The 144179-nt window shown below is 46.6% G+C and overlaps 1 protein-coding gene across 1 annotated transcript; it reads right to left on the bottom strand.

Moving 5' to 3' along the window:
- Positions 1-25398: 25398 nt before the first annotated feature.
- CPN1 (carboxypeptidase N subunit 1) lies at positions 25399-103882 on the bottom strand. Its single transcript, XM_068258732.1, has 9 exons — positions 103576-103882; positions 87401-87597; positions 81631-81786; positions 78357-78542; positions 56520-56631; positions 45815-45954; positions 35149-35248; positions 31221-31339; positions 25399-29418 (listed from the first exon to the last, which is right to left on the bottom strand). The coding sequence occupies exons 1-9, from the start codon at positions 103796-103798 to the stop codon at positions 29284-29286; spliced, it is 1368 nt and encodes a 455-aa protein (XP_068114833.1). The 5' UTR covers positions 103799-103882; the 3' UTR covers positions 25399-29283.
- Positions 103883-144179: the final 40297 nt, after the last annotated feature.

A 144179-nucleotide genomic window follows, 5' to 3' on the forward strand; every position in this document is an offset into this window, starting at 1 on the left:
TTGCCAGTAGAGGGAGCTCCAGGATTCCATGTACTGCACTCTTTACTATTCAATTACTAATGACGTTATTTAAAATTTGTATTAGTTTTTTTTCTATTTGTAGTGCTGACAGAGGCGTAGCTATGGGTGGGCAAGGGGGTACATATGTCCCCGGGCGCAGCACTGTGAGGGGGCTCAGCACAGCCATCGCACCCCCACGTGCGTGAGAGGCGGCTCGCTGGCTGCCTAAAGTGCCCCTGCTTTTCTCCCTCCCTCTGCAGAAGCGTTAACAGCAGCAGAAAAAGGGTGTACATCTGGCTATCTGAATAACTTTTCACTCCACCCATGACCACATTCTGGTGGGGGGGGCGCTAAAACTGTCTTTGTCCCCGGGCACTGAAAACCCTAGCTACGCCCCTGAATGCTGAGTAGAGGAGTGGAATGTAGTATGTTTCATACAATCTGTAATTCTATCCACTTTAAAGGGGCACTACAGCGAAAAACCGTAAAATTTAAAATATGTGCAAACAGAGACAAATAAGAAGTACCGTATTTTTCGGAATATAAGACGCACTTTTTCTTCCCCAAAACTAGGGGGAAAAAGTGGGTGCGTCTTATATTCTAAAGGTACGGTATTTGGGCCCCAAAACATACTTACCGGTTCCTGCAGCCGCGATCCTGTCCTCCTCCGTCTGACTGCCGCCATCCAAGGGTCATCCGAGGGTCCCAGCTGTGGTCATCTGAGGGTCCCAGCCATCCCATCCAGAATCCCGGCTCTTCAGTGTCCCAGTCGCCAGATCGTCTTCACTGCAGACAGCAGCCATGCGGTAATCACGCGCTGCTGCCTCGCCGACATCCTCCATGGTAACGGTGTCCTCTTCCTAGTTACGGTGCCCCCTTCTGTGTGACGAGCGGCGCATGTGCGCCGGGTCACGCATGACTTCAGGCGCACGTGCGCCGGGGTCACGCATGACGTCAGGCGCACATGCGCTGCTCGTCACACAGAAGGGGGCACCGTAACTAGGAAGAGGACGCCGTTACCATGGAGGATGTCGGCGAGGCAGCAGCGCGTGATTACCGCATGGCTGCTGTCTGCAGTGAAGACGATCTGGCGACTGGGACACTGAAGAGCCGGGATTCTGGATGGGATGGCTGGGACCCTCAGATGACCACAGTTGGGACCCTCAGATGACCCTTGGAAGTCGGCAGTCAGGCGGAGGAGGACAGGATCGCGGCAGCAGGATCAGGTGAGATGCTGCAGGGGCAAAGTGTAGTGTAGTTTGTGTTGGGTGCAGGATTTAGTTAGTGTAGTGTAGTGTAGTTTGGGTTGGCTGCAGGGGTTAGTTAGTGAAGTGTAGTGTAGTAGTGTAGTGTAGTTTGGGTTTCTACAGGGGTTAGTTCGTGTAGTGTAGTGTAGTGTAGTTGGTGGGGGCAGCAGGGGTCAGTGAAGTGTAGTGTAGCAGGATTTAGTGTAGATGAGCAGTTCAGCTTAGATAGAGACAGTTTTGGGGGGTTTAAAGGTCCATAAGACACCCCTGCAACATAGACGCACCTAGGTTTAGTTTTTTTTTTTTTTCCTGATTTTTGCCTTCTAAATCTAGGTGCGTCTTATATGCCGGAGCGTCTTATATTCCGCAAAATACGGTACATTTTTTTTCCAGAGTAAAATGAGCCATAAATTACTTTTCTCCTATGTTGCTGTCACTTACAGTAGGTAGTAGAAATCTGACAGATGCGACAGGTTTTGGACTAGTCCATCTCTTCATAGGGGATTCTCAGCAAGGCTTTTATTCTTTATAAAGATATTCCTGAAAAAGGATTTAAACAATGATGCTGGCCAGCTTCCCTGCTTCCTACACATTTTTGGCAGTTGAACAGAGCAACTGCCATTCACTAAGTGCTTTTGAAAATAAATATATCCTTGAAAATCCCCTATAAAGGGATGGACTAGCCCAAAACCTGTCACTTTTGTCAGATTTCTACTACCTACTGTAAGTGACAGTACATGACTTTTCTCCTATGTTGCTGTCACTTACAGTAGTGCACCGATCGGCTGCAGGGGGCTGAGGGAAGCCCCAGGTGAGTTCATCTCATTTTTTTTTACTTTAGGTTATCTTTAAACACGCGCTAAAGGGCGCACAAACGCATGCGTTTTTTATGTTGCGCTTTTACACCTTTCTCAATGCACCCAATGAGAACAAGACCTTAAAGTAAAACACGAAATGGTGAAGTCCTGAGATTTTAAACGCAGTTCCTGCAGCCCTAGTGTACCCGAGGTAAAAGCACAACAAGCAGGGGCGTAACTAGAACTCATGGGGCCCCTCTGCAAAACTTTGGATGGGGCCCCCTCCCACCTTTTCTCCGTGTCCAGACTCCTCCAGTATTACTACAGTACACAGCACTTGGGGAGGGGTGGAAAGGCAGGAGGTAGAACAGTCTGTACACAAGACCCTGCTGCACACTGAATAGGGACTGTCTATAAATCTTGGTCTGCAAAACTTTGTATGATTCCTTATCAGTGGCTGAGCAGATGCAGTCAATAGAACAACTGAGCAAAGAGCAGAAAGCTTTTTTTCTCTCCTTGCCCTTAGTTGTCAGTGTGCCAGGATGGGGCCCCCTGTGGCTTCTGGGCCCCCCTGCTGCTGCATCCCTTGCAGGGTCTATTGTTACGCCCCTGACAACAAGTATTTATACTTACCTGGGGCCTCTTTCAGTAATTAAAGTTTTGCTGGGGGGCCCAATAAATTATAGTTACACCACCGCCTGGGAGGACAAACAGGGAGCGCAAGGCCTACCATTTGCTCAAATAAATCAAAAACTTGGCCCAAGGTAATATACCCGAATGATCGATTTTTCAAACAGGAAAAATGATTGAGGAAAAATGATTGCCTGCGGAACACAAAATCTCGACGAAATCTGAATTTGGCTGTTCCGGTGAACCCTACAGCCGGCAGCAGACAAGCGAGCGGCATCCTGCGGTGAGGGGCATTCACTCGTCGTTAGTTGTTTGAAAACCCAATGCAGTGGATTACTAGACACATCGTAGGGTAGCCATACATATGGTAGAATACCGACCAAGACTGGTGGAAAAAGTAATCGCCTCCAAGGTTTATCCAATGTGTGTGAGCAGGGGTGGGTCTACCATAAAGTCACATGATCCAGGCGGCAAAATCTAGGGGGCGGTGCTTGGGCGAATTTTTTGGGCCAGCCGGGTGCCTGCCTACTCTCCGCCCTCCCCCCTGCTGTCCTGGCACACACACAACCCTCCATATCCACACATCCCCAAATCCTAGTTCTCATGCGACCGGTGGCACTTTCTGCCCTTCCCTATGACTTCATAAGCAGGAGAGGTGTCAATGGCATGGAGGCATGCTACGGTAAAACCCCATCACTGGCGAGAGATCACCATGGCCAGGCAGAGGGAAAGCTTTGGCAGGCAGGTGGGGATGCTGACACCAGACCGGCCAATCACATTCACCCACTGCTCTTTTTGCTAACTGGTGCCGATAGTCTTGCAGGCGGGATCACTGGACCGTCATTAAGCCAATCACTGCACTTGATCAGTCGCCGTGACCTATCAGATGTAACTGCTACTCATCAAGAGCAGTGATTAGACAGATGACTGTGCCGTGGTCCCACCCGCAAGACCATTGCATATGAGGAGTGTGTGTGTGTGTATGTGTGTGTGTGTGTAGGTGTGTGTGCGTACAGTGTGTGTGTGTGTGTGTGTGGTGTGTGTACAGTGTGTGTGTTTGTGGTGTGTACAGTGTGTGTGTGTGGTGTGTACAGTGTGTGTGTGTGTGGTGTGTGTACAGTGTGTGTGTTTGTGGTGTGTACAGTGTGTGTGGTGTGTGTGTGTGTGTATGTGTGTGTGTATGTGTGTGTGTTTGTGTATGTGTGTACAGTGTGTGTGTGTGTGTACAGTGTGTGTGTGTGTGTGTGTGTGTGTGTGTGTGTGTGTGTGTGTGTGTGTGTGTGTGTGTGTGTGTGTGTGTGTGTGTGTGTGTGTGTGTGTGTGTGTACAGTGTGTGTGTGTACAGTGTGTGTGTGTACAGTGTGTGTGTGTGTGTGTGTGTGTGTGTGTGTAGTGTGTGTGTGTACAGTGTGTGTGTGTACAGTGTGTGTGTGTACAGTGTGTGTGTGTACAGTGTGTGTGTGTACAGTGTGTGTGTGTGTACAGTGTGTGTGTACAGTGTGTGTGTACAGTGTGTGTGTGTACAGTGTGTGTGTGTGTGTGTGTGTGTGTACAGTGTGTGTGTACAGTGTGTGTGTGTACAGTGTGTGTGTGGTGCGTGTGTGTGTGGTGTTTGTGGTACGTGTGTGGTGTGTGTTTGTGGTACGCGTGTGTGTGTTTGTGGTGTGTGTGTTTGTGGTGTGTGTGTGTGCGTTTGTGGTACGCGCGTGTGTGTGTTTGTGGTGTGTGTGTGTGCGTTTGTGGTACGCGCGTGTGTGTTTGTGGTATGCGAGTGTGTGTGTTTGTGGTACGCGTGTGTGTGTGTTTGTGGTGTGTGTGTATGTGTGTGGTGTGTGTTTGTGGTACGCGTGTGTGTGTGTTTGTGGTGTGTGTGTATGGTACGTGTGTGGTGTGTGTTTGTGGTACGTGTGTGGTGTGTGTTTGTGGTACGTGTGTGGTGTGTGTGTGTGTGTGTGTGTGTGTGTGTGTGCGTGCGTGCGTGCGTGCGTGCGTGCGTGCGTGCGTGCGTGCGTGTATCTTGAGAAATTACTGGATTTGTCTACACAGATGTCATAATCGTACTGGCCACAAGAGAGCACTACATGTTCATTCTGTTGTAGGACCATCTCTATAAATAAGAGTCAGGCGGCAACTAGGCAGATCACAGCTCTACTTAATATAGTATAATTAAGTCCCATCTTCCTTTCCATGTAATTATAGACAATGGAGATCACGGAACCAGTCTGATGTGTCCTGAAAGGGAAGCAGCATTTACTACACACTGTAATTCCTGAACACCTGCCCCATAATAACGTATAAACACCACATGGGTTTTGTTTTCTGCAGAGATAAAACCGGGACGCTCATCGGACTCTGAGCGACAAACAGGAGCCGGGCAGCCAATCAGAGGCAGCGATAAAACCGGGACGCTCTTCCTGCCAAGGACAACACAGAGGTGCAAGAAGGGGATGGGGGGACAGTTTGTTAAGGATTACCACTATTCAAAGCAGGGCCGAGCCTGGGCGGGTGCAAGGCACCCAGGCGCCTGCCTCTGAGAGGCGCCGCCCGGCCGCCGCTCTACCCCTGTGGCCAAAGCTCCCTCCCTCCCTCTAGCCGCCGGCGCCGCGTCAGACCTCGATCAGGCGGGCGGGTGCTAGGACCTAGCATGCCGCACTGATACGCGGAAGTGACATCACTTACGCATATAGAGCGGGTGCGTCCGGCGCCCTCTTTGTGGTCGGGTCGCCCGCTGATTGAGGTCTGAAGCTGCTGCAAGGTGAGGGGGGAGCGGCGGCAGGGGCTGGAGGGAGGGAGGCAGCGAGGCAGCGCGCTCCTGTCACTCACTACCTAAACCTGGGACCCTATACCTCTGCCTACATATACTGGGGACATATACACCTGGCTACATATACTGGGCACATATAACCCTGGCTACATATACTGGGGACATATAACCCCGGCTACATATACTGGGGACATGAACCTCTGCCTACATATACTGGGGACATATACACCTGGCTACATATACTGGGCACATATAACCCTGGCTACATATACTGGGGACATATAACCCCGGCTACATATACTGGGACATATAACCCCGGCTACATATACTGGGACATATACCTCTGCCTACATATACTGGGGACGTATACACCTGGCTACATATACTGGGCACATATAACCCTGGCTACATATACTGGGGACATATAACCCCAGCTACATATACTGGGACATATAACCCCGGCTACATATACTGGGACATATGCCCCCTGGTTACATATACTGGGGACATATACCTCTGCCTACATATACTGGGGACATATACACCTGGCTACATATACTGGGCACATATAACCCTGGCTACATATACTGGGGACATATAACCCCGGCTACATATACTGGGACATATAACCCCGGCTACATATACTGGGACATATACCCCCTGGCTACATATACTGGGGACATATACCTCTGCCTACATATACTGGGGACATATACACCTGGCTACATATACTGGGCACATATAACCCTGGCTACATATACTGGGGACATATAACCCCGGCTACATATACTGGGACATATACCCCCTGGCTACATATACTGGGGACATATACCTCTGCCTACATATACTGGGGACATATAACCCCGGCTACATATACTGGGACATATACCCCCTGGCTACATATACTGGGGACATATACCTCTGCCTACATATACTGGGGACATATACCCCTGGCTACATATACTGGGGACATATACCCCTGCCTACATATACTGGGGACATATACCCCCTGGCTACATATACTGGGGACATATACCTCTGCCTACATATACTGGGGACATATACCTCTGACTACATATACTGGGGACATATACCTCTGACTACATATACTGGGGACATATACCTCTGACTACATATACTGGGGACATATACCTCTGACTACATATACTGGGCACATATACCCTCTGGCTACATATACTGGGCACATATACCCACTGGCTACATATACTGGGCACATATACCCCCTGACTACATATACTGGGCACATATACCCCCTGACTACATATACTGGGCACATATACCCCCTGACTACATATACTGGGCACATATACCCCCTGGCTACATATACTGGGCACATATACCCCCTGGCTACATATACTGGGCACATATACCCCCTGGCTGCATATATTGGGCACATATACCCCCTGGCTGCATATACTGGGCACATATACCCCCTGGCTGCATATACTAGGCACATATACCCCCTGGCTGCATATACTGGGCACATATACCCCCTGGCTGCATATACTAGGCACATATACCCCCTGGCTGCATATACTGGGCACATATACCCCCTGGCTGCATATACTAGGCACATATACCCCCTGGCTGCATATACTGGGCACATATACCCCCTGGCTGCATATACTGGGCACATATACCCCCTGGCTACATATACTGGGCACATATACCCCCTGGCTACATATACTGGGCACATATACCCCCTGGCTACATATACTGGGCACATATACCCCCTGGCTACATATACTGGACACATATACCCCCTGGCTACATATTCTGGGCACATATACCCCCTGGCTACATATACTGGGCACATATACCCCCTGGCTACATATACTGTGCACATATACCCCCTGGCTACATATACCGGGCACATATACCCCCTGGCTACATATACCGGGCACATATACCCCCTGGCTACATATACCAGGCACATATACCCCTGGCTACATATACTGGGGACATATACCCCCTCGCTACATATACTGGGGACATATACCCCCGTCTACATATACTGGGGACATATACCCCTGACTACATATACTGGGGACATATACCCCTGCCTACATATACTGGGACATATACCCCTGCCTACATATACTGGGACATATACCCCTACCTACATATACTGGGCACATATATCCCTGGCTATATATTCTGGGGACACTGGCTGTTTGTCATTATGTGCATTTACTGGTGAAAATCTGTCTCTTATTATGTGCATTTGCTGGTGAAAATCTGTCTCTTATTATGTGCATTTGCTGGTGAAAAGCTGTCTCTTATTATGTGCATTTGCTGGTGAAAATCTGTCTCTTATTATGTGCATTTGCTGGTGAAAAGCTGTCTCTTATTATGTGCATTTGCTGGTGAAAAGCTGTCTCTTATTATGTGCATTTGCTGGTGAAAAGCTGTCTCTTATTATGTGCATTTGCTGGTGAAAAGCTGTCTCTTATTATGTGCATTTGCTGGTGAAAAGCTGTCTCTTATTATGTGCATTTGCTGGTGAAAATCTGTCTCTTATTATGTGCATTTGTTGGTGAAAAGCTGTCTCTTATTATGTGCATTTGCTGGTGAAAAGCGGTCTCTTGTTACGTGCATTTATTGGTAAAAAGCAGTCTCTTGTTACGTGCATTTACTGGTGAAAAGCAGTCTCTTGTTACGTGCATTTACTGGTGAAAAGCGGTCTCTTGTTATGTGCATTTACTGGTGAAAAGCGGTCTCTTATGTGCATTTAGTGGGGAAATTTTGTCATCTAAAAATCTTGAAAGGTTGTCAACACTGGCAGGCTGCGCAGCGCAACGGGAAAGATACAGGCAGCCCACCTCACGCTTAGGCTTGGCAAGGGGGAGGAGCCGACGTCAGCGAGCGAGAGTAGGGTGGCCGCAGACAGCCATAAATACGCAGTGTGTGACTGTGTCGCACTCGCAGAGCCTTTCAGCCGAGTCAGTCCAGAGACTCGCAGACTCGCAGGCAGCCAAAGCCATCCAGGAGCAAGCCCATGGAAGAGGGGTAGGAATGGGGTATCACATGCATGCGTAAAGAGGTGGAAGGTGTGGGTGTGATTAGGCAGGACATGGGTGTGGTTATGTGGTTGGGCGTGGTTAATTTAACCACTCCCATAGGCGCCAGAGAAAATCTTGCACCCAGGTGCCAGGCACCCCAGGCTCACCCCTGATTCAAAGCATCTATAGAAGTGATCATTACCAGCATTGCACCATTGAAGAGCTAGTACTGTGGTTGAGGGAGGGCCGCTAGTGGGTCCCTCTGGTCCAGGGGCCCTGGTGCGGTCGCAACCTCTGCATCCTCTATTGCTACGCCACTGGGTGGGCACCAGGCTAGCATTCCTTCAGATTTAGCAAACAGCTGACCACAACATTTCTTGTAACAGAGCCAAGCTATGATGACACGACAGCCTATCTGTCCACGTTCCCTCTGGCCGCCCTACCTAGTGCCAAAGGCCAAAGTTTATGGAGGTTGAACAGAGCAAACATTTGTTGTAGATAATGGCTCAGGACAGGTGAGAGACCGGCCAGCACTGATTTCATGGAACAGGGGAAGCCTTGCGTTATCGTGCATCTGCCAGCTGATGTATGCCTGGTGGTAACACCTCACTATGATGAAACAGGTCATATACTGCTTCATGCCGGAACCGCTGTCATTGTGAACATGAGGCTGGCTTATGGGTTCCGTGAAAAACGAGTGATGTCACACCACTTCCAATCAAGTGTTTCAAAATAAAATAATGATACTAATATTAATACTGCCCTTACCAAGCCATTCTGCATCTCACATTGGAGGGCAAGACTGAAAATAAAAGGGATGTTGACCTGATTGGCTGCTATGACCAGCAGATTTATTTTACACACTCACATCATATGCTTGAAACCAAAGGACCAGGTGACCAATGGCTTAGCAATAGGACATACAGGGGTAGCAACACTGTGGCTGTCCCCTCCCCTGCATACACCTCCCTGACACTGCAACTGGTACATCCCCTGCTTACATATCTCTGATAGTGTGACGGTCCCCTTCCCTGCTTATACCTCTCTGACACTGTGGCTGTCCCCTCCCCTGCTTACACCTCTCTGACACTGGCTGTCCCCTCCCCTGCTTACACCTCTCTGACACTGCAGCTGTCCCCTCCCCTGCTTACACCTCTCTGACACTGGCTGTCCCCTCCCCTGCTCACACCTCTCTGACACTGGCTGTCCCCTCCCCTGCTTACACCTCTCTGACACTGCAGCTGTCCCCTCCCCTGCTTACACCTCTCTGACACTGGCTGTCCCCTCCCCTGCTTACACCTCTCTGACACTGGCTGTCCCCTCCCCTGCTTACACCTCTCTGACACTGGCTGTCCCCTCCCCTGCTCACACCTCCCTGACACTGGCTGTCCCCTCCCCTGCTCACACCTCCCTGACACTGGCTGTCCCCTCCCCTGCTCACACCTCTGTGACACTGGCTGTTCCCTCCCCTGCTCACACCTCCCTGACACTGGCTGTCCCCTCCCCTGCTCACACCTCTCTGACACTGGCTGCCCTCTCCCCTGCTTACATCTCCCTGACACTGGCTGTCGCCTCCCTCCCTGAGTCGGAGAGCTCAGAGAAGCTCTTTTGCATAGATAACAACTGAAGTTTTTTTTTAACTTCCTGTGCTGGAAAACAATATGAGTCTTTCTTTGCTACTAATGTTCTATTTATTAGCTGTACTACACATACAATTCATTAGCTCATAAGTTTATTTCACTTCAGGTTTGCTTTAAAGTGAACCCGAGGTGAGAGTGATATGAAGGCTGCCATATTTGTTTCCTTTTAAGCAATACCAGTTTCCTGGCTGTCCTACTGATCCTCTGCCTCTAATACTTTTATCCATAGACCCTGAACAAGCATGCAGCAGATCAGGTGTTTCTGACAATTTTGTCAAATCTGACAGGAGTTGCTGCATGCTTGCTTCTGGTGTAATTGAGACACTACTGCAGCCAAATAGATCAGCTGGGCTGCCAGGTAACTGGAATTGCTTAAAAGGAAATAAATATGGCAGCCTCCGTATCAATCTCAGTTCGGGTTCACTTTAAAGAACAGTTCTTCAGAGGTTTACATTACAGGTATACGTCTTTGTATATAAACGTAAAATAATATTCATCCTTTTCTTTTGTATGTACATAATCAACTACAACAACCACATGGGACGGTTTCCAAAGGGGACCATTCCAATCCATCAGTGATCGGCAAGTGCTGGAAAAACGCTTCTGATTATTATTATTTATATGGCGCCAACATCTTCCGCAGCGCTGTACAGAGTATATATTGTCTTGTCACTTAACTGTCCCTCAGAGGGGCTCACAATCTAATCCCTACTATATGTCTATGCATGTATCGTGTAGTGCCTGTATTGTAGTCTAGGGCCAATTTAGGGGGAAGCCAATTAACTTATCTGTGTGTTTTTGGGATGTGGGAGGAAACCGGAGTGCCTGGAAGAAATTAACGCAGACACTGGGAGAACATACAAACTCTGTGCAGGTAGTGCCCTGGCTGGAATTCTAACTGCGTACCCAGCGCTGCAAGCAGGGGCGTAACAATAGACCCTGCAAGGTATGCAGTCGCAGGGGGGCCCAGAAGCCACATGGGGCCCCATCCTGAGAGACTGACAACTAAGGGCAAGTAGAGAAAAATAATGTTCTGCTCTCTGCACAATTGTTTTAACGACTGCATCTGCTCAGCCACTGATTACAAATCTTTGTCTACAAAACTTTGTATGATTTGTTGACTGTCCCTATTCAGTGGGCAGGGGGAGGGGGTAACAGTAAAAAAGGGCGCAGGAGGCTAGTGGACAAATCGGGCGCCGCCATTCACTCCTATAATAATTATCGTTTAATGGGCGCCGAACAGGAAAAAAGGGCGCCCGAGAATAATAACGTTTTCCAACGGCGCCCGAAGATTTTTCATGTTTTATAACTGCTTGTGATGATTTACGTTTCTTATTTCAATAAAACATTATTTTAAATGTTATCCCTTACTGTTTGTAAAACATTATTATTCACAAAACAAAGCGATCAGTACGTAATGTAAATTGTAATATATTTTATCCCTTACTGTTTTTAAAACATTATTCTACACGGCGCAGTGTCGAGGCCCCAACTACACCTAAAATCATAGCTAAATTACAGTGGACTAAACTTATGGAATATCTTACAGCTCTTCTAAGGCCCGGTTCACATTAGCGGTGGCTATCCGGAATAGCCGTGCCGGAGCCGCACCGCATGCTGGCCGGACGAAACGGACGCACGGCATAGCAATGTAAATCTATGCCAGGGTTCACATGTGTCCGTTTCGTCCGGACCGGAGCCGGACCGGATCCGGACTCCGGTGTCCGTTCCAACATGCGCTATTTTTTGGTCCGGCTCCTCCGGCAGCCGTATCCGGGGCGGAGCCGGACTGCACCATCCGGCCAATGGAAACCAATGAGAACCGGAGAGCGCACAACACACTGGCAAAAAATCCGGATGTTCTACCCCACTTCCTATGCGGATTTTTGCGGCGATATTGGCTGGGGACACATGGGCAAGCATTTTGGAGTGGAGCAGCACAGCTGGATCCGGATCCGGAGATGTTGGCAGCATGTCGGAGGTGGAGGTGAGTGCTAAACAGCAGAGGGCCTGATTCCACAGGTCCCCCTTCTGCTGACCTCCCAGACCCCAACATTTTTTTTTGTTTTTATACAGGTTGTTACTCTTTAAGAATCCGGATCCGGACCGCAACCGTGTTCATACCGCACGGAAACCGTATGCAACCGGACCGGATCCGGACAGGAACCGTACGGTTCAGGTCCGATCCGGCTCCGGTGTGGTCCGGACATCCGGTGCGGTTTTTGCAAAACCGCAAGTGTGAACCGGCCCTTAGGGATACTGAACCCCAATATGAAAAAGTATGGAATTCATGGGAACTTTATTTCTCGAATTATATCCCCCCCCTGATATCATAAAGTGGGATAATTCCAACAGCATATCGAGAGGTATCCACCCTACTAGATGACACTGGAACGGTAGGATTCTGAATATACAAATGATGTAAATCTGCTATGGGACCTATATACTATTCTCTAGATATATGACTACACAATAAAAAAATGAGGGCAGACCAGACCAAACTCAAAAACTATCTTTTGACCTACAATATAATGCATATACTATGACCCTTCTTTATGTTATCACTTTTATATTTCTCTTTCTCTTTATTTTTACCCTTGTGTTATTGTTTTCACCTGTTCTAATACGAATCATCGTATAGATATCCGTTATGAAAATGCATCATACTCTACTTTCACAATGTTATCACCGTATACGTTGGATAATAATAAGCTGTTAAAATGTTTTAATTGATCTATGTATGTGGGCAGCACGGTGGCGTAGTGGTTAGCTCTCTCGCCTTGCAGCGCTGGGTCCCTGGTTCGAATCCCAGCCAGGGCACTATCTGCAAAGAGTTTGTATGTTCTCTCCGTGTCTGCGTGGGTTTCCTCCGGGCACTCCGGTTTCCTCCCACATTCCAAAAACATACGGATAAGTTAATTGGCTCCCCCTAAAAATTGGCCCTAGACTACAGTACGTTCACTACATAATATAGACATATGGCAATGGTAGGGATTAGATTGTGAGCTCCTTTGAGGGACAGCTAGTGACAAGATATATATAAATATATACACTGTACAGCGCTGCGTAATATGTTGGCGCTATATAAATACTAAATAATAATAATAATAATAATGTAAGCTGCATTATTCTTTAATAAAAGCAGTGTTACCAAAAAAAAAAACATTATTCTACACACAATACAGTGAGCACTAAGGAGGGTCTTAGGTTTAGGCACCAACAGGGTGGTCTTAGGTTTAGGCACCAACAGGGGGGTCTTAGGTTTAGGCACCAACAGGGGGTCTTAGGTTTAGGCACCAACAGGGGGGTCTTAGGTTTAGGCACCAACAGGGGGGTCTTAGGTTTAGGCACTAACAGGGGGGTCTAGGGGTTAGGGGTAGGTACAGGGAGGGTTACTTAGGCACCAACAGGGGGGGTCTTAGGTTTAGGCATCAACAGGGGGGTCTAGGGGTTAGGGGTAGGTACAGGGAGGGTTACTTAGTAATTTTTTTTTTAAACGTTATTATACGTTTCACTATTTAAACGGAAGATTAACGTTTTTACAATTGCCGATTTAATGCACATTATTTAATGATTTATAACTTTATAAAACATTAATTTTAAACGAAATACAGTACAATACATTTTTAAACGTTATCCATGCTTATCGTTTAAAACCCCGCACCCTTTTTTCCCAGCGCCCCTTTTTAACGTAAGCGGGGGAGGGGGCCCCATACAAAGTTTTGCAGGGGGGCCCAGTGATTTCTAGTTATGCCCCTGGCTGCAAGGCAAAAGCGCTAACCACTAACCCACTGTGCTCCTATTGGCTCCCATCCCTCACAGCTTACCCCCGTCCATCACTGTGTGTAATAGGGTTACTCAAATATCTGTAATCTGAATCACATATCTGGCATCTGCACATCAGGACTTGGAAAACCCTTTGTGTTGGAGTTGTTCTTTAGTAAAACTCTTATTCTCATAGCCATAACTCAAGGCCTGCTGTGGCCTCTTCTGCAACATAACTACAAAGCAAGAGCTTTGGTTCCCTGTCATGAGTGGACCCCTAGAGAGATGAAGAAGTGCGTAGGGGCCCCGTCTTGTTGTCACTTCTGCAAGAACAAAAATGCTGAAATGACTTATATTTTCAGCAGGACATCTTGCAGGAGCAATAAAATAGAGTCAATGACAGCTTAGAGAACATCTAAAACATACTTGGTGTGAGGTGCATAATGAGGTTACTGAAAGCATTGGCCAACACATGAACTGTAAGTCTGGAGTTCAAACACTTTCCCAGAATCCTCTGCTGCTCACGTCAAGCCCGTCTACTCACAGATTCCTGCATGGACATGGATGTAATTACCAGGGGGGACTTCAAAGACACCTTTGAGCACATTGCCAGTCACACAATCCCTGATTGTTGCCTTTGATAAATACAGGAGGAGGTCTAAGATAACATGTAATGATAGTTATAATTTAGCACAGGTGAGTCCTCCTGGCCTCATAAAAATCCAGGATATTACACTAATTCTTCTGGTGAAGTCCTGTAACAGATGTGACCTGAAAGCAGGAGATGCGGAGAGGAGCCCAAGATAGGAAGCCGTCATTTCCTCTTCCTGTGTACAACTCCATCCGGGACATCTCCGGACACAAAAACAGGATTATAAGGTTCTCCATGAGGACAGAAAGTCAATTGCTTAATATTGTTCCAAGAAATCCAATTTTATCCTGAAATTTCAGTCCTCAGGATTGACTAATGAGTTTCTTCTCTACTCCTAGCGTCAGAACACTGTTGCGATTAGGAATGAACACACAGCGCCTGGCAATTTACTTTGAATCATTTAATGTGCTCACATGACATGCTGCAGCTCCACACAACCACACAATAGCACACTGGCTGTGAGTCTGTGACAAACACACTGCTCACCCTCAGCCACTCCATTCCTCCTCAATCAGGACAGCAGTGCCACTTCCTCCCTTCTGCTGTGCAAGTCAAATGAAACACTGCTGCTCTCCTGCCTCCCCCTCCTCACTCTCTGTCAGACTCCTCACACAGCACAACAAGCTGCTTTTCCCCAATGCTGCTCTCTCCTGCCTCCCCCCCTCCTCACTCACTGTTAGACTCCTTACACAGCACAACAAGCTGCTTTACCCCAATGCTGCTCTCCTGCCTCCCCCCTCCTCACTCACTGTCAGACTCCTTACACTGCACAACATGCTGCCTTTCCCCCCAATGATTTTCTCCTGCCTCCCCTCTCCTCACTCACTGTCATCCTCCTCACACAGCACAACAAGATGCTTTTCCCCAATGATGCTCTCTTGCCTCCCCCCTCCTCACTCACTGTCAGACTCCTCACACAGCACTACAAGCTGCTTTTCCCCAATGATGCTCTCCTGCCTCCCCCCTCCTCACTCACTGTCAGACTCCTCACACAGCACAACAAGCTGCTTTTCCCCAATGATGCTCTACTGCCCCCCCCCCCCCTCCTCACTCACTGTCACACTCCTCACACAGCACTACAAGCTGCTTTTCCCCAATGATGCTCTCCTGCCTCCCCCCTCCTCACTTACTGTCAGACTCCTCACACAGCACCACAAGCTGCTTTTCCCCAATGATGCTCTCCTGCCTCCCCCCTCCTCACTCACTGTCACACTCCTCACACAGCACAACATGCTGCTTTTTACCAATGATGCTCTCCTGCCCCCCCCCCCTCCTCACTCACTGTCAGACTCCTCACACAGCACAACAAGCTGTTTTTCCCCAATGATGCTCTCCTGCCTCCCCCCTCCTCACTCACTGCCAGACTCCTCACACAGCACAACAAGCTGCTTTTCCCCAATGATGACCTCTTCACCTCGCTCTCCCCCTACTCTGACTGCATGCTGTTAGTGTAAACACAGTACAAACATGCTGCCCCTGTAATCTCTGTGCCTGATGCAAATGTTTCATCTTGCTTCATGAGAGAACCAGCCCTGTAGCCAAAGGAGCAACAGAATTAGCAAGATGCAGCCCCTATCACCAGTGTAAGTAGCCAGAGAGCCCCCACCCCCAGGGTAGGCAGCCAGAGAGTCCCCACCCCCAGTGTAGACAGCCATAGAGTCCCCATCCCCAGTGTAGGCAGCCAGAGACCCCCACTCCCAGTGTAGGCAGATAGAGAGTCCCCACCCCCAGTGTAGGCAGCCAGAGACCCCCCACCCCCAGTGCAGGTAACCGGAGAGCACCCACCCCTGGGGTAGGCAGCCAGAGAGTCCCCACCCCCAGTGTAGGTAGCCAGAGAGTCCCCACCCCCAGTGTAGACAGCCAGAGAGTCCCCACCACCAGTGCAGGTAACCAGAGAGCCCCCACCCCCAGGGTAGGCAGCCAGAGAGTCCCCACCCCCAGTGTAGACAGCCAGAGAGTCCCCACCCCCAGTGCAGGCTGCCAGAGACCCCCACCCTCAGTGTAGACAGCCAGAGAGTCCCCACCCCCAGTGTAGGCAGCCAGAGACCCCCACCCCCAGTGTAGACAGCCAGAGAGTCCCCACCCCCAGCAGGGACGGATCTAGGGGGGGGCAAGCGGGTCTCTTGCCCCAGGCGCAGTTTGTTGAATTCTTAAAAAGGCGGCAAAATTTGGATGGGGAATGGCAGTTTAGGCGCCAAAACCTGACCTTGCCCCAGGCGCAACTTGGGGCAACTTGGTCTAGATCCGTCCCTGACCCCCAGTGCAGGTAACCGGAGAGCACCCACCCCCAGGGTAGGCAGCCAGAGAGTCCCCACCCCCAGTGCAGGTAACCAGAGAGCACCTACCCCCAGTGTAGGTGGCCAGAGAGCCCCCCACCTCCGGTGTAGACAGCTAGAAAGTCCCCACCCTCAGTGCAGGCTGCCAGAGAGTCCCCACCCCCAGTGTAGGCAGCCAGAGAGTCCCCACCCCCAGTGCAGGCTGCCAGAGAGTCCCCACCCCCAGTGTAGGAAGCCAGAGAGTCCCCACCCCCAGTGTAGACAGCCAGAGAGTCCCCACCCCCAGTGCAGGCTGCCAGAGAGTCCCCACCCCCAGTGTAGGCAGCCAGAGACCACCACCCCCAGTGTAGGCAGCCAGAGAGTCCCCACCCCCAGTATAGGTAGCCAGAGAGCCCCCCCCCCCCACCTCCAGTGTAGACAGCCAGAGAGTCCCCACCCCCAGTGTAGACAGCCAGAGAGTCCCCACCCCCAGTGCAGGTTGCCAGAGAGTCCCCACCCCATTTGGTAGATAAGCCCCTGGCCCACAGATGAGGGTCGTGGCTAGAGGCGGTGGGGGCACGGAGGACACAGGAATTCTGGACTATCCAGAGACTTCCCTCGGCCTAGGTAAGTATCATATTTTTAGGTTATATAGTTATATAGTTCATTTATGTCTGAACTGTGTACTGTTTGTACAGAACTCTGCTTCTCTATAGAAAATGTGTCAAATAAATAAGCACATTGGTTGTTCTAAAACTGCTTTTGACATTACAGGCAGAGCTTTTACCCCAGCACTGAATGAGTTAAACCGTGCACACGTGGGTAAGGACACGCCACGCCGCAAGTCTCCACCAAGTGTGGCCCTAATTACAGAGGATATGCTGGATGCGAACGCGCAGATCATGTTACCACTTTACTTGTGGCCGCCGGGCTGCAGAGAGACGCACTTACTGGAATGGGGAGAGCAGTTAGCAGGTTTTTTATGTGAAATGCTCTGAAGATAAACAGTGCAGAGCCCACAATACAAACATCACAAGAACCCTACTCCGGCAGCAATGTAAGAGGGGTCATTACAGAGCAGGGACAAGGTCCTCCAGCACCCAAGGCTGAGACACCAAAGTGCGCCCCTCCATCCCTGCCACCCCAGCTGTCACTCACTGATTGCTATTAGACTAAGAGGCGCCACAGGGCCCACAACCTCCCCAACACCTTAATATCTAGTTATCTGGCTTGCAGTCACTGCTATGTATCCCCTTTTCTTATTTCTTTCTGCTTCATACACAATTAGGAATGACAGCTGAATGAATTGTGCGCCCCCTCCTACGCTGCGCCCTGAGGCTGGAGCCTCTCCAGCCTATGCCTCGGCCCGGCCCTGGGTCATTACACACTGATACCGCCGGCATGCGGAGATCCTGCCGCCCCTGGGGAAGAGCAAGGCAGTTCTAGATTCACATCTAAATCATATATCTCATTTAAAAGCAACCCAAGGTGAGAGTGATATGAAGGCTGCCATATTTATTTCCTTTTAAACAATACCAGTTGCCTGGCTGTCCTGCTTATCTACGCTCACCTAAAGGATTATTAGGAACACCTGTTCAATTTCTCATTAATGCAGTTATCTAATCAACCAATCACATGGCAGTTGCTTCAATGTATTTAGGGGTGTGGTCCTGGTCAAGACAATCTCCTGAACTCCAAACTGAATGTCAGAATGGGAAAGAAAGGTGATTTAAAGAAAACCTGTACTGAAAATAAAAGTCAAAATAAGCATACACAAGTCATACTTCCCTTCCATGTAGTCTACTCCTCAGTGTCTTTCTCCTCTCCCGTGTCCTGTTTGTTCACTATGATCAAGGGAATTTTCCGTCCTCCATTTTGAAAATAGCCATTACCCATAACAGCTTTCTGGTCAGCACACAGTTAAACTGTAACATCGCCCACTTGAGCCATAGGGAAACATGGACATTACCTGGTACATCAGTTTTCCTCTCAGCTATAACTGACAGCAACTGATATTTTACTGACAGCAACTGATATATTTCAGTTCTGACAAAATATTGTCAGAACTGGATGGGATTATTGTCAGAAGAAAATGGTGAGCTTCTGAGAGGAACTGATGGCAAGGTAACTCTGTAATGTTCATTTGAAGTTACCTCATGTGTTTATTTTAAATATTTTTACTCAGTACAGGTTCTCTTTAAGCAATTTTGAGCGTGGCATGGTTGTTGGTGCCAGACGGGCCGGTCTGAGTATTTCACAATCTGCTCAGTTACTGGGATTTTCACGCACAACCATTTCTAGGGTTTACAAAGAATGGTGTGAAAAGGGAAAAACATCCAGTATGCTGCAGTCCTGTGGGTGAAAATGCCTTGTTGATGCTAGAGGTCAGTGGAGAATGGGCCGACTGATTCAAGCTGATAGAAGAGCAACGTTGACTGAAATAACCACTCATTACAACCGAGGTATGCAGCAAAGCATTTGTGAAGCCACAACGCGCACAACCTTGAGGCGGATGGGCTACAACAGAAGACCCCACCAGGTACCACTCATCTCCACTACAAATAGGAAAAAGAGGCTACAATTTGCATGAGCTCACTAAAATTGGACAGTTGAAGACTGGAAAAATTAGTCAGAATTTGGCGTAAGCAGAATGAGAACATGGATCCATCATGCCTTGTTACCTCTGTGCAGGCTGGTGGTGGTGGTGTAATGGTGTGGGGAATGTTTTCTTGGCACACTTTAGGCCCCATAGTGCCAATTGGGCATCGTTTAAATGCCACGGGCTACCTGAGCATTGTTTCTGACCATGTCCATCCCTTCATGACCACCATGTCCCCATCCTCTGATGGCTACTTCCAGCAGGATAATGCACCATGTCACAAAGCTCAAATCATTTCTAATGGGTTTCTTGAACATGACAATGAGTTCATTGTACTAAAATTGCCCCCACAGTCACCAGATCTCAACCCAATACAGCATCATTGGGATGTGATGGAACGGGAGCTTCATGCCCTGGATGTGCATCCCAAAAATTAAGGCAGTTCTGAAAGCGAAAGGGGGTCAAACACCGTATAACAATATTTATATAGAGCTTTTCTCCCTGGGGACTCAAAGCGCTGTCACCCTGCATTATGCAGTCTCAAAGGCTCAAGAAAAGAGGTGAGTTTTTAGCCTTTTTTTAAAGCTGTCCAGAGAAGGAGCCTCTCGTACTGATTGTGGAAGTGAGTATTAGTATGGTGTTCCTAATAATCCTTTATGTGAGTGTATTTGGCTGCAGTAGTGTCTAAATCACACTCCTGAAACAAGCAAGCGGCTAATCTTGTCAGATTTGTCATAGACCTCTGCAGTGGCATAGCCAGGGCCAGATTTGCCCTAAGGCACTGTAGGCATGTGCCTACGGGCTCCTGATGGTGAAAAGGTGGCTTATTCCCCTCCCTGAGCGCCTCCCTCCCTCCTTCCCTATGCAGAGTCCAGGGCAGAGCGTAAATGAGAGATTACTCACCCTGCTCTTGGCAATCCACTGATGAGATCTCCCCTGAGGGTACTTCTGGCTACCTAATGCTAGGGAACACCTGTAGCTACCTATGACAAGTAAGGGAGAAGTGACAGCTGGGACAGCCAGCACACTTCCAGTGCAGTTTGGTAAAGTTTGTATGTTCATGGAGGGCGGAGTCTAAGGTGCCAGGATATCTGTGCCTATAGGTAAATCCGGGCCTGGGTGTAGCTAAGGAGCGATGGGCCCCAGTGCAAGTTTTACCACCAGTTAGGGACTGATTATCCTCTAGGCTTTTTTCCATGGATTTCTCTCTGAAACTCAAGAGAAACAGTGACAATAACTTGTGCCCCAGTCATATACAAGTTTCAAATATGTGCTACAGTAATACAGTGCCTACAGAATGTGACCTGGGTTCAGTGCCCACAGAATGTGACCTAGGTTCAGTGCCTACAGAATGTGACCTAGGTTCAGTGCCTACAGAATGTGACCTAGGTTCAGTGCCTACAGAATGTGACCTAGGTTCAGTGCCTACAGAATGTGACCTGGGTTCAGTGCCTACAGAATGTGACCTGGGTTCAGTGCCTACAGAATGTGACCTGGGTTCAGTGCCTACAGAATGTGACCTAGGTTCATGTACTTTTATCTTATTGGCATTGTTTGGATCCAACCACGATCTGTTATGACCACGCCCACTCACATAGGGCCCACTTAATTTATTCTGCACAGGGGCCCATCAATGGCTTCATCCGCTACTGACTGGAGGGCTACCTATTTTGGGAGGGGGAAGGGCACCTGTGGTTACCCATTATTACAAGAGAAGGGGCCTCTGAGTGGGGGCACAAATTGTGCCTTGATCACCAAAACCCTTAGCAGCACCCCTGGCTGGTGCCTATAAGGGATGGTCAATTAGATACCAATAATGGATGTACCTTGGCAGGATTTGATTGGTCCATTATCGAGCTCAGATTTATTTGCATCCATCCCTAGTGACTATACAGGCCTCAGTCTGACTGTGACTGTTCACATAATTAACCACTTCACCACTGAGGGGTTTTACCCCCTGACCACCAGAGCAATTTTCACGTTTCAGCGCTCCTTCCATTCATTCGTCTATAACTTTATTATTACTTATCCCAATGAAATGAACTATATCTTGTTTTTTTCGCCACCAATTAGGCTTTCTTTAGGTGGGACATTATGCCAAGAATTATTTTATTCTAAATGTGTTTTAATGGGGAAATAGGAAAAAATGTGGGAAAAAAATTATTATTTTTCAGTTTTCGGCCATTATAGTTTTTAAATAAAGCATGCTACTGTAATTAAAACCCATGAAATGTATTAACCCATATGTCCCGGTTATAAAACCATTTAAATTATGTCCCTATCACAATGTTTGGCGACAATATTTTATTTGGAAATAAAGGTGCATTTTTTTCAGTTTTGCATCCATCCCTAATTACAAGCCCGCAGTTTATAAAGTAACAGTGTTATACCCTCTTGACATAAATATTTAAAAAGTTCAGTCCCTAAGGTAACTATTTATGTTTTTTTTTTTTATTGTATTTTTTTTTTTTTAATTACAAAAAAAAAAAAAAAAATTGGGGAGTGTGGGAGGTAATGAGTTAATTTATTGTGTAAATGTAATGTTTGTATATGTAAAATGCTTTTAGGGTGTAGTTTACTATTTGGCCACAAGATGGCCACAGAGTGTTTGTTTACATGCGACCTGTAAGCGTCCGGAAGGACGCTTACAGGAAGCAGGAGGAGGCTGGGAGACACACAATGATCTCGCTGTTTCTGAAAGAAGCAGCAGATCATTGCGGGGGCTAGATCAACAAACGGGAATGGATTTTCCCGTTCATTGATCTCCGGGCGAGCGGGCGGCGACGTGCACGAGCGGTGGGTGCGCGTGCACGAGCGGCGGGAGCGCGTACAGCGGCGGTAGCGCGGAAGGTACGGATTTCTCCGTCCCTGGTTTTTTAGGAGGGAAAAAAGGGGCGGAGAAATTCGTACCGCTGGGGGTAAAGTGGTTAATTAACCACTTCCGGATTCTCGGAGCGTACATACAAGCCCCTGAATCCTGAAGTGTATTCCATGGAAACGGCCGCTCGTATGAGCGGCCGTTCCATGTCAGTTCCCGGAGGGTGTCTCCGTGAACACCCTACGAGCCGATCGGCGGCTCGCAGGGTAAATGTAAACACACGGGGAAGACCTTCCCCGGTGTTTACATGCATACGGCAGCGCCGTAGAGGAGATCGGCGATCCCTGGCCTCTGATTGGCCGGGGATCACCGGCATCTGATAGGCTAAAGCCTATCCCATCAGGCGCAGGACGGAAATCCGTCCTGGCCGCTCACAGGGGGAGGGAGAGGGAGGGAAGGAGGCCAGGAAGCGCTGCGGAGGGGGGCTTTGAAGAGCCCCCCCCCCGCAAGCGCAAGCAGCCGGCGGCGATCAGACCCCCCCAGCAGGACATCCCCCTAGTGGGGAAAAAAGGGGGGAAGTCTGATCGGCCTGGCTGCTAGCTGATCGGTGCTGCGGGCTGGAGAGCCCACGCAGCACAGATCAGCACAAAATAGCGTGGTAGGGAAGTGGTTAATTATGCGCTCTCCCTGCCCCCATATAATACAATTGTAAAAAAAAATCACTAATATTATAAATGCAAACGTTTGGACGTTTGGATGTTTGTTACTCGATCACACAACAATGGCTGAACGGATGTGAATGAAATTTGGCACACATAGTACATTACCTGGAATAATATATAGGATACTTTGTATCCCCATAACCAAAAAAGTGGGCGGAGACAAATGCAAATTTCCCTGGGAACATGTAAACTGCAGCCACTCTTACACTGTTAATGGCAGGGTTCTCAAACTTTGCACAGTTGGTCACTGGGTGACTGGGATTAATATTCAGGAAATTCATCACCTATTGATTTTCAAGAGGAATATTTAATTGCTGCCATTCTTGCACTGTTATTGGCACAAGCCTCAAACCTGGTACAAGTGGTCATTGGGTGACTGGGGTTCAAATTCAGAAAAGGGGGTGGAGTCACAGCCAATCAGATTTGTTTCATTTCAATGCAAATTATTGATGCCAAAGACCGCAAAGCTCACACACTTGGTCATTGAGTAATTGCATAATTGTGTGTTAGGGTTAGGAAAAGTGGGCCAGACAACACCAGCCAAATACATACCTGGGCAACGCCGGGCCACCAGCTAGTAAAAAATAAAGTGACGCAATTTAAAAGGCAATACATAAATTGTTAAGTTAGGGAGTTGGCTTTTAAAATACGTATGCTACAAGGATGTATTACTGTTACTTTTTGCAAATAAGGGCTTACATTATTTCTTAGAGTACCTAAAAACACATAATGGAAAAAAATACACCTTTATTTCCAAATAGAATATTGTCGCCACACATTGTGATAGGGACATCATTTAAATGGTGTAATAACAGGGACAAATGAGTAAATAAAATGTGTGGGTTTTAATTATAGTAACATATTTAATTTTAAAACTATACTAGCTGCAAATTATTTTTTTAACTTTTTATTCACTTTAAAATGCAAATAGAATAAAATAATTCGTAGCAAAAAGTACCACCAAAAGAAAACGATCTGTTCCTGCTGGTGACGTTTGTGAGCTATATAGACTTCCTCTGTTCACCAGCAGATGTCCCCTCTCATTTCAAGAACATTTTACATTCCTCCTGAAGTTCCCTCTGCCCACCAGCAGAGGTCTCTGTATTCAAGAACTGTGTCTCTGCAGCCTTGGAAGAGGTCACATGACCATCCTGCAGAGTATATAAGTCCAGCTACAACAGAATACTGTTGCTAGTTCATTGATGTGGATAGCCCAAGAGCCTGTGTTCTGGTCACTGCTCCTGTTACCTGTTTCCTGATCCCTGTTACCTGATTGTTTGACTCCCTGGTGTATGATTTTGGCTTGCTTGACTATTCTGTTGTTTATCGATTGTATCTGCTTGGCTTCCTGGTATCTGATCTCGGCTTGTATGACGTTTTAATTGCCTGCTGCATTATGTACTATGCCTGAATGTATATTATTGTATATATTAGTTAGTTAGCTTAGTTTAGACAGGGTCCGGGGTTCACTGTGTGCACACTGTATATATTATATTTGGGTTGTTGTATGTCTGATTGCAAGACATTTGCCTACAATCGTATTGCCAGTTGTTTGCAGTCGTATTGCTATTTTGTACAGTTACTTGAATACGCTTGTATGTATGTTCATACGCCGATTGCATTTTCACCTGTATATATATCTGGCACTTGGTAAATAAACCTTTACTTTATTTCACCTTATCCCCGGTTTGGTCTTCAGTATTTCTACATTAAGTGACATTCTGCATTCAGTGCAAATCTGCATGCACTGCACGTTACAAAACCTTAAACAATGTATAGATTATTTCAGTGTGATAAGTAGTGATAAAGTTATTGGAGAATGAATTGGCACAGTGATAAAATGTGAAAATTGCTCTGGTGTTTAAGGGGAAAACCCTCTTAGGCTTCTTGCACACAGGGACATTACAGGCGCACGTTAGTGCAGCCTGTAACGCTCCCCCAACGCACAGCAATGTAACACAAGTGGGCTGTTCACACTGCACACGTTGCGTTACATTGTAACGCAGCAAAGTGCTGCATGCTGTGCGTTCTATGCGGCTAAGCCGCGTTAGACTGTTTGCACATGCACAGTCATGTTGGAGAGGAGGGGAGAGCGGCCGGGCACATGGCTAAATAATATTCACTGCACTCAGTGACGTGCAGTGTTTACTTCCTGGAGCGGCCGCTCTGTGCGGCGATTGGCCTGGCGGGACCACGTGATGCCGCATGCGTCCAAGAGTACGCATCACAGCATCACGGACGCCAGAGTGAGCTGCAGAACGCGGCTCACTCCAACGTCCACACCAGAGAGCACCAGGCCTTGCGTTAGGGGCACGTTATGTGCCCTATAACGTCCCCTAAACGCAACGTCCTGGTGTGTAACTAGCCTTAGGGGTGAAGTGGTTAAATGATTATCTGTTGACTACCCCATTTTAATTTGTCCTTAATTGTGTGTACTATCAAATCAATATTAACAGTCAACAAAAAACAAACAACAAAGCACAAAGTTAAATTAAAAAAACACAATAGAATTTTATTAATAATCTTTTGGAATGCTTTGTGAATTACACACATTGTTTTTTTTTTTTTGTACAGAATGAAAAGAAAATCATTGGAGATAAAAAGCGACAATGCAATGAGTCAGCAGTTATACGTAAATGTATAAAACGTGTGGGCGGAGCTCAGCGTATGGCTGTGTGACTGACTGAGACGCCGCACAGGATTGGATGGACTCGCGTCTCGTCAGAGAGACTGTTACCAGCAGCTCTGGATACTTGTAGTCAAGATAACAAAAACACCCCTGAAAATATTGCCAAATCCACAAGTAGTACCTAGTAATGGAGGTGATAGGGAAAGCCAAGTTTTGGCAACTGTGCATGTGACAGAACTTTACCTCACAACTTTTTGATTGGCTGCTGCAGCTAACAGGCAGGTGGTAGGGCCAAAAAATAGGAGGATAGATACAATTGTTTATCGCATGCGTTTATTTCCACCTCAGGCTCACTTTAAGGTACGTACATTTAAGGATACTGAAAGAATGCCCAATTATATTAATAAAAATGTGTGTTTTGGAATAAGTGGCTTCAAGCAATGGGGTTAATGTATAAATCTTCTGAATTGTCTCTCTTTACAGAGAAGTAACTACGAATAATGAAAAAAAAATGTCAAAAATTAGATAATTACCTAAGAAGGCTTCCCCAGGTGTCCTCCAGGCCCCCACCATTGCCGAGCATGGACCCCCTGCAGGTGTCGCTGTTTTGCGCATGCGCAGGTGCAGTACGCCCGCACTCGTGCACGGAGAAAAGTGCTAAAGGGGTCCCGGGCAGCAGCGGTGGTCTCCAGGGGGACATGGGAATCCTGTGCAGGATCCAGAGGCTTTCCTCTCCTGAGGTAAGTATGTCATTTTTGTCTTTAGATTGTTCTCAGGTTCTCCCTAACTTTCCTAGTTTAAAGAAGTTGAAAACAGACAAAGGGAAATAATTCATCAATCTCTTATGACCTCAATTTTCCACAAGAACATTTTGTGGCATAGCCATACGCGTGAAGCAAGTACATCAGGTGCCCTCTACTGCAGTCCATAAGTACCCAGCCTGCATGTTTTTGTCCTTGGTTGTGCTGGCCGCATGGCCAGTGTAAGGGGGTGGGTTGGACATTCATGGAAATGGAATAGTCCTTGCAGCATTGACATTACGGAATAGTCTTTGGTATGACTTGTGTTTCTGTTCCTCAATACTACTTTGAATTGTACAACTAAGACAGAAATGTGGAACTCAAGTTCTCAAGGGCCAAGATCCTCACACATTTTGGCACAGCTCAAAACAATTGATAGGACTGAATCAGGAAAGGTGTAGCCCATCAAGTAGAACACATTTCTCCATTCCTCAGTCCATCCTAAACACTGGCATGGATATGGCCCTCAAGGAATGCAGTTCGACACTAGAAGACTAAGACAACCATTTCTCCAGAACACAGAAGGTCATAGGTCGGTATGTTGGGCCCTGAGGCAGCACCAAGGTTACGTCATCCCTGATCTCAGGCCTAGCTTATAAAACGTACAATAATTATGTTCTAAACACTTGAAAGTAACATTTGTTTTGGCTGAAGTTGGTTTTTTTTTTTTAGATGATCCTTCCACAGTTGATGGACCTCCCAAATGTCTCTTGAAACAGGTGGAAGCCACGTTTAGGCAACTGTGCATGTGACAGAACTCTACCTCCACTCAGCTTTACGATTGGCTGCTGCAGCTAACAGGCAGGTGGTACAGCCAATCAGCCAAACAACAAGGAAGATAATCTAGTCCTTTCCCCATTTTAAGAGAACCACTCACAAAAATGCATTTATAAAAAAACGGAATCTTCACTCTCGAATTGATCAACCAGGTAAATTTTACTAGCCTTAACTGACACTAGTGATATTATTTAACTATATTTTTTTACAGTCATCAGCCTCAGTCACGGTGGAAGGACCCCAGTAAGGCTGTTTATTGTACTGCCTGCTGAGGTCAGTGCTCCTTGCTAAATTCTACCCCTGCTGGTAACTCTTTGATATAGGATATCTTATTGTTCTCTCAACAAAAGTACAATTTACTATGCTGGGGTCCTCACAGAACCCTAAAGTCCCAGTATATCCACCCCCCATTGTGTGCATGTGGTGAGGCTAGCAGGCTGTGAACATTTCCACCCCGCCTTCTTGATTTGTTTTCCTTGTATAACTGGCAGCACCCTCGAAGTATGACTGGAATATGTATGCAATTATCAAACCTCGATCGTACAGACTGCAAAAATATACCGGGGGAAACAGTTGTGTCTCGCTAGTAAAATTTAACTGTGTGATTACAATTTAAGAGCAGGAAATCTGATTCTTATAAATGTCCATTCATGACAGTCTCTTTAAACTGAAATTTAGGAATTTTTAGGAAGACCTGCCCTCTACCTTTATTTTATATTGAACAGCACATAAATAGCAGAATATTTTTAAGATTTGAAAGTCAGTTTAATTAAAAGTCTACAGTCATGTGACCTCAGGCTGGGCTGTTCCGTTCTATTGACTGCTAGAATACATCCCGCACTCTCAAGGAGTTCAGCTGTCCAACCACACATCTCTTCTTTCGTCATACCATTATTCTTTTAGGGTATCGAAGAAGGGAAGGTGAGTAACAGACCAGGCTACACCTCCAATCATAGGGTCCTGCAGAAGGGAAGGTGAGAACAGACCAAGCCACACCTCCAATCATAGGGTCCTGCAGAAGGGAAGGTGAGTAACAGACCAGGCTACACCTCCAATCATAGGGTCCTGCAGAAGGGAAGGTGAGAACAGACCAAGCCACACCTCCAATCATAGGGTCCTGCAGAAGGGAAGGTGAGTAACAGACCAGGCTACACCTCCAATCATAGGGTCCTGCAGAAGGGAAGGTGAGAACAGACCAAGCCACACCTCCAATCATAGGGTCCTGCAGAAGGGAAGGTGAGTAACAGACCAGGCTACACCTCCAATCATAGGGTCCTGCAGAAGGGAAGGTGAGAACAGACCAAGCCACACCTCCAATCATAGGGTCCTGCAGAAGGGAAGGTGAGTAACAGACCAGGCTACACCTCCAATCATAGGGTCCTGCAGAAGGGAAGGTGAGAACAGACCAAGCCACACCTCCAATCATAGGGTCCTGCAGAAGGGAAGGTGAGAACAGACCAAGCCACACCTCCAATCATAGGGTCCTGCAGAAGGGAAGGTGAGTAACAGACCAAGCCACACCTCCAATCATAGGGTCCTGCAGGAGGGTGGGTGAGTAACAGACCAAGCCACACCTCCAATCATAGGGTCCTGCAGGAGGGTGGGTGAGCAGCAGAGAGGTGCTGTGTAAGGCTAAAGGATAGACGTGCCCCAACTCCAGAAGTGTGCAGAAAGATAGAGCACCTCATCCCACAATCAAGTAGCTCTTAGGATAGGGAATATCATGTTCCTGATTTGAAAAAAAAAACCAAAAAAAAAACCCTCTATTTATGTGCTAATCGGGGATTTACTGGGGCAGGTCTTCATAAGTATAAATTCCTAGAAATATGCTTCTATGATGCAGTTTTGCTGAGAATCAAAGGGAACCGGGAGAACCCTTCCATGGTGGTCAAAACAAAACTGGCTGTCTGAATAATAAAAGACTTTAAAAGTATTCTCTAATAATTTTTTTGTACTTAAATACTCAACATGTAAGAAAATACTTACCATAAAACTGCATATTATTATTATTATCGGTCATATGCTTTGAATTTGTCTACTGGCTTCTTAAGTCCATATCAGTTAGATCATGCTTCTGAGTAGATCCTGAAGAGTAGAGGACAAAATGGGAAGAGCAGTTGTTTGCCAAGTCTGAGGTCGACGACCGTATGACCCGTAGGGTCATCTCATCTCCCCTGCCTCCTTTCTGCCGCCCGAGGGACCACCTTTTTGATGTGGTTCTTGGAGTTGTGGTGACGGGATGGCATCTTCTCCTTGGAACTAGAACTGGAACACTTCTCCTTCTTCAGCTGAAAGTCAAGCTGTCAACAAGAAAGACATATAGGTAATCACACGTGCCTTCAATAAAACCAAGCGGTCTTCTCCTACTACGAGCTAAGAACTTTCTTCAGCTAAAGTTGCTACTTTTTGCCTCGGGGTCTACATGGATTTCATATGAAGCATATGCCAGGGTAATGTTCAAAACCAAAATAAATCTGCTGAAAGCTAAACATAATGAGGCAACTGCTCCAAGAGGTCTCCGAGCTTAAAGAAGAACATGTTATTGACTTTTTGAGGGCTTCTAAGGGATTATGGAAACTAGCTGAAATAAAGGCAACAAAATGGGGTAGGAATAGACCACTTCTGGCTTATACGCTAGAGAAACTATCACTGCCTCTGGTTAGTTTATATAAACATTTAAGCATAATCATCGGAGGACATTATTGTCCGAGTTCTCCATTCTCGCAGAACTGAGTGTACTGAGGTCACTGGAGGTGACTGTAAGGTCTTCCATGTCACTCTTGGGCTAGTGTAGGGGTTTTGGTTAGGGATAGGTAATGAAATCAAATTAGGTTGCGCCTAATGATAGTTTGTATGATCTGTTAGCGTCCCTCCCTGTCTCCCCGGTCCGCTCCTGTCCCCCGCTGGACGGCCCGGAATTCTGTCCGAGCCGCGCATGCTCTCCTGTCACGCTACTGTAGCCGGGAGCATTCTGCGCCTACGCAGTAGTTAATACAGGGGACAGGAGTGGCTCAGGAAGATGGCAAGTGACCAAGCGGCCTCAAGGGGGGTGGAGGAAGCCCAAGGTGAGTATAAAACATGAGTTGACTTTCAATGTTGTAGAAAGGAAGGAAGGAGGCACCGCTTCTTTTGAAATCCCTTTATTCCGGTGGGGAGAAATGCAGGTACATAGCAGTGGGGGCGACAGATGCCTGACAGCTGTTTCGCTGGTTTAAACCAGCTTCTTCAGAGGCAATCTGCCTCTGAAGAAGCTGGTTTAAACCAGCGAAACAGCTGTCAGGCATCTGTTGCCCCCACTGCTATGTACCTGCATTTCTCCCCACCGGAATAAAGGGATTTCAAAAGAAGCGGTGCCTCCTTCCTTCCTTTCTACAACATTGAATTTCAAGCTGCGTTCTGGATGTGCACGCTCTTGGTTCCCACCTCCGGTGTGTCTGCCCTGCTACATTTGGTGCCAGGTACTGTGCCTTCATTTTCCCTTCATGAGTTGACTTTCGTCTCAGGTGAACTTTAAGGAAAAGGCAGAGTTAGTTAAATATTGTCAGGGAAAGGGTTAAAGTGAGATTATACTCCCAAAACTAAAATTTCAGTAACTACTCTACATTTGAAAGCATTTCTACAAAGATTCTACAAATCTACATTTGAAAGTATTCCCTGACTGCAGAGAGTAGTAGAAGCTTGCTTATCTCTGGTCATCGGCAAAGGCAAGAATCTCCCTGTGCCTGTGTCTTCACTTTGCCACCCTCCTTTTCTGCTGAAGTGATTCAGTTGTTGCCAGGGTGATGGGTCTATGCAGCAGAGGGAGGGGGGAGGGGGCAGAGTGAAGACACATTCCTCAGAGAGCTTCAGCCAACAATAATTACATTTGCCTTTGCTGATGACCAGATATAAGGAAGCTTATACTTCTCTCTGCAGTGAAAATAAACTATTTTAATAAAAAAGGTCCATGGGGTCGTAAAGAGTCAGACATGACTAAATGGTGACTGAAAAACAACTATCTAATGGCGAATGAACAACTGCTATCTCCACCCTAGTCAGCTAATCAACTTCCAACTCAGTGATGCATTGGGTCAACTAAATGGATTTCATGGCCATAACTTACCACTGTGGCTGCGTCCGGCCCGACGGTGACTGTAGCAACCTTGGGGTAGTAGCCCTTCGCTGATGCTGTTACCGTGTACGTTTCGGGTAATAACAAGCGGAAGTAATCTCCTCCTTCACCTGCGGGGGAAAACGGGGAACTATCAAAATGTATTTAAACCCCAATTTCCAGCACATTTTTTTTGACATGCACCTTATAGAAAATTATACTACATTAAAGCAACACCATCAATTAACATGTTTTTTTCAATTGAGAAAGGACATGTTTGGGAAGTGCTGCTAAGTACTGGCGTATACATTAGAATGCTTATATCTAATTCCTTTCACACTTTTCTGAGGGCAGTCTGCTCTAATCTGACGGCAGAGTGAGTCATGAGGGGAGGGGGGAATTCCCTCACAGTGCATCTGTTATTCCCGTGTGTGCGAAAGAAAGTCCTGTGTCCTGTGTCTCTGACTGAAGTGTTTGCAGAGAGCAGAGGAAATGTAACTTATGTGCAAGTGCAACATAAACATTTGTAATTGTGTGTGTGAAACATGACACCTGACAGGCTTTTTCATATAACTCTGCTTCAATATTATGTGGTTCTTAGCATTTCAGACTGCAGAGCTTCACCTCTGCAAATGAGACTTTCCAAACGTACCTAAAATCTACACACTATGAATTAAAGCTTTTGCCTCTGATATATAACATGAAAAGTAGGAAAATGTTTACACAGCTACGTAGACATTATGTGTACATTACTATTTTACTGTAGAACACTTGGTTTGATAGTGTTCCTTTAAGTAGACATAAAAAACAAAAGTTTGGAAATAATGCCATGGCTTTTGGAACACAGATGAGGAAACTGACTCCAATCCGCCACCAATCCTTAACTGGCTCACACTGAGACACTCCCATCTTAGTCACATGGGTGTGATGATGATGTCTACATGCTTCTCATTACCCAGGGTTTGTGTTTGCTGTATCCATAATCTACCAATATCAACAGTTTTTCCTTTTCAACAGTTTACATTTTTCTCTGCGGTTATGAATACTATAAAAAAAAGACAGAGAGACCCTAATCCACAAAAATCATGAGCAAACATCACTTAAGCACAAATACAGCTATTGCTCTAGCTAACTAATGAAATAAACAATTGTATCTATCTTCCATCTCCTAAAAATGACTTTTTAAGATATTCCACAGTTTTATTTTATGTTTAAATCACACATTCATTGAAGTATGCCAGAGCTAAAAATGTATTATTATTGACCCCTTTTATCTCTTTCCTGCTCTCAGAAGCCATTTTCTGCTAGGAAAGTGTGTTATAGTTGGAATTTTTTATCAGTGAGGGTCACACTGTAGTCACTTCCTGTCTGAGTCAGGACTGAGTCAGCCACTTACATACCTGATATTTAACTCTTTCAGGCAGACAAAGAAAAAAAGGAACACCGCCTAGTTATTTGTGTGCTAGACACTGTACATACACATGTCTATCTCATCATGTCACATGTCACTTCGGGTATCCTTTAAAGTGAACCTGAAATAGGGGATTAGCATTAAAATACACATACCTGGGGCTTCCTCCAGCCCCCTCCAGCCTGATCGCTCTGACTCCGTCCTCTTTTTCCTCTCCATACGCCCGCAACTGGCCCTGGAAAATCCATCAGTTGGGGCCAGTCAGCGCATGCGCAGTCTGGCCAGGCGCACTCCCCTGACTCGTTTCTGTTGCCGGGAGTGTACTACAACTTCAAGTAGTACTGTGCAGGCGCAGAACACTCCAGGCAACATGCGCTGTTGGCCCTGCATCGGAGGACTTTCTGGGGCCAATTGCAGGAAACCGGAGAGGAAGAAGATGATGTCGTGAGAGTGATCAGGCTGGAGGGGGAAGGAGGTATGAATATTTTAATGCTAATCTTAGGTACACTTTAAAGGATACCCGAAGTGACATGTGACATGATGAGATAGACATGTGTATGTACAGTGCCTAGCACACAAATATCTAGGCTGTGTTCCTTTTTTCCTTCTCTGCCTGAAAGAGTTAAATATCAGGTATATAAGTGGCTGACTCACTCCTGACTCAGACAGGAAGTGACTACAGTGTGACCCTCACTGATAAGAAATTCAAACTATAAAACACATTCCTGGTAGAAAATGGCTTCTGAGGGTAAGAAAGAGATAAAAAGGGGAATTTCTTATCAGTTACACATGTCTATCTCATCATGTCACATGTCGCCTCGGGTATCCTTTAACCTTGTGACCAGGAAGATGTATCCCAGCGACGTACCAACAACGACTAGTGCTCGCAAATAAATCTTCGGGGGGGGGATATGTAATGGCACAAGATGGGTGTGAACGAGAGTTCAAGCGATCGCGGTACTTTGTGCGGAAGTCGTCAGGGATCTGAAAGATCCAATCCGCCGTGGTGGTCCTTATCCCCGTGTGACGGTAAGCGTTATTATCTATTTATTATTTATGCCTGAAATGATCACTCGCTGCATAAAAAAATAAAAAATAAAATATATTTTGCGATTTTATTAGATGAAGAAATGATAAAAAAAAAAAATATTGTTGTAGACAATGGGCTTGATTCACTAAGACAAATAGCATGCCTTATCCGAGTTAACACGCCTTATCCGAGTAGCATAGCGAGGGCTACAAAACTTATACCTGCTAATTGGCAATGACGAGAGTTCCACTCATCCTGCCCTGAGCCCCTGCGGGTTCGTATCGCTCGCTATGCTACTCTGATAAGGTGCATTAACTTTGATAAGGCATGTTACCTCTGATAAGCCGTGTTATCTCTGATAAGGCGTGTTATCTCTGATAAGGCATGTTACCTCTGATAAGCCGTGTTATCTCTGATAAGGCGTGTTATCTCTGATAAGGCATGTTACCTCTGATAAGGCGTGTTATCTCTGATAAGGCATGTTATCTCTGATAAGGCATGTTATCTCTGATAAGGCATGTTACCTCTGATAAGGCATGTTACCTCTGATAAGGCATGTTACCTCTGATAAGCCGTGTTATCTCTGATAAGGCATGTTACCTCTGATAAGGCGTGTTATCTCTGATAAGGCGTGTTACCTCTGACAAGGCGTGTTATCTCTGATAAGGCATGTTATCTCTGATAAGGCATGCCATTTGTCTTAGTGAATCAATCCTAATATTATAAAATTTTGGCTATACCCTGCACTATTTTTTCCTGGCGCCCTTATTTGATGTATGCATCTGTACAACATAGGACAGGGCCGGGTCGAGTCAGAGGCGAGAGAGGCTCCAGCCTCAGGGTACAGTGTAGGAGGGGGCACAGGGCGGGGCCGAGGCGAGAGAGGCTCCAGCCTCAGGGTGCAGTGTAGGAGGGGGGTGCAGGGCGGGGCCAAGGCAGAGGGGAGAGACGCTCCAGTCTCAGGGCGCAGTGTAGGAGAGGGCGCAGGGTTAGGCCGAGGCGAGAGAGGCTCCAGCCTCAGGAGCAGTGTAGGAGGGGCGCAGGGCGGTGCAGAGGCGAGAGAGGCTCCAGCATCAGGGCGCAGTGTAGAAGGGGGCGCAGGGCGGGACCGAGGCGAGAGAGGCTCCAGCCTCAGGGCGCAGTGTAGGAGGGGCCCGGGGGCTGGGCCGAGGCAGAGGCAACAGAGGCTCCAGCCTCAGGGCGCAGTGTAGAAGGGGGCACACAACTCACTCAGCTATCATTCCCCTGTTGTGTTTGAAGCAGAGAAAAATAAGAAAAGGGGATACATGGCAGTGACTGCAAGCCAGATAACTAGAGATTAAGGAGTTGGGGTTCCTGGGACACCTCTTAGTGTAATAGCAATCAGTGTGTGACGGCTGGGGTGGGAGGGATGGAGGGGCGCACTTTGGTGCCTCTGGGACAGGGCCCCCGGCAGCATGCACTATACATGAGATACATGAGATACACGTTAGATGGGAAAGGAGGAATTCATCACTTACCGGAGAAGATGTTATGGTTAATCCCAGCCACAGAGATTACGGCGTTGGCGATACCATTGTTGTTTTCATCGGTCACCATGCCTTTGATTCCTTTGTGTACCTGGACAGAACACCCAGAACAGTTAGTGAGGAGCAGTGTTTGCTCAATGGGATCGGTAATTACTGGCTGTGTCAGGGTGACCTCTCGTTTATAAATGCTCTGTCATCTGCAGGAAAACACAGCCTCAATATGTCTAAACACGCAAGATTAAACTGAACTGAGGGGGATATGGAGGATGCCATATTTATTTCCTGTTACACAATACCAGTTCCCTGGCTGTCCTGCTGATCATTCTGGTATCAGTAGTGTCTGAATCACACACCTTAAACAAGCATGCAGCTAATCTACCTAGTCACACTTCGGTCGGAGCACCTGATCTGCTGCATGCTTGTTCAGGGTCTACAGCTAAGGGCTTGTGTCTACTGTGCTCAGCTGCCCTGCTGATCCCCTGCCTCTAAAGCTGTGTACCAATGTGCAGGCCTGGATTTACATTACAGGAGTCTATAGGCACAGATATCTTGGCACCTTAGACTTCGCCGTCCATGAGCCTACAAACCTCCGACCCAACTGGCTGGCCCAGCTGTCACTTGTCCCTTACTTCCCTTGCCCATCATAGGTAGCTACAGGTGCCCCTTAGAGTGTTAGGTAGAAAGAGGTAACCTCAGTATCAAGTTGCATAGAGGAGAGAGGGAGGCACTCAAGGAGCAGAGTGAGCCTTCTTTCTTTCATCAGGCGCCTCTAGGCATATGCCTACAGTGCCTTATGGGAAATCCAGCCCTGCCCACGTGGCGATGTTCCCAACGATTTTCCCAACGACCAGCTATTTTCTGAGCGGCGAGCAGTCGTTTATGTGATGTCACAAAGTGGGTACAGGCGCACGATTACGTTTCACGACGAGAAAAGATTGCCACGGCGGATCAGATCTTTAAGATCCCCGACGACACCCGGAAGTACTGCGATCGCTGGAAGTCTCATTCCCCTTCCATGTGCAGCAGCCCCTCCCCCGTTCCATGTGTAACCCCTCCCCTCATCCATATATAACGTCCATGAACAGCAGAGAAGCCCCTCTTTCATGTACAGCTCATTTGAACAGCAGCAACCCTCTTCCATGTGTTGTTCCCCATTTGCAGCCTCCTCCTCCATATGCAGCAACCCCTGTTCCATGTCCGGCCTTCCCTTTGGGCTGCAGCCACCCAAGGCACTGGCCTTTGCGGCCTCCCCAGAAATCTGACAAGATTAGCTGCATGCTTGTTTCAGGTGTGCGATTCAGACCCTGCTGTTGCCAAATAGATCAGCAGGGCTGCCAGGCAACCAGTATTGTTTAAAAGGAAATAAATATGGCAACTTCCATAGGTCTCACACCTCAGGTTCCTTTTAAGAAACACCTGAATGGGCAACGTTTTGAGGACATTTCTGGTGTCACACATGCAGCTGAGAGCTGGTTTGAGGCCCAATCAAATTACTTTTATTTGAAAGGATCTAGAAAAGCTGCGACTATGCTGTACCAAGTGCGTCAGTCTTGTGGGGGGAGGAGGGTTATGTTAAATAAATGTTTTATTGCGTGCATGAAAAAAGGGTGCCGTGAAAAAATTATTAACGAATTTGGCGCCAGGTATTAACGAAATTTGCTAACGAAAATCATCGTTGTCAAGCTCTATTAACGATAATTACTGTTGCAAAAAACAAACGAAGAATAATAACGAATAAATATTAACGTTAAATGTCGTAAAGATTTTCGTCAATACTGCTTAACCCAACCCTACCCTCACACAGAACCCTCCCCTGGTGGTGCCTAAAACTAACCACTCCCCTAGTGGCGCCTAACCCCCCCCCCCAACCCCGGTGGTGCCTAACCCTAACCACCCCCCTGGTGGTGCCTAACCCTAAATACCCCCCCTCCCTCCGGTGGTGCCTAAAACTGATCGCCGCCTAGGTGTTGCCTAACCCTAACCACTCCCCCGGTGGTGCCTAACACTAACCACTCTCCCTGGTGATGCCTAACCCTAACCACTCCCTCTGCATAAACACCCTGTTACATATATTAACGATAATACCTTTGGAAAACTTAAAATCTGTACTTATTAACAAAATAATATGACAAAAACTACAACGTTGTAAACTTCTAAAATGATAACTACCTCAAAAACTATAATGTTATAATGTTATTAACAAAATTTTTTGATGCGCCCTTTTATCATGCTTTTTTTGCCGTATTAACGATAATTGCATTAAAGTCTACGGCGGCGCCCTTTTTGTCCACTTTCAGCCGGCGCCCTTTTTTCCTGCCACCGTTTTATTTCATAACTCTGTCGGTCTTCTTTCTGGAACTTATCAGCAACCCCTCGTACCATCAGGAATGGTTCAGCTTCCTAGAAGGATCATCAGCTTCCAGCCAAAACTGCTGTGTCACTGTGAGTACAGCCGACCGAGACGCAGGATTGCGAGTTTAGCTGAGGCCGGGCCTGATGTGACCATCGCAATGTTCCCTAGAATAAATATAGACTGGGGGGGGTTACAGAAGAACACAAATGTTCTTTTTTCTAGGAAATCCGCTGCAGAAACGTGTCTATCGAACGGCTGCCTTAAAATAACATGTGTGAGAAAATATATGGCGAGATATCGGCTTTCATGCTGACCTGTGTTTGATTACCCACAATTCCCGGGCGGTACAACAGTACAGAGGGGGTTATTCCTGTACGCCGCGTCTGTAAGACGAGACGTATCTCCTGCTCTGCGGCGTGTTTACTGACCTTCCGCCATACGAGCGGCGGCCAACAAAGTGCGCAGTGTGTGCAGCTTGCGTAGCCTGGAGCGCGGTCGGGTGTGTAATGTGTGCGCTGAGTGTTCTGCTTTTCCTCCATCCATCTCCCCTGCTCGGCTGGCTGCCCTGTAACACTTGTGGTTCACACGTGTATCCTCATATGAGACCACCGCCATCAAAGAGGCCATTGACTGGAAGAACTCCGACTTCCACCAGCCTCCATCGTGTTAATTGATGGGAGCAGGCCAATGCCAAAACAGCGTAACGGGGGATAGAAAGAGGATTCCGCGCTTTACAACTGAAAAGTGGTGCTACCAAAGTCAGCTTCATAATCTAACCGTCATCAACGCCAATATACATACTCCAGTCATTTTCTGCAACGAGTTAAAGGGGCCCTATGGCGAAAAATTTTTAAATTTAAAATATGTGCAAACAGACAAATAAGAAGTACATTTCTTCCAGAGTAAAATGAGCCATAAATTACTTTTCTCCTATGTTGCTGTCACTTACAGTAGGTAGTAGAAATCTGACAAATAAGATGTATGGTACATTTTTTTCTTCTGTCTATGTTTGCATATACAGTATTTAAAATTTTACATTTTTTTTGCCAAAGTGCCTCTTTAAAGCATTTTAACCTTTACAAGAAAACATTTGTTACAGCGGATACAAATCCTGCAATAAATCTGCTGTGTGTCTACTTCCTGCTTTTATGGAAGCAGACATCTTGTTACCATCCTGTGTTTACAAATTATCTGCTCTGCTGAGGCAGCCAGCTGTCACAGCTGAGAGATCAAATTGCACTGGTTATTGGTCACAGATGAGTAGGAATTAGACAGTCTAAACTCTCTAAGGGCTGGTGCACACCAAAACCCGCTAGCAGATCCGCAAAATGCTAGCAGATTTTTAAACGCTTTTTTTTATTTTTATGAGGCGTTTTGCTAGCGTTTTGCGGATTGCTGCTGCGGTTTTCAGTATAGTAGATTTCATATATTGTTACAGTAAAGCTGTTACTGAACAGCTTCTGTAACAAAAACGCCTGCAAAACCGCTCTGAACAGGCGTTTTTCAGAGCGGTTTGCGTTTTTCCTATACTTAACATTGAGGCAGAAACGCATCCGAAATCCAAAAAATGCCTCACCCAGGCATTTTTCGTTTCTGCAAAACGCCTGCCGCTCTGGTGTGCACCACCCCATTGAGATACATTGACCAAGCAGATCCGCAGCCGCAAGCGGATCTGAAAACGCCCAAAAAGCCGCTCGGTGTGCACCAGCCCTAAATGCATACAGGGTTTATCTCTCTCTGTTTTCCTTCTGTCCTGAGCAAGAGTTCAGATCCACTTTAAGTTTAAAGGACAGCTGTAGTGAGAGGTATATGGAGGCTGCCATATTTATTTGCTTTTAAACAACACCAGTTGCCTGGCAGCTCTGCTGCTTCTCTTTTTGGCTGCAGTCATGGCTGAATCACACCAGAAACAAGCATGCAGCTAATCTTGTCAGATCTGACAATAATGTCAGAAACACCTGATCTGCTGCATGCTTGTTCAGGGGCTATGGCTAAAAGTATTAGAGGCATAGGATCAGCAGAGAAGCCAGGCAATTAGTATTCCTTAAAAGGAAGTAAATATGGCAGCCTCCATATACCTTTCACTACAGTTGTCCTTTAAAGTGTTAAAGGACACCAGAACTGAGAGGGATATGGAGGCTGCCATATTTATTTACTTTTAAAATATACCAGTTTCCTGGCTGTCTTGCTGATCCTCAGCTTCTAATACTTTTATCCATAGACCCTGAACAAGACTAGATTAGATTAGCCGCTTGCTTGTTTCAGGTTTGTGATTCAGACACCATGGCAGCCAGAGATCAGCAGGGCAGCCAGGCAACTGGTATTGATCAGAAATAAATATGGCAGCCTCCATATACCTCTCGCTTCAGCTGTCCTTTAAGCTTCCTACAAATTTCAGAGTTCTGACGCCCTTAGTAAGTTCCTTGATCTTTAGGGCAACAGATCGATGGAAGGAACGCTGTACAGCTGCTTTATTGTGTGCTGTTCTATGGAGAGGGGGGAGTAGTCAAAGATGACCTCATAGGTCAGTTAGGGACGTGACTATGTACTCTGTAAAGTGCTGCAGAAGATGTCAGTGCTATATAAATACATAATAATATGGGAGGACATTAGACTATGACTATGGTAGGATTAGATTGTGAGCTCCTCTGAGGACAGTCAGTGGCATGACTATGTACTCTGTAATGTGCGGCAGAAGATGTCAGCGCTATATAAATACATAATAATATGGTAGGACATTAGACTATGACTATGGTAGGATTAGATTGTGAGCTCCTCTGAGGACAGTCAGTGACATGACTATGTACTCTGTAAAGTGCTGCAGAAGATGTCAGTGCTATATAAATACATAATAATAATATGGTAGGACATTAGACTATGACTATGGTAGGATTAGATTGTGAGCTCCTCTGAGGTCAGTCAGTGACATGACTATGTACTCTGTAAAGTGCTGCAGAAGATGTCAGTGCTATATAAATGCATAATAATAATATGGTAGCACGGTGGCGTAGTGGTTAGCTCTCTCGACTTGCAGCGCTGGGTCCCTGGTTCGAATCCCAGCCAGGGCACTATCTGCAAAGAGTTTGTATGTTCTCTCCGTGTCTGCGTGGGTTTCCCCCGGTCACTCAGGTTTCCTCCCACATTCCAAAAACATACAAATAAGTTAATTGGCTCCCCCTAAAAAATTGGCCCTAGACTACAGTACTTACACTACATAATATAGACATATGGCAATGATAGGGATTAGATTGTGAGCTCCTTTAAGGGACAGTTAGTGACAAGATATATATATATATATATATATATATATATATATATATACTGTACAGCGCTGCGTAATACTATGGTAGGATTAGAGTGTGAGCTCCTCTGAGGACAGTCAGTGACATGACTGTGTACCCTGTAAAGTGCTGCAGAAGATGTCAGTGCTATATAAATGCATAATAATAATATGGTAGGACATTAGACTATGACTATGGTAGGATTAGAGTGTGAGCTCCTCTGAGGACAGTCAGTGACATGACTATGTACTCTGTAATGTACTGCAGGAGATGTCAGTGCTATATAAATACATAATAATAATATGGTAGGACATTAGACTATGGCTATGGTAGGATTAGAGTGTGAGCTCCTCTAAAGACAGTCAGTGACATGACTATGTACTCTGTACAGTGCTGCAGAAGATGGCAGTGCTATATAAATACATAATAATAATATGGTAGGACATTAGACTATGACTATGCTAGGATTAGATTGTGAGCTCCTCTGAGGACAGTCAGTGACATGACTATGTACTCTGTACAGTGCTGCAGAAGATGGCAGTGCTATATAAATACATAATAATAATATGGCAGGACATTAGAGTATGACTATGGTAGGATTAGAGTGTGAGCTTCTCTGAGGACAGTCAGTGACATGACTATGTACTCTGTACAGTGCTGCAGAAGATGGCAGTGCTATATAAATACATAATAATAATATAGTAGGACATTAGACTATGACTATGCTAGGATTAGATTGTGAGCTCCTCTGAGGACAGTCAGTGACATGACTATGTACTCTGTACAGTGCTGCAGAAGATGGCAGTGCTATATAAATACATAATAATAATATGGCAGGACATTAGAGTATGACTATGGTAGGGATTAGAGTGTGAGCTCCTCTGAGGACAGTCAGCGACATGACTATGTACTCTGTAATGTGCTGCAGAAGATGTCAGTGCTATATAAATACATAATAATAATATGGTAGGACATTAGACTATGACTATGGAAGGATTAGAGTGTGAGCTCCTCTGAGAACAGTCAGTGACATGACTATGTACTCTGTAATGTGCTGCAGGAGATGTCAGTGCTATATAAATGCATAATAATAATATGGTAGGACATTAGACTATGACTATGGTAGGATTAGAGTGTGAGCTCCTCTGAGGACAGTCAGTGACATGACTATGTACTCTGTAATGTGCTGCAGGAGATGTCAGTGCTATATAATACATAATAATAATATGGTAGGACATTAGACTATGACTATGGTAGGATTAGAGTGTGAGCTCCTCTGAGGATAGTCAGTGACATGATTATGTACTCTGTAATGTGCTGCAGGAGATGTCAGTGCTATATAAATGCATAATAATAATATGGTAGGACATTACACTATGACTATGGTAGGATTAGAGTGTGAGCTCCTCTGAGGATAGTCAGTGACATGACTATGTACTCTGTAATGTGCTGCAGGAGATGTCAGTGCTATATAAATACATAATAATAATATGGTAGGACATTACACTATGACTATGGTAGGATTAGAGTGTGAGCTCCTCTGAGGATAGTCAGTGACATGACTATGTACTCTGTAATGTGCTGCAGGAGATGTCAGTGCTATATAAATACATAATAATATGGTAGGACATTACACTATGACTATGGTAGGATTAGATTGTGAGCTCCTCTGAGGACAGTCAGTGACATGACTATGTACTCTGTACAGTGCTGCAGGAGATGTCAGTGCTATATAAATACAGTCAAGGCTGAAGGTTTGAGAATGGCACAAATATTGGTTTTCATATTGGTTGCTACTGGTGTTTTTATGATGGCGAATGGCAAATACTCCAGAATGCTGCAAAGATTGATCTTGTGAATTGTAAAGTCCTTCTTTGCCATAAAAATTAACTTAATCCATTTCCCCTGCATTTCAGCCCTGCTATATAACCAGAGCCGGGACAAGGTCCTCCAGCACCCAAGGCTGAGACACCAAAGTGCGCCCCTCCATCCCTCTCACCCCAGCCGTCACACACTGATTGCTAGTACACTAAGAGGGCCACAGGGCCCACAACCTCCCCAACACCCTAATCTCTAGTTATCTGACTTGCAGTCACTGCTATGTATCCCCTTTTCTTATTTCTTTCTGCTTCATACACAATTAGGAATGACAGCTGAATGAATTGTGCGCCCCCTCCTACACTGCGCCCTGAGGCTGGAGCCTCTCCAGCCTATGCCTCGGCCCGGCCCTGTATATAACTACAAAATAATACTAACAATAATAATATATAAAAAGTAACCACTACATTGAGAACAGCCTGAGGCCTGGGACCCACTAGTAGCGGTTTTCTAAGAGCTTGTGATGTGAAAAGCTCTTGCTAAAGTAATGCTAGGGGTGTGATCTCACTTGAGGGACCTAAAGCTAGGTACACACTTGAGATAAAAGTCTTTGGAAAATTAAAGATCACAGACCAATTTTACCCCCTTCCATGTAGTATGAGAGCCATACCTACACAGTCTGTGCTATTAAAGGGGAACTGAAGTGAGTGATAGATATGGTGGCTGCCATATTTATCTACTTTTAAACAATACTAATTGCCTGGCTGTCCTGCTGATCTATTTGGCTGCAGTAGTGTCTGAATCACACCAGAAACAAGCATGCAGCTAATCTTGTCAGATCTGACAATAATGTCAGAAACACCTGATCTGCTGCATGCTTGTTCAGGGTCTATGGCTAAAAGTACAGTATATTCTGGCGTATAAGACTACTTTTTAACCCTATGAAAATCTTCTGAAAAGTCAGGGGTCTTCTTATACGCCGGGTGTCATTGATGCCGGGTGATACGCCCTATCCTGTTACTGCCTCTCAGATCTCGCTGCTGAGGACTGTAGTGAAGCGGCGCAGGCGCACATGTGCGAGATCTAAGAGGCAGAGAAGGAGGTAAATAGGAAACAAGGGCGGGGCTAGAAGGGTGAAAGAGGCGTGTTTTATGGGCACAGCGTAATCTATTCTTCCATTCCGTTCTGATAAACAGGCTGACCAATCCACTTAGGGAGAGTTCACCAATCCAACTAGTCAATCCCCTGTATACTGTTATATACTGGGTACCACATACAGTACAGCACCAGTATATGATTTTTTAAAATTTTTATTTGGTGTGCGCTGGAAAAGGGGTAGTCTTATACGGCGAGTATATCCCAAACTCTATAATTTAACCGAAAAAGTTGGAGGGGGGGGTTCGTCTTATACGCCCAGTCGTCTTGTATGCCGGAATATACAGTATTAGATGTCACATGATCAGCAGGATAGCCAGGCAACTGGTATTACTTAAAAGTAAATAAATATGGCATCCTCCACATCTCTCTCACTTCAGTTGCCTTTTAAGCTAAACTCCCCATCAGATAAAAATCTTTGCAAGATGCTGCACACACAGATGCTGTACAGACACAAAAGATCAGTATCTGCAAAAGTTCTGTTCCTGCAAAATGCATTCATAGTCTATGAGATCTGCAGATCATCATACACACCTTGTTTAAAGCGGTATTGTCACCATAAAAATCAAATTTCAACAGCAACTGGGTGTATTAAGGGATAAAGATGCTAATCCTGCATTAAAAAAACTTTCAAAAAACTTTTTCTGCTGTTATGATTTGGAGTTATCACATACTTAAGGAGCACTGTCCCTTTAGTAGTCAGTGCCAAACAGTTGCATGCTGGGCGTTCATTTCATCTATAATATATTCCTCCTCTTCCATTTATTTCCCTGCCTAGCTGCCTATCTGAAACAGGATCCTCTGCTCACTTGTGTTTACAAGCAAGGCTGAGATGACTCAGGGATTGGAGGAGAAGAGAAAAAAAAAAGTAAAGGGCAGAAATGACATCAGGATTTAACCTAAACGGTGGGAAAAAGACATGGCCCCCACCACTATATAAAATTCAAGTTTCATTCGGATCCTTTAATCATTGCATCTGAGTGGGTGTGTGCGGGGGGGGGGGGGGGGGGATACTGGGTATTGAACCTTACCCAGCATGCGTCTTCTTCAACCTGTCCCACGCTGCGTTCCAAGCCTCGATCACGTGACTACAAACACTGCCTCCTTCTGGGTTGAAGGAGGTAGTGTAGTAGTCACGTGACCGAGGCTTGGAACGCAGCGGGGGACAGGTTAAAGAAGACGCATGCTGGGTAAGTTTAACTAGCCCTCCCCCCTGAATTTTATCCGGAGCTCATCCCTGCTGCAGATGATTGTCTGATCTGCAGATGATGGTCCGTTAAACAAGGTGCGTATGAGATCTGCAGATATCATAGACTATGAATGCATTTTGTAGGAACTGATGTTTTGCAGATACTGATCTTTTGCATGAGTACAGCATCTTGGAAAGATTTTTATCTGATGGGGAGTTCAGCTGAAAGAAAATCTGTAACTTTAAAAAGTTCCCCTGGGGGGTACTCACCTGGGGTGGGGGAAGCCTCCGGATCCTATTGAGGCTTCCCCCGTCCTCCTGTGTCCCATGGCGGTCTCGCTGTGCCCCTCCGAACAGCGGGGATGTAAATATTTACCTTCCCGGCTCCAGCGCAGGCGCAGTATCGGCTCTCCGCTTGGAGATAGGCGGAAAGTCTCCTGCACCTGCGTAGTAGAGTGGACCCAACAGAGGTGGACTATTTCCGCCTATCTCCGTGCTGAGAGCCACAACAGTGCCCCCGCTGGAGCCAGGGAAGGTAAATATATCATGCCTTGTCAGGCTTGTCGAGCCAGGATTGCGGGACGCTTCGGGGGAGCCAGCGCTGGACTGCCTGCAGCTACAGGGATGAGGGACGCCTCATTGGGAGCCTGAGGCTTCTCCCTCCCGAGGTGAGTACCCCCAGGGGATATTTTTTTGTTACTGAGTCTCTTTAATAGAATAGACTGTAAGTATGGCTCTCACATGGAAGGGGGTAAAAATTGGTCTGTGATCATTCCTTTTCCAAAGACTTTTATCCCAAGTGTGTACCACAGATGCAGCATGTATACAAGCAGCCTGTTATTTTCCAGCCACAGCTCTCACCTGCTCTATGAAGGTGATCAGGGCCTCCCGGTTGCCGTACCACTCGTTCTCTAAGTCGTCCGGCGGCGGAAACTTTTTACAGCTCAGCTCCAGGGTTATCTCAAAGCAGTTCTTATAGAGGTAATTGAAGTCCTGCATGCCTGGTGAACGCAAAAAAAAGGTGATTGGTTGAAAACTAGTTTTGGAAAAAAGGTAATACATGACCACAGGGGCGTAACTAGCAATCACTGGGCGCCTCTGCTAAAGTTTGGATGCCCCCCCCCCCCCCTCACTTTCTGCACAAGTAAACTGAGAACCAATGCTATTCAATTGGCTAGTGCACACTTGGATGTGTTTTCTCCATGCAGATAAAACAGGCAGCGGGGAAGCACTGGAAGCATTTTCTCTATCAATTACATTCACTTCTGTGATAAAATGTGCATGTTTTCACACACACAGACACACATGGGGCTTGATTCACAAAAGAGTGCTAACTGTTGGCACAGCCGTTTTCGCGCGAATTTTTGCATTGCGCGATTGCGAATTTTCACGTGAAACGATAACGATTTCACATGCAAATGCGTATTTTCATGCGCAATCGATATCGTTTTGCGTGAAAATTCGCGATTGCGCGCAATGCGAAAATTCGCGCAAAAACGGCCGTGCTAACAGTTACTACTCTTTTGTGAATCAAGCCCCTGGTGTGCAGAAAACGCATACAGAAAACCAACAGACCAATGTGCTCCCAGCCTCAGCTTATTACACTCACTCTGTCCTCTGATGGAGCAGAACTGGCTCTGCAGACTCCACCAGCATCAGTACAGTACACAGAACTTGGGAAGGTGGTAGAGAGGCTGGGTGCTGTACACAAGACCCTGCTGCATATCGAATAGGCACTGTCTATAACTACAAAACTTTGTATGATTCCTTATCAGTGGCTGAGCAGATGCAGTCATTAGAACAATTATGCAGAGAGCAGAAAGCTTTATTATTTACACCCCTGTATACTTGGTATACAGGGATATACTTGGTTGTGAATGCCCGGATGTCTACGTAAAGTACCCTTATAGCGAAAAAAGTAAGCAGTTAAAGTCTGTCAGAACCAATAGGTTTTGGACTAGTCCAAAACCTATTGGAGATTCTCAGGGTTTTCTTTGATTTCAGAAGCATTTCCTGAACAGCACTTGCTAAGGCTAAATAACAAAATAGTGTGTAAACATGGAGGGAAGCTGGCTGGTGTCTTACTATTTTGGCAGTTAAACTGCTGCTCAGGAAATGCTTTTGAAAACAAAGAAAATCCTGAGAATCCCCCATGAGGAGACGGACTAGTTCAAAACCTGTCGGTACTTGTCAGATTTTAGCATCTTACTTTTTTTGCTGGAGCAGTCCTTTAAGGAGGATCTCTAACCCAGAATTGAACTTCATCCCACTCCGTAGCTGATACCCCCTTCCCCATGAGAAATCTTTTCCCTTTTCTCACATACATCATCAGGGGGCGCTGTATGACTGATATTTTGGGGAAACCCCTCCCACAGTGTGATGTCAGGACCTAGGTGTGGGAACCTTGTTGCATTGTGGGCAATAACAGCTGTGCCCAACTGCCAAACAACCAGTATCTTCCTCTGCGGATATCTCTATCTATATAAAAAAAAACGTTTAGCCTATCGCATTGTTAGGGGATGTGGTTATAGGTAATGACAGTTGGTGCTGTCTGTTTTTTTTTTCATGTCTGCCAGTAGTAAAGATGATCATGTGCAGGCTGATTGTGGATCAAACAATATGAACAAATTACATGGTGAGTATCAGTCGTTTCTTGATCGCTCTTCTGTTTTTAACTTCTCACTTTGCAATGTATTGATTTATTTTCTTTGCCTTTTCACTACAGTTCCTCTTTAGGGCCCATTCACACAAGAAGTGCTTTTATGAGCATTGTGCGGTTGATTCGCAATTTTTAAAATTGCTCCCATTCACTTTCATTAAAATCGCGGTAAAAAAATCACGTACGCGATTGCAAAATCGCTGTGATTTTTTCCGCAATTTTAATGAAAGTGAATGGGAAAGATTTTATAAATCGCTAATCAATCGCAAAACGCTCAGAAAAGCGCTTCTAGTGTGAATGGGCCCTTAAGGAGTAACTCCTGTCAGTTCAGGTGTTTGAAGTCTGACTGGAAGAGATCAACAGGATGGCCAGGCAACTGGTATCTTTTAAAAGGCAATAAATATGGCAGCCAGAGGCAGCCCTTTCACTTCAGGTGTCCTTTAATCGTTTTGTACCAGAGCAATTTTCACCTGTCAGCTGTAACGATTGGGGAATTATCTCCGTTGTCAGCGCACAAGATGTGCGCTGACGCTGCGGAAATTCTCCACAAGCTTCTGAATAACAGAACCCAGCTTTGGTGCAATGCACCTGTAGAGGGGAATTCCCACCGGCAGATGGAGCTGTGGAGTGCAGAGGAATGAACCCTCTGCACTGCCACAGATGCCAGATAGGAATTGTACGAGTGGAAGTAATATAGGGCAAGATAGCCCCTAGTGAGAGAGAGTGAGCACAGAGACAGAATGTATGCATGTCCACCAATCTAGTCGCCACTCGGCAACGGTGAACACACAACAGCGAAGACCAAGTGGGAAAGCAATCGCAGGAATGGCGATTGCTAATAGCGACACAAGACTGAGTAAAGACAGAGCATAGGTGTAGTAAGAAAGACACAGCAAACCATAACAATCAGAACGCCAAGGAAAATAACAAACGCGCTAGCTAAACGCGGTCGCCGCATGAGAAAGGCAACAGCGACAAAACACGTTAATGGCGCGGTCTCCGGACGAGAAGCGCAACAGAGACAAAACGCGCCAACCCTGACTAACAAAAGAACACAGAAAACACAAACAAACAAATAATAGAAACGCTTGCTAATCGGTTGCCTTACCTCAGGCAACAGCAAGCGTTTGCTCCGGACAAACAGACAAAAAGAACAAGTCAGATAGGATCTACTGCTCTTCCGCAAGAGCGAGTGCGATCTGTACAACAAGACAGACAGAAGGAGTAGCCAGTAGCAACCGCAGCTAAGGTTAAACTCCAAGGTTCAGACAAGAAAGACCCACCGCCTCTAACGCTAGGGCGAATGCGATCTGGGAACAGGACAGAATGATCCACTGTCAGCCACCGCTGGCAATAGTACAATCGCACAGAAAGACAGAACAAGGCAATACAGATAATACGACCTAACTAAGCTAGAAGGAATGCAAGTGCACTCCCAAGGAACTACTCTAAGATAGCAATATTAGCCAACAATAAGCAGAGGGCTGAGGCTCCAGGTAAGTTAGCAGGAACAAACCTTCATGACCAGCAGGGAATTCTGGGAGGAAATGGTATTTATACTGCAAGCCACCAAAGGAAGCAGCTAAGCAATTTGCATGACAAATGGATGCAAATTCCTCACCAGAACAGCAACTCTGCAACTTGCAGAGTGAAGACAGGTCTCTTTTCCAGGGACCTGCAGCACTTAGACCTAAAAAATGGTCAAAAAGCTGTCTGCCTGTGCAGACAGCAGAGCAGATCATTACATCAGCGTTCCTCCCATTCATTCTCCAATAAATGTATAGCTACTTATCACAACAAAATGATCTATAGCTTGTTTTTTTATGCCACCAATAAGGCTTTCTTTGGGTGGGTACATTTTGCTAAGAATTATTTTATTCTAAATGCATTTTAATGGGAATAATAAGAAAAAAATAGAAAATGTCATTATTTCTCAATTTTTAAAGTTTTAAAATAAGATGTTCTACTGTGGATAAAACCCACACATTTTATTTGCCCATTTGTCCAGATTATTGCAAAGTTTAAATTATGTCACTAGTGCAATGTACGGCGGCAATATTTTATTTGGAAATAAAGGTGCATGTTTTCTGTTTTGCATCCATCACTAATTACAAGCCCATAATTGCAAAATAACAGTTCAGCCCCTAAGGTAACAATTTATATATTTATTTTGTTTTATATATGTGTGTGTGTGTGTGTGTGTGTGTGTGTGTGTACAGTGTGTGTGTGTGTGTACAGTGTGTGTGTGTGTGTGTACAGTGTGTGTGTGTGTGTGTGTGTGTGTGTGTGTGTGTGTGTGTGTGTACTGTGTGTGTGTGTGTGTGTGTGTGTGTGTGTGTGTGTGTGTGTGTGTGTGTGTGTGTGTGTGTGTGTGTGAATGTTTTATTTGGGTAACTATAGGTGAGAGGGGAAGGTAAGGGGTTTACTATTTGTCCACAAGATGTCCTCACACATGATCTTCCTGTGCGTACTGTTAGTACGCGAACAGGTAGTAACACGTGTGTTACTTTGTTTGTTACAATGACCGCAGGAATCTCATTGATGCCAGCGATCATTGACAAGGGGACTTAGATCAATGAATGGGAACTGATCTCCCCACTAACGAACGGTGACGATGAACGCAGGCGGGAGCGCATGGTGGCCATTCGATTCAATTGATGAATATCTACGTCCCTGGGCAGTAACTGAAGTCCTGCAGGATGTAGATATACCGTCTAAAAAACCTGAAGTGGTTAAAAAGCCTACTTAATGACTTCATGGATCTTATGCCACACAGCTATGGGTGACAGCGGCTAGGCTCGTCAATATACAGACATGCCAAATAGGAGTGGAAAGGTTAATTCCCTGTACATTCTTTCCTTACTAATCTACGCTATGCTCTCTGCACACATAAAGTCCATTACTAGCATCTTAATGCACAAACAGGCACTCAACGAATCAAACAGCCTATTAATGAAACAAAGATGCCCATTGTAACGTGTCTGCTGGTGTAATTAATAAAACGAGGTGGAATGTCGAGTTCTCCGCTCTCACTGGTCTCCCCAGACCGAGTATTTAAAGTGTCTACAGCTATTTATTCCCAGAAATAATCTCACTAACTATTTTAGGCATTTTTCCTGGGTTTAGCCTTCAATGACCTTAAACAATCCACCCCGGCATGGCCATGCTTGATTAATGCAGGAAACCAGATGAAAATAGAAGCGGCGGTTACAGAATTCAATGTTTTTCAAAGGACTGAAGTTACTTTCCTTAAAATTTACTAACTTTACTTTTGAAGTAAAAATTTGCAAATTGAAAATTTAAACTCAGTGCCTACTGTCTAAATTGTTAAAAGTAATTACATTATACTGGGTTATTACTAGAGTAGAGGACCTTCTACATTACTAAAGGATAGGGCATTTCACATTACTAGAGGAAATGAAATTCAATATTGCTAGAGGTGAGGGCCTAATATATTACTGAGGAGAGGACCTTCTACATTACTGAGGAGAGGACCTTCTACATTACTGAGGAGAGGACCTTCTACATTACTGAGGAGAGGACCTTCTACATTACTGAGGAGAGGAGGACCTTCTAAATTACTAAGGAGATGACTTTCTTTCTACATTACTGAGGAGAGGACTTTCTTTCTACATTACTGAGGAGAGGAACTTCTACATTACTGAGGCGAGTACCTTCTACATTACTGAGGAGAGGGCCTTATACATTACTGAAGAGAGGACCTTCTACATTACCGAGGAGAGGACCTTTCTTCATTACTGAGGAGAGAACCTTCTACATTACTGAGGAGAGGACCTTCTACATTACTGAGCAGAGGACCTTCTACATTACTGAGGAGAGGACCTTCTACATTACTGAGGCGAGGACCTTCTACATTACCGAGGAGAGGACCTTCTACATTACTGAGGAGAGGACCTTCTACATTACTGAGGAGAGGACCTTCTACATTACTGAGTAGAGGACCTTCTACATTACTGAGTAGAGGACCTTCTACATTACTGAGGAGAGGACCTTCTACATTACTGAGAGGACCTTCTACATTACTGAGGAGAGGACCTTCTACATTACTGAGGAGAGGACCTTCTACATTACTGAGGAGAGAACCTTCTACATTACTGAGGAGAGGACCTTCTACATTACTGAGGATAGGACTTACACGTCTAGTTAAAAATGGCGCCGGCAAAAAAATGGTGCCCCCTTCTGCCCGATATATGTTTAAAACGATATTTATCGTTTTAAAGGTTAAAATAGTGCAGACCTTTTGAACGAAATTTATCGTTTTAAAACTTTTTTTTTTTGTCCTGCCTGAACGATATTTATCGTTTTAACCCTTGCTTTGCTGCCTTTAAGAAGGGGACCCCCAGATGCCCACCCCCCTCCCAGGAGAAATGAGTATAGGGGTACTTTGTACCCCTTACCCATTTCCACAAAGGGTTAAATGAAATAAAAACACAACAACGAGAAAAGTCCTTTAATGTTCTAAATTAACCAGAAATACTTACCTGTACCTTTAAGAAAAAAATCCCACGTCAATTAGGTCCCACGACAGTATCCTCTATCTTGCGACCTTCTGTTACATCTTGATTGAAGATCTCCGCCGCCCCGACGCCACACACGCCGCCTCCGCCGCACTGCTCTTAGCTATACTTAGTATAGCTAAGAGCAAAAAGCATCTTTAAATTTTAGCTCCAATGGTCCCCATTGGTTCCTTAACAGACCAATGGGGATCAGGAGGATCCCCATTGGTCGATAAGGAACCAATGGGGAGCCTTGGAGCCAAAATTTAAAGATGCTTTTTGTTCTCAGCTATACTTAGTATAGCTGAGAGTTGCGTCTATGCATCTATATAGACGCATTAGCGCTAGCTGCCGCTGCCCTCCCTGCCTCTCCCCACCTGTCACCCTCACCCATGCTGGCACCCATGGGTGCATTGGGTGCCAGCATGGGTGAGGGTGACAGGTGGGGGGAGGCAGGGAGGGCAGCGGCAGCTAGTGCTAATGCGTCTATATAGACGCATAGACGCAACTCTCAGCTATACTTAGTATAGCTGAGAGCAGTGCGGCGGAGGCGGCGTGTGTGGCGTCGGAGATCTTCAATCAAGATGTATCAGAAGATCGCAAGATGGAGGATACTGTCGTGGGACCTGATTGGCGTGGGATTTTTTTATTAAAGGTACAGGTAAGTATTTCTGGTTAATTTAGAACATTAAAGGACTTTTCTCGTTGTTGTGCTTTTATTTCATTTAACCCTTTGTGGAAATGGGTAAGGGGTACAAAGTACCCCTATACTCATTTCTCCTGGGAGGGGGGTGGGCATCTGGGGGTCCCCTTCTTAAAGGGGACTCCCAGATGCCACCATGAACCCCCCCCCAGGGAGTCGTCGCCCCCACTTCCTCCTGGGGCACCGGAGGTGGGGAAGAGCCCCTTGTCCATGGATTGGACAAGGGCTCCGGGGGGGAGGGGAAGGCTTGACCGCCCCTCCCCCCCGAAGCCCCCCCATACCATGGACCATGCGGGCTGGTATAGCTCAGGGTGCGAAGCCCCAGTCGGCTGGGGCTCCGCATTCTGGCTATCCCAGCCTGCATGGGAGACAAGGGGTTACAGAGGCTCGGGAGGGGGGACCCCACGTAATTTTTTTCAAAACATTTCCCACACTCTGAACATAACCCACAAATTTTAATTTTAAAAAAAATAAATAAAATTTTTCAATTTGTTTTTTCTAAATATTGTTTCCCAGTATCTTTTTAACATATCCTGCAAATTTGGTGTGCTAGGATTTAAGGGGACTTTGCTATTAACTGCTAAAGTCAGCGGAAAACGTTTCCACGGAAATGTCAGTACGCGATTTAAATAGAAACATTTCCTCTTTGAAGATTTAAAATCGATTTTCTCAAAAACTATAAGGTCTTTTTGAACAATTTTTTTTCTTCGTGTTCCCACTATTCTTCTTAACCACCCTGGCATTCTATTAAGATCGCCAGGGCGGCTGCATGAGGGTTTTTTTTAAATAAAAAAAAAACTATTTCATGCAGCCAACTGAAAGTTGGCTGCATGAAAGCCCACTAGATGGCGCTCCGGAGGCGTTCTTCTGATCGCCTCCGGCGGCCAAAAGTAATGCAGCCTTCCGTGTTTGGCTTCTCCTGTCGCCATGGCGACGAGCGGAGGGACGTCATGGACGTCAGCCGACGTCCTGACGTCAGCCGCCTCCGATCCAGCCCTTAGCGCTGGCCGGAACTATTTGTTCCGGCTGCGCAGGGCTCAGGCGGCTGGGGGGACCCTCTTTCGCCGCTGCTCGCGGCGGATCGCCGCAGAGCGGCGGCGATCGGGCAGCACACGCGGCTGGCAAAGTGCCGGCTGCGTGTGCTGCTCTTTATTTCATCAAAATCGACCCAGCAGGGCCTGAGCGGCACCCTCTGGCGGTAATGGACAAGCTGAGCTCGTCCATACCGCTAAGGTGGTTAACATTCCCTACACATTTCGTGTTTCTGGCATTTAAAGGGGCTTTGCTATTAACCACTAAAGTCGGCGGGCGTTTAATTTTCCCACGGTCAGAAGAAGAATATTCAAAATCGATTTTCTCAAAAACTATAAGGTCTTTTTGAAAAATTGTTTTTTCCTCTTGTTAACAATTTTCTTCTTAACATTCCCTGCAAATTTGGTGTTTTTAGCTTTTAAGGGGGCTTTGCTATTAAACATTAAAGCCGGCGGGCAGATATTTTCCAAACAGCAGCAAAGCAAGGGTTAAAACGTAAAATATCGTTTGGGAGCAATACAACTATAAATATAAACGATAAATATCGTTTTTAAAGCCGGCGCCATTTTTTAGCTGTCAAAAACGAAAAATAACTAGCGATAGTGGTTCTCTATGGGGCGCCGTTTTTTAACTACGATAACTGGCGCCATTTTTAACGGACCCCAGGACTTACTACATTACTGAGGAGAGGACCTTATACATTATTGAGGAGAGGACCTTCTACACAGGGACGGATCAAGACCAAGTTGCGCCTGGGGCAAGGTCAGGTTTTGGCACCTAAAGGTCAGGTTTTGGCGCCTAAACTTCCATTCATTTTGCCGCCTTTTTAAGTATTCAACACACTGCGCCTGGGGCAAGATACCCGCTTGCCCCCCCCCTAGATCCGTCCCTGCTTCTACATTACTGAGGAGAGGACCTTTTACATTACTGAGGAGAGGACTTTCTACATTACTGAGGTGATGACCTTCTACATTACTGCGGGAAGTCCATGCATGCGTAGAAGACCCAGACTGGACCTGACTGAGCCTGTTACCGGGGCTGATTGCAGCTGAACGGCAGACCGTGGGAGGACAGCAAGATACTCGGACGTGTTTATAGGGCGAGTGGAAACCCTGGGTAAGCATCAAATCTTTACTTTACGAGATCTCTGGTACACTTTAAGGCCACTTCAGTAATTTAACCACTTTGTCCTCCTTGACGTATAAAAACGTCAAGGAGGACAGGCGCACTCCCGGCCGCGGAGTCGGTAGCCACGGAATCAATTTATCGGGCTATGGAGCCCGATCATTGATTCCTCTCCCCCGCTGAAAAAGCGACAGCTTCTCTCGGAAGCTTCGCTCTTTCTGAAGCTGTGTCTCTCTAAGCGTACATTGTACGCTTAGAGTGACGTCATGTAAAAAAAATCGAGATTGCCATCTTGTGGCCAAAAAGTAAAACTACAAGTAAATTCCCAAAAACATTACAATACACCAATATTTCCCCAAATAAAACACTATTTATATCCCACCCTCCCAAAAATGCCCACATAAAATGTTTAATAAAAAAAAACAAAAAAAACATTACTATAAAAAAAAAAACCACATAAATATTTACCTAAGGGTCTAAACTTTTTAAATATCTATGTAAAGATGAAATATTTCTCTCTATTTTTTTTTTTTTATAAGCTTGTAAATAGTGATGTATGCAAAACGGAAAAAATGCTCTTTTATTTCTAAATAAAATATTGTCGCGATACATTGTGATAGGGACATAATTTAAATGGTGAAATAACCGTGACAAATGGGCAATAACAATACGTGGGTTTTAATTATGGAGGCATGTATTATTTTAAAACTATAATGGCCGAAAACTGACAAATAATGAATTTTTTCATTTTTTTTCTTATTCTTCCTGTTAAAATGCATTTACAGTAAAGTGGCTCTTAGCAAAATGTACCCCCCAAAGAAAGCCTAATTGGTGGCGGAAAAAACAAGATATAGATCAGTTCATTGTGATAAGTAGTGATAAAGTTATAGGCTAATGAATGGGAGGTGAACATTGCTCGGATGCATAAGCTGAAAACGACTGAGATGTTAAAGAGGAACTGTAACGACAAAACGGCCCCTGGGGGGTACTCACCTCGGGTGGGGGAAGCCTCAGGATCCTAATGAGGCTTCCCACGCCATCCTGCGTCCCTCGGGGGTCTCGCTGTAGCCCTCCGTACAGCCGTGACGCAATATTTACCTTCCTGGCTCCTGCGCAGGCGCTCTGATGGCTGTCGGCGCCGAAGTAGGCGGAAATACCCGATCGCCGTCGGGTCTGCTCTACTGCACAGGCGCAAGTTTCCGGCGCCTGCGCAGTAGAGCGGTCCCGACGGAAATCGGGTATTTCCGTCTATTTCCGTGCCGAAAGTCGCCACAGCGCCCCCGCTGGAGCCAGCAAAGGTAAATATTGAACTGACAGTCGGCACAGTCGCCGGCTGTTCGGAGGGCTGCAGCGAGACCCCCGTGGGACAGAGGACGGCGTGGGAAGCCTCATTAGGATCCGGAGGCTTCCCCCACCCGAGGTGAGTACCCCCCAGGGGAGGTTTTTGTTGTTACAGAGTCTCTTTAAGTGGTTAAAGAGAAGATTATGGTTACGTAAAAGCACCACGTTGGCAAAACAAATGATTATTACCTTTCGTTAGTGAGTACCAGGAAGCTCCATTGGTGACGCCGTGTGGAAAGTAGTCTCCACAGTGGAATCCTTCATGCATCCAACTGTGTGCGTAGGAGTAACTCATAGCAAGCTGCAAACACAGAACACAACCAATAACATCATCAGGCCGTTAACAATGTGTAAGACACAAACACTGGTGCACATGGCAGGGGCCCCTAGCTCTGCCACTGCCCGGGACCCCACATCCACATGAAACACCAGCTTTTGCAGCTTCCAGCATGCAGTGTCAAGAACCGCAAGGGCCGATCCTTGATTGGGTCAATCGCTCAGATTCAGAAACTCGGTCTCGCTGTCACTTTGCGCATAGATGCCCATATGTGGATCCGCAATCTATGAACAGACTAGCCGAGAGGAGCGCTCTGACTCCAAAGGATTCACCACACACATACAATTCAAATGCTTGCCAACGTGTGCGAATCAGTGTACGACTGTAACTATTTTAACACACTGAGAACACTGGAACTTTACCCTTAGCTGTATGCAGGGATAAGCGGCAAATCTGTCTATCTGTGCCGGATTCAAACATACGGGTTGGAGATACAAGATACTATAGAACACAAGGTAACGCTTTTGGAGGAGTAAGTACGATTGTGTATGTTCAGGAACAGGTTGTAACCGTTAAAACAATTTTTAAACGTTTTAATAACAAAAATGCATTACACACATTTATATACACTAATTAACATATAAACACAAAGCTTCAAATAAAAGGGGATAACGGTGAAAAGTTTACTTAAAGAGGAACTCCAGTGAAAATAATGTAGTAAAAAAAGTGCTTCATTTTTTACCATAATTATGTATAAATGATTTAGTCAGTGTTTGCTTATTGTAAAATCTTTCCTCTCCCAGATTCACATTCTGACATTTATTACATGGTGACATTGTTACTGTGGGCAGGTTATTTAGCTGTTTCTAGCTGCTCTGTCTGTTAGACAGCTAATAACAGCTATTTCCTGTCTCTGAACATTGTTACATTGTGGCAGTTTGCCAGCAGTACCGCGGTATTCAGAGCCTCTTGTGGGAGGGGTTTCAGCACAAAATCAGTCACACAGCGCCCCCTGATGGTCTGTTTGTGAAAATCATTGTCTTTCTCATGTAAAATGGGGTATCAGCTACTGATTGGGAAAAAGTTCAATTCTTGGTTGGAGTTTCTCTTTAACTGAATGCAGTCTGTGTGGAATAGAAGCAAATAAAGTCAAATGCAGGCATTGATATCACAAGTCCTTAAAGAGAACCAGAGATGAAGCAACCTCATGTATTTTACCTTATAAATCAGTGGGAACATGACAGTAAACACCTAATCTGCTCTTTGTTACATTGTTCTCTGTTTAATTTGCCTGTTATCACCTCTAAGATAAGAATCCCGACTAAGCAGTCGGTCTGGCTTTGCTACAGAATAATTATAGCTGAGACTGTGTTCTTTGCTGTCTTCAAGTCCAAGCCTGCCCCCTGCTGGCTTTGCTCAGGAATCATTATAGCTGAGTCATTATAGCAAAGCCAGACTCAATGCTCAGTCCGGGATTCTTATCTCAGCTAGATAACAGACACTTTTAGCAGTGAGGATGGAACAGAGAGCATGGTAAATGTTTTCTCTAATGTTCCCACTGATTTCTATGGTAAAATACACAAGGGTGCTTCGTCTCTGGTTCACTTTAAAGAGAACCCGAGGTGGCTTTGTATAACGTTAGTGGGGCACAGAGGCTGGTTGGGCACACTAACACCAGCCTCTGTTGCCCCATGGTGTGTGTCAAAGACCCCCCTGCTCGCCGCTATCCTTCCCGCAGTGCTGGCGACACGCAGCGCGTCGCCAGCACAATGTTTACTCTAGCGCTGTCTGTCAGCGCCGCTCCCCCGCCTCCTCCGCATCGCCGCTACCCGCCCTCGTCCCTTCCCTCCAATCAGCGTGAGGGAAGGGACGAGGGCGGGTAGCGGCGATGCGGAGGAGGCGGCGGAGCGGCGCTGACAGACAGCGCTAGGGTAAACATTGTGCTGGCGACACGCTGCGTGTCGCCAGCATTGCGGGGGTATAGCGGCGAGCAGGGGGGTCTTTGACACACACCATGGGGCAACAGAGGCTGGTGTTAGTGTGCCCAACCAGCCTCTGTGCCCCACTAACGTTATACAAAGCCACCTCGGGTTCTCTTTAAACTTAAATAACACACCATGAGAACATTTGCTGAATACCGAAAGTGTATTAAATAGTTGTGTATATTGCATACATTTTACACAAACTACCCATGTATTGCACGTGCCCCAAAACACCCCCCACCTGGCCCTCCCCGGCCTGCAGGACTTTTGTGCTTGTTAGTTCACCAGCGCTGGGTTGTTTTTTCGGGGGATTATGGCCATAATAATCAGTTCCAGATTTTTGTTCCTCTTAAAGGGATACTTAAGGCTGATAAAAAAAATGACTTTTACTCACCCGGGGCTCCCCTCAGCCCCCTGCAGCTGAACGGTGCCCTCGCCGTGTCCCTCCGGTGCGCCTGGACTTGCCGGCGGCCACTTCCGGTTTGGCCGTCACCGGCCGACAGGCCGCGTTGCCGGCCGCAATAGTGCCCTCTATAATGCTATTGCGGCCGGGAACTCCCAGCCTGTCGGCCGGTGACGGCCAAACCGGGAGTGGCTGCCGGCGAGACCAGGCGCATCGGAGGGACACGGCGGGGGCACTGTTCAGCTGCAGGGGGCTGAGGGGAGCCCCGGGTGAGTAAAAGTCATTTTTTTTAGTAGACTTAAGTATTCCTTTAATTCCATAAAGCTGGTGATAAACAAAATGTCCTGATGGTAATATAAATGGCCGGATAGCCGTTACACGCTGGGGGAATGTCACTGTCCCATTTAAAATTCAACACAGCTTCTCCGTGATGTTACATTGGGATAATGCGCCCTATTATATGCAGACTGACTACTCCGTTTAAAACCGGCAGTTCTCTTACCGACCTCGGGTTTTCAATGGAGCGAGACTTCAGCCCGCAGGCGTCCCCGCTTACTTCTTACAGCCTCCCAGCTCCATCTGCTTTATAGCGTCTCGGTTCCGATAGGTCTGCCTGGTTGCTGTCAGTTGCGCGCTCCGTGCTCGGAGGCAATATTCACTTCCCCTTTCTGCATCTACGGAGGCCGATGTAGCCCAAACTTCTACCGACGCGTTGCACTCGCTCCTGGCGAGTTTTCTCAAGGCATATAGGCGTATTTGCTTGGGAGCGCCCCCTTGTGGCCATTAAATAGACCTCATCTTATATGGAATGCGCCTGGTCCTCCTAGGAATGCAGGTATCGAGAAAGCTTTTGGTCGGTGGAATTTGGAGAACAAAATGGTCGCTGAGGGACCGGTCTTTTATAGGATCTGAGTTTTGGGGCTGGCTTTGGTAAAACATGGGCGTGTTTTACCTCCTGCGGAGTAGGATAGGCAGGAGTTTGTACAAGCACAGAATGACACAATTTACCAATAACCTGCACCACTTCTGTCTGGATTGGCGCACAGCGAATCCAAAGGGGCAGATTTGTAACCTGCGGCCGATGTTTGATCAAATGACACCAAACAACAGTAAGGTAACATGTGCGCTTAGCGAACGCTGAATAACTCAGTTTCCATAGCCGCGAGACTGCTATAAATTGGCTGATTTTTAGGAACCTGGAAATATATTTGCCTCCTGTCTGTGACAAACCCATCTTGGATTATTAATAAAGGAATTTTGTCTATTGTCTGAATCACAGTTTTGAGATCGAAAATCGGAGAGTTTTGAGAGGGAACCAGAAGGACTGATCTTTATCTGCAGAAGCTACTCCATGGCCAACATTTGGTCATAGCACCTAGGTGTGAATAGCTAGGAGGAAGTGGAGGGTGAGGGGTCTGCTCTTAAGTCAGAGTGAAGGGGAAAAAAAGACATCTGTTGTACATTTAAAACAGAACTGACATTCTGCTCTGCTTTGCAGAATGATACAGAATCGATAATTGTTCCGTATCATTCATGACACCTCCCCCACCAGGTTGCCGAAGGAGCAGGTTAGCAGCACGACCTGATCGGTGCATCTACTTGGCTACTGAATGGGTTCTCGACTTCTGTATCTGACTGTACTTCTCATGGCCTCATGGTCTGGTGTGTCCCAGTGTCTGCTTTGCAGACAGCGAGATACACACCAACAGGCTTACCTCTAAATGTCTGGCTGGGTATGCCTAGCGCTTCCTTTAAGGGAGAATGTCGTTGGCTGACTTTTGGGTGTCAGCCCGCGAATCTGGAAGCAGCGTGGCATACCCCTGCTCTAATTGACTACACCTTGGCAAAACATTTTGGTCAGCACAACCTAGGTGGACCTTAGAACACATTTTAAAAAATGAATTGGCCTTCACCTGTGTGGTGAGGCTTGCCCCTCCTACAGGAGGGATACAGGGTTGACCTCTGTGCAGGTTTGTGCTGGGTTGCTTCGGCAAGGGTGGGCCAGGAGAGGAACTGCACAACTCCACCAGCCGTTTGTTAACAGGCAATGGTGGAGCACTCTGGCTGTCATAGCAGGAGGGGAGGTCTAGGCCCCCAGGCCCCAGCTGCCTGCTCTGACACCTGGCCTCCTTCCGCAACCCTGCAAGAATCTGACACAGGCAAAACAGGACTTTTACCACTTAGGTTAGAGGCTATCATGTTTAAACATACAACATTTTTAGCAATATGAGGTTCAGCATGAAACCTATTAGCAATATTTTGCACAACATTAATATCACAGTTATGTTTATTTTTCACATAAGGTACACACGCATCTGGAACAACAGTGACAGGTTTAGGATCAGACAAACAGTGATTAGACAGCGGTTGATTAGAAACAGGTACCTCTTCCTTGCCTCCTTCCCTAGGAGAGCTAGGTACCATTACCCCAGCTGCCTCCCTCTGTCCCTCCCCAAGCTTGAGTAGGTCCAGACCGGAGATCCTGAATGTTGGTCATTCATTAAAAGGTCATTCATTAAAAGGACCGGAGGGTGCCAAGATCTGTGTCCAACAACACCGGCACTGGGATGTCATCGGTCACGCCCACAATTTTAGTCTGGCGCCCCCTTCCCCAATCGAGGACAACGCAAGCTTTGGCGATGCGTGTGTTTGTGCCACCAATGCCCACAAGTGTAACAAACTCGTTAGATAGGAAATTCTCCCTGGCAACAAGATGAGAGCGAACCAATGTAAGCTCTGCGCCTGTGTCGCAGAAACCGACAGCGATCTGGTCGTTCTCTTCCACGACTTGATGATTCCCGGAAAGTCTGGGATTTGCCGCTCCAATGATGAGGTATGCGTGTGCAGTAGAGGATTGGCTAGCCGACTCTGGGCTAGGCTCTGGAGATGGCGTCCTCACCTCTGGACAGGCAGACTATAGATGTCCTCGCTCACCACACTGGTAACACTTTGGAATGTATGTGGCATCAGGCGTAAGAGTAGCAGGTGTAGCGCCAGCCTCTGTGGCTGTTGGACCTGATTCCCACGGTTCGCAGGGGGAGGAGAGCTAGGTTGTATAGGTCTCCCCCCTTTCAGCCCTGGGGTGGAGGTTTGCTGCTGTCCGGTACACGGGTGGCCACAAAAGTGGTGTCTGCGAGTTTTGCAGCAGTTTTGGTGGATTCAGGTTTCCGCTCCAGGACAAACTTCCGGACCTCTGGTGGACAACAGTGCAGTAACTGGTCCTGTACAATGAGGTCCTACAAACCTTGGTGAGAGTCTTTGTTGAGGCCTCGTCACCACTGCCTGAACACAGTCAGCAGGCGACCAGCCAGGTCTGCGTAAGTGTCTGTGGGGCCTTTCTGCAGGGCCCGAAACTTTTTGCGGTATACCTCTGGGGTCAACTAGTACTTAGCGATAATTGGAGCTTTTATCGTACTATAGTCATTGTCCTTTTCAATAGGTAAGTGCACAAATGTCTCAAGCGGTTTGTCCCTTGAGTTGGGGATCAGAAATCTCGCCCAGTGGTCCTGGGGCAGATGATGCTGACGACAAGTCTTTTCAAAGGATTGCAAGTAAGTGTCCGGGTCGGTTCCCTTCTCCATTTCAGGAAATTTAAACTTGGGAGTCCCAAACGGGCCTTCTGTGGGCCGGGATTCCGGAAAACTTGGCGAGGGATTTTGGCCTTGCGCTTGCAGTTTGGCCATTTCAAGATCCTGTCGGCATGCGGATCCTCTCTCTGCCGCCTCTTTCTCAGCAAGCCACCGGCGCTCTGCCCGGTCAGCTTCTCGTTCCACTTGGCACTCTGCCGCCTCTCTGTCGGCCTGCCGCTGGCGTTCTGCACGGTCAGCGTTTTCTCGGACAATCTGCAGGTACAACTCAGGATTTCTATCCGACAGTCTATGTAAGGTGTGCTGCATTCCAGCGTCAGGAACACAGGGAAAGTTTGCATGGACAGGCTCTTGCCAGTTACCTTGCTCCTCAGCATTTAGTGCGATCCGTTCAGACTCGGTTCTGTTTTCCTCTAGGGCTGAAAATGTGTCAATTCGATTCAACAGCTCACTTTCCACTGTCCCAGCAGTACTGTCTTAACAATCAGAGTGCTCTTCCAGCATCTGATCCGGCTGGGTGTTCAGTCGCAATAAGTCCTCGATTAATCGTTTTATTACAAGTCACAATGCCTCTTTCTTCACACAAGTTTGTCAGATCAGGCAATTGCATTCGCTTGTATCCCGCTGCATCAGCCATTGTTACAAAATAATAGATTGGATAGAAAAAAAGGGGGGGGGGGGACTCTGTGCTATGTTTAGTTTATATAAATGGTAATGCATCAGTTATCAACCACAGATTTCGATCTGTTCTGGCAGGTTAATCATATAACGTTGCCGTTAATGTTCTGAACATACACAAATCCCAATAAGCTGCCAACCAATTTTCAAGAACCGCAAGGGCCAACCCTTGATCGGGTCAATCGCTCAGATTCAGAAACTCGGTCTTGCTGTCACTTTGCGCATAGATGTCCATGTGTGGATTCAAAATTTATGAACCGACTAGCCGAGAGGAGCGCTCTGACTCCAAAGGATTCACACATACAATTCAATGCTTGCCACCACGTGCGAGTCAGCGCACGACTGTAACTATTCTAACACACTGAGAACACTGTAACTTAACTCTTAGCTGTATGCAGGGATCGGCACCAGATCTGTCTATCTTTGCCCGATTCAAGCATACGGGTTGGAGATACAAGATACTATAGAACACAGGGTAACGCTCTTGGAGGAGTAAGTATGATTGTGTATGTTCAGGAACAGGTCATAACCGTTAAAACGATTTTTAAACATTTTAATAACAAAAATGCATTACACCCATTTATATACACTAATTAACATATATACACAAGCGTCCAGTTAAAAATGGTGCCAGCTAAATAATGGCGCCTGGTAATGCACAATATATATATATATATATATATATATATATATATATATATATATATATATATATATATATATATATATATATATGCACACACACATATACACACACACACACACACACACACACACATATATATGCACACACACACACACACACACACACACACACAACGGAAAATTGAATACTCGCCTACAGTAATTTTCCTTTCCTGATGCATCCATGTCAGCACAACGGGTATTGGTTCCGCCCAATGACCCCACAGGACATGTGTATATAAAGTTTGCTTTACCCTCCCATACCTGTCTTGTAACTAGTACCTCACCGAACAGTGGGTGGGTCCCTTGTGCTGACATGGATGCATCAGGAAAGGAAAATTACTGTAGGTGAGTATTCAATTTTCCGTTTTCCTAATGCCTCCATGTCAGCAAAACGGGATGTAACTAGAAAAAATGAAGATACGGGAGGGCAACTGGAGCAGGTGAAAGCAGGTGCAAGCAGAATCTATTTATTCATATAACAAGCCAAAAAAGAAATATCTGTAATTATACAGCAGAAGTAATAGAGGAGTGGGAAGATAAGACTGCTCTTCCGAACGCAGTATCCACTTGATAGTGTTTTATAAAAGTGTTTATGGTGCTCCAATTGGCTGCCTGACATATCTTGGTAGCAGAAATATTAGATTTAGCTGCCCACGTTGCGGCCAAACCTCTGGTCAAATGTGCCCTTATTTCACTCGGAGGCTCTTTCCCCACTGCCCTATAGGCTCCTTGAATTGTGCGAACTAGCCAAGAAGCTATGGTTCTTGATGAAGCTGCTTCGCCCCTGCGATAGCCTGACGGCACGATGAATAATTTGTCAGTTTTCCTGATATCTCGAGTTGCTTCCAGATAGGATTTTAATGATCTTGCTACGTCCAGGGAAGAAGAGATCGGAGAATTCTCCTGTACAAATGAAGGTAAGGACCATTCCTGTGTATGTATACAAGAAGAAAGGCGGACTCCGGCACACTCCTTGAAGTTCCTCTTTATTGTATCACGACGTTACAGGTATACATATGCCCCCTGTCTACAGCTGTTTCGCGTGTGTGCACGCCTCCTCAGGACACGTGGGGCCTGTCTCAAACACCACTCCTTCACCTAAATACAGGTACTGGTCCCCACCCACTCATTACCCTGAGGGAGGGGGGGGGGGGGGAAGAAGGGTTTTGCCACGATCAAGGGAAGGTGGAGACAGATAGCATTTTTTTATAAAAAATTGTACAGATAAAATTACAGAACTAACCTACCTAAAAAAAGCATTGATCTCGTTTCTATCATTGAAACCAAGATTACCCAATGCATCAGTACGTGCAATCATTAGGGCCTCTCTTTTTCGTAATCTATCATCCAGATGCCCGCCCCTTCCATCGCTAACCACTGTTTCCAGACCTGCAAAGGTTAAACATCCTGCGTTAGCCTTATGGACTTCCCTTACATGTTCTATAAGTCGAGTTGCGCCCTCCCCATTTTTCACTGATCTTTTATGTTGTAAGAATCGTTCCTTCAGAGGTTGTACCGTTTTGCCTATATAGTAGCGTCCACAAGGACACCAAACACAATAGACCACGTTTTTAGTACGGCAGCTGATGAACTGTCTGACCCTCCACGTGACCGCACCCATCTGTACAGTGTCGCCCTTTTTTAAGGAACGACAAGCACTGCAACGTCCGCAGGTGAAATTGCCAGTCCATTTCTTTTTGGTCAACCAGTTCTCTGTACCTGCTACGGCATTTTTGCCTACATCACTATGTACTAAAACTTTCCTTATCGTTTTACCTCTACGGAAACTGACTCTAGGGGCCTGCCTAGTAAGATCTTTAAGGTGAGTATCTAAATTGAGCATCTGCCACTGTCTGTGTATTACTTGACGAATTCTGTCAGAAAGGGGCGAATAATCAAATACAAAGTTAAACCTGCGTGGTCCGCAGCGTTTTTTCTCGTTCCTAGCTAGGAGTTTACCCCTAGGAACATCCCGGGCTCTATCTAAGGCTTGCAATACGGAGTTAAGCTGGTACCCCCTATTCAGAAGACGTTGGCACAACTCATCCGCCTGTGATTCGAAATCTGCCTCCAAACTGTTATTCCGCCTCAGTCTTAGGAATTGGCCGTACGGGATGGCGTCCTTGACATGTCTGGGGTGATAGCTGTTAAAATGCAGCAAACTGTTTGTTGCTGTCTCTTTTCTGTAACCCCTGGTTACCAGCTTGTCGTTCTCGATCGCCACCCTGAGGTCTAGGTACTCAACTTCCCTGTCCCCAAAGTGCGATGTGAACTCCATATTTACGTGGTTGGAATTAATCCACTCCATAAAACTGTTAAATTCAGCACAGCTACCATCCCAGACTACAAGGACGTCATCCACGTACCTTCTCCACAGTCTCAAATTTTTGCGAAAGGGGTTGGAAGGGGACCAGATGGTCTCATCCTCCCACACCGAGAGGAACAAATTCGAATAAGTGGGGGCTACCGGGGTACCCATTGCGGTTCCAGACACCTGTCTGAACCACTGACCATTAAACTTGAAGGAGTTATGGGTCAACACGAAGCCCAAGCATTCACATAGAAAGTCAGAAAACTCATCAGTTTTGCCGTATCTGCCCAGTGTTTGGTGGACCGCCCGCATACCCGCCTCATGTGGGATGCGGCTATACAGGCTAACCACATCTATCGTTGCCAGATGGAAACCTGTCTGCCAATAAAAACCATCAAGGACATTCAAGATGTCCACAGTATCCTGTACCAAGGATTTGACCATTCTGAGACAAGGCCTCAACCTGTGATCTACATATCTAGAAAGAGCTTCAGTCAGTGAACCCACCCCGGAGACAATCGGTCTCCCCGGTGGGTTCACCAACGTCTTATGTACCTTGGGCAGATAGTACCACAAAGGGTACCGGGGCTTTTCTGTAAATAATTCCTCTCCCAATTTTCTACTCAGGAAGCCCAACTCTACACCCCTTCTCAAGAGTGTCCTCATACGACCCTTATCTTTTTCGACCGGATTTACATCCAATCTTTGATATGTGGAGGCATCTTCGAGTTGGCGGTACGCCTCCTTTAAGTACATATCTTTAGGGAGAATAACTAAATTACCCCCTTTGTCAGCGGGTTTGCATATCAAGTCGTCCCTGGATTTCAGCCATTTCAGCGCCCTCTCTTCACCCTCTGTTATATTTCGAGTATCTTTGGGGTAAATACAGGCCTTTACTTCCCTTATGATCCCCTTTTGGAAAAAATCCAGAGGGCTTCCTGGGGTGATGGGTGGATTGAAGTTGGACTTCCGAAAGCGTACAACTTTGTCGCCTTCACTCCCCTCCCAATTTTCCTCTTCCATTTCCTGCCCTCCACTTTCTATAAAGAGGTCCCTCAAAATCTGTAAGGTGGCCTCATCTTTGGTGTCAAGAGGAGCGCTGACGCTGAAGCCCAGAGACCCTATCCCCGTGGCCACATTCACTGCTTCATTTTTGCTCTTAAAGAACTTATGCACATTTATTTTTCTTATGGCCTCTGTCAGATCAATTTCAAAACGGCAGACATCAAAATCACTGGTTAGACAAAAATTAAGTCCCTTGGATAATACCGAGAGGCAATCCTCAGAAAGGGAAACATCCGACAAATTAATGACTTTGTATTCATCCTGACGATCCTGTTCATGCTTAGAAGGCTCGTGCTGAAAATCAAGTATGGATGTTACTCCTGCCCTCTCCACTGTATATGTTTCCTCTTTTTGGGGAGACCTCCTATGCCTCCCTCTCCCCCTCCTCTTCCTACGCCTAAAGGGTGACCCCCAGTTTTGGGACGGGCCCCTCTACCACCACCGGCACCCCCGGAACCCTGCGGCTGCTCCTCCTCCACCCCCCCTAATTCTGACCCAGAATCTGTGGTCCAACCTTCCCCACTTCCTTTACCCTTCCTGGGTCTAGAATCGCTGGGTTTATCAGGTTTATTGGGGGTCTTAGGTCTGACTGGCTTTGTGGGTTTGGGCCATGATTTCTTAGGGGGCCCCTTAGCCCAATCAAACACCCTATTGATCTTATAGTCCTCTTTGTCCCGCAGGAATTTTCTCTGTTTTCTATCTCGGATCTCATTCTGAATAGGGATAAGGCGTTTCTCCACTCTAGTAAGTAAAGCAGTCATTTTGGATTCATCAAAACGCGATCGAATTTCCGTTTTAAGATGAGATAGTTTGTCCACCACTTGTTTATATTCAAGCTCAGTCCTTGTTAACACAATTTCCATCTTTCTTTGCGAGTGGCGTATGTGTTCCTCATTCCACTCCTTCATAAACAGTGGATCATCACTATATTGGGCGGGTTCTGAATATTTACGAAAGCCCCTTGTCACGTACTGTAATTCTTTATACCTAGATAAGGTCTGAACAGTCCAGTATAGTTTGACTTCCTGTTCAGAAAGATCAAACAATATCTTTTCCAAGATTTTGTTGCTACATATTTTATACTCAGAAACAACTGAGTGGCCGGCCGGCAGCAATTCACCAATATTGCCCCTAGCCGACAAGGACCATTCCTGGTTGATATGAAGAGTGGACGGGACCTTGGGTAGGAATCCTCTGACTGGCCGGATTTGAACCCTATCTGGGTAGAAGCATAAGTATGGCTTGAGATGACTGAGAGCTTGAAGTTCCGAAGATCTCCTTGCCGAAGTAATCGCCACTAAGAACACGGATTACAGCGTTTTGAACCAGAGTGAGGAGTCTTCTAATGGTTCAAATGGAGATTTCGTTAAGTAATCCAGAACTAGAGGTAAGTCCCATGTCGGAAAAATGGATCTGGAAGGATCTGGAAGGAGGTCTCATCCTCATTACACCTGCTACAAATTGCTTCAATAGTGGTTCAAAGGCCCATCGATGATTCGTTAAAGCCGAGATTGCAGAAATCTGAACTTTTATTGAATGAAAGTCTAAACCTTTTTCCAGACCTGTTTGAAAAAAAGCCAAGACCTGTTGGATTGGCAGGTGTAAGGCATCAAATCCTATCCTTGTAGCAAATTCTATGTATATTCTCCAGATTCTGCAGTATGTCGAATTCGTCGTGTGCTTCCTTGCTCTGAGCAGAGTACCGATTACTGATTCTGAACAGCCCAGATCTCTCAGTCTCCGCCTCTCAATATCCAGGCCCTCAATCTCAGCCGAGAGGGATTCAGGTGCAGTATTGGGCCTTGGGATAGGAGGGTTCTGCTGATCGGAACTGAATCGGCTCCGCTATCGCCATCTGAGATATCATAGGGAATCAAGGCCTCCTTGGCCACCACGGTAGAACCGCTAATATGGTTACTGGCTCGGATAACAGTCTCTGAAGTAACCTCATGATCAGAGGAACTGGTGGAAAGACATAAGCAACTTGAAAGGACCAAGGAGCAGTTAGTGCATCGCATGCTTCTGCCTCCCTCTCTGGGTACCGACTTAGAAACCTCCGGCACTTCCTGTTGGCCCTGGTGGCCATAAGATCTAGTTCTGGCTCCTGCCAATGGGCACAAATCATTCTGAAGACTGCGTCATCCAGCTCCCACTCGTTGTTTGAGATGGTTGTTCTGCTCCAATATGATTCTCTTTCCTTGAGAGGAGGGTAACCTTGTTGCCTTGAAGTGATTTTCGGGGGGATGTCGTCTGAATGTCCAGAAGTGACCCGTCGTTACAGTACGTAGTATCCAAGGTGATTTTATTTGTTTCCTCCAGACCTGACTGAACTGTTTCAGTCTGAATCCTACCGGACCACTCTGGACAGGCAAATCGTCAAAAGGACTTCTTGGATCCCTGTCCCGGCTGGGAGGTCTTCTGTTTAGCCAACTTCCCTATTGAAGCCTGTGTAGACTGCCAACTGTTCTTATTGTATCTTCCTGGCCTGTAGGATCTTGCATTACGATATCTTGAACCCTGGAACTGCTGCTGTGAGGTGTTACCCTTTTTCTTAGGGCGTCTATCCTGGGGTAACAGACCAGTCTTCCCACCGGTTACTCTAGATATGGCAGAGTCTAATTTTTCTCCGAACAAAGCTTTCCCGTCAAACGGGATCTTGCACCAAGACTGACGGGAAGTCCGGTCTGCCGCCCAAGATTTGAGCCATAAGGCTCTCTTTGCCGTGACTGAATACAGCATCGATCTGGCCGTTCCCCTTACGATATCGATGGCTGCCTCTCCGATGAACTCTCCTGCAATCTTTAGATCTTCCAACTTCTGTATTATAATCTCCTTGTCTACGTCCTCCATGACCGCCTGTTCAATATTCGCCGTCCATGTCTGTATGGCTTTACCTACTGCTGTAAGTGCTATGCCGGGTTTGCATAGATCTTCTTTAGATCCAGATCTTGTTTCCTATCTAGAGAGTCAATGAAGGAAATTGAATCTTCAATCGGCAGTGTTACATGTTTTGCCAGCCTGGCTACAGCCACGTCTACCACAGGCGCAGTGTCTAAACTTCTAGTTTTTTTCTCTGGCAACGGGTATAGCTTGGAAAGTCTATTTGCTAATGGAACTTTCTTCTCCATCTTTTGCCACTCCTCCCGTATGATCCCGTCAATCTCATCCATGACTGGGAAGGGTAGTCTGGTCTTATCCAGATGTTTATAATAGCTTTTCTTAGGCTTTTTCTTTTCCTCGGACTCTTCCTCGGAGTCTTCCCAATCAAGGGCTTCCCGAACCACCCTGACAAAAGGCTCTACCAGGGCGAAGTCAAATCCAATATCCAAGTCATTATCATTATTTACTAGCTGAAGTAGAAGGTTGATCGTGTGTTGCCATAGCCTGCAGTGGAAGACTGGCTATGTAACTCCTCATAGAGTCCTGTACTGCCTTCTGAATGGCCTGAGAAATATCAATTGGTTCAGAAGATGGTTCTTTATTTAGCTCTTGAAAACAAGTGGCGCACACAAGCTTCCCCGGGACCACCTTCTTGCCACAAGCCTAGCAGGGTTTTTCCTTGCGTCTATAGGGGGGAGTCTTAGATCTGGATCTTGACCTTCTATGAGATCTACTGCGAGAACGTCTTTTGTAGTGGTCTCTTGAAGGGGAGTGAGAGTACCTCCGCAGCCTATCTCCAGGGCTGAAAAAGAGAACAAGGAGAAAGATAATTAATGGCTGCTCTCCACGTTAAGTAAAAATTAAGTAACCTACCTGTATCCCCCTTACCAAGAGAAAGAGCGCTGGTCTGTTAAGGGCAAGTGGGCATCCATAAGGGCAGCTGAAAATATGCTGCAAGCAAGAGAAATAGAAAGTGTTTATAGATAAAGATAGAATAAAAACCTGTGTAATTATCCGAAGTTATCCGAAATGATGTGCGTTATGTTTAGGAGGCACCCACCTATTTGATAGCTTGTCCGGCCAAAAAGCACGTCCGCCCGCAGGTAGCTCCTGTAGGACAGTGCACGCTGTCTCGGCGTCTACTTAAATATCGCGCCACTGCCTGGCCCGCCCCTGAACCGGCGCACAGCCGCCCACCAATGGAAACGCCGCTAGGACATGACGTCACTTCCATTTCCGCTGCGTGGAACGCAGCTGCACGCCGCTATGGAGCGCAGACCCGGCCAGCCGGAAGAAGAGGACAGGGAGGAAAGATGCCCGCCCACAAACACTCGTTTAGAGTGTATAGCAACGAAATTAGGTACGCTCTCAGTCCTCTATCCACTGTTAGTAGATTTCGCTGGTAACGTCCATTGGACCCCTAAGACCAGCAGAATGGGGTCCCCACATAGAAGCCTATTTAAGGCTTGTAAGTGGCATCGCAGCAGGGGAGGCACCCGCGCAGAGAAGACTACATGATGCAGCCGGTAAGGGGAAAAAAAAAAAAAAAAAAAAACCTGCAGGAATCACCTGCGACGTCCTGTGAGAGTGAGGGACAGGAAAAAAAGACAGGTATGGGAGGGTAAAGCAAACTTTATATACACATGTCCTGTGGGGTCATTGGGCGGAGCCAATACCCGTTGTGCTGACATGGAGGCATTATATATATATATACACAACATATATACAATATACAAGATATATATATATACACACACACACACACATATATCCATATACACACACACCCATACACACACACACACACACATATATACACAATATATAAATATATATATATATATATATTTATATATATATATATATATATATGTATACACATATACATACGTACACACACACATACATAAGTATATGTATGTATACATACACACACACACACACACACACACACATATACATATATATATATATTTATATATATATATATATACACACACACACACTGGGAGCAAAACCCATATTCAACACATTTCAAAACGATATCTATCGTTTTATGACTTACATTTCAAAACGATATTTATCGTTTTAAACGATATTTATCGTTTATGGAAGTCATAAAACGATAAATATCGTTTTATAATGCAAATGAATGCGGCGCTATTTTTACACTGTAGACGCTGGCGCCATTTTTAACTGATCCAATACACAAAGCTTAAAATAAAAGGGGATAACGGTGAAAAGTTTGCTTAACTGATTGCAGTCCTTGTGGAATAGAAGCAAATAAAGTCCAGGTCAAATGCAGGCATTGATATCACAAGTCCTTATATGGCATGCGCCCGGCAACGGCCGTGCTGAAACCCCTCACAGTGCTACCCCCGGGGACATGTGTCCCCCCCTTGCCCACACATAGTTACTACTCTGAGGAATTGTGCATTACACAAATGTAATTTTGTCTAATATTAAAAAATTACGTGTTGGAACTTCATAATCCATGACAGATTGGGCCTGGTTTCATTGGAGATTTTGGGATCCATTTCTAAAATGGCAATTTTCAAATGATGATGTTCAGCGAAACCGATCGGGTTATTAACCTTTATAATAAAGAAGTCTAAACTTATTTATGGTTTTTTTCCCCATGAAAGATACATGCCGATGCTAAATGGTGTGGAGGAGAACAGAGATGGCAGCATTACTTGTCTGTGTTTGAATAGCCATATACAAAAGTCAGTGGAGCATTAGCTCAGCACTTTACTGCAGTTATGGAAGGTGATCAAAGAATTACCGGTAAATACAACTGTAAAAAAAAAATAGATTAGTGACTTTAGAAAAAAACTGAAGTGGAGAGGGATGAAGCTCAGAGGTGTATATACAGGGGTGCAGGTGTGGCATGTGCCTTGGGCACCACTTACTGGGGGATGCTGCACCATAGTATTCCTGGACTTCTCCATACAGATTCTAGTTTTTATCTGGGGGACATTCTGCTGCCTGGTTACATCTTTTTGGGGGACAAGCTGACTTACTGCTATTTCAGGGATGGCTGACCTATTGACGGCCATGGGCTCCGATGGATTCAGAGCGGAGGAGGACACGGAAGCACAGGAGAAGCGGGGACAGTACAGGGAGTCCCTGACATCACAGCGAGTCGACCTAAAACGTGTTACTGAATATTCATATTTCACACCCTATACATAACACACACGTTGCTCATACAACTCGCATTACACTGTTTACACAAAACTGCATAGTGTACATTGCATCATTTGCGTAATGTCTGTTAAATGTATGCGATTTTAATGTAGTTTAGTGAACACACCCTTTAAAGGGAACCAGAGAGGAAGCCCCATCATGTATTTTACCATATATATCAGTGGGAACATTAGAGAAAACCCCTACCTTGCTTTCTGTTTTATTCTTCACTGTTCAGCCTGCTTGTTATCAGCCCTGATAAACTCCCCGACTGAGCATTCAGTCTGGCTTTGCTCAGAAATCATTATAGCTGAGTCATTATAGCAGAGCCAGAAGGGGGCAGGCTTGGGATTGAAAAGACATCAGAGAAGACAGACTCAGCTATAGTGATTCCTGAGCAGAGCCAGACTGAATGCTGAGTCGGGGATTTAATCAGAGCTGATAACAAGCAAGCTGTGCAGTGAAGGATGAAACAGAGAGCAGGGTAGGTGTTTTCTCTTATGTTCACACTGATATATATGGTAAATACATGAGGGTGCTTCGTCTCTGGTTCGTGAAACCACATAACGAATAAAATTGCTTATTTATTACAATATTCGTTTATAGATTATTTAGTCGGTGTTTGCCCATTGTGAAATCTTTCCTCTCCCTGATTTACATTCTGAAACGTATCACTGGTGGTGACATCTTCAGTCCTGCCAGGTGATTTCTGCGGAATGTTCGTTACTGAAAGTTTTATGCACAGAGGGGGATATTGGTTGCTTGGCAGTTGGAAACAGACGTTATTTCCCACAATGCAATGAGGTTCACAAACAGCAAACTGTCAGGACCATGGTGATGACATCACAATGTGGGAGGGGTTTCACCACAATATCAGCCATACAGACCCCCGATAATTTATTTGAGAAAAAAGAAAGATTTCTCATGGGAAAGGGGGTATCAGCTACTGATTGGGATGAAGTTCAGTCCTTGGTTACATTTCCTCCTTAATGAGTTAATACTGTAGGCATCCGCACAGCGTAGCTATAGGTTGTGCCTAAAGGATTTTGTGTAAAGCGCACACAATTAACAGTAAAAATACCACTAAAACGGAGACAAAGGAGGCAGACAATGCAGGTATGCAGGGAGCAGATGCTGGCGCTGGGGTAGTCTTGGCACGCCGCGGCCGTACATACCGCCATCTGTACAGGCGAGCGTGTTACAGATCTATGCAGTAAACACAGCCCAGTTCTGGCTATAAATATTACATGAACTATGCTTTTATGTATAACAAAGCCAGCAAGCTGTGCGTTCTGCGCTCGGCTATTCTGATGTGTTTTCTGGCACATGGGAGAGAGCCTGCGTTCAGTCCGGTTCCAGCGGTGGGACTGCAGCTCTCCTCTGGGTGAACGCCGAGCCTGTGGTTATAAAACATAAAACAGAACATGTGTGCCGACCCCGCCGCTGACCACAAAGTCTTTTTATAGAAAATCCATTTTTAGCTGATTGCTCGGGAAAGGGGTCCTGCCTCTGATGCATTGCTCCTCCACCAAGCCTGCCTCTTAAAGGGCATGTGTAGCGGTGTTTTTCTTCTACCTTTTATTTAACAGGATTAGAATAGATTAAAAAAAAATGTATTTTTTTTATAATTAAGAAATGTATTAACTGCTTGAGGACCACAGGCTTACACCCTCCTAGTGACCAAGCCATTTTTTACAATTCTGCACTCTGCGCCTTTAACGGTTAATTACTCGGTCATACACAGGGACGGATTTAGGCCAAGGCCGCCTAGGCCATGGCCTAGGGCACCACAGGAGCAAGGGCACCAAAGCAGCAGGCTAACCTGGTGCAGCATTTGAAAGCTTCCAAATGCTGCAATGTAGGGAGATCCGGCAAGCGCCTGACCGCGGTACTCTGCTGCCAGCCACCTGTGCAGCAGCCACCTTGCTCTATGTGCACGCTTGCATTGTGGCCGGTGGCTAAAGACTTGGGCAACATTGCAGACAGAAAGAAAGAGGAAGCTTCTGCACTGGAGATGAGCTGAGAAATCAGTGACACTGAGGGCTGCTGTGGTGTGAAAGTAAGATGGCTACTTATACTGAACGGGGGGGGGGGGGGGATTAAGGGAGTCATCTGGCTACCTATACTGGAGGGAAAGGGGGAGGGGTCATCTGGCTACCTATACTGGAGGTAAGGGGTCATCTGGCTACCTATACTAGAGGGAAGGGGGAGGGGTCATCTGGCTACCTATACTGCAGGGAAAGGGGGAGGAGTCATCTGGCTACCTATACTGGAGGGAAAGGGGGGAGGAGTCGTCTGGCTACCTATACTGGGGGGGGGGGGGGGGTCATCAGGCTACCTGTACTAAAGGGAAGGGGGAGGGGTCATCTCAGTTCCTATACTGAAAGGGGGCAGCTAGTGACAGTGGCCTAGGGCGGTAACGAGTACAAATCCAGCCCTGGTTATACAACTTAGCACACAAATGAATCTTGCCTCCGTTTCTTGCCACCAACAGACCTTTCTGTTGGTGGGATCTGATTGCTGCTGCTGCTGCCAGGTCTTTTTTTAATTAATTTAAAATGGTATTTTCTTTATAATAAATGTTGCCGTATTTTTATTTTTTATTTCCTTCCCCCCCCCCCCCCCCCGAGATCCAATTGCGTGATCACCTCTCAAAGGCATAAGCCTATGAGAGGGATCCGCTTGTGAGCCACTACAGGGGACAGCCAAGTGACAATGCTGTCCCCTGTACAGTGCTGTGCTAGATCGCAGTGCTGTACAAAAGAAAAAAACCCGCTGTTTCTGTTTCTAACAACCTTCCAGCCATGATCGCGGGCTGGCAGGCTGATCTTGGAATGGATCTCCATCACTCAGCGGGGATGTGCGCACGTAGCATTCCCTGCTAATCTCCGCCCCAAGGACTTGACACCGATCTGTGTTAGGAGGTCCTGGGGGAGCCACTCTGAGGTCACTTATCAGCAGAGCCGGGACAAGGTCCTTCAGCACCCAAGGCTGAGACAGCAAAGTGCGCCCCTCCAACCCTCCCACCCCAGCCATCACACACTGATTGCAGACTAATTGGTGCCCCAGGGCCCCCAACACCTTAATCTCTAGTTATCTGGCTGCAGTCACTGCCATGTATCCCCTTATCTTATTTCTTTCTGCTTCAAACACAATAGGGAAATGATAGCTGAGTGAGTTGTGCGCCCCTCCTACACTGCGCCCTGAGGCTGGAGCCTCTCTCGCCTCTGCCTGGCCCTGCGCCCCCTTCTACACTGCGCCCTGAGGCTAGAGCCTCTCTCGCCTCTGCCTGGCCCTGCGGCCCCTCCTACACTGCGCCCTGAGGCTGGAGCCTCTCTCGCCTCTGCCTGGCCCTGCGCCCCCTCCTACACTGCGCCCTGAGGCTGGAGCCTCTCTCGCCTCTGCCTGGCCCTGCGGCCCCTCCTACACTGCGCCCTGAGGCTGGAGCCTGAGCCTCTCCAGCCTCGGCCCGGCCCTGCCTAACAGCGTTAGGCAGTCGCAGAGTGGTTAAAGGAGGATCGGTTAAAGGAAATATATGGAGGCTGCCATATTTATTTCCGTTTAATGGGAACCTTTAACCGAGGATTGAGCTTCATCCCAATCAGTAGCCGGTATGCCCTTTCCCACGAGAAATCTTTACCTTTTCTCGAATAGATAATCAAGGACATCTGTATGACTGATATTGTGGTGAAACCCCTCCCACAGTGTGATGTCATCACCATGGTCCTGACAGTTTCCTGTCTGTGAACCTTGTTGCATTGTAGGAAATAACAGCTGTTTCCTACTGCCAAGAAACCAGCATCTCCCTCTGTGCATAGAACTCTCATTAGGGGCTGAATCCACTGACGCAGTTGTGTCTGCTTTTTAGTTACACATCAATGTTACAGATGCTGAAAAGCAAACAGAAGCAGACACAATTGTGCTGGTGGGTTCAAGCCCCGAACGAACATTCTGTAGAGATCATCTGGCAGAACTAAAGATGTCACCACCACCAGTGAATGTAAACCAGAGGGAGGAAAGCTTTTACAATGGCCAAAAAAGACTAAATAATTTATAAACAAATATTGAAAAAATTAGGCCATTTTATTCATTATGTTATTTTCACTACAATTAAATTAAACAATATCAGGTGCCTGGCAGTCGTGCTGATCGCTTTGGCGGCAGTAGTGGCTGAATCACACACCTGAAACATGCATACGCTAATCCAGTGACACTTCAGTCAAAGCACCTGACCTGCATGCTTGTTCAGGGGCTGTGGCTAAAAGTAGAGGCAGTGGATCAGCAGGACTGCCAGGCAACTGGTTTTGCTTAGAAGGAAATAAATATGACAGCCTTCATATACCTCTTGCTTCAGGTTCCCTTTAAATATCAGAAATAAAATGGGATCTTTGTTTAGGGCTCCCCCTGCTGGTGCGACTGGAGAGCTGTGTGGGCACGAGTAAGGCCTTGCTTTGATGCAGCGGTGTAAATATCATAGGGAACGTTAGGACATAGATAGCAGTTAGTGAACTTTGCGTTTGTGATGTGTGGGTGCGCACACATGGACACAATTACTGTCGCTTATAGTTATCGGTACGCCCTAGGGTGAGAGTTCCAGGCAAGAGTGCACATTGTACCTAAACGACGTGTAATGTTGCTATGGAGATGGGAGTGAGGATGATGGTGCAATGCAGAATATTCAGATAAGGACTGATGTAATTATTTTATTGCACACATTAGCAGAGAGTAAACAAAAGCTTTCATCAGTGGGAGCAGGTGGATTGGGCACCGTGCTTCAAAGAGTTTAGAGAAGTCACAGATGCGATCTTCACACCTTCCCCTGGATAAATAATGGGCAGCTAGAAGGGGAGGGGGAACATGATTGCAGGAGCTCCTCCCCTCTAGTTACGCTCCTTTCCTGGTGACGTGACATGTTAGTGTTTGTGTGCACCATCAGCATCAGAGAACAATAGTCTGTGACCACTTACCGTTTTGAAGAGCTTATCGTCAGGCGTGGCAGAGTAGCTGGAGGTGCGCCGGTAGCCTCTGTGCCGGAACTCTTTACTTTTATCAAAGGGGTAATTAGCCACCACGGCTCCACCGTGCAGGTTTGCCGAAAGGACAAAGTTGATGCTATCCATCCATAAAATTGTCGCTAGTGTTTCCTTCTGAACCTGCGGACGTGTCACCAGAAATGAACATCATATTGATGGCTATGGCACTGTCATTTTCCACAGTACTTTACAGGAACAATTCATGTCCTTATAAAGCGGACCAGAACTCAGAACTTCCTCTCTGCTCTAAAAGATAAGCAACAGCATAATAACCTTTAAAGAAAAAACATGTATTCATTACAACTTACAGAACAGAGAACCTGCCTTGTTTAATTTTCCTGGGAGAACAGAAAGGGTTAACCTCCTGTGTTTAGCACAGGACCTTGGCACACTCCAGACACACCTGATATAGCCCTGATTGACACTTGCTAATTACCGGTGCTTGCAGATAAGGGGGAATTAGATTAGATTAGAAGGCTGTAGGCTGTAAACACACACAGGGTGGATTTCTCTCTGTTTTCCTTGTCTCCTGTGCAAGAGTTCAGGTCCACTTTTAGTTCATCCACTGGGCGACAGTCTAATATCCCCCACCACAGTCTAGAGGTGCGTACACATGCACTACTGAATGCAACAACGGGTCTGCCGGACCCTCCCGCTGGGCGGTCTTTAGCCGACAGTATGCGCGTGTGTACGCGCTGTCAGCGGATTGATAAGGCTGTTTCTGAACGATCCGCTCAGCTGGGTCGACTGGCACTATTAACTCTGTCAATCCAATCATTGGTCCTGGAGGGCACCATGTTGCTGGATTATGCCCCGCCTCCAAATTAAGCCCCACCCTGGACTAAGCCCTACCCAGTGGGTGTTCTATTACGTGCTTCTGCTGCATCTACTTAGGCTTACCTCCCAACATTTTTAAATTAGAGTTCAGGACACTTAGGCCACACCCCTAACCACACCCCCAACACACACCCTAGTCACGCCTACCATAAAGATTTTTGAAGAATTTTTTTTTAAATTAATATCGTATCTCCTCATGTTTTTTTAATAAATATTTCCCTCATATACCCTGCCCGTGGGTGGGGAGGAGGGTGAGGGTGCCCGTGAGTGGGGAGGAGGGTGAGGGTGCCCGTGGGTGGGGAGGAGGGTGAGGGTGCCCGTGAGTGGGGAGGAGGGTGAGGGTGCCCGTGGGTGGCGAGGAGGGTGCCACTGTAGAAGAAGGCAAAAAAAAAAAGAAATGATCGAGGCGCCAGCCGCGCCGATGTGAGATGCAGGATGCCTGGCATGACATACATTCCTCTCTCCCTTGAAATGTGCCCCCTGCTAGCAGAGTGCGCAGTGGAGCGGGCTGTTATCTTACGGTCCATCCATGCGTACCGGCATCTGGCTTCACTTCTGCTTCCTGCGACATCACAGGAAGCAGTGTGAAGTCGGATGCCGGTACGCGTGGATGGACACTGGTAAGCCCGCTCCACTCCTCTGCCTCCAAGGGGGACACAGGGGGGCAGATTCCGGTGGGAGGGAGATAGAAATGTGATGCCAGGCATCCCGCATCCCACATCGGCACGACTGGCGCCTTGATCATTTTTTTCACCCTCTCTGCCCACTGCCGGCCAGGACACTTAGGGGGGTCATACCAGGATAGCGGGAGAGCCCCCGCCCCCCCTAATCGGGACAGTCCCGCAGGATTCGGGACAGTTGGGGGGCATGTACTTAGAGTAAGTTGCAGGCAGCTACCACTTCTGTGCCTTGTGCATCTTTCTTTCCCCCTTTGTGCCTCCTTCTGTCCCTTGTGCCATGTCTGACCCCGTTTGTTCTTCTGTCTCCCTTTGTGCCTCCTTCTGTCCCCTTTCTGCCTCCTTCTGTCCCGTGTGCCTCTTTCAGTCCCCTGTCTGTGCCTCTTTCTTTTCTAATGCCTCCTTTTGTCCCCCTTTGTGCCTCAATTTGCCCCCATTGTGCAGCATCCTGCCCCACTTTGTGCCTCCTTCAGTCCCCCTGTGCCTCATTCTGTCTTGGTGGCCACTAACGGTCCAATTTCTAGCGAAAAAATGTTCGAGCGATCAGAAATTCTGATCAGATTGGTTGTAAATAATCTCCATTGGTGGACACAATCGATTATGAACGAGTGAAAACAATGTCGCCCGAATGAATTTTCATCGAACCAAAATGTGGATTTTCTTGTGATAGATGGGAAGCAAAAATTGGTTCGCTGATGGTGTAGTGAACAATGTATTACAATATTTCACTTCCGATCAGAATTTCTGAGCGCTCTAACGATTTTTCGCTAGAAATTGGACCGTGTGCTGTGCTGGGGGGGGGGGGGGGGTTTAGGAGAGGCATGGGGGGTGACAGTGCCCCCCCTCCCCCACCAGATGGTGTGTCCCCAGGTGGTGATCTGGCTTGCGGTGTCTAATAGACGCCGCGCCAGTTCACTGGCTGCAGCCATCTAAGCTCACTTCTGCAGGTTGCTAAGTCTGTGGGTTCCGGCAGGCAGAGCAGGGCTACGGGAAAACGACGTCCAAAGCCCTGCACTGGAGGCTATTCGTGTCTCCAGTGCAGGGCTTCGGGTGCAATCTTCCCATAGCCCTGTTCTGCCTGTCAGCACGGGAGTTTTGCAACCGGAGTTGCTGCTTGAAGATCATTGCAGGAGCTGCTGCGCGCCGGAGGGGGGCTGGGAGAGGTGTCTTCTGCAGGTGAGTAAATGTTTTTTTTTTCTTATAGATGCAGGCAGGTATCAGGGCTATTAGGGGGATTTAATGGGAAGGGGGGTAGGAGTCCTACCTATGTGTATTTTCTGGTGAAACACTGCCGAGATAAGTGTAATTTCTGGTGAAACGCTGCCGCATTACGATTATTTTCTGGTGAAAAGCTGCCGTATTACAATTATTTTCTGTTGAAACGGTGCCGCATTACGCTTATTTGCCAGTGAAATGCTGCTGCATTACGATTATTTCCTGTCTGTCGCATTATGACTATTTTTTTGTGGGGTGTGCCATGGGGGGCGGGGGGCGTAATGGGTTTTCTCACCTTGAGTGACAAAATTGCTAGAGGCACCCCTGGCCCCAAGGCTGTCCTATAGTCAGCAACAACTCCCAAAATAGTCCTACACATCTCCATCCTTGCCTGTTTATTTCATTGATCCATTGTAGGTGTTCAATGAGCATATTACAATTAACTCATATAACACTTCCTCCTCGACATAGGAACTGACCTGCTTCTTCCAGTTGTCCGGGAGGGGGAGATGGTCCGTTGGGCCTCCATGCTTCTCATTAAAGTGCATCGGTATATGTAGGTCAGGAAAGTCCCGGTTCAGATCTACATTGTTCTTGTTATTCCTTCCAGTTAAGTATTCATTGATAAACGGCCCCTGTGGAGTACACATGTTAGTGTTAGGAAAACAGAGGTGTGGCCAGTCGAGTGACAGGTGCACTTTCCCTTTTTATCTGGAGCCTTATCATGTAATTTAACATAGAAGAAGCTGCTCTGCATACAGCTCCAATCCCCCCCCCCCCCCCACACACACACACACTGAAGAATCCATCATCAGCATAAAACAGGAGATAACGGTTTGCTTGTTACAGCAACAAGAGGAGAAGCTTCTGTATGACAGCCACAATGACTGCAAGCAGAAGAATACCTTTTTACTCATTGTATAGCTCTCTAAATGAACTGGATATGACATAACCCATGTAATAAGGCTGCTCCCAGCAGCAACAGTGCTATAAAGTTGTGTGTGTGTGTGTGTGTGTGGGGGGGGGGGGGGGGGGATTGTATTAAAAAGTAGACAACATTACTTTGGGAAAAAGGCAAGTAGAATAAATATTTGGGTTATAAGGAGCTTTAAGCTGATCACCCTCACCCAGATCATGCCATATACTAACTTGATGATTGAAGGGAAATCTTGTGCTGCCGTAGATGGAGGATCAGCTGGAATACCAGGGAGGATCACACTCTAGCAGCTCCTCAGCGCTCGGCTGTGAGGCGGACTGGAGAGAACAAAGCAAAAAGGGAGGTGGTCCTATATAGTATGGAGGTGATAGGAATGGATGGCCCCCGGGTGTGGTCAGTTGGGCGGCGGTCGCCGGTGGGGGCGGGACCACCAGTAATTGGGCAGTCCTTTCCACAACCTTTGGACTGCCCATTTGCTGGCGGTCCCACCCCCACCGGCGACCAATTGACCACACCTGGGGACCATCCATTCCTATCACCTGCATACTATATAGGACCACATGTGCATGCTAGTGACGTCACCTGATGGAGGCGTGGATACACGACGTCACTGGCACACGATTGCACCAGGGAGTGCGCCTAGGGTCGCTACACCACCTGGACTCCCATTGCTGCTGACTACTGCAGTTAACAGGATGCTCATCTGCTGGTCGACTACCACAGGGCTTTATGCCATTTTATCGTCTATCTAGTAAGTGCATTTGTACTGCGCTTTTTTATTCATTAAACGATATCACACTATGGAGCGCCCCTCTCCCTTTTTGCCATATACTAACCCTGCAATGCAAAACAATGGAATGGTGCATCATGAAGAATATTCAGAGGCATGCACCTTCCGTCCAGGAATTTATTGTCAAAGCGTAGGCAGCAATGGAATGGACCATATTATGGCTTACATCTTATTGTGGGAATGCACCCAGACTCTGTATACAGGGAACCCATGCCCCAGTTATTCCATGTTGTCTACATAAAACGCAACCAACCAATAGACCTCAACTGACCTCACGTAGTACCCACTAACATTTTTCTTATCGCAGGGGGTGGGGTGTTGTCAGGGCCAGAGCTACCATAGGAAAAAATGGGCAATTGCCCCAGGGCCCCAGAACCTGTAGGGGCCCCCAAGGTGTCCCTCCCCCATCTTAACTGTTGCTCACCAGGGACTCTGCAGAGTCTGTTAAGTTGGGATGTGATTGGGGAGAGTCAGCAGCCAGCTCAGGGGCCCAGGAGGGAAATTTGGCTGCAACAAAGGGCCCCTAATTATGCTTTTTGGTCGGGGGAAGTCTGTTGGGGCCCCCAGGCTAATTTTGCCCTAGGGCCCAATTGTTACTTGAACCGACCCTGGATGTTGTCTCAGTGACCACCAAGGAAATACAATCACCAGTGAATACACCAAGGAGTAATCATGTGACTGCTATTAGCAGGTTGGTCATATACAGGGCCAGATTTGTACTCTTTACTGCCCAAGGCCACTGTCAGCAGCTGCCCCTCTTCAGTATAGCTGGCCAGATGGCAACCCCCCATCCCTCTCCAGTATAGGCAGCCAGATGACCCTTTCCCTTCTCCAGTGTAGACAGCCTGATAACCCCCTTTCCCTCCAGTATAAGAACCCAGATGTGGCCTTGGCTTAAATCAGGCCCTGCCATGGCCGGATTTGTACTTTTTACCGCCCGAGGCCCACTCACCAGCCGCCCCTGACCACCAGCATCCAGGACCATTCAGATTCCAGCTTCCAAGTCTTCCTTCATCCACAGTCAAGCGCATGGGCACAGCACGTGGTGGGAAGCCAGCTTCTCACCGAGATACATAATCCTGGATCTACTGTCTGCTGAAAGAGCCCTTTCATCCCGATTGAGTGCCAGACCCGGCCACGCTCTGCTATATACAAGCAGGGTGGCCACAGACTGGGTCTGGCTGCTACTGCTAAAGGCTAGTGTCTATCTATGCTTGTGCATAGTGCAGAAATGGCATGGCCGGCGCCGAGTCCCGACTGCTGTTCATGTTCGGCAGCTTAACTGCCAATAAAGCCTGCTGCCCACAACCTGTCCCTTGTATCCTGGCACCCTAGGCCATGGCCTATGTGGCCTTGCCAGAAATCTGGCCATGGACCCTGGTCATATATGGGTACAGAACTCAACTATGGCAATGACTGTGATCTTGAAAGGCAAAGCACGGCATAACCTACGCAGGACTTTATTTGGAGTGAATCCAGAAACCCCCGTGCTAAGATCAGTTCCAGCTCGTTAACAAACGGAGGGACTCCTCTTCACTGGAGTACTGTCAGTCGTTTGTCAGAAGAGGTTCCCCCAGAAATCCTTCCCCAGGCCTCCTGAAGACTCTTTCGCTGTGCTATTGAAGGCCTGAATCTAATTACAATAACAGACAATAATAAATAGCTTTCAGTTCACGGAATGGAAAGGCGTTCTGGTTACTGCAGCGATATTGCTTGCCGAGGGAGAGTGGAATTTGGGCACGCTGCGGTATAATGAAACCCTTATGTATCCTTATTAGCAGACGATTATGTAAATTTACATGGGCTGGGCGGCCTATACAGCTCTGTGCTAATAAGAAACTTGTCTGAACTCACAAATACAAGAATCTCCTCTTCCTAGGATGTAGAAAGTGGAGCTTCAAGCCAGCAGCTGTTGGCCAGAGTCCTCGGCCCTTCACAGCCCATCCCCCTACACCCGTTCTATGCCGTAGGCTTATACAGGTATCTGCTACGGACCTCCAATACGCCCCTTATAGAAAGGTTTCTATTCAGGAGTCGGGGTCACATGACCACTACTCCCCCAAATGTAACAGAGAACCAATCAGCTGGATATCAGAAGATCCCATAATGCATTGCAGGGTACAGACGTCAGCCATATAACATGGATATCCAAAGATCCCATAATGCATTGCAGGGTACAGACATCAGCCCTGTAACATGGATATCCGAAGATCCGATAATGCATTGCAGGGTACAGACATCAGCCATGTAACATGGATATCCGAAGATCCCATAATGCATTGCAGGGTACAGACGTCAGCCCTGTAACATGGATATCAGAAGATCCCATAATGCATTGCAGGGTACAGACATCAGCCATATAACACGGATATCAGAAGATCCCATAATGCATTGCAGGGTACAGACATCATCCATATAACATGGATATCCAAAGATCCCACAATGCATTGCAGGGTACAGACATCAGCCATGTACCATGCATATCCGAAGATCCCATAGTGCATTGCAGGGTACAGACATCAGCCATGTAACATGGATATCAGAAGATCCCATAATGCATTGCAGGGTACAGACATCAGCCATATAACATGGATATCAGAAGATCCCATAATGCATTGCAGGGTACAGACGTCATCCATATAACACGGATATCAGAAGATCCCATAATGCATTGCAGGGTACAGATATCAGCCATATAACATGGATATCCAAAGATCCCACAATGCATTGCAGGGTACAGACATCAGCCATGTACCATGCATATTCGAAGATCCCATAGTGCAGGGTACAGACATCAGCCATGTAACATGGATATCCGAATATCCCATAATGCATTGCAGGGTACAGACGTCAGCCCTGTAACATGGATATCAGAAGATCCCTTAATGCATTGCAGGGTACAGACATCAGCCATATAACACGGATATCAGAAGATCCCACAATGCATTGCAGGGTACAGACATCAGCCATGTACCATGCATATCCGAAGATCCCATAGTGCATTGCAGGGTACAGACATCAGCCATGTAACATGGATATCAGAAGAACCCATAATGCATTGCAGGGTACAGACGTCATCCATATAACATGGATATCAGAAGATCCCATAATGCATTGCAGGGTACAGACGTTAGCCATGTACCATGCATATCAGAAGATCCCATAATGCATTGCAGGGTACAGACGTCATTGATATAACATGGATATCAGAAGATCCCATAATGCATTGCAGGGTACAGACGTCATCCATATAACATGGAAATCCAAAGATCCCATAATGCATTGCAGAGTCCAGACATCAGCCCTGTAACATGGATATCAGAAGATCCCATAATGCATTGAGGGGTACAGACATCAGCCATATAACATGGATATCAGAAGATCCCATAATGCATTGAGGCGTACAGACATGAGCCATATAAAATGGGTATCAGAAGATCCCATAATGCATTGCAGGGTACAGATATCCGTGTTATATGGCTGATGTCTGTACCCTGCAATGCATTATGGGATCTTCTGATATCCATGTTACAGGGCTGACGTCTGTACCCTGCAATGCATTATGGGATATTCGGATATCCATGTTACATGGCTGATGTCTGTACCCTGCACTATGGGATCTTCGAATATGCATGGTACATGGCTGATGTCTGTACCCTGCAATACATTGTGGGATCTTTGGATATCCATGTTACAGGGCTGATGTCTGGACTCTGCAATGCATTATGGGATCTTTGGATTTCCATGTTATATGGATGACGTCTGTACCCTGCAATGCATTATGGGATCTTCTGATATCCATGTTATATCAATGACGTCTGTACCCTGCAATGCATTATGGGATCTTCTGATATGCATGGTACATGGCTAACGTCTGTACCCTGCAATGCATTATGGGATCTTCTGATATCCATGTTATATGGATGACGTCTGTACCCTGCAATGCATTATGGGATCTTCTGATATCCATGTTACATGGCTGATGTCTGTACCCTGCAATGCACTATGGGATCTTCGGATATGCATGGTACATGGCTGATGTCTGTACCCTGCAATGCATTGTGGGATCTTTGGATATCCATGCTATATGGATGATGTCTGTACCCTGCAATGCATTATGGGATCTTCTGATATCAGCCATATAACATGGATATCAGAAGATCCCATAATGCATTGCAGGGTACAGACGTCAGCCATATAACATGGGTATCAGAAGATCCCATAATGCATTGCAGGGTACAGACATCAGCCATGTACCATGCATACCCGAAGATCCCATAGTGCATTGCAGGGTACAGACGTCAGCCGTGTAATATGGATGTCAGCCATGTACCATGGATATCAGAAGATTCCATAATGCATTGCAGGGTACAGATGTCAGCCATGTGCCATGCATATCAGAAGATCCCATAATGCATTGCAGGGTACAGATGTCAGCCATGTGCCATGCATATCAGAAGATCCCATAATACATTGCAGGGTACAGATGTCAGCCATGTGCCATGCATATCAGAAGATATACCTGGTCTGCAGCGATCTCGTAGCCGTCAGGATTCATAGAAGGCATGATGTGTATGCGGGTGTTGTGGATGAGATCGGTGATCCTCTGGTCCCCATTCCGATATTCTTCACAAAGGAATTCCGCGAGTTGGAGGAGAAGCTCTCGGCCCAGAATCTCATTCCCATGCATGTTTCCGATGTATTTAAACTCCGGCTCCACTGTGGAGAGCATAGAAAACAGGTTATGATGTGTACACACATCCAATGGTGATTGGCCAATCACGTACACAATCCATTCATAGAATTCAAAAGGTGTTGACCCTCATAGTAAAGGAAAATGGTAAAACTGACAATTGATTGGCCAATCAAAATTGGGTATGTGGAGGCACCTGGAAATCTTACCATCTCATCAACTATCTCTTTTGATTATGAATTCTGCCTGGTTCACACTTTCAATTATGATTGGCCAACCTATCACTGACCAATTACACCACCTCTATGACAACAGATATTGAATACTATAAGCAGACAGTGTAGGCATATACTCGTACTACACGGAGGGGGTAACATTGTTCAGTGATTGGCCAACCAAAATTGAAGGTGTGTACCACGCTTTACTCTATGTGATCCCAATGTAAAGCTGTCAATACACCATGCAATTTTGATTGTACAATTTTACACTTTCCATGACCTATAAGAACTTATCAAAGGCAAGGTTCGCACTGTGCAATTTGCACTTCAGTTTCTAATTCCGATCCAGTAAATGATTGGATTGGGGGACCAATCGATTGTCAGCGATGGATTTCAAGCTCTCAATCAGAAGCACATCGAACAGGCTGGAAAATATCGAACAAAATAACGTTTGTGTGTCCGACTCTGGTAACATTTTTCCTCACGACTCATTTCTGATCGATAGCCAATCGATAAAATAATTATTAAATTTGAAAAAAAAAATTGCATAACTTTCGCTATCTTCTTTATGGCCTAGTGCACACCAGAGCGTTTCGGCTGCAGTTTGCGATCCGCTTGCAGGAGCGGATCCGCTTGGGTAATGTATTTCAATGGGCTGGTGCACACCAGAGCGGGAGGCGTTTTGCAGAAACGCATACTCCTGGGCTGCTGCAGATTTTGGATTGCGGATGCGTTTCTGCCTCAATGTTAAGTATAGGAAAACCGCAAACCGCTCTGAAAAACGGCACTTAAGAGCGGTTTGCCAGGCGTTTTTTGTTACAGTAGCTGTTCAGTAACAGCTTTACTGTAACAATACATGAAATATACTACACCAAAACCGCTTCACAAAACCGCAAAATGCTAGCTGAAACGCTACAGAAAAAGAAGAAAAAGCGTTTCAAAATCTGCTAGCATTTTGCGGATCTGCTAGCGGTTTTTGGTGTGCACCAGGCCTATCTGATTGATGTAAGATCTGAATATCGATCAGATCTCTTGCTTGAGTGGGATCTGAGGTGAGGATTGCATGGTGTGTACCAGGCCTAAATGAACTTCTTCAAGGCTTTCTCAGTCTCTTGGTCCCAATACTACACAGAGGCAGTATTATCACACAATTGAAATTGTATGGTGTATACCCACCTTAAAGCAACAGTAGAAAATGTCAGTTATTAGTTTTAGTTTTTTTATTTTATATTTATGTAGCGCTGACCTCTTTCATATTGACACCACATAAACCACCTTCATTTAAAGCAAAACTGAAGCAAAAATTCATTTATGAGCTAATGAATTGTATGAGTTTTACAGCTAAGATATAGAAGATTAGTAGCAAAGAAAAGTATTATGTTGTTTTCCAGTACAGGAAGAGTTAAAAAAAACCTTCAGTTATCCATGCAAAAAAGCTTCTCTGAGCTATATGACCATGAGGGTCTAATGCAGTCCTGTTTTCTGAAGCACTAAGGCTGATTTCACAGTGGGAAGTTAAAGTCCCACGTTACAGCAGCCTGTAACGCAGCCCACCGCACAGCGATGAAAAATCAATGGGCTGTTCACAGTGCCCACGTTGTGTTACATTGTAACGCTGCAAGTTTATAGAAAGTGCTGCATGCTGTGCGTTATACTGGGGTAAGCCACATTAGACTGTTTACACATGCGCAGTAATGTTGGAGGAGGAGGTCTCCCCTCCTCCTCCGTGGCCAGGCACATGGCTAATTAATATTCACTGCACTGTGACGTGCAGTGTTTACTTCCTAGAGCGGCCGCTCTGTGCAGCAATTGGCTGGCGGGACCACGTGATGCGGATCACGTGGTCTCCGCATCTCACAGCACAAAAAAGGCGTAACAAAAGGCTCTTGGTAGCGTCCTCCTACAACACCACCAGGCGTTGTGGTAGGGGCACGTTAGGCGACCTATAACGTCCCCTAAAACGCAACGCCCTGGTGGGAAAGAGGCCTTAACCACTTGAGGACCCACCCTTTACCCCCCCTTAACGGCCAGCGCTGTTGTAGCTGATCTGTGCTGGGTGGGCTCTGCAGCCCCCAGCACAGATCAGCGTGCAGGCAGAGCGACCAGATCGCCCCCCTTTTTTCCCCACTAGGGGGATGATGTGCTGGGGGGTCTGATCGCTCCTGCCTGCGGGTGTTGCGGGGGGGGGGGCACCTCAAAGCCCCCCTCCGCGGCGAAATCCTCCCCCTCCCTCTCCTACCTGGCCCCCCCTGGAGATCCGGGCTGCACAGGACGCTATCCGTCCTGTGCAGCCAGTGACGGGACGTCCCCTGTCACATGGCGGCGATCCCCGGCCGCTGATTGGCCGGGGATCGCCGATCTGCCTTACGGCGCTGCTGCGCAGCAGCGCCGTACAAATGTAAACAAAGCGGATTATTTCCGCTTGTGTTTACATTTAGCCTGCGGGCCGCCGATGGAGCCCCCCGCCGTGAATTGACAGGAAGCAGCCGCTCGCACGAGCGGCTGCTTCCTGATTAATCAGCCTGCAGCTGGCGACGCAATACTGCGTCGCTGGTCCTGCAGCTGCCACTTTGCCGACGCGCGTTATGAGTGCGCGGTCGGCAAGTGGTTAAACAGCCAAAAAACAGTGAGAGACAGCTTGAGATAAAGTTTTACTGCAGGAAAGTTTAAAGGGTCATTATGTGTGCTTTGTTTTATAGCTTAAAATACAGTGTTGTTTCTAAACTGCAAATATGACACAATGATGTAATATTATAAAAAAAAAAAGCTATATCATTGACAATAAAAATACGAGACTCTCTTTTTTGCTATGAATGTTCAATTCCTTATCCTTATTACGCATACAGTTCATTATATCATGAGTTTGTTTAGCTTCATGATTGGTTTAATCTCTATGGCTGTTTTTAGCGGTTTTGGCGCTTTGAACAGTGGCGTCTGTGATAAAGAGGCCCTGTCTCTCTAATGACAAGGCAAGGACACAGCTGATATTTCTCACCTTTGGGCAGAGCTGGGTTTCCTGCCGGGAACATATGAAAGGGATTGACAGATAAGGAATGTCAGCAATTTGAGGAAACCCCACTGAACAATTACCACTAATGCTGGTACTTCCTCCCTGCTGTCAGAACAAACACGGATCTGCCCCCTTCCTGATATTTGCTGTTCTGTGAGTGATTTGTGGGGTGTATGACTGCCCTGTCTACCTGCCGCCTGTCATCCAATCCTCACGGTGCTGAGGCTAGCCAGAAAGCATTACCGCTGCGCTAGAATCAGCAGGTGCGCTCGCTTTATGCTGAGTGCTTGTATCGTTTTTTCCACCGCACTTCTCATCCACGTTTAAAGTGACTGGGCCTCCAGCAAGCAAGGAAATACTCAAAGAAATGTCAGTACTTTTTCGCCTATTTTTTGGTACTTTACAATTGCAATTAAGGCCTAAAATCGCAAAACGCTGGCGATTACCGTGGAAAAATCACTGGACAGAGTAGCGTTTTGGGAGCGATCGCGATTAGCTGTTCTATACATGCTAACCGCGATTGCTCCAGAATCACAGCCAAAACGCTGCATGTAACGCGTTTCTGATTAACGCTGATCGCAAAACAGTGAGAACACTGCCATAGGGAAACATTAGCTACGCGGTTTACAATACCGCTAGCGGTTTGCGGTGAGTGGGAATCATGCGATTCCCGCTCAAGTGTGAATGGGCCTTGGGGGCTGAAAAGCTTTTTTGAACAGACGGGCCCATACGCAATTAACCGTTTCTACAAAATTTTCTCCTAGGAGATCATTTTTCATTTTCGGTTTATGACATGGGTTTTTTTTTTGCGTTTCCCGGCGCTTCCTGTCAGGAAGTGAACTCTTTGACCCGGAAAAGAATAAATACAATGTATATATACTTAAAAACGTGAATGCAATCGCAGCACAAAGCGGTTTTATGAGCGTTCTGCGTTTTTCCTATACCTTCCATTGAGGCAAAATCGCCTCAAAAATGGCCCATGCCCCGCGTCTCTGAGCGGATCGGAAACGAACCGCTCAGATGTGAACTCTCTCGTAGAGAATCATTGCACAAGCGTTTTGAGGCCTGGAATCCACTACAAACCGCTATCGCTAATCGAAATAGCTAACGTTTTGTAGGAGTGGTTTGCAAGCAATTTCATGAGCATTTTCAGTAGTGATTTTAAAAAGTGTAATCAATTTTCCCGCGGTTATGTAGCGATTAGCGTTTTTAATTCTGATTGGTCCTTTCAATTCATTTTAATTTTGTTACAGTGTGCAGTAACTTCAAAATGCTAGCAAAATCGCTCTGTGCAAGTTTTGATGAGCGATTACGTCAGCGTTTATATACTTTACATGGCAGAACCGCTAACCTAATCGCTAACGCTAAGCGCGAAAAATGCTGCATGTTTTGTGATTTGGAAATCGCAAACGATCCAGTGGAATTTGGCCCATCCATAAACATAATCTGAGCGTTTAGGGGAAATCGCTAGAGGTTTGAATCGTTCCCTATACGCTCAGAAAATCGCACTAGTGGGTTTGAGCCCTGAAGTCAATTTTGAAAAATCGCCTGCGCTTGAAAAAAGGGGGGTTTAGGGTTGGGCATCAGGAAGGGGGGTTTTAGGGTTGGGCATCAGGAAGGGGGGTTTTAGGGTTAGTTGTCAGGAATGGGGATCAAGTTAGGAAGGGGGGGCGGGGTTTAGGGTTAGGCATCAGGCAGGGGAGTTTTATGTCTCCCTGCACCTCCATTTTATGCACAATTTGCGCTCACCCCCCTCCCTGCCCATAACTTACTTCCACTCACTCCCCACCTTCCGCTACTGCTCACAGAGCGCCGCTTGTTGTAATCCCCTAAATCGCCGGGAATCAGGCCTTTTCGCTGTGATAACAGAGGAAGTTGCGTTTTGGCACGCTGTCTCGTACATCTGCACTTGCCGTGAGCATGTTGCCTATACATGGTGAGAACTGAGGCACTTTAAATTAATATTTAGAGGAAACCGGCTCACGTTTTATTCTGGGGGATTTAGCAACATATAAACCACTGGTATCTACTACAAAGCAGTGTGTCCCAGTCCCAGAGACTCTCCGCATGCGGGCTAATCTGCTCTGACCCCTCTTATTGCGTCACATGACTGAGCTGCAAAGATTAAAGGACAACTATCGGAAAAAATTTTAAGGTTTTAAAGTGGTCCTGAACTCTTGCACAGGACAGAAGGAAAACAGAGGAATGCACCCTGTATGTATTTAGAGAGTTTAGCCCATCTAATTCCCCCTCATCTGTGACTAATAACCATTGTAATTTGATCTCTTAGCTATGTCAGCTGGCTGTCATGGCAGAGCAGCTAAGTGGTAAACACAGGATGTTAACCCTATATCTGCTTCCATGAAAGCAGGAAGTAGACACACTGCCGATTTATTGCAGGATTTGTATCAGCTGTAACAAAGAAGTGTTTTTTTCTAAAGGTAATTATGCTGTTGCAGCAGAGAGGAAGTTCTGAGTTCAGGTCCACTTTAAACACATGCATATAAAATGTAAATTTCTACCAGAGTAATATGTCCTATAAATGACTTTTTTCCTATGTTGATGTCACTTACAGCAGGTAGTAAAAAATCTGACATGTCTGTCAGGTTTTAGACTAGTCCATCTCCTCATGGGGTATTCTCAGTTACTTCTTTATTCACAAAAAGCACTTACTAAACCACAGGCGCTGCCCGGACCCCTCTGAAAGTTCATGGCTGCTCTCCCGTCCTTGACCAAGCGCGGCCACACTGTGCAGCAGCATGGAGATACTTATGCATGGAGGAAAGAGCTCAGGCGAGTATCTGTCTTGGGCACTTTTTTCCCCGACAGGTACACTTTAACCCTCCTGGCGGTATATTAAAAACCGCCAGGGGGCAGCGCAGCCGTTTTTTTGATTTTTTTTTTTTTTATATCATGTAGCGAGCCAAGGGCTCGCTACATGATAGCCGCTGCTCAGCGGCATCCCCCCAGCCCTGCCGATCGCCTCCGGCGATAGGCGATCAGGAAATCCCGTTCAAAGAACGGCGACGGGGCGGTATGACGTCACCGACGTCATGGACGTCGTGACGTCTAAGGGAGTCCCGATCCACCCCTTGCCGCTGCCTGGCGCTGATAGGCCAGGCAGCGCAGGGGTCTAGGGGGGGGGGGCTGTCGGATAGCGGCGATCGAGCGCGGGGCAGCGGCGATCGAAGTGCTGACGCAGCTAGCAAAGTGCTAGCTGCGTTAAGCAAAAAAAAAAATTATTCAAATCGGCCCAGCAGGGCCTGAGAAAACCTCCTGCGCGGCTTACCCCGAACTACGTTCGGGGTTACCGCCAGGAAGGTTAAAGAGTACCAGAGACGAAGCACCCTCATGTATTTTACCATATATATCAGTGGGAACATTAGAGAAAACGTCTACCTTGCTCTCGGTTTCATCCTTCACTGCTCAGCCTGTTTCTTATCAGCCATGATAAAATCCCTGACTGAGCATTCAGTCTGGCTTTGCTTAGGAATCATTATAGCTGAGTCTGTCTTCTCTGATGTCTTTTCAAGCCAAAGCCTGCCCCCTTCTGGCTCTGCTTTCCTGTTCTGTATACTGGCAGCATCAGGGCTCGTTTCCACCATAGCGAATCCGCATGCGGCGACGAGATGCGGATTCGCTTGTTACAGTGAAGTGGCCGGGGCTGTTTCCACATGTGCGGCGTGCGGGAGCGATTTGGCGGCGGGCCAAATCTGCACGACGGGACCCACAGAATTCGCCTGCGTCGGGAATCCGTGCGAATTGCCGCTAATGTATTTAATAGTAAAAACGCATGCGTTTGTTACATGCGTTTTTACCCGCGATTTCGCGTGCGATTTCGCACCCTTTTCAATGTTATTTTGCCCTGGCAGTGTCATGGTTAATTTCGCATGGCACCCTGCCATGCGAAATCGCACGCGAAATCGCGGGTAAAAACGCATGCGGAAACGCATCCGCATGCGTTTTTACAAGCGTCGGAATGCCGGCGAAATCGCGTCGCAACAGTGGAAACGGGCCCTCACAGAGAGCTGTTATGAGATGGGAGGAGCTGCTAATGTAAGGGTATATTTTATCTATATTTGTTAGTCATTAGAGGTTTTTAGAAATGGTGATTTCATTTTGCACACAGCCCACTAAATAATAGGCTTTCTGATGAACTGTGTTTTGCGTGGAGTTTTAGTAAAAACCACAAAACAAAAAAACAAAACCGACACACCAGAGCGGTAAAAATACCAGGCATAGCATTTCTTTTGTAAAATCTATCGGGGGATATGTTTATTTTGTGCCAAAGCGTTCATCTCTGGTTTCCTTTAAAGATCTAACTTATTTGCTGTTTTCTGTTTGGTCAATCAGCTCACATTTCTGTGAAAACGTTTTTGCTTAGTTTCTTATGCTGAATATGTACGTCAATGAGAGTCATGACACACTTTGTACTATGCGGCATAACTGCAGGGGAGCCCAGAGCTGGGGAGGGGGCAACTACTACTTCACTTCCTCCAATATAGGGGACCATCCTGCAGACAGGGCCGGATTTCTACTCTTTATCGCCCAAGGCCACTGTCACCAGCCGCTCTCTTTGGTATAGGTAGCGAGATGACCCCTCCCCCCTTCCCTCCAGTAGAGGTAGCCAGATGACTCCCTTAATCCCTCCTCTTCCCACCCTCCTTCAGTATAGGTAGCCAGCTCGCCTTCACACTGCAGCAGCCATCAGTGTCACTCACTTCTCCGCTCATGTCCAGGGCAGAAGCATCATCTTCCTTTCCATCTCCAATGCTGCCCAAGTCCATAGCTGCCGGCCACAATGCAAACGGGCACAGAGAGCAAGGTGGCTGCTGCACATGCAGCTGGCAGCAGAGTACTGTGGTAAGGGGCTTGTCTGATCTCGCATTTGCAAGCTTGCACCAGTTTAGCCTGCTGCTTTGGTGCCCTTGCTCCTGTGGTGCCCTAGGCCCTGGCCTAGGTGGCCTTGCCCTAAATCCGGCCCTGCCTGCCGATCAGGGGTTTTGTGGCTACACGTGTTACAGGGGTGAAGAACATGATGGCCACACTTGTTTTATGACCCTTGCAGGGCCGGATTTACCATAAGGCAATGTAGGCACGTGCCTACAGGCGACTGATGATGGAAAGGCGGCTCCTCCCCTCCTCAAGGGCCTCCCTCCCTCCTCCCCTATGCAGAGTCCTGAAGAGAGTGTAAATGAGAGGATACTCATCCTGCTCTCAGCATTCTCTCTTTAGTCAGGGCATCACTAGCTACTGAGGTTCCTCTGGCAACCTAATACTTAGGGCACCTCTAGCTACTTAACCTCCTTGCCGGCTATCCCGAGCTCAGCTCGGGGTAACCTGCGCAGGAGGATTTCTCAGGCCCCGCTGGGCCGATTTTCACAATATTTTTTTATTGCACGCAGCACGTTGGTGACGTCATCGCGATCGGCGCCATGGCGACGGGGGAAGCTGAGCAGGAAATCCCGTTCTAAACGGGATTTCCTGCTTGCAAAGATCGGCGGCGGCGATCGGAGTAGGTAGGGGGATGCCTCTAGCTACCTAATACTTGGGGGTACCTCTAGCTACATAATACGGAGGTTCCTCTGGCTACCTAATACTTGGGGGCACCTCTAGCTACATAATACTGAGGTACCTCTAGCTACCTAATACTTGGGGACACCTCTAGCTACTTAATACTGAGGTTCCTCTAGCTACCTAATACTTGGGGGTACCTCTAGCTACATAATACGGAGGTTCCTTTGGCTACCTAATACTTGGGGGCGCCTCTAGCTACCTAATACTGAGGTACCTCTAGCTACCTAATACTTGGGGACACCTCTAGCTACTTAATACTGAGGGCACCTCTGGCTACCTAATACTTGGGGGCGCCTCTAGCTACTAATACTGAGGTTCCTCTGGCTACCTAATACTTGGGGGCTCCTCTAGCTACTTGCTACTGAGGTTCCTCTGGCTACCTAATACTTGGGGGCACCTCTAGCTACTAATACTGAGGTTCCTCTAGCTACCTAATACTTGGGGGCTCCTCTAGCTACTAATACTGAGGTTCCTCTAGCTACCTAATACTTGGGGACACCTCTAGCTACTAATACTGAGGTTCCTCTAGCTACCTAATACTTGGGGGCTCCTCTAGCTACTAATACTGAGGTTCCTCTAGCTACCTAATACTTGGGGGCACCTCTAGCTACTAATACTGAGGTTCCTCTAGCTACCTAATACTTGGGGGCTCCTCTAGCTACTAATACTGAGGTTCCTCTAGCTACCTAATACTTGGGGACACCTCTAGCTACTTAATACTGAGGGCACCTCTGGCTACCTAATACTTGGGGGCGCCTCTAGCTACTTACTACTGAGGTTCCTCTGGCTACCTAATACTTGGGGGCACCTCTGGCTACTAATACTGAGGTTCCTCTAGCTTCCTAATACTTGGGGGCACCTCTAGCTACTTAATACTGAGGTTCCTCTAGCTACCTAATACTTGGGGGCACCTCTAGCTACTTACTACTGAGGTTCCTCTAGCTACCTAATACTTGGGGGCACCTCTGGCTACTAATACTGAGGTTCCTCTAGCTTCCTAATACTTGGGGGCACCTCTAGCTACTTAATACTGAGGTTCCTCTAGCTACCTAATACTTGGGGGCACCTCTAGCTACTTACTACTGAGGTTCCTCTAGCTACCTAATACTTGGGGACACCTCTAGCTACTTACTACTGAGGTTCCTCTAGCTACCTAATTCTTGGGGACACCTCTAGCTACTTACTACTGAGGTTCCTCTAGCTACCTAATACTTGGGGGCTCCTCTAGCTACTAATACTGAGGTTCCTCTAGCTACCTAATACTTGGGGACACCTCTAGCTACTTAATACTGAGGGCACCTCTGGCTACCTAATACTTGGGGGCGCCTCTAGCTACTTGCTACTGAGGTTCCTCTGGCTACCTAATACTTGGGGGCACCTCTAGCTACTAATACTGAGGTTCCTCTAGCTACCTAATACTTGGGGGCACCTCTAGCTACTTAATACTGAGGTTCCTCTAGCTACCTAATACTTGGGGGCACCTCTAGCTACTTACTACTGAGGTTCCTCTAGCTACCTAATACTTGGGGACACCTCTAGCTACTTACTACTGAGGTTCCTCTAGCTACCTAATACTTGGGGACACCTCTAGCTACTTACTACTGAGGTTCCTCTAGCTACCTAATACTTGGGGACACCTCTAGCTACTTAATACTGAGGGTACCTCTGGCTACCTAATACTGTGGGGGCACCTCTAGCTACTTAATACTGAGGTTCCTCTAGCTACTTAATACTGTGGTTCCTCTAGCTACCTAATACTTGGGGGCACCTCTAGCTACTTGCTACTGAGGTTCCTCTGGCTACCTAATACTTGGGGGCTCCTCTAGCTACTAATACTGAGGTTCCTCTAGCTACCTAATACTTGGGGACACCTCTAGCTACTTACTACTGAGGTTCCTCTAGCTACCTAATACTTGGGGACACCTCTAGCTACTTACTACTGAGGTTCCTCTGGCTACCTAATACTTGGGGGCACCTCTAGCTACTAATACTGAGGTTCCTCTAGCTACCTAATACTTGGGGGCACCTCTAGCTACTTAATACTGAGGTTCCTCTAGCTACCTAATACTTGGGGGCACCTCTAGCTACTTACTACTGAGGTTCCTCTAGCTACCTAATACTTGGGGGCACCTCTAGCTACTAATACTGAGGTTCCTCTAGCTACCTAATACTTGGGGGCACCTCTAGCTACTAATACTGAGGTTCCTCTAGCTACCTAATACTTGGGGGCACCTCTAGCTACTTAATACTGAGGTTCCTCTAGCTACCTAATACTTGGGGGCACCTCTAGCTACTTACTACTGAGGTTCCTCTAGCTACCTAATACTTGGGGACACCTCTAGCTACTTACTACTGAGGTTCCTCTAGCTACCTAATACTTGGGGGCGCCTCTAGCTACTAATACTGAGGTTCCTCTAGCTACCTAATACTTGGGGGCGCCTCTAGCTACTTAATACTGAGGTTCCTCTAGCTACCTAATACTTGGGGGCACCTCTAGCTACTTACTACTGAGGTTCCTCTAGCTACCTAATACTTGGGGACACCTCTAGCTACTTACTACTGAGGTTCCTCTAGCTACCTAATACTTGGGGACACCTCTAGCTACTTAATACTGAGGGTACCTCTGGCTACCTAATACTTGGGGGCGCCTCTAGCTACTTAATACTGAGGGTACCTCTGGCTACCTAATACTTGGGGGCACCTCTAGCTACTTACTACTGAGGTTCCTCTAGCTACCTAATACTTGGGGACACCTCTAGCTACTTAATACTGAGGGCACCTCTGGCTACCTAATACTTGGGGGCACCTCTAGCTACTAATACTGAGGTTCCTCTGGCTACCTAATACTTGGGGGCACCTCTAGCTACTAATACTGAGGTTCCTCTGGCTACCTAATACTTGGGGGCGCCTCTAGCTACTAATACTGAGGGTTCCTCTAACTACCTAATACTTGGGGGCACCTCTAGCTACTTAATACTGAGGGTACCTCTGGCTACCTAATACTTGGGGGCTCCTCTAGCTACTTAATACTGAGGGTACCTCTGGCTACCTAATACTTGAGGGCTCCTCTAGCTACTTAATACTGAGGTTCCTCTAGCTACCTAATACTTGGGGGCACCTCTAGCTACTTAATATTGAGGTTCCTCTAGCTACCTAATACTTGGGGGCACCTCTAGCTACTTAATACTGAGGTTCCTCTAGCTACCTAATACTTGGGGGCTCCTCTAGCTGCTTAACCTTCATCTTTATGCATAAAGGTCTGCAGCTCTCATTGCCCATCTCTAAAAGCAGATCCCCCCCCCCCTACTTCAGTCAGAGATGAGTGGGGTACACAGGGACCCCTCTAATTGCTGCATCAGTAGACCTCAGACCTTGCAGCACTGACCTGACCCTCTGGGCCCGCAGAGCACACAGCACGGAGTCACATTGTGACAGCTCATCTCTGCTTAATCAGCAAAGAACAAATAGGAACTGCTTGAGATTTTTTCCCACCCGGCAGGTCGACATTCCAACAGTCAGTGCTAGTCTGCTGTGCCCAGAACAAGGGGAACTGTCCTGTAAGGTCCCTGCAGGCTGGGAGCAGCTCAGTGCTGACCCCATATAACCAAGGGATATATATAATGATCATTTCAGCCTCCACTCCTAAAGTAAACCTGAAGTGACAGCAACATGGGGGCAGCCAGCTTTATTCCCTTATGTAAATATCGGTTGTACAATATCATATTTCCTCCATCACTCTCTAAGACCCCAATGAGAGCTTCAAAACAGCTGCAGTGTGAGGGGGTCCGTGCCAAACCTGAAGTGTGAGAAGTATGGGGGCTTCCAAGTTCATTCACTTCTGAAATTACAAGTAACTTGGTGGTCTGCTGAGTTTTTTGGCTTCTGTATCCTCACCCTTTGGGTCCATTCTCGCTAGAAATTGCTAAACGCTAACACAAATGCTGAGCGATTTCCCAGCGAATTTTCACTGTATAGAAAGCGTTTTTCCAGTGATTAGCGTTTTGTGATTTCTAGTTCAATTTAGCCTGCAGAATCGCTCCAGAGTAGCGCAGAAAACTCAGCAGCACGTTTGCGTTTCAGCAAATCGCAAATCGCTTAGATGAGAACACTTCCATATACTTTCATTGTACACACGTTTTTTCAAACCGCTAGCGATTTTCAGCAATGCTGAAATCGCTCTGAAAACACACAAGTGTGATTGGGCCCATTAGGGAGCTTTTACACTCGGCCAGTGTGGTATTTTTACGCAGAGCAATGAAAGTCTATGAGGACTTCCGTACCGACGTGGAATGGCTCAATGCAACGGAAGTGACGTTTTTGCCGCATCCCCGACGCGAGGGCAAACCTACGCTTCCGTGCGGTTCTGTGGCGACGTGCGGCGGACCGGAAGTCATGTAAGTGTATGGCGACAGGTGTGTGAAAACCCGCTGCCAGTCTTACGTGTTGTGCGTGCGCAGAAGCGAATTTTTAGCAATATGCTTCCGCACACCATGATCGCTTCGGCCACAGGAAGTGAGTGTCACTCCCTCCTTGGCCGACTGCCAGATGGCATTTACCGTGTACTAATGCGGTCATCCCCGAAGGCCTTTTTTGCCAGTTAGCAGTGTGAAACCAGTCTCTCAGTCCCTGTAAGATGGCCATGTGGTCACTTCAAAGCGCCAACGTTTTTAAAAGCGCTCAGAATCGCTTTTGGGGCTCGATTCACTAAACCGTAATACCTCAAATATCACACCTTATCAAAGATATCACACCTTATCAAAGATATCACGCTTTATCAAAGATATCACACCTTATCAAAGATATCACACCTTATCAAAGATATCACGCTTTATCAAAGATATACCACCTTATCAAAGATATCAAACCTTATCAAAGATGGCACACCTTATCAAAGATGGCACACCTTATCAAAGATATCACGCTTTATCAAAGATATCACACCTTATCAAAGATATCACACCTTATCAAAGATATCACGCTTTATCAAAGATATCACGCTTTATCAAAGATATCACACCATATCAAAGATATCACACCTTATCAAAGATATCACACCTTATCAAAGATATCACGCTCTATCAAAGATATCACACCTTATCAAAGTTAACACGCCTTATCAGAGTAGCATAGCTTATCAAAGTTAACACGCCTTATCAGAGTAGCATAGCAAGCTCTACGAACCCGCAGGAGCTCAGGGCAGGGCGAGTGTCATTGCCAATTAGCAGGCATAAGTTTGTAGTGCTCGTTGTGCTACTCTGATAAGGTGTGTTAACTCTGATAAGGTGTGATATCTTTGATAAGGTGTGATATTTGAGTTATCACGGTTTACTGAATCAAGCCCTTAGTGTGTACCAGCCCTGAGCAGGGTGCACACATGGCTGTGCGTAAAAGTGTGAGTTTTCTGTCATGTGCGGGGTTTTTTTGTGTGCATGTTTAGTGCATTTTTGGTGTGTTTGCGTTTTTTTTTTTCCACATACGCGTCTTCTAGCGTTTTGCAGGCCTTTTTATGCATTTGCAGTTCACATATACAAAACCCAAATGCGTTTTTTATGGGTTTTATTTAATTGCGTTTATGCAAATCACTAGGAAGACAACAGGAAGCAGAAATACATAATTAAACAATTTTTAAAAAAGCATATGAAAACGCATGAAAAAAGCATACCATTGCGTTACCACTGACTTTCATTATGTGCGTTTTTGAAAATTATGCAACAAAAAGAGCATTTTTAAGGCCTTGTTCACATTGCGTTCGGCTCGCGTGTCCATCCGCGGTGGGCTTATTTTGAGGCGTTTTTTCTTACCGATTCCTGGCGCTTGGGTGGGCGATTATTTTTTGTGGTCAGCGGTTTCCGACGCGGTTTTCCCGAGCGTCGTGGTAATTCACTCCTTGACGCAAGTCAGTAAGTGAACTCTTTGATCCGGAAAATAATAAATACAATGTATTTATTCTTGCAACGCTCCACAAAGCGGTTTTGTGAGCGTTTCGCGTTTTTCCTATACCGTCTATTGAGGCGGAATCGCCTCAAAAATGGCTCAAGCGTCGCTTATCTAAACGGATCAGAAACGAACCGCTTAGATATGAACTATCACATAGAGAATCATGGTGTAAGTGCTTTCAGGGCGATTTTGAAAAATCTCCCGCGCTTAAAAAAATAACAAAAAGGCCTGGAGTATGAACAAGCCCTAAAACCGCATTTTTGAAAACGCATCAGAAACGCATATCGACTTCCATTAGCGGCAAATATGCTGCATTTTCCGCAACGCTAGCGTTTCTGCTATGTGTGCACCCAGCCTGATCATACTAACCACTTGTTTTTTTCAGGTGTGCGATTCAGACCCTTCTGAGGCCAGAAAGATCAGCAGGACTGATAAGCAACTATTATTTAAAAGGAGATACATATGGCAGCCTCCATGAGGTCAATTCTCAAAAGTCTTGTAAATAAATGATCACTCCTTATCTGTTATTTCATGGAACAGTCATCCAATCAGTGCAGTCAGACCACCTGATCTGCTTATTCAGTTCCAATCTGTGATTGCAAAAATATTAAAAAGCAGAGGATCAGCACAACAATCGGGCAAAATTATTTCGAAAATAAAATCTGCAATGGCATCTTCCATATCCCCCTCACTTTACAGGACAACTGAAGAGAGAGGTATACGGAGGCTGCCATATTTATTTCCTTTTAAGCAATTCCAGTTGCCTGGCAGCCCTGCTGATCCTCTGCTTCTAATACTTTTACCCACAGCCCCTGAACAAGCATGCAGCAGATCAGGTGTTTATGACATTATTGTCAGCTCTGACAAGATTAGCTGCATGCTTGTTTCTGGTGTTATTCAGACACTGCTGCAGCCAAATAGACCAGCAGGGCGGCCAGGCAACTGGTATTGTTAAAAAGGAAATAAATATGGCAGCCTCCATATACTTCTATCTGTCCTTTAAGTGTGACTGGATTAGCTTGTTTCAGGTGTATGATTCAGACACTACTGCAGCCAAATGGATCAGCTGGGCTCCCAGGCAACTGGTATTGTTTAACAGGAAATAAATATGGCAGCCTCCATATCATTCTCATCTCGGGTTCACTTTAAAACAAACTTATTTTTTACAATCCGATGGTGATCAAAATCGCTTTGCAAAACCCTGCCGGTGGGAAATCGCCCTCGCGCTCCACCTGATAGCGGTGGGGCCCATTATTACTTACGCAGCTGGTGGACGCCGGGCTTGTCGCTGAACTCGATGACGTACAGGTGTCGTCCCTGGTGGCTTTGTCCGATGCTGTATACCCGGGTGATGAAAGGACAGGAGCTGTGCACGTCGTACAGCGTCTGCACCAGGTCCTCATAGCGGTGGTATTTGAAGTTGACGCAGAGTGCCCCCTTAAACAGGAGAAGGATCTGGAGGAGGCAGCAGAGTTTGACATCCATAGTTGCAGCAGGCTCTCCTAGTCCACGTATGGAGCTCACAGCCCTCCTCTCCCTCTCTCTCCCCACTCAAGTGTGCAGTACAGACAGGCTGCTCCAGTTACACCGAGGAGTGCCTGCCCACCGCACTGAACTTTACTCTGACAGCCCCTCCCTGTACAGCATCCTACAGGGGGGACTTACTCATTTCATTTGTGTGTCAAAGTCCCCCTCCCCACCCCAGCTCAGACCCCCACCAGGTGAGCCTCGGCTCAGTTCACTCATTAACTGCCAAGTCAATAGCCACCGCAAGACCGATAACTGGCACATGCTTGTCAGATACCGGGAGGTTTTTGTCACAAGCATTATTTTAAAGGACCACTCTCGCAAAAAAAAGTAGGCAGTTAAAATCTGACAGAACCGACAGGGTTTTTGTACTAGTCCATATCTTCATGGGGGATTCTCAGGGTTTTCTTTGTTTTCGACAGCATTACCTGAACAGCAGTTTAAGGGCTGGTGCACACCAGAGTGGTTCATGAGTGTTTTTAAAAACGCTTGGGGATAGAAAACCGCTTGGCTAATGTATTTCAATGGGCTGGTGCACACCAGAGAGGTTCGTTTTTTCCACAAACGCCAACTCGGGGGCTGCAGCATTTTTTAGATTTCTGAGGCGTTTCTGCCTCAATGTTAAAGTATAGGAAAGTGGAAAAACGCTCTGGAAAACGCTAGATCAGGGCAGTTTGCCAGGCGTTTGTTACAGAAGCTGTTCAGTAACAGCATTTACTGTAACAATATGTGTAATCTGCTACACGAAAACACTCCAAAAAACGCTAGGCATGGTTAGAAAACCTCTCTAAGGGCGCATTCACACCTAAAACCGCAAAACGCCGGCGATTTCTGCACGTGTTTTGTGGGAGTGATTTTTCCACGATTAACGCGGAAAAATCACTGGACACTGCAGCGTTTTGGGAGCGATCGCGATTAGTGGTGCTATGCATGCTAATCGCGATCGCTAATTGCGAATCACCAACAAAACACTGCATGTCACGCTTTTGCAGTTAACGCTAACGGCAAACGCGGCAGTGAGAACACTGCTATAGGCTTACATCGGCTAGCGGTTTTGCGCTGAGCGGGAATCGCAAGTGTGAATGAGCCCTAAACATGCCTAGGAATCGCTCTGAAATCTGCTTCACAAACCTCTAGCGTTAGCAGATCTGCTCGAGGATTTTGGTGTGCACTGGCCCTAACTGCCAAAATAGGAAGATACCAGCTCACTTGCACACTATTTTGTCAGTTAGACTTTGCAACTGCTGTCAGGCACGAATTTACCTCACAGTAGCCTATAGGCACAGATGTCCTGGCACCCCAGACTCCGCCCTCTATGATCCTACAAACCCTCCCACAAGTGTGCTGGCTGGCCCAGCTGTCACCTCTCCTTACTTCCCTTTCCCACCATAGGTAGCTGCAGGTGTCCCCTAGTATTATGTAGCCAGAAGTACTCTCAGTTAAAGGGGAACTTCATCCCAAACATACATACTGTCATTAAGTTACATTAGTTATGTTAAATAAAATAGATAGGTAATATAATCTCTTATTCACCATGTTTTAAAAGAACAGGCAAATGTTTGTGATTCATGGGGGCTGCCATCTTTTTTCATGGTGGCACCCGGGGCAGCAATCTTTTTGGTTGAAAGGAAGTGACAGGGAGCATGTGGCACAGTTCCCATTGTCCTGTGTCCTGATCACCCCTCCCAGCTACGCGCGCTAGGCTTCAAATCTCAGATTCAAAATTGAAAAAAAAAATTGCACTAAAACAGCAGAATGAAAACAATAACATCAGAAATCCCATCATGCTTTGCAGAGCATCAGGGGAAAACTGCCCGGGCAGATTTCTTTGATGGGGTGGAGCTTAGCTTCTGTGCAGCTAAAAATGAGGCTTGTATAAGAGAAACAAAGTTCTGATGCTGTAAAACTGTTAGAGAAACACCAGGCCTTTTCAGTGCTGCTGAGTAGATTTTTAGTCTGCAGGTTCACTTTAACCACTTGAGTACCAGCAGCCTCTGCCCCCTTAAAGTGGACCCAAATTAAAAATACAAGATTTCAGAAATAAAATCTATTTTCTAAATTATAATAATAAATAGCAGCTTTTTTTCAGCTGCATGATGACAAATATAAAATATTTTACATTTATTGGAGGAACCCCTCCCTTCCTTTCAAATTGCCGGGACAGAATCCGGCAGACTGGTGGAGGAGAAGGTGTCCGGCAATGGAGGAATTGCTAATGGCTGCCACCTGTATAACCCTAGTGATGGAAAGAGAAGGGTGAAAAGCATGCACTGAAATGCTCATAGGCCTGAAGGAGTGTTTATTTATCTTTGTATGTGTCAGAGTGGTGCAACTAAATGTTTTTAATTAAAAAAATGTTTGGTTTGGGTCCGCTTTAAGGAACAGACGGTGCTGGTACAGTAAACCACCGCTTCTCGACGAATCGCCGCTAAAATCCGCCGCTCCCGCCGTACACGCCGCTCTGTCCCCGCCGCAGGCTGCTCTCTCTGCCGTTGCTATGACGGCAGAGCGCTGTGCGCCGGTCAGGGGCCGCTTTCATTGGTTCCTGACCCTGTCACTTAATGTAAGCCAATGGGAACGGCTTACAGGAATGACAGGGCCAGGAGCCAATGAAAGCGGCCCCTGCCCGGCTCACAGTGCTCTGCCGTCATAGAGGCGGCAGGGCAGCAACGAGCGGCGGGGGCAGAGCGGACCGAGCGGCGGGGACGGGCGGTGAATGGGACGTAGAGTTTACGTCCGGTCAGAACCACAGCGCCCCCTGCCCGCCGTAGATTTCAACTACGCCGCTCCACAGGTAGTTAAGTAGCTAGAGGTGCCCCCAAGTATTACATAGCTAGAGAAACCTCAGTATTGATTAGCTAAAAGTATCCCCCGACTGAAGGGAGATCTGGTCAGGGGAATGCAGAGAGCAGGGGGAGTAACCTTTCACATACGCTCTTATCAGGGCTCTGCATAGGGAAGGAGGGAGGCACTCAGGGAGGGAAGTGAGCTGCCTCTCCATCACCAGGCGCCTGTAGGCACACGCCTACAGTGCCTTATGGTAAATCCGGCCCTGACTGCTGTTCAGGATATGCTGTTGAAAACAAAGAAAACTTCTGAGAATACCCCATAAGGAAATGGACTGGCCCAAAACATGTCAGTTCTGTCAGATTTTAACTGCCTACTTTTTTTGCGATAGTGGTTCTTTAAAGAGAACTTGAACTGAGTAAAATTATATAAAATAAACACATGACGTAGCTGCAAATGAATATTACATACTAACCTCACCGTCAGTTCCTCTCAGAAGCTCACCATTTTCTTCTAACAGTGATCCCTTCCAGCTCTGACATGATTTTGTCAGAACGGAAATATATCAGTTGCTGTCAGTTATATATCAGTTGCTGTCAGTTATAACTGAAAGGACAACTGATGAGCAAGGTAATGTCCATGTTTCCCTATGGCTTTTCATTTTCAGTTCTGGATTGCTTTCAAGAGAACCTGAACTGAAAATAAGAAGTCATAATAACCATACACAGGTCATACTTACCTCCTGTGTGGTCTACTCCTCAATCTCTTTCTCCTCTCCTGCGTCCTCTTTGGCCTAGTGCACACCAGAGCGTTTCCGCTGTGGTTTGCGATCCGCTTGCGGGTGCAGATCTGCTAGGGTAATGTATTTCAATGGGCTGGTGCACACCAGAGCGGGAGGCGTTTTGCAGAAACGCATACTCCCGGGCTGCTGCAGATTTTGGATTGCGGAGGCGTTTCTGCCTCAATGTTAAGTATAGGAAAAACGCAAACCGCTCTGAAAAACGGCACTTCAGAGCGGTTTGCCAGGCGTTTTTTGTTACAGTAGCTGTTCAGTAACAGCTTTACTGTAACAATATATGAAATCTACTACACCAAAACCGCTACACAAAACCGCAAAACGCTAGCTGAAACGCTACAGAAAAAGAAGAAAAAGCGTTTCAAAATCTGCTAGCATTTTGCGGATCTGCTAGCGGTTTTTGGTGTGCACTAGGCCTCTGTCCACTGTGATCAATGGAATTCTCCGTCCTCCATTTTGAAAATGGCCATTACCCCATAACAGCTTCCTGGTCAGCACACAGTTACACTGTAATATCACCCACTTGGCCATAGGGAAACATGGACATTACCTTGCACATTCAGTTGTAACTGACAGCAGCTGATATATGACTGGCAGCAACTGATATATTTCACTTCTGACAAAATATTGCCAGAACTGGAAGGGATCCCTGTAAGAAGAAAATGGTGAGCCTCTGAGAGGAACTGAATCTTTTTAAAAATAATTTTAAGTAATTTTACTCGCTTCAGCTTCCCTGGCGTTTTAAATCCCCTCATGGCCGCGGGTGGTTTTTTTCACCTAATTTTTATTTTTTAATCATGTAGCTAGCCTAGCGCTAGCTACATGATTCCCCCCTCCCTGCTCCCTCCCACCCCTCCGATCGCCGCCGGCGATCAAACCCATCAGGAAATCCCCATTCTGAACAGGATTTCCTGTAGGACTTCCCCGTCACCATGGCGACGAATGGAATGACGTCATCGACGTTGTGACATCAGGGGGAGTCCCGATCCACCCCATAGCGCAGCCTGGCGGTGATTGGCCAGGCTGTGCAAGGGGTCTGCGGGGGGGGGGGCCCTCTTTCGTGGCGGGTAGCGGCGAATCGGCGGCGAGCGGCAGCGATCGGGTAAGACACACAGCTAGCAAAGTGCTAGCTGCGTGTTAAAAAAAAAAAAAAAAAAATCGGCCCACCAGGGCCTACCAGGGCCTGAGCAATCCAGCGCGGCGTTACTGGACAAGCTGAGCTTGTCCGTAACACCCAGGGGGTTAAAGAGAACATGAAGTGAGAAATGATGTGAAGGCTGCAACTTGCATTTCCTTTTAAACAATGCACATTGCCTGGCTGTCCTGATGATCCTCTAATCAGGGGTGTAACTAGAAGGGAGAAGTTCCTGTGACAGCGGGGGGGGGGGGGGGGGGGGTGCAGAGCTGTAAGGGGGCCCTAACTAATCAGGGACTATACTTCAGATCAGGTGTTTTGTGGCCAGTGGCGTAGCTTAGGAGCTAGGGGCCCCGATGCGGTGGCTACCTCTGCACCCCCTGTTGCTATGCCACTGTTTGTGGATACGCTTGTTATGGGGGTGACGTTCATGATAACCACACTTGTTTTATGTCCCTTGTGAGATGGGACCCTGGGCTGTAGGGGGCACCAGGGGGAGGGGCAAGGGAAGGGGTGTGATCAGTTTTGCTGGGGGGCCTCATGATTGGTAGTTATGCCCCTGCCTCTAATACTTGTAGCCATTGACCCTGACAAGCACATGCAGATCAGATGTTTCTGACTCCTCCCTCGATTAGCTGCATGCTGCGGGAATAACGGATAAAGAATTCTTAAAAGAAAAAAAAAACATTGGGAATCGCTTAATAAAGTTATCCCGTTTTTGCAATGCATAGGATAGCCAATTTGAATTAATTAGAAAAGGTTTTCTGTATTAAAGAGAAACTGTAAGAAAAAAAAAACTCCTCTGGGGGATACTTACCTCAGGAGGGAGGAGCCTCTGGATCCTAACGAGGCTTCCCCCGTCCTCCTCTGTCATTTGGCATCAAGTCCTGGGGCTGCAGTTTGCAGGAGATCGCGCGGAGCTCAGGAAGACTGTTAGACGGCGTAATCTATTTACATGTACAGCGCTGCAATCGGCAGCAGCGCTGTACTGAGGACAGCGGTGTGACACGGCTGTCCCCCTGGGAGACAAGAGAGCGATCGGCTCTCATAGGCAGAAGCCTATGACAGCCGATCGCCAGGATTGGCAAGCTGGGGGGTGGGAGGGTTTAAAAAAAATAATAATAAAGAAATAGTAAAAAAAAAATAATAATAAGACCCCACCAACAGAGAGCTCTGTGGGTGGGGGGAAAAGGGGGGGGGATCACTCCTCTGCTGTGTTGTGCGGCCCTGCAGCTTGGCCTTAAAGCTGCAGTGGTCAATTACAGAAAAAACAGCCTGGTCTTTAGGGGGTTTTAGTACTGTGATCCTCAAGGGGTTAAGGACTAGGTAGACAAATTTTCTCCAGTATTTGGCAACCCCATTAATCAAGTATAGGGAGCCAGAATTGCCCCCGCCCCAGTATTAAGTAGTTCCCCCAATAGGTAAGAGAACATTTGGGGAGGGGAGCCGCCTCTCCAACATAAAGCGCCTGTAGGCATGAGCCTACAGTGCCTTATGGTAACCCCAGCTTCAGCCCAGGCGCAGTAGCAGTTTTCCGATGGGCTCGGCGTAAATAGTCAAGCCAGATTGTGTCCGCTGTACGGCACAGGCAGGCGCAAGTCTTCAGCGCAGCAGAGCAGTCCCAATTGGACTCTTTTCTATTTCTCATGCTATTTCTGCATGAGCCTGATCAAAAAGCCACTACTCTGCCTGTGGTGGATCGCGGTGGGTAAATATTTACATGGCAGCTGTTCAGCGCTGGATCGCCGGGACGGAGAAGGACAGGGGCAGCCTTATTAAGGTTTAGAGGCCTCCCCCTCTCGAGTTACGTATCCCCGGGGGGGGGGGGGGGGGTCTTACAGATTTTCTTAAAGCAGACCTCTGGTTTCTCCTTCTTGCTTCTCCTATAAGAGATATAATTACCAGCCATGTATTCTTCTTGTGAATCACTCTCTGTGTCCACCGGCATTGTGGCACATAGTCCCGCCCCTGCTGGAAAACCCAGAGATAGAGAAGACACTATAGCGTTTTTCAGAAGGGGGCGGGACTACGCCAGAAGCCGCCAGACACAGAGCCCTGGGAGAGATCACAAAAATACCACCCCGGAGGTAATTATACCTTTATAGGGGATGAATATGTCATTTACATTGGAGGTCTGCTTTCTGCTTGCAATCAATGAACTAAAAACATACCTCACAACTATTTGAGATAAGAAAGAGGAGTATTTAAGCCACACCCCTAGTCACACCCCTAGTCACAACCCTGACACACCCCTAGTCACACCCCTAGTCACACCCATGACACACTGCTAGTCACGCCCCTACCACACCCCTAGTCACACCCCTGACACACCCCTAGTCACGCATACCATAAAGATTTCCTAAGAAAAATGTGTTTTATAATTCACACCACACTGGTCCTTTCTATCCTGGTTCATTTTCCTTCATAGTAACATATGAAAATAAGAAATATCTAAATAAAGTTTAGAGTCAATGAAACACATTTTTTCAGTAGAGAAATATATATATTTACACAGATCTGTACATCAGCCCTGAAAGAGGGACAAATGAGGAGGAAAGAGGGATAAGGTTCCCAAAGAGGGACTGTCCCTCCAAAAGAGGGACAGTTGGGGACTGAGTAAAGAGTACCTGGTTGGCCGAAATGGCCTGCTTCGGTATGTATCCGTACAGTTCTCATCTGTTTTAAAGGGGCATAACACATACAACTATGCAGAAATAATGTAGATTTATTATATAGATGATACCAATACTATAACAGCATGAACTCGCAGGTGGGTGTTCAGCATGCACTGGGCATGTCACTAGTACTGTCCAGTGTCACTTTTTCTGTACCTCTTTATTCAGCACAGTGGCGTAGCTAAGGAACTGTGGGCCCCAATGCAAGTATTACATTTGGGCCCCCCAAGCACTCTATACATAACAATTGATATCGCACAGCAAAACCTGCCAATGGCAACTACAGTGTCAGAGGTGTGAGAAGCTAGAGTGACCAGACGTCCCGGATTGCCCGAGACGCGTCCCGGATTCGGGGTCCGCTGTCCCAGGCTGCATGAGGTCCCGGGAAACGTCCCGCTTTCAGCAGCGGGACGTCCCGGCCTCAGGACTCTGGCCACTCTCCTCAATGAACTGGCAGCGGCGTCTATAGACGCTGTGCCAGTTCATTGCCTGCAGCCCCGCTCCAGCCTCCTTAGTCTTCCGGTGTCTGTTCCGACACCGGCAGGCGAGCAGGGCTACGGCAAGATGGCTGCCGAAGGCGTGTACTGGAGACTATTTGTGTCTCCAGTACAGGGCTTCGGGCGCCATCTTGCCGTAGCCCTGTCAGCGCGGGAGAGAAGAGCAGGAGGAAGGTGGTCCCGGGAGCAGCGCGCCAGAGGCCGGAGACTTCTGCCAGGTGAGTAAATGCTTTCTTTTCCAGGTGAAATTTGCTCCCATTACGTTTCTTTTCTGGTGAAATGTTTGCCCGCATTGCGTTTCTTTTCTGGTGCAATGTTTGCCCGGCCCGCATTGCGTTTCTTTTCTGGTGAAATGTTTGCCCGCATTGAGTTTCTTTTCTGGTGAAATGTTTGCCCACATTGCATTTCTTTTCTGGTGAAATGTTTGCCCACATTGCATTTCTTTTCTGGGGAAATGTTTGCCCGCATTGCGTTTCTTGTCTGGTGAAATGTTTGCCCGCATTGCGTTTCTTTTCTGGTGAAATGTTTGCCCGCATTGCGTTTCTTTTCTGGTTAAATGTTTGCCCGCATTGCGTTTCTTTTCTGGTTAAATGTTTGCCCGCATTGCGTTTATTTTCTGTTGAAATGTTTGCCCGCATTGTGTTTCTTTTCTGGTGAAATGTTTGCCCGCATTGCGTTTCTTTTCTGGTGAAATGTTTGCCCGCATTGCGTTTCTTTTCTGGTGAAATGTTTGCCCGCAGTGCGTTTCTTTTCTGGTGAAATGTTTGCCCGCATTGCGTTTCTTTTCTGGTGAAATGTTTGCCTGCATTGCGTTAATTTTCTGGTAAAATGTTTGCCCGCATTGCGTTTATTTTGTACTGACATGTTTGCCCGCATTGCGTTTATTTTGTACTGACATGTTGCCCGCATTGCGTTTATTTTGTACTGACAGGTTTGCCCGCATTGCGTTTATTTTGTACTGACATGTTTGCCCGCATTGCGTTTATTTTGTACTGACAGGTTTGCCCGCATTGCATTTATTTTATACTGACATGTTGCCCACAGTGCGTTTATTTTGTGCTGACATGTTGCTCATTGCGTTTATTTTCTGGTGTCCGGGGTAACCGTTACTGCATTTATTATTTAATGGTCATAGGTGGCTATGTTTGCTGCTTTGTGGTTACGGTATACTATTAGCATCACACAGTTTCTGCACACCCATGATGCAAAGTCTCGTTTGTCCACATCATGGCGTAAACACTGCTTTCTTATGCCTCGCTGTTACATCATTACGTTAGCTCCGCCCATACAATGTCATGGCCACGCCCATTTATCGCCGCGGTCTTCATCGCTGCACGCTCCTCAGTCCTTCCCACTTTTCGCCCCCCCCCCCTCCCCGCGCCCCCCCCCCTCCCTGTCCCAGGTTGGACCCACAAAAATCTAGTCACTCTAGGGGGATGGGGAACAGCTTGTTAATGATTACCACTAATCAAAGTATCTATAGAAGGGATTATTATGATCACAGGACCAACAGAGAGCTAATACTTTAGTAGAGGGAGGGCCCTATGGTGCCCCTCTGGCCCAAGGGCCCTGATGCGGTCATAACCTCTGCACCCCCTACTGCGACACCCCTGATTCAGCATGAACAGTCCCAGAACACATGATGAGTATGTACTGCTTGCTATATGCTGCGGATGGCTGAACATATTTGCTCAGAGAAGCCGTAGCTTCAATAGCTTGACTATGTTCAGCCCTGCGGAATGTCAACATACTTGTGCATTGCTAATTCATGCAAATTTACCAGCCTGTGCATTAAAAAAAATGCGAAGCAGCAGAACTGGGCCTTTTATACCATCCTTTGTAAATGATGTGAGCCGGAGGAAAAAAAATAAAGCAAACCTGTAGCGAGAAAGTCACTTCACGTTTGTTACTCACCTGAGTAGAGGGGGGCTCTGGATAGCATAGAGACCAGACCAGCGAAAGGTCTCACAATGCCCTCAGCAAAGCTAGATTTTGAAGCCCTCCCCCGAAGATTTTGACCACCCCCTGCTGATGAAGATCGCAACGCTGCTACCAAGAACCAACTGGTTGTGGCAGGTGTTACGTATGCCCCTAGATATTAGTATCTAATAGTCAAATGTGCCCCCAGTTATAGGCAATCCCTCCCAGTATAGGTAGCAAGATGTGCAGCAGTATTAGGTAGGCCCAGGGGAGTTTCTAGGCTAAATTGCACCCTGAGTGAGGGTGTCAAATAGGTTAGCCAGGAATAAGTGCCTCCAGTATAGGTTAGCCAGGTATTTGTGCCCCAGTATATGTTAGACAGGTATAAGTGCCCCTGTATAGGTTAGCCAGGTATTTGTGCCCCACTATATGTTAGGCAGGTATAAGTGCCCCTGTATAGGTTAGACAGGTATAGGTGCCCCAGTATAGGTTAGACAGGTATAGGTTCCCCAGTATAGGTTAGACAGGTATAGGTGCCCCTAGTATAGGTTAGACAGGTATAGGTTCCCCAGTATATGTTAGACAAGTATAGGTGCCCCAGTATATGTTAGGCAGGTATAGGTGCCCCAGTATAGGCTAGACAAGTATAGGTGCCCACAGTATAGGTTAGACAGGTATAGGTGCCCCTAGTATAGGTTAGACAGGTATAGGTTCCCCAGTATAGGTTAGACAGGTATAGGTGCCCCAGTATAGGTTAGAGAGGTATAGGTGCCCCAGTATAGGTTAGACAGGTATAGGTGCCCACAGTATAGGTTAGACAGGTATAGGTGCCCCAGTATAGGCTAGACAGGTATAGGTGCCCACAGTATAGGTTAGACAGGTATAGGTGCCCCTAGTATAGGTTAGACAGGTATAGGTGCACCAGTATAGGCTAGACAGGTATAGGTGCCCCAGTATAGGTTAGACAGGTATAGGTGCCCCTAGTATAGGTTAGACAGGTATAGGTGCCCCAGTATAGGCTAGACAGGTATAGGTGCCCACAGTATAGGTTAGACAGGTATAGGTGCCCCTAGTATAGGTTAGACAGGTATAGGTGCCCCTAGTATAGGTTAGACAGGTATAGGTGCCCCAGTATAGGTTAGACAGGTATAGGTTCCCCAGTATAGGTTAGACAGGTATAGGTGCCCACAGTATAGGTTAGACAGGTATAGGTGTCCCAGTATAGGTTAGACAGGTATAGGTGCCAACAGTATAGGTTAGACAGGTATGGGTGCCCCAGTATAGGTTAGACAGGTATAGGTGTCCCAGTATAGGTTAGACAGGTATAGGTGCCCACAGTATAGGTTAGACAGGTATGGGTGCCCCAGTATAGGTTAGACAGGTATGGGTGCCCCAGTATAGGTTAGACAGGTATAGGTGCCCACAGTATAGGTTATACAGGTATAGGCGCCCCAGTATAGATTAGACAGGTATAGGTGCCCCAGTATAGGTTAGACAGGTATAGGTGCCCACAGTATAGGTTAGACAGGTATAGGTGCCCAGTATAGGTTAGACAGGTATAGGTGCCCACAGTATAGGTTAGACAGGTATAGGTGCCCAGTATAGGTTAGACAGGTATAGGTGCCCACAGTATAGGTTAGACAGGTATAGGTGCCCAGTATAGGTTAGACAGGTATAGGTGCCCCAGTATAGTTAGCCAGGTATAGGTGCCCCAGTATAGGTTAGACAGGTATAGGTGCCCCAGTATAGGTTAGACAGGTATAGGCTAGACAGATATAGGCTAGACAGGTATAGGCTAGACAGGTAAAGGTGCCCCACCATACACACACTGAAGGGGAAGCTGGGGCACACTGGGACACCGCAGGCAGGAGGGGGCCCTGCCACCTCCCTCCCTCACCTGGGGCCCCCCTCTGTGCTCCCCCCTCCATTGCAGCACTGCACGGCAGCAGGAGTGGTGTAGTAAAGACTCACCTTTCCGTGCTCCATGCGAGGATCACTGCTGCCAGGATCCGGTCTCCAGCCGCTTACTACTTCCTGATTAGCAGGTCTTCAGATGCTTCTCTTGCTCATTTACCACTTATCAGCAGTTCTGGAAAATAAATACAAATTAAAAAATCATAGCTGTTTTATTTTTTAGACAAACTAAAATGGAAATATAGTTTGTAATAACTTTCAGAGCCCCTTCCCAATGCAAATCATGACCGCAATCTCACTGTGATTCTACGTGCAATCTGCAGCAGGCCACAAATTTAATCGTCTTTGCTTTCCGTTTTTTCATACGATCGTCTTTATGCAAATGCGATTTTCAGGAGACAAAGGGTGGAGCACGAAAATTACATGGTACCGAGATTTCCATGTGTTCCAATGCAGTATAAAAACTGCAGCAGGCAGTGTGATTGCCCTTTAGTAAAAAGGATGATTTAAATCTCTGTAACTGATGATGATCGATCACCTGGGATTCTCACACACAACAGTCTCTGGGTTTTACTAGATAGATAGATAGATAGATAGATAGACAGACAGGTAAAAGTAAAAAAATTAGAATATCACACAAAAGTCCATCTATTTCAGTAATTCAACGTAACCTCCCTGGCGGTAAGCCCAAGCACGCTCGGAGCTCTGTGCAGAGTATAGCGCTCAGAGGGCATTTTTACTCACCTCCTGGGGGATCCAGACGTCCGTAGCCGTTCTCCTTCCTGTCCTCCGAGGCTCTGAATCACTCTGGTCAGTGATCTCACCACAGATATATAGCACCACCAAGAGGATGGAGGTAAAATTGCAACGCTGGAGCCCAGGGAGGTGTTGAGAGCAGGGACTGCTGCTGGCGTTCTGGCGGCATGATTTTTTCCTGATTTTAGGGTCTGAAACATGCCGAAAAGACCCTAAATCCGGAAATAATCATACTGCCAGGGAAGTTAAAAGGTGAAAGTAATAAATGGAATAGCCGTTTGCAGGTGTTTTGGATGAATTAGCTAATTAGAGTCTGACACTTGGAGCCTAGAGTATTGAACATTATCACAATATTCTAGTGGTCTGAGATTTTGATTTGGGGGTTCTCATAAGCTGTAAGCCATAATCATCAACATCACCGGTGTACCTACCGGGGATGCGACCCCATCAGCCACAGGGGGCCACCAGCGGTGTGCGGGGGGAGCGCTGCTGCCCGCCCGATTCTGGGACCCCCCAGCCAGGTGTTCAACTTGCCGCGGCGTCTCAGAGATGCTGCGCCAGTTCATTCCCCGAATCCCTGCAGCCCGCAGTCTCCCGGGAGGCAGCGTGCAGGGCTACGGGAAGATGGCTGCTGAAGCCCTGCACTGGAGACTATTTGTGTCTCCAGTACAGGGCTTCGGGCGCCATCTTGCCGTAGCCCTGCACTCTGCCTGTCAGCGCGGGAGATGTGCTGCAGGAGGATCGTCGGGGGATCTGCGCACCAGAGGCCGAGAGAGGAGACTTCTGACAGTTGAGTGAATTGGTATTTTTTTAACAGGTGCATTTTTTCTTCTGGTGAACGCTGCCCACATTAGGATTTTCTGGTGACAGCAGCTGCCCACATTACGATTTTCTGGTGAACGCTGCCCACTTTACGATTTTCTGGTGACTGCTGCCCACTTTACGATTTTCTGGTGTCTGCTGCCCACATTACGATTTTCTGGTGAATGCTGCCCACTTTACGATTTTCTGGTGACTGCTGCCCACATTACGATTTTCTGGTGAATGCTGCCCACTTTACGATTTTCTGGTGAACGCTGCCCACATTACGATTTTCTGGTGACTGCTGCCCACATTACGATTTTCTGGTGACTGCTACCCACATTACAATTTTCTGGTGAATGCTGCCCACTTTACGATTTTCTGGTGAACGCTGCCCACATTACGATTTTCTGGTGAACGCTGCCCACATTACGATTTTCTGGTGAACGCTGCCCACATTACGATTTTCTGGTGAACGCTGCCCACATTACGATTTTCAGGTGTCTGCTGCCCACATTAGGATTTTCTGGTGAATGCTGCCCACATTGCGATTTTCTGGTGAACGCTGCCCACATTACGATTTTCTGGTGAACGCTGCCCACATTACGATTTTCTGGTGAACGCTGCCCACATTACGATTTTCAGGTGTCTGCTGCCCACATTAGGATTTTCTGGTGAATGCTGCCCACATTGTGATTTTCTGGTGAACGCTGCCCACATTAGGATTGTCTGGTGACTGCTGCCCACATTACAATTTTCTGGTGACTGCTGCCCACATTAGGATTTTCTGGTGAAATGCTGCCCACTTTACGATTTACAGTGAAACGCTGCCCCATTACGCTTATTTGGCACCTATGGGGGGGCCCCATCCAAATATTTGCAGGGGGGCCCAGTGATTTCTAGTTACGCCCCTGATCAACATTATAAAAAATAATGGCCTTGATTCATCATTGTCTTCGAGATAACTTTTTCCAGTTTGTTAAATTACCGAATTCGAAGTTTATCGATTTCTAGTTGTATTATCAAGGTTTTTCCACATTCGGTGTGAATTCGGTAACCATTCGGTAACATGTCGATATTTCCATGGAATTGTGGGTAAAAAGGCAGTCCTTTGAACACTACGTAGCAACATTCTGAATAGGGCTTAACACCTGGACCAGGATTCTGAAAGTAGTTTGGGACAATGCTACAATTTCGCCAGCTGCGGCTTGATAGGAGCCTTTTCTGAAAAAATGTAGTGCAGCTAGCAATTTAGTTAACCCTGGCACTGCCTGTGTTCTCTTACAAGATGATTCAAGAGAAATGCCGATGTCCTGTTATTGCATATAAATCCATTCTCTTGCAAATTGATATGGTTCTAGACCTTATTCTTGCCCTTCTGCGCCTTTGAATCACTCTCAGCTGATACATAACTACTTCAAATGGCTCCATCTTCTCTGTCAGCAATGATCTGACAGGAATAACGACAGAGCAGTGAAGGAGATAACTAATCCTAAATTTTTTGTTCACAGCGCACCCACCTACCTACGTGAGCTGAGCGCACGCACTGTCACTCTGCCTGTCCGGTACCTGTCTGTGTGTGACCGGTGCGCATTGTAATACTCACTGCATATACCTACCTGTTGTTGACTGTGCACCCACCCACAAACGTGAGCGCGTGCAGTGTGATATACCACTCCGTGCGTACCTGTTAACTGCACCTGTGTGACTGCACATTGTATTGGTCAAGTCAGTGCATACCTTTCACTTCATCCCCTCCGATATGGACAAAACGGACAAAACAGGTAGAGGCAGAGGTAGAGGCAGACCCAGAGGAAGGCCACCCGGCAGGTCTGTGCGAGGTCGTGTTGATGTGATTTCGTGCGGCCGTGGCCCAAAGTACAGTGCTCAGAAGAAGGCACGTCCCATCAACTCCCAAGATTGTCAGGACGTGGTTGACTATTTAACACAGAACACCTCACCTTCCGCAGCCACCAGCGCTACTACAAGCACCACAGCCGCTGCATTTGACACTTCACAGGAGTTAATTGGTGGGGAATTAACTGATTCACAGCCATTATTGTTACAACTAGATGAATGCGCTAAGTAAGTTACACCACCTCATATGTCTGAGGCGGCGACACTATGGACGTAACGTGTGAGGAGGAGGATGATAAAGTACCTGCTGTTGGTGCAGCTTTGGAGGTGTCTGAGGTAAGCGAAGCTGGGCAGGATGATTATGATGATACGGATCCCACATGGGTTCCTAATAGACAAAATGACCAAGGGGACAGTTCAGAGGGAGAGCCAGAGAGGAGTAGGAGGAGACGAGTTGTTGAAAGAAGCAGGGAGATCGTCAGAAATAGCTGCTGGCAGTGTCAGGCGCCAGCCAACATGCCCTTCAACATCAGCTGCTGATGCCACCATAGTGCCATCACCCCAGGGGGGCTCAGCAGTTTGGAAATGTTTAAATGTGTCTGCCTCAGATCGGAGCAATGCCATCTGTTCTCTCTGCCTCCAAAAATTGAGCCATGGAAAGGCCAACAGCCACATAGGGACAAGTGCCGTACGAAGGCACCTGCAGAAAAGGCACAAACTGCAATGGGATGAGCACCTGAGCAAAAGCAGCACACAAAAGAAAAGCCACCCTCCTTCTCCTCTTCCTCCTTCAGGTGCATCATCTGCTTCTGCCGCTTTCTCCCTTACACCTTCACAGCCACCCTCCTCCACTCCGCCTCTGCCCTTGAGCGGTTCCTGCTCCTCTTCCCACAGCAGCCAGGTGTCCGTTAAGGAAATCTTTGAGTGGAAAAAGCTAATTTCTGCCAGTCACCCCCTTGCCCGGCGTCTGACAGCTGGCATGGCGGAACTGTTAGCTCGCCAGCTGTTACCATACCGGCTGGTGGACTCTGAGGCCTTCCGTAAATTTGTGGTCATTGGGACACCGCAGTGGAAGATACCAGGCCGCAATTATTTCTCTAAAAAGGCGATACCCAAACTGTACCGTGAAGTTGAGAGGCAAGTAGTGTCATCTCTGGCACACAGCATTGGGTCAAGGGTCCACCTGACCATGGATGCCTGGTCTGCCAAGCACGGTCAGGGCAGGTACATTACTTACACAGCCCATTGGGTCAGCCTGGTGACCGCTGACAAGCAGGGAGTACGTGGCTGTGCAGCGGACCAACTTGTGACACCTCCACGGCTTGCAGGCAGGCCTCCTTCCACCTCCTCTCCTCCTGCTACATCCTCTTCGCTGGCTGTTCAAATCTACTGGTGCTGCAATCTCCTCTCCAGCTACACAGCCCCAGCTCCCCAGGGCCTACGCTGCATGCCAGGTACGATGGTGTCACACCATCTTAGACATATCTTGCCTCAAAGCGGAGAGTCACACTGGAGCAGCTCTCCTGGCTGCTCTTAACAAACAGGTGGATCAGTGGCTGACCCCGCACCAGCTGGAGATCGGCAACGTGGTGTGTGGCAATGGCAGCAATCTCCTTTCCGCTTTGAATTTTGGAAAGCTGACACATGTACCCTGCATGGCACATGTGCTGAATCTAGTCATTCAAATATTTCTATCAATGTACCCAGGCATAGAGGACATCCTGAAGCAGGCCAGGAAGTTGTGTGGGCATTTCAGGCGGTCTTACACGGCCATTGCACGCTTTGTGGACATTCAGCAGAGTAACAACTTGCCGGTGAGACGCTTGATATGTGATAGCCTGACTCGCTGGAATGCGACCCTGGTCATGTTCTCTCGCCTGCTAGAACAGGAGAAAGCCATCACCCAGTAAGTGTACAATTACAATAAAAGGACACAATCTGGGGAGATGGGGACGTTCTGGCCCCACAACTGGACACTGATGTGAAATGCATGCAGGCTCATGCGGCCGTTTGAGGAGGTGACCAACCTGGTGAGTCGCAGTGAAGGCATCATCAGCGACTTGATCCCGTACGCTTACTTCCTGGAGAGTGCAGTGCGTACAGTGGTGGATCAAGCTGTGGAGGAGCGTGAACAGGAACAGTTATGGGAGGAACAGTTGTGGGAGCAATTTTCATCAGAACCAGATGTTTCCTCAACACCTGCGGCAGCACAGAGAGGTAGGAGGAGGAAGAGTCGTGTGGGGAAGAGGAGTCAGACTGATGAACAATACCACGGGAACGTCGAGCAGCACAAGCCCCCTGCGACGCCTGCTGCGGTTCTTCTTCTGCCACCGCCTCCTCCTCCTCCAAAGAAACACCACCCTCATCATCTGTCTGTGTTCCTAATAAAGGGAGACCCTACCCAGTATTAGTATAGTGTTCCTAATAAAGGGAGGCTCTACCCAGTATTAGTAAAGTGTTCCTAATAAAGGGAGGCCTTACCCAGTATTAGTATAGTGTTCCTAATAAAGGGAGACCCTACCCAGTAGTGTTGGGCGAACACCTGGATGTTCGGGTTCGCGAACGTTCGCCGAACATGGCCGCGATGTTCGGGTGTTCGCGCCGAACTCCGAACATAATGGAAGTCAATGGGGACCCGAACTTTCGTGCTTTGTAAAGCTTCCTTACATGCTACATACCCCAAATTTGCAGGGTATGTGCAGTGGGTACAAGAGGAAAAAAAATATTTGAAAAAGAGCTTATAGTTTTTGAGAAAATTGATTGTAAAGTTTCAAAGGAAAAAATGTCTTTTAAATGCGGAAAATGTCATTTTTCTTTGCACAGGTAACATGCTTTTTGTCGCCATGCAGTCATAAATGTAATACAGATAAGAGGTTCCAGGAAAAGGGACCGGTAACGCTAACCCAGCAGCAGCACACGTGATGGAACAGGAAGAGGGTGGCGCAGGAGGAGAAGGCCACGCTTTGAGACACAACAACCCAGGCCTTGCATGAGGACAAGAAGCATGCGGATAGCAATGCATTTTGTCGCCATGCAGTCATAAATGTAATACAGATAAGAGGTTCCGTAAAAAGGGACCGGCAACGCTAACCCAGCAGCAGCACACGTGATGGAACAGGAGGAGGCGCAGGAGGAGAAGGCCACGCTTTCAGGCGCAACCCAGGCCTTGCATGAGGACAAGAAGCGTGCGGATAGCAATGCATTTTGTCGCCATGCAGTCATAAATGTAATACAGATGAGAGGTTCAATAAACAGGGACCGGAAACGCTAACCCATCACAGATGTTCATTGTTCATGTTACTTGGTTGGGGTCCGGGAGTGTTGCGTAGTCGTTTCCAATCCAGGATTGATTCATTTTAATTTGAGTCAGACGGTCTGCATTTTCTGTGGAGAGGCGGATACGCCGATCTGTGACGATGCCTCCGGCAGCACTGAAACAGCGTTCCGACATAACGCTGGCTGCCGGGCAAGCCAGCACCTCTATTGCGTACATTGCCAGTTCGTGCCAGGTGTCTAGCTTCGATACCCAATAGTTGAAGGGTGCAGATGGATTGTTCAACACAGCTACGCCATCTGACATGTAGTCCTTGACCATCTTCTCCAGGCGATCGGTGTTGGAGGTGGATCTGCACGCTTGCTGTTCTGTGGGCTGCTGCATGGGTGTCAGAAAATTTTCCCACTCCAAGGACACTGCCGATACCATTCCCTTTTGGGCACTAGCTGCGGCTTGTGTTGTTTGTTGCCCTCCTGGTCGTCCTGGGTTTGCGGAAGTCAGTCTGTCGGCGTACAACTGGCTAGAGGAGGGGGAGGATGTCAATCTCCTCTCTAAATTCTCCACAAGGGCCTGCTGGTATTCTTCCATTTTGACCTGTCTGACTCTTTCTTCAAGCAGTTTTGGAACATTGTGTTTGTACCGTGGATCCAGAAGGGTATAAACCCAGTAATTGGTGTTGTCCAGAATGCGCACAATGCGTGGGTCGCGTTCAATGCAGTCTAGCATGAATTGAGCCATGTGTGCCAGAGTCCTGCCAGAATCCTCATCATCCTCTTGTGAGCGTTGTGATAGTTGTGATGCATCATAGTCGTCACCTTCTTCCTGGTCTGCTTCTGCTGACCATTCGCGCTGAATTGTGGAAGTCCAACGTGCACCGCTCTGGCCCTCGTCAGTGGTGGCATGAAATTCCTGCTCCAACTCCAGCTGTATCTCCTCCTCTTCTTCGTCATAGCTGCTGGGGCCAGCGTTTCCTAAAGCAGATGGCCTGATGTTGGTATCATCACGCTGATCGTTTTCTCCTTCAGATTCCCCCAGTTGCATCATGACAGCTGTTTCCTTGATTTTCAACATTGACCTCTTCAGTAAACACAGCAGTGGTATGGTAATGCTGACTGAAGAGTTGTCACTGCTCACAAGCAACGTGGATTGCTCAAAATTTTGAAGGACTTGGCAGAGGTCCAACTTGTTGGCCCAATCGGATCCACAGAAGCATTGGCAGCTGTCCGGATGCGCCTCGGTACTGCACCGTCATGTACTGGACCACTGCACTCTTCTGCTCGCAAAAGCGGGCTAGCATGTGCAGCGTAGAATTCCAGCGCGTAGGGACATCACACAGCAAGCGATGGTGGGGGAGATTGAAGCGCTTCTGCATCTTGGCGAGTGCCCCTGAAGCAGTACTGGAATTTCTACAATGTTTGGCCACTCGTCGCACCTTCAACAGAAGATCGGCCACGCCTGGGTATGTCCTCAGGAACTGCTAAACTACTAGGTTCATCACGTGCGCCAGGCAATGGATGTGTGTCAGCTTAGCCAACCTTAAAGCGCGAATGAGATTACTCCCATTATCACACACAACCATGCCCGGTTTCAGGTCCAGCGGTGCCAGCCAGAAATCCGTCTGTTCCTTTATTCCCCTACAAATTTCGTCCCCTGTGTGCTGCTTATCCCCAAGGCAGATCAGCTTCAGCAACGCTTGCTGACGCATGCCAACAGCTGTGCTGCACTGCTTCCATGATCCTTCTGCTGCTGGGTTACCGTTTCCGGATGAGGTACAGCTTTGAGATGCATTGGAGGAGAAGGAGTCAGAGAGGTAGGTGCTGCTGTTATCCAGTGGGAGGGACGGCGGTGCAGCTGTTTGCGGCGTGGGCAACACCCGCGCCGTAGCAGGTGAGGAATCGCTGCCAGGCTCCACAAGGTTCACCCAGTGCGCGGTAAGGGAGATGTATCGACCCTGGCCGAACACACTCGTCCAGGTGTCAGTGGTGAGGTGAACCTTGCAGGCAACGGCATTCTTCAAGCTTCGGGTTATTTTGCTGACCACGTGCTCATGCAACTCAGGCACTGCAGAGCGCGCAAAGTGGTAGCGGCTGGGAACCACGTAACGTGGGATGGCCACTGACATCATGCCCTTGAAGCTGTTTGTCTCCACCACTCGATATGGCAGCATTTCGCAGGCCAGAAGCTTGGCTATGCTGGCTGTTAGTGCCACGGCCCGGGGGTCATTTGCTGGCAATTTCCTCTTGCGCTCAAACATCTCCGAGACAGACAACTGAACCGTAGGGCTGCACACTGAAGAGCTGTTGGTTGTTGTGTTTGATGAAGACTGGGAGACCTCAAGAGCACTACTCCGGAAAGTGACAGTGTCAGCGTCGTCTGATGTTTGTGAATGTTGTTGTGAACCACGCAATGGCTGGGCTACTGCTGCTGCTGAGGAGGGTCTGGTGGTGAGTCTGGTGACCCCAAGGGAGGCAGTGTTGCTGGTACCCTGTCCTGCCGCGTTTGCCCACAGAGTGGGATGTTTGGATACCATGTGGCGGGTCATGCTGGTGGTGGAGAGGTTGTTAATATTTTTCCCCCTCCTCAGGCGGGTCTTGCACACCTTGCAAATCACCATGGTACCATCCTCACTGCAGTCTTCAAAGAAAGGCCAGACTTTGGAGCACCTGCCTTGTTGGCGATTTCTGTTTGCGCCTCTTTTGCATCTCACTTGAACTTCCACGCTTGTGGTGCCTGAAATTTCGCGCTGCCTACCTTGTGGCACAAGGCGAACTCGTGCAACAGTGGGTTCTTCAACAGACTCATCTGTGCTGCTACAACGGCAATGTTTTCCTTCACATACAAAATCTGGGTCTGTGTCCACATTGTCCAAACCCTCCTCTTCCATCTCCTCAAACTCGTCATATGTGATTGTGGGCCGCTGCCGTGGAGTAGAGCTCCCCAGAACAACCTCTGCGCAGCTCACTCCAACGTTGTCTTCCAGATCTTCTCGACCGACCTCCTGCAATTGAAACCCCTCCTGCCCAACCTGCTCTGGGATTTGGGTTTCAAAGTCCTCGGACTCGCCTTGCATTTCAGTGCACGGTGCATTTCCCACAGTAAATGGTTGTGAATCCGGGCACAACATTTCTGGCTGTTCCATTGACCTTTGAAAGGTGGAAGTTTGTTGGGCTGGGAATAGCTCCTGCGAATACCCCATTGTGTCCTGAGGAAATTCTTTGGACTGGTTATTTGGCAGTTGTGTGCGTGGTGTCGCTGCCGGTTGTGTCAGCTTTGTGCCCACTGGCTCCTTGTAACTGGCTGAGGACTCGGACCTCGTGCGTGATGTGCTGGTGCTGCTTAACCCACTGCTGGACGCTTGAGAGGTCATCCAATTAATTATCTGGTCCTGTTCTTTTGGATTTGTGAGGGTTGATTTCCTGGACAACATGGGCGGTATTGAGTGGGTTTTCTTCGGTGCTCCACTGTGGCCTGTACGTGAACCGTCAGGGGAAACACCTCTTCCCTTGCCCCTCCCTCTTTCACAGGATTTCTTCTTCATTTCACTTATCCTTAAAGTACACGCTGACTGGCAGCAGTACAGTGGCAGTACAGAAATGCTATACAGTGGTGGGTGAGCGGTGTACTACTATTCCCAGCAGCGACACAGAGCACAATGCTATACAGTGGTGGGTGAGCGGTGTACTACTATTCCCAGCAGCGACACAGAGCACAATGCTATACAGTGGTGGGTGAGCGGTGTACTACTGTTCCCAGCAGCGACACAGAGCACAATGCTATACAGTGGTGGGTGAGCGGTGTACTACTATTCCCAGCAGCGACACAGAGCACAATGCTATACAGTGGTGGGTGAGCGGTGTTCTACTATTCCCAGCAGCGACACAGAGCACAATGCTATACAGTGGTGGGTGAGCGGTGTACTACTATTCCCAGCAGCAACACAGAGCACACTGCTATACAGTGGTGGGTAAGCGGTGTACTACTGTTCCCAGCAGCGACACAGAGCACAATGCTATACAGTGGTGGGTGAGCGGTGTACTACTATTCCCAGCAGCGACACAGAGCACAATGCTATACAGTGGTGGGTGAGCGGTGTACTACTGTTCCCAGCAGCGACACAGAGCACAATGCTATACAGTGGTGGGTGAGCGGTGTACTACTGTTCCCAGCAGCGACACAGAGCACAATGCTATACAGTGGTGGGTGAGCGGTGTACTACTGTTCCCAGCAGCGACACAGAGCACAATGCTATACAGTTGTGGGTGAGCGGTGTACTACTGTTCCCAGCAGCGAAACAGAGCACAATGCTATACAGTGGTGGGTGAGCGGTGTACTACTATTCCCAGCAGCGACACAGAGCACAATGCTATACAGTGGTGGGTGAGCGGTGTACTACTGTTCCCAGCAGCGACACAGAGCACAATGCTATACAGTGGTGGGTGAGCGGTGTACTACTATTCCCAGCAGCGACACAGAACACAATGCTATACAGTGGTGGGTGAGCGGTGTACTACTGTTCCCAGCAGCGACACAGAGCACAATGCTATACAGTGGTGGGTGAGCGGTGTACTACTATTCCCAGCAGCGACACAGAGCACAATGCTATACAGTGGTAGGTGAGCGGTGTACTACTGTTCCCAGCAGCGACACAGAGCACAATGCTATACAGTGGTGGGTGAGCGGTGTACTACTATTCCCAGCAGCGACACAGAGCACAATGCTATACAGTGGTGGGTGAGCTGTGTACTACTGTTCCCAGCAGCGACACAGAGCACAATGCTATACAGTGGTGGGTGAGCGGTGTACTACTATTCCCAGCAGCGACACAGAGCACAATGCTATACAGTGGTGGGTGAGCGGTGTACTACTGTTCCCAGCAGAGACACAGAGTGGCAGTAAACACAATGCTATACAGTGGTGGGTGAGCGGTGTACACAGAGTGGCAGTAAACACAATGCTATATAGTGTGGGTGAGCGGTGTACTACTGTTCCCAGCAGCGACACAATGACTGGGGGGACCCTGGCTAGCCTGGCTGGAGAGAGAACTACCCTGCCTGCCTACCCAAAGCTAAACCTACAGACAAATGGCGGAGAAATGAGGTGGATCGGGTATTTATTTACCCGAACCACGTGACCTGTTCGGCCAATCAGAGCGCGTTCGGGTCCGAACCACGTGACCCGTTCGGCCAATCACAGCGCTAGCCAAACGTTCGGTGAACGTTCGGTCATGCGCTCTTAGTTCGGCCATATGGTGTTCGGTCGAACTCGAACATCACCCGAACAGGTTGATGTTCTGCAGAACCCGAACAGTGGCGAACACTGTTCGCCCAGACCCTACCCAGTATTAGTATAATGTTCCTAATAAAGGGAGGCCCTACCCAGTATTAGTATAGTGTTCCTAATAAAGGGGGGCTCTACTTAGTATTAGTATAATGTTCCTAATAAAGGTAGGCTCTACCCGGTATTAGTATAGTGTTCCTAATAAAGGGGGCTCTACTTAGTATTAGTATAATGTTCCTAATAAAGGGAGACCCTACCCAGTATTAGTATAGTGTTCCTAATAAAGGGAGGCCCTACCCAGTATTAGTATAGTGTTCCTAATAAAGGGAGGCTCTACCCAGTATTAGTATAATGTTCCTAATAAAGGGAGACCCTACCCAGTATTAGTATAATGTTCCTAATAAAGGGAGGCCCTACCCAGTATTAGTATAGTGTTCCTAATAAAGGGAGGCTCTGCCCAGTATTAGTATAGTGTTCCTAATAATGTGAGGCTCTACTTAGTATTAGTATAGTGTTCCTAATAAAGGGAGGCTCTACCTGGTATTAGTATAGTGTTCCTAATAAAGGGAGACCCTACCCAGTATTAGTATAATGTTCCTAATAAAGGGAGGCCCTACCCAGTATTAGTATAGTGTTCCTAATAAAGGGAGGCTCTGCCCAGTATTAGTATAGTGTTCCTAATAAAGGGAGGCTCTGCCCAGTATTAGTATAGTGTTCCTAATAAAGGGAGGCTCTACTTAGTATTAGTATAGTGTTCCTAATAAAGGGAGGCTCTGCCCAGTATTAGTATAGTGTTCCTAATAAAGGGAGGCTCTGCCCAGTATTAGTATAGTGTTGCTAATAAAGTATGATGTGAATGAACATATACGGGTATTTTGAACTTCACAGTGTTATGGATGTGACATGTTGCATTCCTCTCTTACTCGTTCCGAGTTATTTATTTCAAAATAACCGTCAGCTCTCATTCTTTGAAGCCTGGGGTTGGCTATTCCATCTCCTCTCTCACAATAGGTGCCCTCCATGCTAATCCCCGGCCTCTCCACCAGCTGTCACTCTGTGAGATGACATCTTCGTGCCGCCACAACCGATGAGCAGGATTGGCCGGGATGAACCCATCACCGCACAGTATAATGGTGTGTAAACACGCGCGCACAACTCCAGGAATTAAATGACACGGAAGACAATGGCGGTCACTATACCTCGCTCAGCCGACCGGCGGCCCCGCGCGGCCCTTTGAACCTCGCTTCCCACAATCATTAGACTTTGATCTCCGGCCAGTTCTGTTCTCTTTGTTCTGTGTGTCAACTAATTAAGCAAACCAGCGGCGTTCACACGGCTAAAATGATATCTCAATCATCCCCGACGAAGCGGCGGATTGCGAGGCCTCTTCTGAATGGGCCGAGGAAAGAAAATAAACAAACGTTCCCATTTTTACAATGGGGCACTTTCATTTTCATGTTAATGAGGCCTCACAGAGCGTGGCGACCGCGGCGGTAATGGATCCACGCATCATTAGGAGACCTCAGGCTGAAGTTATCAACAATCTTTCAGCTCATGAAGCCGAATGAGCCAATTACACTTTAACTCCTCGCTCCACGCCCAACGACAACAACGAGAGAAGATACAGCGTAAAACCGTTATTTGTAACAAGCCAAGTTTCTGCGTATTTCACCACTTCACTAATGAGAGGTTTTCCCCTTCTGTACCAGAGAAATTTTCACCTTTCAGGGCTCCTCCAATTCATTCGCCAATAACTTTAATACAACTTATCACAACGAAACAATCTATATCTTGGTTTTTAGGCTTTCTTTGTCTAATACATTTTGCTAAAAATTATTTTATTCCACATACATTTTAATGGGAAAGATAAAAAATAAATCATTATTTCTCAGTTTTCGCCCATTATAGTTTTAAAATAATACACGCTACCGTAATTACAACCAACACATTTTATTTGTCTATTTGTCCCGGTTATTGCAGCATTTAAAATATTTTCCTAATACAATGAATGGCGCCAATATTTTATTTGGAACTAAAGGTGCATTTTTTCAGTTTTGTGTTCATCACTAATTGCAAGCCTATAATTTCAAAAATAACATTAATATACCCTCTTGACATACATATTCAAAAAAAAAAAAGTTCAGTCCCTAAGGTAACTATTTATGTTTGTTTTTTTTAATTGTCTTTTTTTATGCATATAGTTTATTTAGATAATTATTGGAGAGTGTGGAAGGGGTTAATTTTAAATGTATGTGTGAGTCTTTTAATTAAAATAAATATATGTAGGTGTAATTTTACTATATGGCCACAAGATGTCCTCACGCATTATTTCCTGTTAGTGTACTATTAGTACGTGAACAGGAAGTAATGCATGGACGTGTTACTTCGGTAGTTACAATGACCGCAGGTATCTGTGTAGTTACAATGACCGCAGGTATCTGTGTAGTTACAATGACCGCATGTATCTGTGTAGTTACAATGACCGCATGTATCTGTGTAGTTACAATGACCGCATGTGTCTGTGTAGTTACAATGACCGCATGTATCTGTGTAGTTACAATGACTGCAGGTATCTGTGTAGTTACAATGACCGCAGGTATCTGTGTAGTTACAATGACCGCAGGTATCTGTGTAGTTACAATGACCGCAGGTATCTGTGTAGTTACAATGACCGCAGGTATTTGTGTAGTTACAATGACCGCATGTATCTGTGTAGTTACAATGACCGCAGGTATCTGTGTAGTTACAATGACCGCATGTATCTGTGTAGTTACAATGACCGCAGGTATCTGTGTAGTTGCAATGACCGCAGGTATCTGTGTAGTTACAATGACCGCAGGTATCTGTGTAGTTACAATGACTGCAGGTATCTGTGTAGGTACAATGAGCGCAGGTATCTGTGTAGTTACAATGACCGCAGGTATCTGTGTAGGTACAATGACCGCAGGTATCTGTGTAGTTACAATTACCGCAGGTATCTGTGTAGTTACAATGACCGCATGTATCTGTTTAGTTACAATGACTGCAGGTATTTGTGTAGTTACAATGACCGCAGGTATCTGTGTAGTTGCAATGACCGCAGGTATCTGTGTAGTTGCAATGACCGCAGGTATCTGTGTAGTTGCAATGACCGCAGGTATCTGTGTAGTTGCAATGACCGCAGGTATCTGTAGTTACAATGACCGCAGGTATCTGTGTAGTTACAATGACCGCATGTATCTGTGTAGTTACAATGACCGCAGGTATCTGTGTAGTTACAATGACCGCAGGTATCTGTGTAGTTACAATGACTGCAGGTATCTGTGTAGTTGCAATGACCGCATGTATCTGTGTAGTTACAATGACCGCAGGTATCTGTGTAGGTACAATGACCGCAGGTATCTGTGTAGGTACAATGACCGCATGTATCTGTGTAGTTACAATGACCACAGGTATCTGTGTAGTTACAATGACCGCAGGTATCTGTGTAGTTGCAATGACCGCATGTATCTGTGTAGTTACAATGACCGCATGTATCTGTGTAGTTACAATGACCGCAGGTATCTGTGTAGTTGCAATGACCGCATGTATCTGTGTAGTTACAATGACCGCATGTATCTGTGTAGTTAAAATGACCGCATGTATCTGTGTAGTTACAATGACCGCAGGTATCTGTGTAGTTGCAATGACCGCAGGTATCTGTGTAGTTACAATGACCGCAGGTATCTGTGTAGTTGCAATGACCGCAGGTATCTGTGTAGTTGCAATGACCGCATGTATCTGTGTAGTTACAATGACCGCAGGTATCTGTGTAGTTGCAATGACCGCAGGTATCTGTGTAGTTGCAATGACCGCAGGTATCTGTGTAGTTGCAATGACCGCAGGTATCTGTGTAGTTACAATGACCGCAGGTATCTGTGTAGTTGCAATGACCGCAGGTATCTGTGTAGTTACAATGACCGCAGGTATCTGTGTAGTTACAATGACCGCAGGTATCTGTGTAGTTACAATGACCGCAGGTATCTGTGTAGTTGCAATGACCGCAGGTATCTGTGTAGTTGCAATGACCGCAGGTATCTGTGTAGTTGCAATGACCGCAGGTATCTGTGTAGTTGCAATGACCGCAGGTATCTGTGTAGTTGCAATGACCGCAGGTATCTGTGTAGTTGCAATGACCGCAGGTATCTGTGTAGTTGCAATGACCGCAGGTATCTGTGTAGTTGCAATGACCGCAGGTATCTGTGTAGTTGCAATGACCGCAGGTATCTGTGTAGTTGCAATGACCGCAGGTATCTGTGTAGTTGCAATGACCGCAGGTATCTGTGTAGTTACAATGACCGCAGGTATCTGTGTAGTTACAATGACCGCAGGTATCTGTGTAGTTGCAATGACCGTGTTATGATCGCTTCTGCAGCGTTTACTGCTGGCTGCAGTGGTATTGCAAACCAAGCAGTTCTAATGTCATTACATGCATTTGCTTGCATAGTTTGGTTTGCACTTAAACTAGTTGCTGATTCCATCTGCAGTCGCTCTGAAGTTAATGACAGTTTAATATGCTTTTGTGTAAACAAACATTGTCTGCTGCAGTGGAGGGGCGGTCCCTTTCCTGCAGGCTGCATATCATTGTCTGCCTTTTCCTGCTATCAGCCTGTGATTAATTACCATTCACTTGTGTGGGAATCTGCAGGTCTGCTCCCATTGGATGACCTCAGTATAAAGAACTGCTTCCTGCAATGCCTCATGGGCTACCATAGTCTCAGATTCAGTCTGTTACTCTGCTCGTGCCCCACCTCGTTCCTAGTCCGTGTGGACTGCGCTGACTCCTGCGAAGGGGTCAGCGAGTCCTCCTAGTTCTGCTCTTGTTCTAGAAGTTGTTACTTGCTTGTCTTGTGTCATATATTGGTTCATCGCCAATATATACGCATACTTGCGCATTTTGTTATTTTCCTTGTATTCGTGTTACGTTGATACATCAGTGTCGCTGATATATACGTACACGAACTGTTTATATCCTGTGTTCCGTTAGTCAGCGTTCCAGCACGCTGAGCTAGTTATCCTGTTCCTGGTCCTGTTTGTGGATTGCGTTCATCTCTGCGAAGAGATAGCGAATCCTTCTGAGTCCTGTTCCCTGTATTACTCCAGTCTTAGTCAGAGTTCCTGCTTATGTCATATATCGGTTCATTGCCGATATATACATATGTTAGTCAGACGTTACAAATAGTTTCATTGATAGCTGTAATTGTAATACGCTAGGAAATCATACTTATTGTATATTTATCTGTGTTATGTTCATCTATCTTGATCCTGCTATTTCCTGACTATCCTGTCCTGTCTTTGTGAGGCACGCCATTGCTGCAAACGCATTGGCTGCCTCATTCCAGTCTGTCTTGTTTTGGACGCTTGCTGTCACTAAGTAGTAGCTAGTTAAGCAAGCGTTCATTCTGTCTACCTGTCCTGATCTCCTCAGTCCTGGTTTATGCGCTCAGCGCTACTTTGCGCTGAGACGTTATTACGAAAGTGTTGTTTGTGGCTGTTCGGATCTGCACCGGCTCTGTGCACCACAATCTCCTATTGGAGTCAGTCCTCTCCTCCACTAAACTGGGGATATCCTGATTCCTTGTGCTGGTGTGTGTACCTCCTTCACGTCAGCTTATGTGTTGCATGCTGACTGTGGAGAATACACCTCCAAGCTTAACAGACCGCATGTATCTGTGTAGTTACAATGACCGCAGGTATCTGTGTAGTTACAATGACCGCAGGTATCTGTGTAGTTGCAATGACTGCAGGTATCTGTGTAGTTACAATGACCGCATGTATCTGTGTAGTTGCAATGACCGCAGGTATCTGTGTAGTTACAATGACCGCATGTATCTGTGTAGTTACAATGACCGCAGGTATCTGTGTAGTTGCAATGACCGCAGGTATCTGTGTAGTTGCAATGACCGCAGGTGTCTGTGTAGTTACAATGACCGCATGTGTCTGTGTAGTTACAATGACCGCATGTATCTGTGTAGTTACAATGACCGCAGGTATCTGTGTAGTTGCAATTACCGCAGGTATCTGTGTAGTTGCAATGACCGCATGTGTCTGTGTAGTTACAATGACCGCATGTATCTGTGTAGTTACAATGACCGCAGGTATCTGTGTAGTTACAATGACCGCAGGTATCTGTAGTTACAATGACCGCAGGTATCTGTGTAGTTACAATGACCGCAGGTATCTGTGTAGTTACAATGACCGCAGGTATCTGTGTAGTTACAATGACCGCAGGTATCTGTGTAGTTGCAATGACCGCAGGTATCTGTGTAGTTACAATGACCGCAGGTATCTGTGTAGTTGCAATGACCGCAGGTATCTGTGTAGTTGCAATGACCGCATGTATCTGTGTAGTTACAATGACCGCAGGTATCTGTGTAGTTACAATGACCGCAGGTATCTGTGTAGTTACAATGACCGCAGGTATCTGTGTAGTTGCAATGACCGCATGTATCTGTGTAGTTACAATGACCGCAGGTATCTGTGTAGTTACAATGACCGCAGGTATCTGTGTAGTTACAATGACCGCAGGTATCTGTGTAGTTACAATGACCGCAGGTATCTGTGTAGTTGCAATGACCGCAGGTATCTGTGTAGTTACAATGACCGCAGGTATCTGTGTAGTTACAATGACCGCAGGTATCTGTGTAGTTGCAATGACCGCAGGTATCTGTGTAGTTACAATGACCGCAGGTATCTGTGTAGTTGCAATGACCGCAGGTATCTGTGTAGTTGCAATGACCGCAGGTATCTGTGTAGTTACAATGACCGCATGTGTCTGTGTAGTTACAATGACCGCATGTATCTGTGTAGTTACAATGACCGCAGGTATCTGTGTAGTTGCAATGACCGCAGGTGTCTGTGTAGTTACAATGACCGCATGTGTCTGTGTAGTTACAATGACCGCATGTATCTGTGTAGTTACAATGACCGCAGGTATCTGTGTAGTTACAATGACCGCAGGTATCTGTAGTTACAATGACCGCAGGTATCTGTGTAGTTGCAATGACCGCAGGTATCTGTAGTTACAATGACCGCATGTATCTGTGTAGTTACAATGACCGCAGGTATCTGTGTAGTTACAATGACCGCAGGTATCTGTAGTTACAATGACCGCAGGTATCTGTGTAGTTGCAATGACCGCAGGTATCTGTAGTTACAATGACCGCATGTATCTGTGTAGTTACAATGACCGCAGGTATCTGTGTAGTTGCAATGACCACAGGTATCTGTAGTTACAATGACCGCAGGTATCTGTGTAGTTACAATGACCGCAGGTATCTGTGTAGTTACAATGACCGCATGTATCTGTGTAGTTAAAATGACCGCATGTATCTGTGTAGTTACAATGACCGCAGGTATCTGTGTAGTTACAATGACCGCAGGTATCTGTGTAGTTACAATGACCGCAGGTATCTGTGTAGTTACAATGACCGCAGGTATCTGTAGTTACAATGACCGCAGGTATCTGTGTAGTTGCAATGACCGCAGGTATCTGTAGTTACAATGACCGCATGTATCTGTGTAGTTACAATGACCGCAGGTATCTGTGTAGTTGCAATGACCACAGGTATCTGTAGTTACAATGACCGCAGGTATCTGTGTAGTTACAATGACCGCAGGTATCTGTGTAGTTACAATGACCGCATGTATCTGTGTAGTTACAATGACCGCATGTATCTGTGTAGTTACAATGACCGCAGGTATCTGTGTAGTTGCAATGACCGCAGGTGTCTGTGTAGTTACAATGACCGCATGTGTCTGTGTAGTTACAATGACCGCATGTATCTGTGTAGTTACAATGACCGCAGGTATCTGTGTAGTTACAATGACCGCAGGTATCTGTAGTTACAATGACCGCAGGTATCTGTGTAGTTGCAATGACCGCAGGTATCTGTAGTTACAATGACCGCATGTATCTGTGTAGTTACAATGACCGCAGGTATCTGTGTAGTTACAATGACCGCAGGTATCTGTAGTTACAATGACCGCAGGTATCTGTGTAGTTGCAATGACCGCAGGTATCTGTAGTTACAATGACCGCATGTATCTGTGTAGTTACAATGACCGCAGGTATCTGTGTAGTTGCAATGACCACAGGTATCTGTAGTTACAATGACCGCAGGTATCTGTGTAGTTACAATGACCGCAGGTATCTGTGTAGTTACAATGACCGCATGTATCTGTGTAGTTAAAATGACCGCATGTATCTGTGTAGTTACAATGACCGCAGGTATCTGTGTAGTTACAATGACCGCAGGTATCTGTGTAGTTACAATGACCGCAGGTATCTGTGTAGTTACAATGACCGCAGGTATCTGTAGTTACAATGACCGCAGGTATCTGTGTAGTTGCAATGACCGCAGGTATCTGTAGTTACAATGACCGCATGTATCTGTGTAGTTACAATGACCGCAGGTATCTGTGTAGTTGCAATGACCACAGGTATCTGTAGTTACAATGACCGCAGGTATCTGTGTAGTTACAATGACCGCAGGTATCTGTGTAGTTACAATGACCGCATGTATCTGTGTAGTTACAATGACCGCATGTATCTGTGTAGTTACAATGACCGCAGGTATCTGTGTAGTTACAATGACCGCAGGTAGTTGCAATGATCGCAGGTATCTGTGTAGTTACAATGACCGCAGGTATCTGTGTAGTTGCAATGACCGCAGGTATCTGTGTAGTTACAATGACTGCAGGTATCTGTGTAGTTGCAATGACCGCAGGTATCTGTGTAGTTGCAATGACCGCAGGTATCTGTGTAGTTACAATGACCGCAGGTATCTGTGTAGTTGCAATGACCGCAGGTATCTGTGTAGTTACAATGACTGCAGGTATCTGTGTAGTTACAATGACTGCAGGTATCTGTATAGTTACAATGACCGCAGGTATCTGTGTAGTTACAATGACCGCAGGTATCTGTGTAGTTACAATGACCGCAGGTATCTGTGTAGTTACAATGACCGCAGGTATCTGTGTAGTTACAATGACCGCAGGTATCTGTGTAGTTACAATGACTGCAGGTATCTGTGTAGTTACAATGACCGCAGGTATCTCATTGATGCCAACTATCATTGACACAGGGACTTTGATCAATGAATGGGAACACTCTAACGGGCAGCGGTGAGAGAACGCGCAGGGGAGCAAGCGCGGGAGCGACAGGCGGCCATTCGCCTATAGACGATTATCTACGTCCCTGAGCAGGTACTGAAGTCCTTTGGGACATAGATATACCTCCTCGTACCACATAAGTGGTTAAAGGATCACTATCTTTAAAAATTCTAACATTTAAAATCCATGTACACACATATAAATAAGAAGTACGTCTCTTCCAGAGTAAAATGAGTTATTAATTACTTTCCGCCTATGTTGCTGTCACTTACAGTAGGTTGGAGAAATCTGACAGGTTTTTGGACTAGTGAAGTCTATCTCCTAACGGGGGGTGTGGGGGGGGGGGGTGTTAGTATTCTGTTTATTTTTTACAAAAGCAACCCCTGGAAGGGATTTATACAAAGATGCTACCTTCTCCTTCCCACCCCCCAGTTGTTTGTGCACTATTTTGGCAGTTGGATTGAGCAACTGTCATTCCCTTGGTCACGTTTTTGGATTGAAGAAAACTCTGAGAATACACCGTGAGGAGATGAGCAAGCCCAAAACCTGCCAGTTCTGTCAGATTTATACGACCCACTGTAAGTGACAGCGACATAGGAGCAAAGTCATTTATGTCTCATTTTAGTGATTGCTCATTGTAAAATATTTCCTCACCCCAATTTAGATTCCAAAATTTGTCACTGGGGGCGACACCTTTAGTCCTGTCAGGTGATCTCTGCAGAATGTTTGTTTACTGAGAGTTCTGAAAACAGTGAAAATATTACTGGTCTCCCAGAATGCTCTGGGAGAAGTCCGGTTAGGTAACAAATAGCATCAATGGGTGGGCGGGGCTTCATACCAATATACAGCAATGTATACATATAGGTTCCTATACATAAGTGTTCCTGATGCGGAAACTTGGAAAATCACTGTAAAAATGGGTGTTCTGAATAATTTACTGCATTCTTCTATGTGTCAATACAGGGCCTCTTAAAAGGATACCCGAAGTGACATGATGAGATAGACATGGGTATGTACAGTGCCTAGCACACAAATAACTAGGCTGTGTTTTTTTTTTCCCTTCTCTGTCTGAAAGAGTTAAATATCAGGTAAGTAAGTGGCTGACTCAGTCCTGACTCAGACAGGAAGTGACTTCAGTGTGACCCTCACTGATAAGAAATTCCAACTATAAACACTTTCCTAGCAGAAAATGGCTTTTGAGAGCAGAAAAGAGGTAAAAGGGGTCAATAGCTCATAGATTTTAGCTCTGGCATACTTCAATGAATGTGTCATTGAGCAGAAACAGTAAAACAGTTAACACTTCAAGTAGATTTAACCACTTCGCCATATCTGGACGCATATATCCGTCCAGATAGGCAGTGGTGCTGCAGCCGTGTGTTGCGCGCGATCGGGCGCGCGCCCGCGCGCGCCCCCGCTACCTCCCGCTGCCCCCCCGATCAGTGAATGGGAATATAATTCCCATTCACCGATCCAAGTCCCCGGCAGAAATACCGACGCTTTCTCATCAGAGAGCGTGGTATTTCTGCCCCCAGGAAACAACTTCTCTTCATTTTAGTTCCTAGATGCGACATCGTTCGCATCTAGGAACTTTTTGAATGTGGCCATCTTGTGGCCAAATAGTAAACTGCACCCACATACCTGTATTGAATAAAAAATACATTATTTTACATCTAAAATTGGCTATTTACCTCCCAAACTAAAATTACCCAAATACATTTTTGTATTAAAAAAAATAATAAAAAAAATTACAATTAAAAAAAAAAAAACTACATAAATAGTTACCTAAGGGTCTGAACTTTTTAAATATACATGTCAAGAGAGTATCTTATTACATTTTTTAAAATTATAAGCTTGTAAATAGTGATCGACGCAAATTGAAAAAATGCACCTTTATTTCTAAATAAAATATCGGCGCCATAAATTGTGATAGGGACGTAATTTAAATGGTGTAATAAGCGGGACAAATGGGCACATAAAATGCATGGGTTTTAATTACTGTAACATGTATTAATTTTAAACTATAATGGCTAAAAACTGAGAAATAATGTTTTTTTTCCATTTCTATCTTAATCTTCCTGTTAAAATGTATTTACAGTAAAGTGGCTCTTAGCAAAATGTACTACCTAAAGAAAGCCTAATTAGTGGCGGAAAAAACGAGATATAGATCAATTAATTTTGATAAGTAGCGATAAAGTTATTAGCGAATGAATGGGAGGTGAACATTGCTTGGATGCATAAGATTTTCGAAGCTGTAGGCTGAAGTGGTTAAACATTAAAAAAAAAAAAAAAAAAACAACTGTGGAATATCTTCAAAAGTAATTTTTAGGAGAAGAAGATAGATACAATTGTTTATTTCATTAGTTTATTTTCCCTTCGGGTGTCCTTTCTATTAAGATCGCCAGGGCGGCTGCGGGAGGGGTTTTTTTTTTATTAAAAAAAAACTATTCCATGCAGCCAACTGAAAGTTGGCTGCATGAAAGCCCACTAGAGGGCGCTCCGGACGCGTCATTCTGATCGCCTCCGGCAATCAGAATTGACAAGGAAGACTGCAATGAGCGGCCTTCCTTGTTTTGCTTACCTCGTCGCCATGGCGACAAGCGGAGTGACGTCATGGACGTCAGCCGACGTCCTGACGTCAGCCGCCTCCGATCCAGCCCTTAGCGCTGGCCGGAACTGTTTGTTCCGGCTACGCTGGGCTCGGGCGGCTGGGGGGACCCTCTTTCGCCGCTGCACGCGGCGGCGATCAGGTAGCACACGCGGCTGGCAAAGTGCTGGCTGCGTGTGCTGCTTTTTATTTCATGAGAATCGGCCCAGCAGGGCCTGAGCGGCAGCCTCCGGCGGTGATGGACGAGCTGAGCTCGTCCATACCGCCCGGCTGGTTAAAGCAGATCTCTAGGTAGAGTTGTAAATGTGCCTTGGGATATGCAGAGTGACCAAATGACAACTTATTTTTGCCAAGTAAGGTCAGGTGACTGCAGCTCATTTTTTTTTTTTCTTCAGAAAATTGGGTCACATGAGCTGAAGCAGTGCAAATGAAGGAGTCAACGACAGGCTTTGGTAGCGTGGCTTCTGTTTGACACTGCAGCAGGGCTGGTATTTCCCTAAGGTCAAACTGAGCAATTACCTAGGGCCCAAAGGTCAATAGGGGTCCCATGAAATCGGAGAATGTAGAGGTCACAAGTTTACTTTCAGTTCAGTATGAAAATATACGGGCCTATGTTCAGTTTTGCCCAGGACACTATTTTGACGTAAAACCATCTGATCCTGTGGCTCTGGAGTTCTGTAAAACAGGAAGTGACTGGAGTAGGACCACCTGACCAAGCACTTACATGTGATTTCATAGATTATCGGGTAGTTTTGATTTTTCATACCTAAGCAGGGGTTGGTGCACACGGGCAATAGCTGTGTGGCGAGGGAGTCGCAGGAATACATACCACTGAGCGTACGAGAGGAATTAGCGCGGGAGACTTGGACGCAGGATACAGCCGGTATATGGCTCTCCTGCTGCTGCACAAGTTCCCGGCCGTGTTAAATACTATTCCCCCTCCAGGCCGCCATGGATGGTGGGGAATGAAATAATTCGGCTTCTGCTGGAAGCTGAATTATTTTTTTTTTTTTTTGAAAGTGACTTCAGCTCCCTCTTCTGACGTCGCCAAAGTTACTCCCTGTGCGCCCAAGTCTCCTGGGCTGGATTCACTGTGTTTGACCACTGAATGATGCTTTCAGCCACCCATGAAAATGTAAGGAATGTAGTGGTTGAATTGCTTGTTAACAGAGCTGCAGCCAAGAGACCACTGTTTAAAGAACTGTAGTTAGGCAGCTCAAGTCTGGTCTCCGACACGCCCCCTGCAGGCTTGTGGAGCTTAGTAAGGAATGATGATGTCACCATGTCACTCCTCCCACACAACTGCTGAGAAGACTGTTATGTGCATGTTACACTCCAAGTGATTCTCACTTTTATTCTCAATAAATGGATTTGATCTAAAGCCAGGAGCCGACCAAGGTCAGTTCTTGGCCATTAGGGACGATCAGTGAGATGCAAATAATTTCTCCTTGCATTTAAATTTCATGTAAATGTTATGCAGTTTAAACTTGGACCAATAAAAATAGACAGGAAGTTATTCTGAGTGGTCCAAATTTCAAATTGCATATAATTTACATAAGTGTTTCTCAACATTTTATTGGTATGTACCCCTTTTAAAACCCTGTACTCACAAAGTACCCCATGGCATAGTAGATATTATCACAAGTACCCTTTGACAAATATGTATTTAATGGTAATACATGATAATTGGTTCTTAACAATTTCCAAGCATTTACTATTGCTTTTAATTAGCTAAAACACAAATTTGTTGCTTGTTTATTAGTTTTTTTAACCACTTCACCACTGAGGGGTTTTACCCCTTGAACACCAGAGCAATTTTCACCTCTCAGCGCTCCTTCCATTCATTTGTCTATAACTTTATTATTACTTATCGCAATGAAATGAACTATATCTTGTTTTTTCCGCCACCAATTAGGCTTTCTTTAGGTGGGACATTATGCCAAGAATTATTTTATTCTAAATGTGTTTTAATGGCAAAATAGGAAAAAATGTGGAAAAAACTATTATTTTTCATTTTTTGGCCATTATAGTTTTTAAATAATGCATGCTACTGTAATTAAAACCCATGAAATGTATTTGCCCATTTGTCCCGGTTATAAAACCGTTTAAATGATGTCCCTATCACAATGTTTGGCGCCAATATTTTATTTGGAAATAAAGGTGCATTTTTTTCAGTTTTGCATCCATCCCTAATTACAAGCCCATAGTTTATAAAGTAACAGTGTTATGGTAACAGTAAATTCGGGCGCCTGAGGCTAGTGGACAAATCGGGCGCCGCCATTCACTCCTATAATAAATATCGTTTAATGGGCGCCCGATAGGAAAAAAGGGCGCCGGAGAAAAATAACGTTTTAAAAGCGGCGCCCGGAGACTTAATGTTTTATTACTGCTTCTCATGATTACACATTATTTAATGATTTATACATTTTTAAATATTATTTTTAAACGAAAAACAGTACAATATTTTTTTTCAAACATTATTTTTAAACGAAAAACAGTACCTTTTTTTTTTTTTTTTTTTTTTTTACATTATTTTTAAACGAAAAAACCAACAGGGGGGTCTTAGGTTTAGGCACCAACAGGGGGGTCTTAGGTTTAGGCACCAACAGGGGGGTCTTAGGTTTAGGCACCAACAGGGGGTCTTAGGTTTAGGCACCAAAAGGGGGGTCTTAGGTTTAGGCACCAACAGGGGGGTCTTAGGTTTAGGCACCAACAGGGGGTCTTAGGTTTAGGCACTAACAGGGGGGTCTTAGGTTTAGGCACTAACAGGGGGGTCTTAGGTTTAGGCACCAACAGGGGGGTCTTAGGTTTAGGCACTAACAGGGGGGTCTAGGGGTTAGGGGTAGGTACAGGGAGGGTTACTTAGGCACCAACAGGGGGGGTCTTAGGTTTAGGCATCAACAGGGGGGGTCTAGGGGTTAGGGGTAGGTACAGGGAGGGTTACTTAGTAATTTTTTTTTTTAAACGTTATTATACGTTTCACTATTTAAACGAAAGATTAACGTTTTTACAATTGCCGATTTAATGCACATTATTTAATGATTTATAACTTTATAAAACATTAATTTTAAACGAAATACAGTACAATACATTTTTAAACGTTATCCATGCTTATCGTTCAAAACCCGGCGCCCTTTTTTCCCAGCGCCCCTTTTTAACGTACGCCAGTGTTATACCCTCTTGACATAAATATTTAAAAAGTTCAGTCCCTAAGGTAACTATTTATGTTTTTTTTTTTAATTGTATTTGTAATTGTATAATTTTCTAAAACTCTAAATTTGTTATTCTTGGTTGAGTACATTATTCCTGAGTACCCCCTGGAACCATCAGTACCCCCTGGGGTACGCATACCACACGTTGAGAACCTAGGATTTACATGAAATCTGAATGCAAGGAGAAATTATTTGCATCTCATTGATTATTGCTACTGGCTGCCACAGCCGGTAAAATCATCCACAGACGAGAAGATAAAAATTGTATCTGTGCGGAGCGCTTCTCTCGCCGTTTCAGAGCAGACACTGCTAGGAAAATAAGAGGATTGTTCTGTTACAGGAGCGCGAAAGCCAAGCTGGCTCTGATGCCATATTTCCTACGAGACATGATGAATTATTTGGGATTTTTTTTTTTATTTGGGATAAAGTGCTTTATAAAGGTACCAGCACAAGAGTCTCCCATACAACATAACAGAGGCAACGTACAATATTATATTTAGGATAAAGAAGTTACCTCTACATGTGATGCCAGTAGGAGTATCAATGAGAAGTAGGACTATGTAAATAAATGCAGCTTGAAAATGGACCAATAAAAATACATCTTGGCAGCATTCCATTGGTCTACATTCACGCTGCATAACTGCATACATCATTTGCACAACCCTGTATGAATTCAGAATGATTCTGAATCCTATTCCCTTGAGCGACATCGCTGGGCGGGCCAGTACAGACGTGTGTCAGCTGTGTAGCTGACAACGCGTTCTGTTGCTATGTGGGAGGGGCAGAGGGATGACGGGGCAGCGGGTACTTGATGTCATGTAGCAGAGGAGTGGCGACTTCAAGGAAGATGCTGCTTGTTGGGTGGGTTGATCCGTCAGGCGGATCATTTGCAGCTTGGGGGCCTCCGTACACACGCTTGATAATCGGCTGAGGCGGTCGTTATCAGCAGACTTTAGTTAAAGAGGAACTTCAGCCTAAACAAACATACTGTCATTAAGTTACATTAGTTATGTTAATTAAAATAGATAGGTAATATAATCTCTTACCCACCCTGTTTTAAAAGAACAGGAAAATGTGTGATTTCATGGGGCAGCCATCTTTTTGGTTGAAAGGAGGTGACAGGGAGCATGAGACACAGTTCCAACCGTCCTCTGTCCTGATCACCCCTCCCAGTTGCCTGGCAATGAGAAAAACAACATCAGAAATCCCATCATGCTTTGCACAGTATTGGGGGGAAAATGCCCGGGCAGTTTTCTTTGATGGGGTGGAGCTTAGCTTTTGTGCAGCCAAAAATGAGGCTTGGATAAGAAAAACAAAGTTCTGATGCTGTGAAACCGTTAAAGAAACACCAAGCCTTTTCAATGCTGCTGAGTAGATTTTTAGTCTGGAGGTTCACTTTAACCTATTTTGGTTCCTGGACGTAGAAACTACGTCCAGGAACCATGCGCACTACCGCGCGCTCCCGCGGCCGATCGCGCACGTGCACGCGCACTCCCGGCCGCGGATTCGGTAGCCACGGAATCAATGTATCGGGCTATGGTGCCCGATCACTGATTCCTCTCCCCCGCTGAAAAAGCGACAGCTTCTCTCGGAAGCTTCGCTTTTTCTGGCCGTTCCCTCCCCGATGCATCACTCTAAGGCCTCTTGCACACTGCAAGCGATTCAGATTCCGCTTTTTAATCTGTTTTTACTTCCAAATCA

This window comes from Hyperolius riggenbachi, chromosome 10 (assembly GCF_040937935.1).
Source record: "Hyperolius riggenbachi isolate aHypRig1 chromosome 10, aHypRig1.pri, whole genome shotgun sequence".
NCBI classification, from domain to species: Eukaryota; Metazoa; Chordata; class Amphibia; order Anura; family Hyperoliidae; genus Hyperolius; species Hyperolius riggenbachi.

Bases quoted from the DNA above. Each gene is read 5' to 3' on its own strand.
- CPN1 (XM_068258732.1), bottom strand. From the start codon at position 103,798: ATGGATGTCAAACTCTGCTGCCTCCTCCAGATCCTTCTCCTGTTTAAG. The intron at 81,787-87,400 runs GTATATCTTCTG...TGTACTCCACAG, and splicing joins ACGAGATCGCTGCAGACCAG to GGGCCGTTTATCAATGAATA. The intron at 78,543-81,630 runs GTCAGTTCCTAT...ACACGTCCGCAG, and splicing joins CGGACAACTGGAAGAAGCAG to GTTCAGAAGGAAACACTAGC.